Source organism: Dendrobates tinctorius, unplaced genomic scaffold (assembly GCF_039654945.1).
Source record: "Dendrobates tinctorius isolate UK_male_01 unplaced genomic scaffold, ASM3965494v1 ptg000334l, whole genome shotgun sequence".
Lineage (NCBI taxonomy): Eukaryota > Metazoa > Chordata > Amphibia > Anura > Dendrobatidae > Dendrobates > Dendrobates tinctorius.
This window is the reverse complement of record NW_027362000.1, coordinates 711,124-855,302: the sequence shown is the minus strand read 5'-3', so window position 1 is coordinate 855,302 and position 144,179 is coordinate 711,124. Positions and strand designations below refer to the sequence as shown.

Here is a 144,179-nt window from a genome sequence, read left to right as displayed (position 1 = left end):
TTTCTGAGCGGTCTCCTGTCAAAGCGCTCTACCGTCCCAGGTTCTGCTCTGCTCTGCCCAGACGCCTCTCAGCTGATTTTACCTCACAGGCGTCCTGAGCGCCCGAAGTTCCAGCCCAAAACTGTCTGGTCACTCGCGCTGCAGCTCTGTCCGCTGAGCCACGCCCCTTTTCTCAAACACAGAGTACAGTCTGGAGTCTCAAGCTTTCTACCCTGCAATATAGGTGACAGCCCCGACGGTTCCAGACTCTTCATGGAGGAGAAATGCCTAGTTAGTGCCTTCCCCTTACAACTGCTCTAAAATAACCTCTCCCTACATTATCAACTGTCCCTGAACTTCTTTCTGAGGACAGTGTGCCGAGCAATGAGTTACTGGGTCTTATATAAGGCCTGATAGAAAAAAACAAAAAAAAGGGAGAGAAAGCACCCCTGCAAAAAAGCGCACACTGCACCAATTATAATTAAGACTGAAATAAGTAATTTTTGATACAAAAGAGTTATACACAATAAAAACATGGTAAAATCACAAAACTATGGCATCCATAGTACCCATAATACATATCAACACATAAATATCATACATATAAGCACATATAATGTGAGCATATGATCCAGCAACACTGTGGCACATAGCCCCCCGAAGAAGCCCAGCAGGGCGAAACGCGTCGGGCAGCAGAGAGGCTTTCTAGGACCCCACATGGGTAAGGTCACGTATTACATGGCACTATCAGTGGCACTTTAGCGACCCTCTGGTCATGGATGATAGGAGGGCAGCACTATGCAATGGGAATGTAGTCACAGAATAACTATTTAATATCTTCACCTTCCATCTTGACTGTGGTGGGAGTTACTCTGGGGCTTTTGGACCCCCACTTGGGAGCTAATAGTTACTGAATCCCTGAGTAACCCCCAAGATGAGTTTGAAGGAGGGTGGCTTTTAATGAGATACACTCCCTTATATTTAAATCATTGTGACTAACCATTTCTCTAGGGGAGTACCATGTTTTTGTGTCTTATTTGTATTTGAAATGCCTTTCTGATGTATCTTCACCTTGGATATAGACTCATTTTGTCAGAAAATTTTTTTTGTATTTTGTATAAATTGTGTAATAAAATTCAACATTTTTATTGATATGTGTGACTTTAATTAGTCTTTATTGGGTATTTTTTACTCCAGTATTCTATGTAGGTCACTGTGGCACTATAGCAGTATCCCTCCCTATTCCTAGGCTCATGAGGACTATATAACCCTAGACAAAGCCCAGCCCATAAATGCAATGGAGCAACCACACACAAAAATCCATGTTATATAATTTTCATACTAATAAGCCCAGATAGTAAGAAAGGGAGGGGGGAAAAAGTTAAACCCTCCACATATCAGTGGAGCCAAAACACATAGTATCAAAAACTGCCATAAAAACGATCAATAGCCACAATGAAAATACAGATACACGGATGCCATACCCAGGACTGTTACCCCACGCGTATCGCCGTAACCTGTACAGCTTCGTCAGGGGAAGTGACACACAGTGATCCAGGGGGCTTTAAATACCTTGCAGAAGTCAGTCGGGGAGTTACCACGCTCTGTGAACATCCCCTCTATGAGTCAGCCAAAGCAGCAAGTGTATAGACCGGCGTCCCGGTCATGTGAGCAGGGCCCATGGCAACCGCCCATGCCCTGTGTAAGCGCCAAGCAAATACAAGCCGGCGGTCTTGCTGCAGCGCGCATGTATTATAGACGCCCATAAGGGCCAAGAATATCAGCCCCACCGCGCCAGCGTCCAGTGGAACGCAGGCTAGCGTGTCTGGGGCACACTGAACCTGCGCGCATATTACCACCACCAGCGTGAGTTACTGCTAGTGATATGAATGATATTGATATGGCACACAGAATGCGTGTGTCTTCATCTTAATTGTTCTGCTTCCAAATGGAATGTGGGGTCTTACGGCCCGGAGAAATCGGGACAAATGCAAGCAATTGTCTCTCAAATGATTTCTGATTTATTTCCAGAAGTGTACAACATTTTATAGCAAAAATCGAGCTGTCTCATTGCATTACATCATGGGTTCTTTCCAAATTACTGATTACCCCAAATAGCAAATTATTATTGATCTCATATGATCTCATATGTCCTATATCTACTATATAATCATTATGCAACTGATTATTGTTTCTGGCCTAGCCTAACCCAGTTTCGATGAGACTAGGTGGATACAGAAATACAGAAATCAGTCTTGGATGACCAGAAATATCTTAAAGCTACAAGATTCTAATATTCAGCAAAACATCCATATAGTGGTATAATTTTTGATTCTTGTATATATTCATATGCCATATATTCTCCCCTTAACACTAGTACTTAAATTAACACGCGCGCCACTCCAGGGAGTACAGACACACACAAAGACCCGACATACATAGACACCATACAATACAATACACATGAGGGTGGATGGGGACACAGGACATAACAAACATAAAAAATTCACCTTACTAGGTGATATAACCGATGATCAGGACACTCATTAAGAAGGAGCCCTCAATAGTTAATCTGGAATCCATTTTGCTTCTAATCTGACCAAAAAAAACCCCAATGTCTAAATTATTGAAAGAATATGGTATGGGGAATTATGGTATTTAAACAAATAACGGCAAATACTGACCAATGCCGATAAATACCAAAAAAGAAAAATATATCATAAAAATATATCTCAGCACAATGAATGCCAAAAGTACTGTAAATGCCAAAGAGGCTATTCGTATCAAGACGCTAGGATCAGAGAGGAGGGGGAGAAAGAAAAAGGGGGGGAAGGGAGAGAAAGGGGAGAAGGTACACAATTAATAGGACTATATGAAAAAGGTCATATTACTTATATATAGATGGAGGGTATACAAGATACCCATCTATCGCAAAGAAGAGTGGCATTAATAGTTGACCCAGCAATGCCAAGAACTCCTTTATAATTGTCCCTCTCCAGTTTGTCCACTGCAATCAAAGGAACAGATGTCGCCCAGAAAGGAGCACTAATAAAAAAAAATAAATATATATATATAACCTCCCAGAGCTCTGATGACATTCCAAAATAGACCCATCCTCATAAATAAGGTCACGTAAACCCAGGGTAAATCCCCTCCATCCTCATACTTTAAGGCAGAGATAAGGTCATCCACCCACCAACTCATCCCAAAAAAACCCTTAAAGGTTTCAGATGATTACCGATCAAAAGTTCCTTCTATCCTAGTGACTTTAAATAAACGGTCCTCATGAGCCAAATAAGAAACCAAATAATGTCTTCTAATATTTAATGACATCCTACAATTTATTGCTGGAAATTCCAAAGTTCATAGGAAACTCCTAATAAACATAGCTCCACAAAATGAATGTCCAAGATCCAGATCCAGAGACGATAATGGCTGAAACCCAACAAGTCCAGAGACAATAATCGCTAAGGTCCACCAAGTCCAGAAATTCATTAAGGAACTCTCAAATAGGGCAAAAATGACCTCAAAAGAGGGTATTTCCTTGACGGAGCCATAGCGAAGTCATGACGAAGCCATAATTCCAGTAGACAATGATCCCAAGAGAAATGACTGCCTATAGGAAAGGGGACCAGAATAACACAGTATGAACAATCAACCCAGAAAACCTGTGAACAACAGCTCTTCATTTAGCCCCCTAGGGGCCAGGGAATTCAGACTGAAAATCCATCGGGACTCTATTTGTAATAATAATTTTTTAGGAGAACCCCCCTATTAGACATTGATATCTTCTCCAATTCCACCACCCTAGTGTTAGTAACCTTACCAGCGTGATGGGTCAGAAAATGAGCTGCCACAGACGTCAAGGCTTTGCCTTTGGCTTGATCCGTACGCGCCAAATTGATTGTCGAAAAATGTTTCTGTATCCTTCGGCGCAATTCCTGAGATGTTTGGCCAATGTAGACCTGGTTACAAGGACAAATCAATGCATAAACCACACAACTGGTCTTACAGTTTATATAAGACATCAACTTGTGCCTAACACCGTCCCCTGGATTGATGAAATGATCCCTAGTGGGGTGCATGTGGGGACAAACAGTACAATTCCCACATGCAAAAGAACCCCTCAGCGTGATCCCCCGGTCCAACCCAATTGTTGGTCTCATATAATGGCTCCTCGTCTGGAGGTCCCTAAAATTCGGGGCCCTCCTGGCTGTAATGCATGGCTGCTCGGGCACGATACTAGATGTCTGCAGATCAGTTGTAAGTATACCCCAATGTCTACCAAGCACTTCTCTCACCTGTGACCATTGGTTGTTATATTGTGTGATAAACCGGGGTTTTGAATCCCTGATCTTTTCACGTGTCACCAACAGAGAATCCTGTGTACACCCATTTGCTCGTTGATATGCCAGCGAGATACTTCTCCGAGGATAGTTCCTCTTTTTTAAACGTTTCGTTAAACATGAAGCCTCCTCATGGAACATCTTGTCCGAGGTACAATTTCTTCTTATTCTTAAAAATTGTCCAGTGGTGACTCCATTTCTGGTATGGGCTGGGTGGAAACTCGTATAGTCTAATAGACTGTTCGTAGCTGTTGTTTTTCGAAACAGTCTCGTAGAGATACCACCATTCTCATTCGAAACTTTATATCTGAACCATTCTGTCGAATAAACCCGAGTTGCCTCCCACCAGCCTAAGAAAAGGTTTGCCAGAGCCGGAGCACATCTGGCCCCCATCGCCACACCTGACGTCTGGAGATAATAAGATCTATCGAAGATGAAAAAATTGTGCTTCATGATGAACTCAAGAAAATCAATAACAAATGAGTCATGCATTCTGTCAGACTGCATCACCTGGTCAAAAAAGTGAAGTAATAATAATAATAATAATAATAATAATAATAATAAATTTTATTTCTAAAGCGCTGACATATTCCGCAGCACTTTACATTTCAGAGGGGACTTGTACAGACAATATACATTACAGCATAACAATAATCACATAGATCATAACAGATACCAAGAGGAATGAGGGCCCTGCTCGCAAGCTTACAATCTATGAGGTAAAAAAGGGGAGACACGAAAGGTGGGTGGTAACAGTTGCCCTGATTGTATGGACCAGCCATAATGTTAAGTGTGTAACAGTACGGATGCAGAGGGCTAATGGATGCATAAAGCATGTGGGAACATGATGTGGGGAACCTGGTTATGGTAAAAACTTTTGGCTGTGCCACGTAGGGATAGATTAGGTTAATGTGTTGAGGCGATAGGCCAGTCTGAATAAATGAGTTTTCAGGGCACGCTTAAAATTGTGGGGATTGGGGACTAATCGTATTGACCTGGGAAGTGCATTCCAAAGAATTGGTGCAGCACGTGTATAGTCTTGAAGACGGGAGTGGGAGGTTCTGATTATTGAGGATGCTAACCTCAGGTCATCAGCAGAATGGAGGGCGCAGGTAGGATGGTATACTGAAACAAGGGCGGAGATGTAGGGTGGTGCTGAGCAATGAAGAGCTTTGTGGGTGAGGGTAATAAGTTTGTACTGGATTCTGGAGTGGATGGGTAGCCAGTGTAATGACTGGCACAAGGTGTAACGATTGGCGAGGAATATGATCCTGGCTGCAGCATTCAAGACAGATTGGAGGGGGGAGAGTTTGGTAACAGGGAGACTGATTAGAAGAGAGTTACAATAGTCGAGACGAGAATGAATAAGAGAAACAGTCAGAGTTTTTGCAGAGTCAAAAGTAAGAAAAGGTCGAATTCTAGAAATGTTTTTGAGGTTTATCACACAATATAACAACCAATGGTCACAGGTGAGAGAAGTGCTTGGTAGACATTGGGGTATACTTACAACTGATCTACAGACATCTAGTATCGTGCCCGAGCAGCCATGCATTACAGCCAGGTGGGCCCCGAATTTTAGGGACCTCCTGACGAGGAGCCATTATATGAGACCAACAATTGGGTTGGACCGGGGGATCACGCTGAGGGGTTCTTTTGCATGTGGGAATGAATTTCTGGACGTGGTGGACCTTAGCGATTATTGTCTCTGGACTTGTTGGGTTTCAGCCATTATCGTCTCTGGATCTGGATCTTGGACATTCATTTTGTGGAGCTATGTTTATTAGGAGTTTCCTATGAACTTTGGAATTTCGAGCAATAAATTGTAGGATGTCATTAAATATTAGAAGACATTATTTGGGTTCTTATTTGGCTCATGAGGACCGTTTATTTAAAGGCACTAGGATAGAAGGAACTTTTGATCGGTATTCATCTGAAACTTTTAGGGTTTTTTTTGGGATGAGTTGGTGGGTGGATGACCTTATCTCTGCCTTAAAGTATGAAGATGGAGGGGATTTACCCTGGGTTTACGTGACCTTATTTATCAGGATGGGTCTATTTTGGAATGTCATCAGAGCTCTGGGAGGTTATATATATATTTTTTTGTTGTTGTTTTTTTTTTTATTAGTGCTCTTTTCTGGGCGACATCTGTTCCTTTGATTGCAGTGGACAAACTGGAGAGGGACAATTATAAAGGAGTTCTTGGCATTGTTGGGTCAACTATTGATGCCACTGTTCTTTGCGATAGATGGGTATCTTGTATACCCTCCGTCTATATATAAGTAATATGACCTTTCTCATATAGTCCTATTAATTGTGTACCTTCTCCCCTTTCTCTCCCCCCCCTTTTTCTTTCTCCCCCTCCTCTCTGATCCTAGCGTCTTGATACGAATAGCCTCTTTGGCATTTACAGTACTTTTGGCATTCATTGTGCTGCGATATATTTTTATGATATATTTTTCTTTTTTGGTATTTATCGGCATTGGTCAGTAATTGCCGTTATTTGTTTAAATACCATAATTCCCCATACCTTATTCTTTCAATAATTTAGACATTGGGTATTTTTTTTGGTCAGATTAGAAGCAAAATGGATTCCAGATTAACTATTGAGGGCTCCTTCTTAACCCCTTCCTGACATCTGACGTACTATCCCGTCCATGGGACCCGGGCCCCTATGCCCATGGACGGGATAGTACGTCTACCGCGATCAGCGGCGCCCACGTGGTGAGCGCCGCTGATCGCGGCCGGGTGTCAGCTGATTATCACAGCTGACACCCGGCACAATATGTCAGGGGCGGTCACGGACCGCCCCCGACACGTTAAACCCTTGCACACCACGATCAAACATGATCGCGGTGTACCGGGGGTTAAAGGGAAGCATCGGCAGGGAGGGGGCTCCCTCCGTGCTTCCCTGAGCCCCCCACGGCAGCGCAATGTGCAGCGCTGCTGCAGGGGACTCCTTTCCTCCAGGCCCCCGAATCCAAGATGGCGACGGGGGCCTGCAGGAAGCTGGCTTCCTCAGTGCCTGCAAAGCGCAGGCATGAGGAAGCCTTCTGCACTGCCTGTGACAGATCGCTGATCGGTCACAGTGATCTGTGATGTGACAGATCAGCGATCTGTCACAGGACAGTGATGTCCCCCCTGGGACTATTTAATAAAGTTAAAAAAAAATAAAAAAAAGTGTTAAAATAAATTAAAAAAATATCACCAAATAAATAAGAAAAAAAAAAAATATTCCCCCAAATAAATCCATTTTTTGGAAATAAAAAAAACAAACAATAAAAGTACACATATCGGTATCGCCACGTCCGTAACGACCGGCCCTATAAAACTGTCCCATTAGTTAACCCCTTTAGCGAACCCCTTAAAAAATAAAAATAAAAAACGAAGCAAAAAATAATGATTTATTATCATACCACCAAACAAAAAGTGTAATAACGCGCGATCAAAAAGACGCATATAAATATCCATGGTACCGCTGAAAACATCATCTTGTCCTGCAAAAAACGAGCTGCCACACAGCATCATCAGCGAAAAAATAAAAAAGTTATAACTCGCAGAATAAAGCGATGCAAAAATAATTATTTTTTATATAAAATAGTTTTCATTGCATAAAACCGACAAAACATAAAAAACGACCTAAATGAGGTATCGCTGTAACCGTACTGACACGAAGAATAAAACCGCTTTATCAATTTTATCGCACGCGGAACGGTGTAAACGCACCCCCCCAAAAGAAATTCATGAAACGCTGGTTTTTGTTCATTCTGCGTCCCAAAAATCGGAATAAAAAGCGATCAAAAAATGTCACATGCCCGAAAATGGTACCAATAAAAACGTCAACTCGTCCTGCAAAAAATAAGACCTCACATGACTCGGTGGGTCAAAATATGGAAAAATTATAGCTCTCAATATGTGGTGATGCAAAAACTATTTTTACAATAAAAAGCGTCTTTTAGCGTGCGACAGCTGCCAAATATAAAAACCGCCATAAATAGTAAATCAAACCCCCCGTTATCACCCCCTTAGTTAGGGAAAAATAATAAAATAAAAAAAATGTATTTATTTCCATTTTTCCATTAGGGTTAGGGTTAGGGCTAGGGTTAGGGTTAGGGCTAGGGTTAGGGCTAGGGTTAGGGCTGAGATTCGGGTTAGGGGTGTGTTGGGGTCCGGGTTGGAGTTAGAATTGGGGGTTTCCACTGTTTGGGCACATCAGGGGATCTCCAAATGCAACATGGCGTCTGATCTCAATTCCAGCCAATTCTGAGTTGAAAAAGTCAAATGGTGCTCTTTCCCTTCCAAGCTCTGCAATGCGCCCAAACAGTGTTTTACCCCCACATGTAGGGTATCAGCCTACTCAGGTCAAATTGCAAAACAATTTTTGGGGTCCAATTTCTCCTGTTACCCTTAGGAAAATAAAAAATTGGGGGCAAAAATATCATTTTTGTGGAAAAAAATGATTTTTTTATTTTCACGTCCGAGCGTTATAAACTTCTGTGAAGCACTTGGGGGTTCAAAGTGCTCACCACACATCTAGATAAGTTCCGTGGGGGGTCTAGTGTCCAAAATGGGGTCACTTGTGGGGAGTTTCAATAGTTTAGGTACATCAGGGGCTCTCCAAACACACATGACACCCGCAGACCATTCCATCAAAGTCTGCATTCCAAAACGTCACTGCTTCCCTTCCGAGCCCCGACGTGTGTCCATACAGTAGTTTTCTCCCACATATGGGGTGTCAGCGTACTCATGACAAATTATACAACAACTTTTGGGGTCCAATTTCTCCTGTTACCCTTGGGAAAATGAAAAAATTGGGGACTAATTGATCATGTTTGTGGAAAAAATACGATTTTTTTATTTTCATGCCCGGGCATTATAAACTTCTATGAAGCCCTTGAGGGTTCAAAGTGCTCACCACACATCTAGATAAGTTCCTTAGGGGGTCTCGTTTCCAAAATGGGGTCATTTGTGGGGGGTTTCCACTGTTTAGGTACATTAGGGGCTCTCCAAAGGCAACATGACACCCGCAGAACATTCCCTCAAAGTCTGCATTCCAAAACGTCACTACTTCCCTTCCGAGCCCCGACGTGTGTCCATACAGTAGTTTTCTCCCACATATGGGGCGTCAGCGTACTCAGGACAAATTGGACAACAACTTTTGGGGTTCAATTTCTCCTGTTACCCTTGGGAAAATAAAAAAATTGGGGACTAATTGATCATGTTTGTGGAAAAAATACGATTTTTTTATTTTCATGCCCGGGCATTATAAACTTCTGTGAAGCCCTTTGGGGGTTCAAAGTGCTCACCACACATCTAGATAAGTTCCTTAGGGTGTCTCGTTTACAAAATGGGGTCATTTGTGGGGGTTTCCACAGTTTAGGTACATTAGGGGCTTTCCAAAGGCAACATGACACCCGCAGACCATTCCATCAAAGTCTGCATTCCAAAACGTCACTACTTCCCTTCCGAGCCCTGACGTGTGCCCATACAGTAGTTTTCTCCCACATATGAGGTATCAGCGTACTCAGGACAAATTGGACAACAACTTTTGGGGTTCAATTTCTCCTGTTACCCTTGGGAAAATAAAAAAATTGGGGACTAATTGATCATGTTTGTGGAAAAAATACGATTTTTTTATTTTCATGCCCTGGCATTATAAAGTTCTGTGAAGCCTTTGGGGGTTCAAAGTGCTCACCACACATCTAGATAAGTTCCTTAGGGGGTCTAGTTTTCAAAATGGGGTCATTTGTGGGGAGTTTCCACTGTTTAGGTACATTAGGGGCTCTCCAAAGGCAACATGACACCCGCAGACCATTCCATCAAAGTCTGCATTCCAAAACGTCACTACTTCCCTTCCGAGCCCTGACGTGTGCCCATACAGTAGTTTTCTCCCACATATGGGGTATCAGCATACTCAGGACAAATTGGACAACAACTTTTGGGGTCCAATTTCTCCTGGTACCCTTGGGAAAATAAAAAAATGGTGACTAAAAGATCATGTTTGTGGAAAAAATACGAATTTTTTATTTTCACGCCCGGGCGTTATAAACTTCTGTGAAGCACTGGGGGGTTCAAAGTGCTCACCACACATCTAGATAAGTTCCTTGGGGGGTCTAGTTTACAAAATGGTGTCATTTGTGGGGGGTTTCCACTGTTTTGGTAGATCAGGGGTTTTCCAATCGCGACATGATGTCCGATCTCAATTCCAGCCAAAAAGTCAAATGGCGCTGCTTCCCTTCCGAGCTCTGCCATGCGCCCAAATAGTGGTTTACCCCCACATGTGGGGTATCAGCGTACTCAGGACAAATTGCACAATAACGTTTAGGGTCCTGTTACCCTTGGGAAAATAAAAATTGGGGTGAAAAGATCATTTTTGTGGAAAAAATATGATTTTTTAATTGTACCGCTGTACGTTATAAACTTCTGTAAAGCCCTTGTGGGTTCAAAGTTCTCACCACATATCTAGATAAGTTCCTTGGGGGGTCTAGTTTCCAAAATGGGGTCACTTGTAGGGGGTTTCCACTGTTTAGGTAGATCAGGGACTCTCCAAACGTGACATGGTGTCCGATCTGAATTCCAGACAATTTTGCATTGAAAAAGTCAAACGGCGCTCCTTCCATTCTGAGCTCTGCCATGCGCCGAAACAGTCGTTCCCCCCCACATATCAGGTATCAGCGTACTCAGGACAAATTGCACAATAACTTTTGCAGTCCAATTTCTCCTGTTACCCTTGGTAAAATAAAAAAAATTGAACCTGAAGTATTTTTTTTGTGAAAAAGTTAGATGTTCATTTTTTTTTTAAATATTCAAAAAAATTCCTGTGACGCACCTAAAGGGTTAATAAACTTCTTGAATGTGGTTTTGAGCACCTTAAGGGGTGCAGTTTTTAGAATGGTGTCACTTTTGGGTATTTTCTATCATATAGACCCCTCAAAGTGGCTTCAAATGTGATGTGGTCCTAAAAATAAAATGGTGTTGTAAAAATGAGAAATTGCTGGTCAACTTTTAACCCTTATAACTTCCTAACAAAAAAAAATTTTGGTTCCAAAATTGTGCTGATGTAAAGTAAACATGTGGGAAATGTTAGTTATCAAGTTTTTTGTGTGCCGTATCTCTGTGATTTAAGGGCATAAAAATTCAAAGTTGGAAAATTGCGAAATTTTCAAAATTTTCGCCAAATTTCCGTTTTTCTCACAAATAAACGCAAGTTATTTGAATGAAATTTTACCACTAACATGAAGTACAATATGTCACGAGAAAACAATGTCAGAATCACCGGGATCCATGGAAGCGTTCCAGAGTTATGACCTCATAAAAGTACAGTGGTCAGAATTGTAAAAATTGGCCCGGTCATGAACGTGCAAACCACCCTTGGGGGTGAAGGGGTTAATGAGTGTCCTGATCACCGGTTATATCACCTAGTAAGGTGAATTTTTTATGTTTGTTATGTCCTGTGTTCCCATCCACCCTCATGTGTATTGTATTGTATGTTGTCTATGTATGTCGGGTCTTTGTGTGTGTCTGTACTCCCTGGAGTGGCGCGCGTGTTCATTTATGTACTCTTAGTAATTCACGCTGGTGGTGGTAATATGCGCGCAGGTTCAGTGTGCCCCAGTCACGCTAGCCTGCGTTCCACTGGACGCTGGCACGGTGGGGCTGATATTCTTGGCCCTTATGGGCTTCTATTATACATGCGTGCTGCAGCAAGACCGCCGGCTTGTACTTGCTTTGTGCTTATACAGCGCATGTGTAGTTGCCATGGCCCCTGTTCACATGACCGGGACGCCGGTCTATACACTTCCTGCTTTGGCTGACTCATAGAGGGGATGTTCACAGAGCGTGGTAACTCCCCGACTGATTTCCGCAAGGTATTTAAAGCCCCATGGATCACTGTGTGTCACTTCCCTGACGAAGCCGTACAGGTTACAGCCATACGCGTGGGGTAATGGTCCTGGGTATGGCATCCGTGTATCCGTATTTTCATAGCGGCTATTGATCGTCCTTATGGCAGTTTTTGATATTGTTTTGACCTACTATGTGCTCTGGCACCACTGATATGTGGAGGGTCTAACTTTTCCCCCCTTTCTTGCTATCTGGGCTTATTAGGGTCCTGGTACGAAAATTATATAACATGGATTTTTGTGTGTGGTTGCTCCATTGCATTTATGGGCTGGGCTTTATCTAGGGTTATATAGTCCTCATGAGCCTAGGAATAGGGAGGGATACTGCTATAGTGCCACAGTGTCGCTGGATCATATGCTCACATTATATGTGCTTATATGTATGACATTTATGTGCTGACATGTATTATGGGTACTATGGATGCCATAGTTTTGTGATTTTATCATGTTTTTATTATGTATAACACTTTTGTATCAATAAAAAGTGCTTATTTCAGTCTTAATTATAATTGGTGCAGTGTGCGCTTTTTTGCAGTGGTGCTTTCTCTCCCTTCTTTTTTTTTTCTATTGTTATTATTCCACTGCTGCAGCACCTGGCCATATCATTGATGTTGCTATTGTGCACAGCTGAGTGCGCCCAATATTGCACCTTGTATTTTATATAAGGCCTGATGACGCGATGTGGCCGGCCAATCACAGTAATGCAAGTAGCTAATATGGTTAAGACTGTTCTGCCTTCATACATATTGATACGGTGTGCACTCTAGCATACAGCAGAAATCACCTTCTATCTCCAAAATAAAATAAGCAGACTGTTCTCTGTAATCTAACTTGTTTATTGGTGAAGAGTATAGAACATGCGGTAAAACTATAAAGAAGACAAACAACATGGGTAAGTATTGGGTAGATGATCACACAGCTAACACAATCACAGGAAGTATACAGTGTGATGCAAACTTTACATAGAAACACACAGGTGTCTAATTACATCTACTGAGCACTGGCTGCCATACAGTTAATAACCTCTCTGAACAACACTGCATTGCAAGAAAAGATATTAATCTTACCAGATATGCTTTACCCAGATAACGAACTCAAGTAGGGGAGTTACAGGAGGACAATTAAACACGTGCGTCCCATGAGATACACAGAAGAAAATAGCATCTTCCTTATCCCAGAATACATTGCTTCAATCCCACAATGCAACACTCTGTTAAAGACACAGGCTGTAAATGCTATTAAAGACACAGCTATAAATTCAGCCACCACTAGATGGTGCTATAACTAAACCAGCACATAATGCAAACATATTCACCCTATAGTTAGAGGGCAGAACGACATTACCGTGTATGTGGGGCAATTCCTGCATGTTTATTTGGTGTCTAACAAGAGCAAAACATGCAGGATGGGGACTTGAGCATAGCGCTCAAGCACCCGCAATACTTGATTGAACAGTGAGAGTGACCGAGCACCACAACGATCGATTGAGTATCGTGCAGTGCAAAGCATGCTTGATCATCACTAGTAGATGCTCATGACAAGAACATAGTTTTGCCTCTATACAAGTCACTGGTGTGGCCACATTACAGTGAAGAACAACCAAGGTTATTAAGGAAATGGACAGCACCACAACAGATTATTAAACATGGGGTTATTCAGTTTGGAAAAGCAAAGGCTTATAGGCGATCTTATTACAATGTACAAATGTATGAAGGATAGCACAGAGATCTGTCTAAAGATGTCTATACACCTAGGTATGCGACGGTGACCATGGGGCATCCTCTAACTGTAAAGGAAATAAGGTTTCATCATCATCACAGATGGCGACTCTTTACAATGTGAGGTTATGGATTCTTTACAGTGCGAGTAGTGAGACTATGGATTCTTTACAGTGTGAGCAGGGAGGCTATGGATTCTTTACAGTGTGAGCAGGGAGGCTATGGATTCTTTACAATGCGAGCAGTGAGACTATGGAATCTTTACAGTGTGAGCAGTGAAACTATGGATTCTTTACAGTCTGAGCAGTGAGACTATGGAATCTTTACAGTGCGAGCAATGAGATTATGGATTCTATGAAACTATAAGCATAATGTGTCTTTCATCTACTGCACTAAGTTTCCTTGGCTGACCACTGCATCTAAAGTCCTCAAAATTACCCATTTTCTGGTGCTTCTTTAAAAGAGAGCTTGAACATCACATATGAAACCCCATTCTGCTTTGAAATCTTTGCCTGACAGATACCTTGCTGATGCAGTATAACTACCTTGTGTTTTCTTGCTGAGTCTTCCACAACCTCATCTGTGCATCATAGTTTGGCTGCCTCTCCCCCAGTTATTATCCCCCTACACACCTATTTCTGTTTCTCGATGACTGTGTTTCAACTTACATGTGAAAATAATGATCATTATAACTTACTTGGTCTAAATATTACTCATACACCTGATTATAATCTTACAATATCTCTGACTATGTCCCTAGAAGAATTGATGTTGCTTTGAAGGCAAAGGTTGTCACACCAAATATTGATTTAAGATTAAATTCATTTACATGTCTTTAATTGATAAAAATTAACTATTATCACTTCTATATTTGAAAAACATTCTTACTGTGCAGCTTATTTTCAAACCTACTGTGTCCACGTTGGGTGTGGACCCACTGCGCCTCTTGCCAGGCTTACCCTGGAGGGGTGTGACCAGTGGCGTAGCAACTGTTTGTGGCGCCCGGGGCGGTCGAAAAATTTGCCGCCCCTTTGGTCGTTGATAATCCGGAAGCATCCGAAGAGCCCACAATACACTCAAAGATCTAATTTTTAGTCTGCTGCTAACTCTGCTGTTATTATTTCTACATTTCTAGACTAGTCTCTACGGCCTGTGTGGCAGAACTGGATGCCGGCACATGCACACCGTGACTGCGCCACCGAATATGGAGCTCTGACTAAGGTCTGATGGCCCACAACCACGTTCAGGGTCAGCGCATGCACACCAGGGCATGGACCACTGTGGATGTGCCAGCACTTAGCGCTTCCTCAATCAGTAGACCAGTGGCAGCCTGACAGGACACTCAGAAGGGGCACACCCCAGAGACACCTCACCGCCTCTGGGGTCAGTGCTGCTGATGGGACATTTATAGGGACCCAGTCATTTACAAACCAGTGATCATCATTATCTGGGAGAAAAAGGTCCTCCTGACCTCTATCCTGCACCATCATGTGAGAGGTGCAGATATCAGGAGGAGGGAAGCACTGCATGGCGCAGCAGGTAAATGTGAGTGGAGGAAAGGCCATCTCTAGGGTCAGTGGTATAGCGCTGTCATGTGACCCACCCGCGGTGCCACAGGGCACGGGAGCGCTGGGATACCCACCTGTCAGGTAGAAGCTTCTCTCGCTCGTCGCTTATTTTGTCTTCTTCCTGGAGACTTTGGACTATTTTTTTTATTTACGGCCACATCCAATCAGCTGCTCTGTCCGTGATTGGACTCTGTGTCCCGTCACTCCCTGAGAAGCCCCGCCCCAGCAGTAGGTGCCACCCCCCGACCCCGGGACACACCCAGGTTATCTGTACCGCAGTGTGAGTGAGCAGCATTAACCACTCCCTTCCCATGGATGGAGAGGTAGTTGTCACCCAGCAGCGTGTTTCCGGCTCACAGGGCCGGGCTGTTGGGTGATGACACAGCAGTAACTGCCGCTTATGCTCGCGTTGTACCTGACCTGTCATGTCATTACAGTTGCTGCACTGTGCCTCCATGGCGCGCTTCTCCCACAGAGGAGAGAAATTGCTGCTGCTGCCGCGCCGCCCCCACATACGTGCCGCCTGGGGCGGACCGCCCCCCCCACGCTACGCCACTGGGTGTGACTATGTGACTACCTGGTCTTTGCTAGAGTTTCTGACGTGAGGATAAGCTTGGGCCATTAGGGTAGCAGCAGCTGACCTACAGGTCAAGGCAGAAATGCGAAGCACAGATGCCAAAGACAGAGACGTGGTCAGACAGTTGGAGGTTGTAGCCGGTAGCACAGGATCAAAATACGAAGCCGGGGTCAAGAGGGGAGAGCTGAGGAAAAACGAGTAAACAAGTCGGGTCGATAACAAGCGAGTCAAAACGAATATGAATCTTGACAAAATTACCAAAGATGTACTGAAAGTAGGAACCTAAGTTCAGGTAAGGTGTGCAGTGAGGAGCTGCCTAATAGAATCCCTGCTGGCTGAGGATAGGCCCGGGAAGCAAAACTCTGCTGGACACAGTGGGTTAAATTCCTGCAGTCTGGCCGCCCCAACTCTCCAGAAGCATAGGAATGCAGTAGTTTCTGACGTGAGGATAAGCTTGGGCCATTAGGGTAGCAGCAGCTGACCTACAGGTCAAGGCAGAAATGCGAAGCACAGATGCCAAAGACAGAGACGTGGTCAGACAGTTGGAGGTTGTAGCCGGTAGCACAGGATCAAAATACGAAGCCGGGGTCAAGAGGGGAGAGCTGAGGAAAAACGAGTAAACAAGTCGGGTCGATAACAAGCGAGTCAAAACGAATATGAATCTTGACAAAATTACCAAAGATGTACTGAAAGTAGGAACCTAAGTTCAGGTAAGGTGTGCAGTGAGGAGCTGCCTAATAGAATCCCTGCTGGCTGAGGATAGGCCCGGGAAGCAAAACTCTGCTGGACACAGTGGGTTAAATTCCTGCAGTCTGGCCGCCCCAACTCTCCAGAAGCATAGGAATGCAGTAGTGCTGGCAAGCAAGAGGCAGTTCAGTGCGAAGGCCTGACACTGTGAGAAGCAGAGTGGTGAACACAGTGAGTAGGACGATACTGAGAAGTTGTGCAAGCTACCAGCATTAAACCTGCCTAAAACATTTGCAGAGCACTATATACTGTGAGTGGAATTATTGGGCAATTCGTATTTTTGATGATTAATTTTATTATTGAACATCCAGAGCTGTTTGTGAATGTAAAACGTTAATAAACCTGAATTATCCAGAAAGGAAAACATAGGTTTTTTTTCTTTCTTAAGAGAATATCCGTGTGCAGAATTTTTTGAAAACTATTAGTGCACAGAAGTATTATGCAACTAAATGAAAAACGTGCATTTTTCAATTCAATTGTATATTTTTATCTGTTACAGTGAAAATAATAACCAAGCAGCTCAAAATGTTCAAAAATATGTTTCTGACATTTCCAATAGAAGTATCAGTGACTAATATACCGTAGCTTTCCTTCTTATCAATATCAGTCATAACCCTTCTATCCATGAAGTTTGTCAGTTTCTTAATCTGTTGACGACCATCATCTTTTTGGGCAGCACCAACCATAGCCTCCCAGACACTTTTCAGAGAGGTGATTGTTCTTCGCCATCAATCGAATATTTATGTGTGACGACTCCTGGAGTGGACCCTCTGGGTCGTGACACCAACCCTCCCAGGGCGAGCTGACCTAGTGAAGACCATCCCCTATACAGGGAGTGTCAGGGGCAAGCCCCAGGGGGTGAGGCACCGCGACTGCTAGCACCAGGCGGCCAGCTCACAGGAGACACGAGTGGGTGAGTGTGTCTGCAGGAACGTGTAAAGCGTGGACACGGGAACACGTGGTATACAGAGACTTCGTTCATCCGGGTGTGAGTGAAGCAGGATGCGTGCAAGGCGCACGTCAGAGCACTGAGTCAGGCAGCAGGTGTGCCAGGAGGTGTAACAGAGTACAGGAGCAGGGTGTGTGCCAGAGGGCACAACTGAGCATAAGACAGAGCGCAGGATTGGTACATGTGCCAGGAGGCACAACAGAGTAAGAGACTGAGTACAGGATCAGAGCATGTGCCAGGAGGCACAACTGAGTATAAAACAGAGCACGGAATCAGAGTGTGTGCCAGGAGGCACAACTGAGTATAAGACAGAGCACGGAATCAGAGTGTGTGCCAGGAGGCACAACTGAAGATGAGACAGAGTACAGGGTAAGAGCGTGTGCCAGGAGGCACAACCGAGTATGAGACAGAGTACAGGGTCAGAGCATGTGCCAGGAGGCACAACCGAGTACGAGACAGAGCACAGGGTCAGAGCGTGTGCCAGGAGGCACAACCAAGTACAAAGCAGAGGACCTGAATACAGCGCACAGCCAGGCAGGGACACGGCAGACCAAGCCAGGAAGCACAACAATAATCAGGCACCTCCCCTAGGGGGAGGTCGTCTGATATAGCACATGACTACTACTGGTTCCGGGTCAGGACCTAGCCAGAAAGCACATGACCACTACAGGTTCCGGGTCAGGTCCTCCATTACCATAGAGAGGACCGAGCCCTATACAGCACTGACAGGAGCGCGCAAGCGCAAATGTGACATGTAGGAGGAGACCCGGGGACGAGAGCTGCGCGTGCGGACCCGACGGGACCCCCGGAGTGACCGTGGCTCCAGAAGAGATGACGTCGGGACCGAGGTCCCGCCCCCAGGTGAGCACGGCGTGACAGTACCCCCCCTTTACGCCCCCTCTTTCTAAAACTGGAGAGGAACTTAGACAAAATCTGGGGTGCATGGATATTCTCCCTCGGTTCCCATGACCTCTCTTCGGGGCCAAAACCCTTCCAATCGACCAAGAACATGGTTCTCCCTCTTACCTTCTTCATGGCCAAAATGTCATTCACCTCAAACTCATCCCCCAAGCCAACAGGCTGGGGTGTGTGGCCTGGGGAAGGATGAAATCGGTTAAGACCCACAGGTTTTAGGAGAGATACCTGGAAGGAATTGGGAATACGGAGTGAAGGAGGCAGCTTCAATTTGTAAGCAACATCATTAATCCGCCTGAGGACCTCAAAAGGACCAATGTAACAGGGACCCAGTTTGTAAGATGGTACCTTAAGGCAGACGTATTTGGTGGAGAGCCACACCTTGTCACCAGGGAGAAATGGAGGAACGTCCAGGCGCCTCTTGTCAGCGTGTAATTTCATTCTGTCCCGTGCTTTCTCGAGAGCGGTTTTGGTCTCCTGCCATACCCTGGAGAACTCCACAGACAGAGAATCGGCATCAGGTACCCCCGAGACAGGAAATACCGGTAGAGGCACATTGGGATGCTGTCCAAAGACGATGAAGAAAGGAGACTTGGTAGACGATTCACTGGAGTGATTATTGTAGGCGAACTCAGCCCAAGGAAGTAGACCGACCCAGTCATTCTGATGAGCATTAGAAAAATGCCGGAGGTAGGATGTAAGGATCTGGTTGGTACGTTCCACCTGCCCATTGGTTTGGGGGTGATAGGCGGAAGAGAAATCCAATGACACTTTCATGAGTCCGCATAGAGCTCTCCAGAATCGGGAGGTGAATTGGACCCCTCTGTCTGACACGATGTGCTGGGGGAAGCCGTGAATCCTGAAGATAAGGGAAATGAAGATCTTCGCCAAGTCAGGAGCAGAGGGTAGTCCGGGAAGAGGAATGAAGTGGGCCATCTTTGAAAATCGGTCTACAACCACCAAGACCACAGTACAACCGGAAGAACAAGGCAGATCAGTAATGAAATCCATGGCTATGTCCTGCCATGGAGCTGACGGAACGGGAAGCGGGAACAGACCGGAGGGTGGCTGTCTGGGTATCTTGTTCTGGGCACAGGACGGGCAAGATGCTACAAAGTCTTTAACATCCTGGGAGAGTGAAGGCCACCAATAATGGCGAGAGATTAAGTCCAAAGTCTTTTTGACACCAACGTGGCCGGCAATCTTGGACGAATGTCCCCAATTTAGCACTTTTCGGTTATTCTCAGCCACAAAGGTTCTTCCCGGAGGTAACGTGGTTAACTTGACAGGAGCCACAGTAATCACTTTGGATATATCAATGATATGAGAGGGTTCTTCCTCTGCATCAGACGACAGGAATGATCTTGACAATGCATCTGCTCTAACGTTCTTATCGCCGGACCGAAAATGTAGCTCAAAGTCAAAGCGGGCGAAGAACAGGGACCACCTGGCTTGCCGAGGATTGAGCCTCTGTGCGGACTGGATGTACGCCAGGTTCTTATGGTCCGTGAAGATCTTGAATGGATGTATGGCACCTTCCAGTAAGTACTTCCACTCCTCCAAGGCCAACTTAATGGCCAATAGCTCTTTGTCGCCAATGGAGTAGTTCTGCTCAGTGGAGGAAAATACTTTAGAAAAGAAGCCACAGGTGACAAAACGTCCAGAAGAGGATTTCTGCAGAAGGACTGCGCCAGCCCCAGTAGAGGATGCGTCCACCTCGAGAGTGAAAGGTCTACTAACCTCAGGTCGGCGAAGCGCCGGAGCAGCGGCGAAGGCTTGTTTCAATGACTGGAATGCCTCTTCAGCCTCAGAGGGCCAAGCCTTTGGGTTAGCTCCCTTGCAGATAAGGGACGAGATGGGGCGAACCAGCGAGGAGAAATGAGGAACAAACTGTCGGTAGTAGTTCGCAAAACCAAGGAAGCGTTGGATTGCCTTCACCCCATGGGGCTGTGGCCAATCGAGGACGGCGGACTCCTTTGCCGGATCCATGCGTAGACCTGATTCTGAGATAATGTACCCCAAGAATGGCAGGGACGTTTGCTCGAAGGCACTTTTCTCGAGCTTGGCATAAAGAAGGTTCTCCCTCAGGCGCTGGAGGACTTGACGCACGTTCTTTCTGTGGGCGGAGAGGTCTGGAGAAAAAACGAGGATGTCATCCAGATAGACTACCACGCAGGAGTACAGCATATCCCGGAAGACGTCATTCACGAACTCCTGGAACACCGCTGGGGCATTGCAGAGGCCGAAGGGCATGACCAAGTACTCATAGTGACCGTCTCTGGTGTTAAAGGCGGTCTTCCACTCATCCCCGGAACGAATGTGGATCAAGTTGTAGACCCCATGAAGATCCAGTTTGGTGAAAATTCGAGCTCCTCTTAGTCGGTCAAAGAGCTTCGGGATCAATGGCAATGGGTACTTGTTCTTGACCGTGATATCGTTCAGGCCTCGGTAGTCTATGCAAGGACGGAGGGAGCCGTCCTTCTTTTTTACAAAGAACAATCCCGCTCCTGCGGGCGAGGAGGACTTACGGATAAAACCTCTCGCAAGGTTCTCCTGGATATAGTCAGACATAGCTTGGGTCTCAGCAGGGGATAGCGGGTATATCCTACCCCTGGGTGGTGTAGAACCAGGAATGAGGTCAATCGGACAGTCATATGGCCGATGGAGGGGCAGAGTCTCGGCCTCCTTCTTGTCGAAGACATCTGCGAAGGACCAGTAAGCCGACGGCAGACCTGTAGGTGCCGGGGATGGACCGGCAGAGTTCATCGGACGGACGGGCAACAGGCACTTCTCCTGACAGAACGGTCCCCACCGGAGTATCTCGCCCGACCGCCAGTCCAGGGTTGGCTCATGAGTCCGTAGCCAAGGGAGGCCTAGAAGAAGTGTGTAAGACATGGTAGACAAGACGAGGAAGGAGATCTTCTCCAGGTGCAGGGCTCCAATCTGCAGCTCGATCTCTTCGGTGGCCTGGGTAACGGTCTCCTGCACGGACGTACCATTGACCGAAACAATCGACCGAGGAGTCTCCAGGGATCTGACAGGAATCCGGTATTTTTTAACCGCCTCGAGTGTGATAAAATTCCCAGAATCCAGAAAAGCCTCCTCAGAATAACGCTTGGCACCGAGATTCAATAATACGGACACGAGCAGGGGAGGAGAGGAATCACGTACACCTAGGGAGGCCTCTCCTATCAACCCTAGGCGGAGAAGTTTCCCGGCTTCTTGGAGCAGGAACGGAGGAGGTGAGAGGAGCTCCTCTCTCTGGCTAATTCACGGGCACGTTCCTGAAACCGCAGGTCAATGCGTGTCGCCAGAGAGATCAGATCCTCTAAAGAGGTGGGGGTATCCCGACCTGCCAGTACGTCTTTGATCCGACCGGACAGGCCACGCCAAAAGATCCCTACGAGAGCCTCGTTGTTCCAACCGAGTTCGGAGGCCAAGGTACGAAAACGGATGGCATACTGTCCCACCGGTAGCGTACCCTGATGGAGGTTAAAGAGGGACTCGGTGATAGAGGCCAGCTGACCCGGCTCGTCGAACACCTTGCGGAAGGTGTCCAAAAAGGTGGAAAGCTGAGAGACGAGTGGGTCATTGCGCTCCCAGAGGGGGTTCACCCATGCTAACGCCTCCCCCTCTAAGTGTGAAACAATAAAGGCAATTTGGGCGCGCTCAGTGGGATAGTGCTGCGGCAAAAGCTCAAAATGTAACTGGCATTGGTTCAGAAATCCTCGACAAAACTTGGGGTCCCCGCTATATCGGGGTGGCTTGCCGAGGCGCGGCATCGGGTGCGGGGCCGAGGACTGTGCAGAAACGGATTGTATGGCCGACAAACGGGACTCCATGGATTTCAAAAGGGCCATAATCCTGGTCTGACTCTCCCGTAGGAACACCAGTTCCTTTTGGATGGAGGTGGTGGTACCAGCGGGGTCCATGGCCTGATTATACTGTGACGACTCCTGGAGTGGACCCTCTGGGTCGTGACACCAACCCTCCCAGGGCGAGCTGACCTAGTGAAGACCACCCTCTATACAGGGAGTGTCAGGGGCAAGCCCCAGGGGGTGAGGCACCGCGACTGCTAGCACCAGGCGGCCGGCTCACAGGAGACACGAGTGGGTGAGTGTGTCTGCAGGAACGTGTAAAGCGTGGACACAGGGGAACACGTGGTATACAGAGACTTCGTTCATCCGGGTGTGAGTGAAGCAGGATGCGTGCAAGGCACACGTCAGAGCACTGAGTCAGGCAGCAGGTGTGCCAGGAGGTGTAACAGAGTACAGGAGCAGGGTGTGTGCCAGAGTGCACAACTGAGCATAAGACAGACCGCAGGATTGGTACATGTGCCAGGAGGCACAACAGAGTAAGAGACTGAGTACAGGATCAGAGCATGTGCCAGGAGGCCCAACTGAGTATAAGACAGAGCACGGAATCAGAGTGTGCCAGGAGGCACAACTGAGTATAAAACAGAGCACGGAATCAGAGTGTGTGCCAGGAGGCACAACTGAGTATAAGACAGAGCACGGAATCAGAGTGTGTGCCAGGAGGCACAACTGAGGATGAGACAGAGTACAGGGTAAGAGCGTGTGCCAGGAGGCACAACCGAGTATGAGACAGAGTACAGGGTCAGAGCATGTGCCAGGAGGCACAACCGAGTACGAGACAGAGCACAGGGTCAGAGTGTGTGCCAGGAGGCACAACCAAGTACAAAGTAGAGGACCTGAATACAGCGCACAGCCAGGCAGGGACACGGCAGACCAAGCCAGGAAGCACAACAATAATCAGGCACCTCCCCTAGGGGGAGGTCGTCTGATATAGCACATGACTACTACTGGTTCCGGGTCAGGACCTAGCCAGAAAGCACATGACCACTTCAGGTTCCGGGTCAGGTCCTCCATTACCATAGAGAGGACCGAGCCCTATACAGCACTGACAGGAGTGCGCAAGCGCAAATGTGACATGTAGGAGGAGACCCGGGGACGAGAGCTGCGCGTGCGCACCCGATGGGACCCCCGGAGTGACCGTGGCTCCGGAAGAGATGATGTCGGGACCGAGGTCCCGCCCCCAGGTGAGCACGGCGTGACATTATGAAGGACCGACAAGTTCTCAATAGGGTTTAAGTAGGATGAGGAAGGGGCCAGGTCATTATTACTTCATATTTCAGGCCTTTCCCTTGTCCTGCCTAAAAAGCATGGGTTTCCTTCAAAGATGCAGACTTTTTCCTGTACTACAGCTTGAAGAAAATGTCTTGTAAACACTGACAGGAGGTTTGGGAGATGATTTTGAGTCCATATTCTACTCAAAAAGGTCCAACTAGTTTCTCTTTAATAATCTCAGCCCATAGCAGTATGCCACCTCCACCTTGCTGGCATCTGAATGCAAGTGAAGGTACTGATCCTGCCAAGGCCCATCCAACTGGTCCATCAAGAGTTACTATCTTCTCATCAGTTCATAAAACCTTTGAAAAATCTGTCTTCAGATATTTCTTGTCCTATTCTTGACGCTTCCTCTTCTGTGTCTTGCTCAGTGGTGGTCGTGTTCGATCTCCTCACCTTGGCTGAATCTCTAAACACTGGTTCTGTGATCGCCCCAATATCTGATCAATCTCAGGAGTGTAAAGAAAAAATTCTGCTGTTGCCGTTATTTGATCAGGTTTGCAGAAATCCTTGTTTGCTGACATAATAACCTGTCAGGAATCTGTCACTGATTCTAGAGGGCCTTCTACACATAGCGAGATCGCTAACGATATCGCTAAAGCGTCACCGATTTTGACGCAACAGCGATATCACTAGCGATCTCGCTTTGTGTGACACGTACCTGCGACCGGCCCCCCCGCTGGATATCGCTGATCGCACTCGAAGTGTCTGGGCCATTTTTTCATCGTTGGCGTCCCGCTGGCGCCGACTAGCGACGCAGGCGAAAGTCGTCATCATCGCTGCAGTGTGACAGGTAAGAGCGACCGCCGACAGATTGCTTATTGCTGCTGCATCGCTGGTGGGATCTGCCTGTGTGGCAGCTCACTAGCGACCATTTAGCGATGCATCAGCGATCCTGACCGGGTCGTATCCTTGTCGGGATCGCTGGTGCATCGCTAAATGTAACGGGACCTTTACACGTTGCATTTCGGTTTATCACAACTATGTGTCCTCAGGGTGTATTCATCTGTATCACCCCCCAATAACATACACCGAACATCCCCCCACTGTCGGATACCCCACTTTAGGCACGTCCTAAATATCGGGTTGCGGAGCCCTATAATTACGTACACGTTCCTGTGGGAAATGTCTTGTAATATGATATACAACCTATAATCTGCTAAGTGCTTTTCCCCCACTACATGCGGGTGAGACTCAAGTAGGGGGTCTTTCTCCTTCCTTCCGGCCTCCATTGTTTGGTCTTCTCCCTCCAGAACTTTGTCCTGTGATGCTGACTGCCCCAGCACAAGCTCCCTCCTCTCATCTCCTCCCTCCATGCTGCTGCTGCTGCTGTGTTTTCTGCACTCCTTCAGGCTTGGCTTCCTCTGTGACCTCCAGCACTTTCCCACCTCCCCCTCATACCTGGATGTGAAGTCCCAGCAGAAGCACAGAATCCATGTGAGTTTACTGCTGTCTCTTATGATCTTGGAAAAGTTTTAGTTCTGCATAGATTTGGGGGCTGGAGTGGTCTCCACATTCCCATGCTCCTTGGTCTGGGTTGGATGTGACTATAAAAAGAAAAGGCCGTTTATGCGTCACATACGGATACAGCGACGAAGGGTTTTAGATTCAGCAGCTTTTATCAGATACAGCAGGTAATCTTCATTTTGTCAGGTACAGCAAAGCTGTGTGTGGTGGGATAAAGCAGCTGTGCTGAGTTTGGACAGACCTAGTAGTAAGTGGACGGACTTACCGGTGACACTGAGTTTGGATGCACTTACTGGTGGCGCTGAGTTTGGATGCACTTACTGGTGACGCTGAGTTTGGATGCACTTACTGGTGACGCTGAGTTTGGATGCACTTACTGGTGATACTGAGTTTGGACTGTCTTACCTGTGACGCTGAGTTTGGACGGACTTGCCTGTGACACTGAGTTTGCATGGACTTACTGGTGATGCTGAGTTTGGATGGACTTACTGGTGACGCTGAGTTTGGATGGACTTACTGGTGACGTTGAATTTGGATGGACTTACTCATGACGATGAGTTTGGACTGACTTACTGTTGATGCTGAGTTTGGATGGACTTACTGGTGATGCTGAGTTTGGATGGACTTACTGGTGATGCTGAGTTTGGATGGACTTACTGGTGACGCTGAGTTTGGACGGACTTACTGGTGACGTTGAATTTGGATGGACTTACTCATGACGATGAGTTTGGACTGACTTACCTGTGACGCTGAGTTTGGACGGACTAACTGTTGATGCTGAGTTTGGATGGACTTACTAGTGACGCTGAGTTTGGACGGACTTACTGGTGACGTTGAATTTGGATGGACTTACTCATGACGATGAGTTTGGACTGTCTTACCTGTGACGCTGAGTTTGGACGGACTAACTGTTGATGCTGAGTTTGGATGGACTTACTGGTGACGCTGAGTTTGGATGGACTTACTGGTGACGCTGAGTTTGGATGGACTTACCTGTGACACTGAGTTTACATGGACTTACTGGTGATGCTGAGTTTGGATGCACTTACTGGTGACGCTGAGTTTGGATGGACTTACTGGTGACGCTGAGTTTGGATGGACTTACTGGTGACGTTGAATTTGGATGGACTTACTCATGACGCTGAGTTTGGACTATCTTACCTGTGACGCTGAGTTTGGATGGACTTACCTGTGACGCTGAGTTTGGACGGACTTACTGTTGATGCTGAGTTTGGATGGACTTACTGGTGACGCTGAGTTTGGATGGACTTACTGGTGACGTTGAATTTGGATGGACTTACTCATGACAATGAGTTTGGACCGTCTTACCTGTGACGCTGAGTTTGGACCGTCTTACCTGTGACGCTGAGTTTGGATAGACTTACCTGTGACGCTAAGTTTGGACGGACTAACTGGTGACGCTGAATTTGGATGGACTCACTGGTGACGCTGAGTTTGGATGGACTTACTGGTGACGCTGAGTTTGGACGGATTTAGTGGTGACGCTGAGTTTGGACGGACTTACTGGTGATGTTGAGTTTGGACGGACTTAATGGTGACACTGAGTTTGGACGGACTTACTGGTGACGTTGAGTTTGGATGGACTTACCGGCGACACTGAGTTTGGATGGACTTACTGGTGACACTGAGTTTGGATGCACTTACTGGTGACGCTGAGTTTGGATGGACTTACTGGTGACGCTGAGTTTGGACAGACTTACTGGTGACGTTGAGTTTGGATGGACTTACTGGTGATGCTGAGTTTGGACGGACTTACTGGCTGGTGACGCTGAGTTTGGACGGACATACTGGTGACGGTGAGTTTGGACGGACTTACTGGTGACATTGAATTTGGATGGACTTACTGGTGACGCTGAGTTTGGACGGACTTACTGGTGACATTGAATTTGGATGGACTTACTCATGACAATGAGTTTGGACCGTCTTACCTGTGACGCTGAGTTTGGACCGTCTTACCTGTGACGCTGAGTTTGGATGGACTTACTTGTGACGCTAAGTTTGGACGGACTAACTGTTGATGCTGGGTTTGGATGGACTCACTGGTGACGCTGAGTTTGGATGGACTTACTGGTGACGCTGAGTTTGGACGGACTTACTGGTGACGCTGAGTTTGGACGGACTTACCTGTGACACTGAGTTTGGACGGACTTACTGGTGACGCTGAGTTTGGACGGACTTACCTGTGACACTGAGTTTGGACAGACTTACCTGTGACACTGAGTTTGCATGGACTTACTGGTGACGCTGAGTTTGGATGCACTTACTGGTGACGCTGAGTTTGCATGGACTTACTGGTGACGCTGAGTTTGGATGGACTTACTGGTGACGCTGAGATTGGGCGGACTTACTGGTGACGCTGAGTTTGGACCGTCTTACCTGTGACGCTGAGTTTGGATGGTCTTACTGGTGATGTTGAATTTGGATGGACTTACTGGTGACGCTGAGTTTGGATGGACTTACCTGTGACGCTGAGTTTGGATGGACTTACTGTTGATGCTGAGTTTGGATGGATTCACTGGTGACGCTGAGTTTGGATGGACTTACTGGTGACGCTGAGTTTGAACGGACTTACTGGCGACACTGAGTTTGGATGGACTTACCGGCGACACTGAGTTTGGATGGACTTACTGGCGACACTGAGTTTGGATGGACTTACTGGCGACACTGAGTTTGGATGCACTTACTGGTGACGCTGAGTTTGGACGGATTTAGTGGTGACGCTGAGTTTGGACGGATTTAGTGGTGACGCTGAGTTTGGACGGACTTACTGGTGATGCTGAGTTTGGACGGACTTAATGGTGACACTGAGTTTGGACGGACTTACTGGTGATACTGAGTTTGGACGGACTTACTGGTGACACTGAGTTTGGATGCACTTACTGGTGACGCTGAGTTTGGATGGACTTACTGGCTGGTGACGCTGAGTTTGGACGGACATACTGGTGATGGTGAGTTTGGATGGACTTACCTGTGACGCTAAGTTTGGACTGACTTACTGGTGATGCTGAGTTTGGATGGATTTACTGGTGACGCTGAGTTTGGACGGACTTACTAGCTGGTGATGCTGAGTTTGGACGGACATACTGGTGACGGTGAGTTTGGATGGACTTACCTGTGATGCTAAGTTTGGACTGACTTACTGGTGATGCTGAGTTTGGATGGATTTACTGGTGACGCTGAGTTTGGATGGACTTACTGGTGATGCTGAGTTTGGATGGAATTACTGGTGATACTGAGTTTGGATGGACTTACTGGTGATACTGAGTGTGGATGGACTTACCGGCGACACTGAGTTTGGATAGACTTACTGGCGACACTGAGTTTAGATGCACTTACTGGTGACGCTGAGTTTGGACGGACTTACTGGTGACGCTGAGTTTGGATGGACTTACTGGTGAGGCTGACTTTGGATGGACTTACTGGTGACGCTGAGTTTGGACGGACTTACCTGTGATGCTGAGTTTGGACGGACTTACCTGTGACACTGAGTTTGCATGGACTTACTGGTGACACTGAGTTTGGACGGACTTACTGGTGACGTTGAGTTTGGATGGACTTACTGGTGACGCTGAGTTTGGACGGACTTACTGGTGACGCTGAGTTTGGACGGACTTACTGGCTGGTGACGCTGAGTTTGGATCACATATGATGAGAAAAGTAGTAAAATCAATCAGACAAACCTCTATTAATACTAATACATCAAAGGGAACCTTCTGGCGCTGGTGCTGACTGTTGCATATCAGGTCCAATCCTGCATCTAACTGTTATATTACAATATAACCTAAATGTACGCTATGATGTAGGACATTTCTCATTATGTTTCCGCCAACATTATTTTGCTCATATTCATTTCTTCGTTGTAAGACCCTAAACCAGATTTTCCACTTGTGTAACATCAATTTTTAGTACCTGAGTCAAAACTTAAAGGGAATCTGTCACCCCTTTTTTCGACTGAGCTGCCGGCAGTGACTTCAGGGGCTTATCTACAGCATTCTGTAATGATGTAGATAAGCCCCCGATGTAACCTGAAAGATATGAAAAATGAGTAAGATTATACTCACCCTGGCGTCCCGTCTGGTCCGATGGGTGTCACCGTCCGGTCCGGCGCCTCCCTTCTTCATACGATGCTGTCCTCTTCTATGCTGCCTGTCGTGGCTCCGGCGCAGGCAGCCAGAATGCTGTAGATACAGTCATATGTTAAAGTTTGGGCACCCCTATTAATGTTAACCTTTTTTCTTTATAACAATTTTGGTTTTTGCAACAGCTATTTCAGTTTCATATCTATAATAATAAATGCCCTAAGCAGCTTCCGGTTGTAACAACTTCCGTCCAGTTGTAACCGGTGACGTCACCGCACACCTCTTTCCATGTTAACCCTCAACACACCACTCCTCCTCAACACACACACTCCTCTCACCTTTCACCATCTCCACTCACTCTTTCACTCCACATACGACTCTTTCTCTCACTCCGTCTCACAATACTCACGCCGTCATCGCTGCTGATCCACGATCCCCGACATCTTCCGCCGGCGCCATCCTGGATCCAGACGTCCTCCACGCCGGCGACATGTTCTTGCGGCGACGCCATTTTGGATCGGCGAAATCCCGCGATAGTCAAGATGGCGTCGCCGCAAGAACATGTCGCCGGCGTGGAGGACGTCGGGATCCAAAATGGCGTCGGCGAAATCTCGCGAGATTTCGCCGACGCCATTTTGGATCCCGACGGCATCCACGCCGGCGACATGTTCCTGCGGCGACGCTATTTTGGATCGGCGAAATCCCGTGATACTCAAGATGGCGTCGCCGCTAAAACATGTCGCCGGCGAGGACGACGTCGGGATCCAAAATGGCGTCGGCGAAAACTCGCGAGATTTCGCCGACGCCATTTTGGATCCCGACGTCGTCCACGCCGGCGACATGTTCTTCCGGCGACGCCATCTTGAGTATCGCGGGATTTCACGATACTCAAGATGGCGTCGCCGCAAGAACATGTCGCTGGCGTGGACAACGTCTGGATCCAGGATGGCGGGGATCGTGGAGCAGCGGCCATGACGGCATGAGTATGAGAGACGGAGTGAGAGAAGGGGTCGTATGTGGAGTGAAAGAGTGAGTGGAGATGGTGAAAGGTGAGAGGAGTGTGTGTGTTGAGGGTTAACATGGCAAGAGGTGTGATGCTAATCGCATCCTCCTGATGCGATAGCATCGGGCCATAATCTAGTATCTAATAACTGATGGACTCAGTTATATTTCTGGATTCAAATGAGGTCTATTGTACAAACAGAAAATGTGCAATCTGCATTTTAACAAAATTTGACCGGTGCAAAAGTATGGGCACCTCAACATAAAAGTGACATTAATATTTCGTAGATCCTCCTTTTGCAAAAATAACAGCCTCTAGTCGCTTCCTGTAGCTATTAATGAGTTCCTGGATCCTGGATGAAGGTATTTGTGACCATTCCTGTTTACAAAACAATTCCAGCTCAGTTAAGTTTGATGGTCGCCGAGCATGGACAGCCCGCTTCAAATCATCCCACAGATGTTCAATGATATTCAGGTCTGGGGACTGGGATGGCCATTCCAGAACATTGTAATTGTTCCTCTGCTTGAATGCCTGAGTAATAATAATAATAATAATAATAATAATAATAATAATAAATTTTATTTTTATAGCGCCGACATATTCCGCAGCACTTTACATTTCAGAGGGGATTTGTACAGACAATAGACATTACAGCAGTAATGAGTAGATTTGGAGCGGTGTTTTGGATCATTGTCTTGCTGAAATATCCATATCCTGCGTAACTTCAACTTCATCACTGATTCTTGCACATTATTGTCAAGAATCTGCTGATACTGAGTTGAATCCATGCGACCCTCAACTTTAACAAGATTCCCGATGCCAGCATTGGCCACACAGCCCCAAAGCATGATGGAACCTCCACCAAATTTTACTGTGGGTAGCAAGTGTTTTTCTTGGAATGCTGTGTTTTTTAGCCTCCATGCATAGCGCCTTTTTGTATGACCTAACAACTCAATCTTTGTTTCATCAGTCCACAGGACCTTCTTCCAAAATGTAACTGGCTTGTCCAAATGTGCTTTTGCAGACCTCAGGCGACTCTGTTTGTGGCGTGCTGTCAGAAACGGCTTCTTTCGCATCACTCTCCCATACAGCTTCTCCTTGTGCAAAGTGCGCTGTATTGTTGACCGATGCACAGTGACACCATCTGCAGCAAGATGATGCTGCAGGTCTTTGGAGGTGGTCTGTGGATTGTCCTTGACTGTTCTCACCATTCTTCTTCTCTGCCTTTCTGATATTTTTCTTGGCCTGCCACTTCTGGGCTTAACAAGAACTGTACCTGTGTTCTTCCATTTCCTTACTATGTTCCTCACAGTGGAAACTGACAGGTTAAATCTCTGAGACAACTTTTTGTATCCTTCCCCTGAAAAGCTATGTTGAATAATCTTTGTTTTCAGATCATTTGAGAGTTGTTTTGAGGAGCCCATGATGCCACTCTTCATAGGAGAATCAAATAGGAGAACTAATTGCAAGTGGCCACCTTAAATACCTTTTCTCATGATTTGATACACCTGGCTATGAAGTTCAAAGCTCAATGAGGTTACAAAACCAATTTAGTGCTTCAGGAAGTCAATAAAAAGTAGTTAGGAGTGTTCAAATCAAGAAAATGATAAGGGTGCCCATAGTTTTGCACCGGTCAAATTTTGTTAAAATGCAGATTGCACATTTTCTGTTAGTACAATAAACCTCATTTGAATCCTGAAATATAACTGAGTCCATCAGTTATTAGATATATGAAACTGAAATAGCTGTTGCAAAAATCAAAATTGTTATAAAGAAAAATGGTTAACATTAATAGGGGTGCCCAAACTTTAACATATGACTGTAAGCGCCTGATGTCATTGCCAGCAGCTCGTAGTCGAAAAAAGGGGTGACAGATTCCCTTTAAAAAATATCCAAAAAGGAGCATTATTCATTTTTTGGCACAAAGTATGACATATTTTTGATTGCGTTTCTACAAAAAATTGCATGTGCTAGATGGGGCAGAGCAGTCTTAGGAAAGATGGGGAACAAATATATTTAAGCTGCGTCCATTACTTGCTTAAAAAGTCCTGCAAAATTCTGCATTAATGTGCATCATTTGACACATAAGTGCCAGGCTCTTATGTAGCTGTAACCATGCCTAGGAAGTTTCAGCTAACGTTTCTTGAGACAGTTTTATCAACGAGGTGCAACACTGAAGTGAAGTAAAAATTTGGTGTAAATTCTGCCATTTTTTTAATAAATGTGGGTCTAGGTGTATGTGCAAATATTAGATTTCTGGTACACACCTCTAGTACAAGTCAGATCATTAGTTCCTCAGGTGAACTTCACAGAAATGACTTCTTCTGCTGATGTTTCGCCTTTACTCCGTCCTCACGAGTTTATGTAACGATCATGTAAAACTTTCACATAGCTCCTGATATCTTCTACGTATGTTCAGAAGAACCAGAGGTGAGTAGAAAATGGGAAATCAAAGACTGGATTCTTGGGGTGTATTCCCACAAGCAGCGGAAAATGCACTGGGTGGGAGAGATTTTTCCTTACGACTGCAGGGAAAAATGTATTAAATCGGCCTATTATTATTGGAGCAGAATCTAATTGGAAACCTGAAAAGTTTTTGAGGAGGATTTGGAAAGTTTTTTGCTCTTAAGTTTTGTGCCGACGGTGTCTTTTTCAGGTGCGGGAACTGCCTGAAAAACCTATTAAAAAATTATTACAAGAATGAACATGTAGAAAACAACTTGCGGTTCTTATGTTCAGACATTTCAACATCTTTGAACCTCTTCAGGTTTCTAAAAAAAACAAAGCGATTAAAAGTAGTGACCTACCAGTCCATTCTTCTGGCATTTTTCTTCTGAGTAAGTGGGGAAAATCAAAAAAGACAATTGGATGTTATTTTGAAGCATTTTGTCATCGTTTTTGCTTTAAAAAAAATTATTCAAAGAAATGAGAAAAAAAGAGCAAATAACACTTGCACAAAAACGCTCCAAAAAAAATAATCCAAAAAACGCAGTTCAGAGTTTCCTGAATCATCAGCTTAGAAAAACTTGTTGGGTTCTCCTGAAGCTGAAGCCACTGAGAGGAAAATCAGGATTTTCTAGACTTTCTTCTCATATTCTGTTCCCAAAACTCTTAGGCTATGTTCACACATGGCGGTTTTTTCACATTTTCACGGCGGTTTTAACCGCGCGATTTTGCCGCGAAAGCGCAAGAAATAAGCATCCCATGCATTCCTATGGGATTCCGCAATGCTGTGCTAATGCTGCGGTTTTTACCGCGGCGGAATCGCTTCGCGGTAAAAAACACAGCATGCTCATTAATTTAGCGGAATCGCGGCGATCCCGCACCCATAGGAATGCATTGTTCTGCTTACTTTCCGAATGTGGCTGTGCCCACCATGCGAAAAGTGAGCAGAACATTTGTGGATGGTACCCACGGCCCAGAGGAGAGGAGACTGTCCTCCGGGCTTTGGGTACCATATCCCTGTAAAAAATAGAATTTAAAATAAAAAATATTGTTATTCTCACCTTCCGACGTCCCGCGCAGCCTTCCCGCCTCTCTCCACGCTCCCGGTCCCAGTAATCCTTTGCGAGCGATGACGTCCGTTCTCGTGGGATCGTGACGTTGAGACCGGGAGCGTGGAGAGAGGAGGGAAGGCTGCGTGGGACACCGGAAGGTGAGAATAACAATATATATTTTTTTAATTATTTTTTACATTCTATCTTTTACTATTGAGGCCACATAGGCAGCCTCAATAGTAAAAAGTTGGTCACACTCGTCAAACACTATGTTTGACGAGTGTGACCAACCTGTCAATCAGTTCTCCAAGCGATGCTACAGATTGCTGGGAAAACGCTAGCAATTCTGCAAGCTAATAACGCTTGCAAAATGCTAGTTTTTCCACGGAAAAAACGCGGGAATTTTAAATGCGATTTTCCCGCGGAATGGAATTCGGAATTCTCGCGGTAATGTCCGCCAGAGTTCCGCTACGTGTGAACCCAGCCTTAAGGGTATGTTCAGCTGTGGTGGTTACGCTGCGGACTTTTTCTCCTGGAAAAATCCAGTAATAGAGTTCTACATGATTTTTTTTTTTTTATGTCGCAGACGTTCACAGCAGATTGAATTATTTGCATTGTAGAGCGTAAAATCAGCCATAAATTCACATGAAATCTGTAACAAATGCAGATTTCCTTATGCATTTGCTGCAGATGGATGGTGTAATCCGCCGAGGAATATTTGTCCTGCTCACTAGGACTCTTAAAGGAGCAGTACCACAGCGTGTGCAGATACATTTTGCTATATATGGTGTGTGTGTGTATATATATATATATATATATATATATATATATTCCACTTACACTCAACTATCACATGCCCTCAACCCTCAGTTTCCTCTCTACATACATTGCCTGACATTTCCCGTAGGGAGTTACTGAACCTGACCAGTCATGTATCCGCCATAGTGCAGCCGCACACTCTGGTCCCGAGTGCCGTTGATGTAAGAGACTAGCGCAAATTTCTCACATCACACTCGCAAGTGTGACCCCTGGCCTTAGGGTGTGTTCACAAACAGTTTATATTTTTTCCTACTTGGAAAAAAATAATCCAAAAAAATAATAGCAGAAACGCAGTTGTATGTTTTTGTGGCTTCTTTGATATGGTTTCTGAAGCTTTTTTTTTGTGTATTTTTTTTGTGCAAAGCAGGGTAAAAACTGCAGCTAAAAAGCTGAAAGAACTGATAGGTTCATTCATGTTGCTGATACAGTAAAATGTGCCCCCTAAAAAAAAATGCAGTAAAAATGCCCCCTAAAAAAAAAATGCAGCAAAAATGCTAAGTATGAACTAAGGAACCTGACTGCCCAAAATTTCCATATACAGGATATCTGGACGCCCCCTGCGCCATAGTAATGTATTCATCTAGTTATAAAGTTAGACCAATTGTCCCGAATATAATATTTATTCATTCCTAGGCTGTACTCATCAGTGCCGTATACATTGAATGGGGCGGCAGTGGTCATGCATGTCCTAGAATTGAGACCCCCATTGTAGTGATCATAGAATGTTAGAGTTGGAAGGGACTTCAAGAGTCATCGATTGAGGGATCAAAGTGGTGGGACCCCCCAGATACCAAACATTCATTACCTATCCAGCCGTCTTTCGTGGGAAAACTGTTTTAACCCTTCCCCGACATAAAATATGTTAGTTTGTATGTAGTTAATGCCGGAAAAAAAGGAAAAATCGGAACAGCAGACTTGCCATTATTATCTGTATTATTCAGAGTTTTTGTTTTATCCTTTATTACATATTTATATTAGGCCATCTGCTTTTTACTGCTCTTACATAACATATTATATTATTCCAATATTTTATTCTAAGATCTATTGAGTAAAATATACTTTGTCAGTGGGACAACCCCTATAAGTTTGTCCCACTTGAGAAAGTTAATAGTTGTATTTGATGATAAGGAAAGACTTCCTCAATTGTAGACTTTTTATTAGTTAATATCAGGGTTGGCCGGCGACTTTTCCCAAGCTTTTAGTTTTGGCTCCGGGTGTATTGGAGTGTGATATGCCTGTAGTCCGTCTGGCTCTGCGCGGCGCGCAGCCAGTAATCATCTTCCCAGACCTCATCCTAACAATGCTCCTCTGTGATACCATGGGCCATGTGTATGATGGTGGACACGTGTTACGTTGTGTGCCCAGGGTCCCTGACCTGCTCCGACCTTGTGGATGCCTCCATCTATTCTCGTCACAACTGATTGCACAACAATATTGTGTTAGATTTTTTATGTTTGTGTAAGGATCTAATGAGAATGCACAGGGAAGGGCAGCGTGTAAGTGAAAGTTCTCTGGTAACCACACGTGGTAAGTGAGAAAGTAAATGCACGTCCGCTTATCAACTGAGAAAATCATTCCCGGCATCACAAGTATCTTACAGGGATTAGCGAATGACCTGCAGATTATACCGGACGGTTTATATCAGAAATCTCTGTGACTGACGCGTTTTGTGTTATTCCATAACTAATACGAATCCAGTCTGTGTAATTTTAACCTAACCATTAAAATTTGGTTTCAGAAAAAGAACCTATAGGTAGCTGAATTCTCAGATAATGTCACTGTAGTGCAGACACAAAGACAGAAAAGGGCCCCTATGCCCGAACAGTATATGGGCACTTTGCAGTCACAAAGTTCTGTCTATGGCAGAAGCTGCTTGCTGCTGTGGAGGTGGATGTGGCTCCCTTAACTCTCGGACCTTGGGTAGCATCAGTGATATGTCCACCCCTGCTCACCTTCCTTTCTCCAGTGACACCACTCTTTTGATCTTCCTATGACAGCTGTCATGGTATGCCTAGGTTACTTTAGGCAAAAACCCCGGGACCCCTGCGATGTCCCTCAGAGTAGGGGAACCCTGTCTGTCCCTCTACCCAGGGTTTACACTGAAGGTGTGCCTGCCTGAGCCTCCACCCTGTCCCTGTCTCCTGTCCAGCCCTAAGCTGAACCCACCACCCTCCACCCAGTGAGGGGACCAGACACCAGACCCCACAAATACGTATGGACAGGGGTAAAAGAAACACCACACAGTTAATACACAAGGGAATACAATAATGTGCAAGGGCAACCAAATATATATAACAGATTGGAGAAAGAACCACTGAGGGATATACTGCACCAGATATCAGACGCTCCAACACCACCACTGCTGACCGGTATTGTTAGCACTAGGCTAAAGCTATAGTCGGCGACGCCCATAGTCAGGACGAACTATTTAAAGACCAAGGGCGTGGCCCAGCCCTCAGCCAGCATGACAACCTGGTTAACCCTATCCCGACTGGAACAGAATACCCAACAGGGTATTACCGCTGTCTGCCGGACACCCTGGTGTGAACAGTGTCCGACATGACAGTACCCCGCCTTCTACGAGGTACCTCCGGAACCTCACCATGTCGAGGACCTGGCTTGTCCGGATGGCGACGATGGAACATAGTAACCAGTCGATCAGCATGAATGTCAGAGGCCGGCACCCATGTCCTCTCCTCAGGACCATAGCCACGCCAGTGGACCAGGTACTGTAGAGTGCGACGCACAACCCTAGAGTCCACCACTTTGGACACCTCAAATTCCAACGCGCCATCCACCAAGACGGGAGGTGGTGGCCCGGGGGAACCATCCACCAAACCCACGACCTTCTTTAGCAATGCTTTGTGAAATACATTATGAATCTTATACACAGCCGGCAACTCCAAACGAAATGCCACTGGGTTGATCACTGCGGAGATTCTAAATGGGCCATTGAACCTGGGACCCAACTTAAGTGACGGTATCTTGAGCTTAATGTTCCTAGTAGATAACCACACCCAATCACCCACACACAGGTCCGGACCTGGCACACGTCTGCAGTCAGCCACCCGTTTGTACCTGGAACCCACCTTCAACAAGCGCTGCTTGACTCTCCTCCAAACAGACGACAATTGAGCTCCCAACTGGTCCTCTTCAGGGACGCCAGCTGAGCACCCCAGACGCAAGGTGCAAAATTGAGGATGTTGACCATACACACAAAAAAAAGGAGATTCCCCAGACGATTCCTGGCAATGGTTGTTTATTGCGAATTCTGCCAGAGGAAGAAACGCTGACCACTCTTCCTGATTGTCGGAAATAAAGCAGCGCAAGTATTGCTCCAGGTTTTGGTTCATCCGCTCAGTCTGTCCATTCGACTGAGGGTGGAAAGCCGATGAATGAGATAATTTGATTCCAAGGCGAGAACAAAAAGCTCTCCAAAACTTTGCCACAAACTGCGTACCTCGATCAGACACAATGTCAGACGGGACACCATGAAGTCTGACCACCTCGCGAATAAATATCTGAGCAAGAGTCTTAGCATTGGGCAAAGACGGTAAAGCAACGAAATGTGACATTTTGGAGAACCTATCAACAATTACCAAAATGACCGAGTTCCCTGCCGAGGCGGGCAAGTCAGTAATAAAATCCATGGAAATCTCAGTCCATGGCTTACTGGGCACCCCAAGAGGCTGCAAGCTACCAGCGGGACGGGAACGAGGAGTCTTGGCCCGTGCGCACGTGGTACAGGCAGCCACATATGAGGCCACATCCTGCCGGATTTTAGGCCACCAAAAACGACGCGATACCAATTCCAGAGTGCTCTTAACCCCTGGATGACCTGCCAGTACCGTGTCGTGATGTTCGCCCAACACTCTAGAGCGTAGATGTAGCGGCACAAAAGATTTATTAGCAGGTAACCCCGGCGGTGCCACCTCCTGAGCCTCGGCAATCTCTGCCTCAATCTCTGTCGTGATGGCAGATACCACCACACCCTTTTGGAGAATAGGCACCGGCTCTTCACATAACTCTCCACCAGGAAAACACCTGGATAAAGCGTCAGCCTTAACATTCTTTGACCCAGGTCGATAGGTAACAATGAAGTTGAACCGGGTGAAGAATAATGCCCAGCGAGCCTGTCTGGAGGACAGGCGCTTAGCAGATTCTAAATAAAGCAAATTCTTATGGTCGGTTATCACAGTAATCTGATGAACAGCCCCCTCCAAGAAGTGTCGCCACTCCTCAAATGCCAATTTGATGGCCAATAGTTCCCTGTTGCCAATATCATAATTACGCTCCGCAGGCGACAGCTTCTTGGAGAAGAAGGCACACGGATGCAACTTGGCCCAAGAAGGGCCCTGAGACAGTACAGCCCCCACTCCAACCTCCGACGCATCCACCTCCACGACAAACGGTAAGGAGACATCGGGCTGCACCAGAATGGGCGCTGAGGCAAAACTATTCTTGAGGAATTCAAACGCCTGTACCGCAGGCTCAGACCAGTCAGAAAAGTCGGTACCCTTCTTAGTCATGTCAGTCAGTGGTTTGGCAATCATAGAGAAGTTCTTAATAAATTTCCTATAGTAATTGGAGAAGCCAAGAAATCGCTGAAGCGCCTTAAGATTATCAGGCCGATCCCAATGTAGTACCGCCTGCACCTTTGCGGTGTCCATCTTAAAACCTGAGGCGGAGATTATATAACCCAAGAACGGTAGCTCCTGTACGAAAAACACACATTTTTCAAGCTTGACATAGAGCCTGTTCTCTCTGAGCAACTGCAGAACCTGTCTAACATGCTCTATATGTGTATCATGGTCGTGAGAGAAAATGAGGATGTCGTCAAGATAAATTATAACAAACCTCCCCAACAACTGAGAGAAGACATCATTAATGAAGTGTTGAAAGACCGCCGGTGCCATAGTCAACCCAAACGGCATTACCAAACTCTCAAAGTGACCCTCAGGGGTATTGAACGCTGTCTTCCACTCATCCCCCTGACGGACTCTTATAAGATTGTACGCCCCCCTGAGGTCCAGTTTGGAGAACCACCTGGCACCAACCACTTGGTTGAATAAATCGGGTATAAGTGGCATAGGGTAAGGATCACGGACCGTAATCTGGTTGAGTTCTCTGAAATCCAGACACGGGCGTAAACCGCCATCCTTCTTTTTAACAAAGAAGAAGCCAGCAGCCAGAGGAGAAGAGGAAGGTCTAATATGACCCTTGCTAAGGCTATCCGCAATGTATTCCTTGAGAGCTAGCCTCTCGGGACCTGAGATATTAAACATTCTAGCTTTAGGTAACTTGGCCCCTGGTTTCAACCTAATAGCACAGTCATAGGGGCGATGCGGTGGTAGTTCCGAACAACCCTTCTCAGAAAATACATCCGCATAATCCAGCAACGGCTCCGGGATACTGGGGGTCAAAGCGGAAATACATGTAGCCAGGCACCTCTCCTGACACTCCCTGCTCCACTGAATTATGTCCTGGGTCTTCCAATCAATAACAGGATTATGCATTGACAACCATGGAAAGCCCAGAACCATCTGAGCCGGTAAGTTACTAAGCACCTTACAAGTTACCCGCTCTGAGTGTAATACTCCGATGTGGAGTTGTATATCCAACACACACTCTGTGATCTCCCCTTGAGACAACGGGGAAGCATTGATGGTAACCACCCGGATGGGGTTCGGCAATCTCTCCACCGGAAATCCCGCTGTATGCGCGAACCTCTCATCAATGAGATTGGCAGCTGAGCCACTATCAATAAATACTGTAATAGAGAGCATTTGCCCCCCAAGTACCACCCTAGCAGGGAGCATACACTGGGAAACCATGACGGAGGATACACAAAGGCTCAGACTAGACTCCTCCAAACCCTCTGAGCCTATCAGTTTTCCGCCGGCGCGCCCTTAGGTACCAGGGGGCAAGCGTTAATAAAATGTCCTCCTTTGCCACAAAAAAAACAGAGCCCCTGCCTTCTGTGCCAAGGACGTTTAGGCTTGTTACTCGGTGACTGTGCTATACCAGCGATCTGCATGGGTTCCACGGATTCACCCGCGGCAACCTCACCGACCACTCCCCCACCTCCCGGAGGCAACAAAACCAGCGCCCCCTGACGGAGACGTCGGTCTATGCGTACTACAAGTGCCATCGCAGCCTCCAGAGAGGCGGGAGTCTCGTACATTAGGAGAGTCTGTTTAACCCTTCCAGAAACCCCATGCAAAAATTGACTTCTAAGCGCAGGGTCATTCCACTGCGTGTCCACCGCCCAGCGCCGGAATTCCGTGCAGTAATCCTCAGCTGGTCGATCACCCTGTAGCAGTGAGCGTATCTTAGACTCTGCTAAGTTTAATCTATCCGGATCGTCATAGATCAAACCCAGAGCAGAGAAAAAAAAATCTACAGATTCAAATGCCTGTGAGTCTGATGGGAGTGAAAAGGCCCAGGCCTGTGGGTCACCACTCAGCAAAGAAATCACCAAGCCCACGCGTTGAGCCTCATTACCTGAGGAATGTGGACGCATACGGAAATACAATTTGCATGATTCACGAAACACCGTGAACTTACCACGATCACCAGCAAATCGTTCAGGAAGGGGAAACTTGGGCTCAGCTGCCCTGGCTGCTGCCTCAGCAGGTACTGCAGGAGCTGACAGGCCTTGTTTCTGGACCGCCCCCCTGAGTTCAGTGACCTGTATGGATAGAGCCTCCAGCTGCTTGGTTAGGGAAAGTATAGGATCCATAGTAAGTAACCCCTATATTCCCTATCTATACCTTTTTTATTTTTTTTTTCTCTCACTTTATTATTTGGGCCGACTATAATGTCATGGTATGCCTAGGTTACTTTAGGCAAAAACCCCGGGACCCCTGCGATGTCCCTCAGAGTAGGGGAACCCTGTCTGTCCCTCTACCCAGGGTTTACACTGAAGGTGTGCCTGCCTGAGCCTCCACCCTGTCCCTGTCTCCTGTCCAGCCCTAAGCTGAACCCACCACCCTCCACCCAGTGAGGGGACCAGACACCAGACCCCACAAATACGTATGGACAGGGGTAAAAGAAACACCACACAGTTAATACACAAGGGAATACAATAATGTGCAAGGGCAACCAAATATATATATAACAGATTGGAGAAAGAACCACTGAGGGATATACTGCACCAGATATCAGACGCTCCAAAACCACCACTGCTGACCGGTATTGCTAGCACTAGGCTAAAGCTATAGTCGGCGACGCCCATAGTCAGGACGAACTATTTAAAGACCAAGGGCGTGGCCCAGCCCTCAGCCAGCATGACAACCTGGTTAACCCTATCCCGACTGGAACAGAATACCCAACAGGGTATTACCGCTGTCTGCCGGACACCCTGGTGTGAACAGTGTCCGACATGACAACAGCTCAGTAATCTCATGCCGACTACCCCTGCTTCGGGGATTGGTTGCAACGGTCACATAGTAGGCGGTCAATAAAGACCTGTAGCAGAAGGGGAGAGGTATTGCCGGAGTGGAGTAAGCTCCATTAATTATTTTCATCTAGAGGAAACACATCAATATAAAATATACATGGAAAACTCCCTTTTAATTACTTTTATTTCCATTATCCAGTCGATCCTTGTCCTGCACCTTTGTTTTAAGGCTGCCATGGTTTGATGCAGGAGTCAGAGAGGTTTCGATCCTTCTCCCATGTCTAACCAATTTTGCTTTTCTTCTCTGTAATAAATATTATATGGAAATGGTGCAGCAAGATTAGTTAATTATTGATTGCCTGACAGCAATCCCCCCCCCCCAGCCGCCTTTATACACATGCCTGCTCAATTTAGTTGGGTGTGCTCAGTAAGGAGAAGAAAGAAGGGTGCTGTCAGATATCTGTGATGGCTTCTCTTCCCTGAGAAGCATGTTGGGCATAGGATGTCTGGGACTTAGGATAGGTCATCAATGTCTGATCTGTTTGGGTGTGGAACAGCTGTTCTTAGGGTCAGCGGCTGCCAAAACTGCTCAGTTTCGGAACAGCACAGCTCCATCGACTGTATAGTGGGCGGGTACGTCGACGGAGCTGTGGAGTTCCAGTCGCCACTGTCACCAGGAACAACATTAATGACCTATCCTAAGGGTAAGCCATCAATGTTAAAGTCCAGGACAACCCCTTTAAAATCCAGCATGGCTGAGCCACAGCCTGTCCAGTCTCTGTCCGACTGCTACTTGTTCTCTTGTCTGTCCTTTCCTTGGTTTGCTTCTATTCAGGTGACTCTCACTTCCTCGTTTGGTTCTGTTCAGATTGTCCTATCACTTCTTTGGAGGGGCTATTTATCCTTACCCTGCACCTGCCTTCATTGATGGCTGTACTTCAAACCTGATGGATATTTGGACTTTCAGCTCCTCAGCTAGGGATTATCTTGCCTGGTTAATCTCTGTTGCTTTTCCTGCAGTTTGTTAGTCTTCTTCCCCAGCACCCTTCCCTTTCCCGTTACTTGTGTGAGTATGTTGGCACAGTCATAATAACAATAGTCAATCCATCTTACCTCCAACATAGGCCATGTGTCCAATCCTACTTCTTCCCAATGTGGACCAAATTTTTGCTTGGATTGGCCCTGTGTGCATGAGCTATCAGTGGTAAAAGTGCATAAAGCTATTGCTGGCTATCTATGGTCGCAAATTTATCTTCACTGGCAGGGTCTGAAATTCAAAATGGATGACTTTTCTTTCCCATATGTCATCCAGGGAAAAAGCTGAAAAAAGACTACCATCCATCGAAATTTTCAACTATTATAAGGATCCAGAAGAAGGCAAAAAACCCCACGTGACCAATCCTACCAAAAACAGTATGGTTCATCTGAGATTTATTAGACGGATCAACGCCATCACGTTACACCATCCGATGTGTTCTCAATGATGATTTTTAGGCCGGCATTAACGATCAAGTCAGCGGAAACATGCAAAGATGAGCGTTCTTGTGTATGGGGGCTTCCCAATTCTCCCCTGACAGATGATGTTGTGGCACTTTTGTTCATATTGGAGGTAAGCCGCAGCTAGACACCTCCGTCTCATAGAAAATACAAGAAGGTCAGACAATTCGAGTGCTCTTAAGCATTAGGGAGTCACAATAGATAGCTGTCAGCCCAACGATTGTTTAGCCATCGTTCATCAGCTTTTATAATGTGTATGGACACCTCTATCAGTAATGATCTCTGTCATGTCTTCGGTCACCATTTTTAGGAAGACTACACACTTCCTGGTGCTAAAGGAACTTGACTTAGCCTTCGATACTCTTGCTTGGCCAACATGTCTTCTTCTCAGCCTCCACATACACATAGATTCTGCGCGTACATGTGTTTCCTATTGAAATAGCAGAGTAATCTGTGGGAACAAAAGTATCAGGTGTTGTGATTGAACTTCCCGATCCCTCTGTCCCTCAACATCATATATGAGGGACAATCAGAAAGCTGGATCGGTCCTGCAGAAATCGGTGGGTTTTACCGACATTATCCTAATTTCTCTGGGTTTCTTTCACCGGATTATTAATCCCTGGTAATTTGGTTAGATTTGGGGACTTATGTTTTGGAAGGCAATGGCCTGTCCCGTCATGTTATTTTGATGACTATCTTGACAGACTCTTTTGGGTTTTGGAGGGGGTGTCTCATCCTGACAACCCCAGGCCATCCAGATTGGCCTCATTAGAGTGATCGCAGTCGAGAGTGGCTTCTCCTCTCCGGCAGATATGGGTCGTTTGGAAACGTTCCCAATTCATTAACAAAATTTTTCTGCTATTCTCGTGATTATGGGTGTGTTGGTTACTGAAAGTCGTGTGAAGCGTTCATTTCCTTTTCTGGCCTTCTGTCATGTGGCATCTGTCGGGCAGCTCAGATGTGAGGAGATATTTATATGACTCACACAATCGCGAAGATTTAGTCAATTTTGTCCCTACAATGCTTTTTTGTCAAAACTGAAAGTGTCTTCACAGTCACTATTCAACAACTTGTAATACATGCCACTCCGAAGGCCTGGAGGTCTTCTCAGAGGTCCACGTGACCAGTTATATAGCGGTAAGCGCATCCTTTCTTCTCTTTCCAACTATTTATTTCTTCAGGCAGCCATTACTAACCACATGTATTGCATGTCAGCTTAATAGAGTTCTACAGGATTCGAAAACTTCTTGAAAAATTTCTGGCTGGGGAACAGCAATATTTCTGTCCTACTTAATATAGAGCAGAGGACTAGAGGTTTCTACTGCAGCCAGTTGTCTTACGGCCAGAAATAGGACAGTGAGTAGAATGAGGTAGGACATGGCGGCGCTCATTAAACAAAAGGCAAAGAGTTTTTTTGTTTTTTTTTACATATTTCTCAGTTTCAATTGAGAATTTAAAAGAAGTAAAAGGGACATTTTTTCTTATTGTTTGGGGGCCATTTTCTCTTTAAACTTCCTTTAGAAAAAAAAAATATATAACCAGTCCCTTAAATGCTGCTTTGGTCTCAGAAATCTAGTCTTGAAGCAAAATTTGCATTTAAAAAATGGATGTACACTTTTAGTAATAATAATAATAATAATTTTATTTCTATAGCGCCAACATATGTTCCGCAGCACTTTACATGTTAGAGGAGACTTGTACAGACAATAGACATTAAGCATAAAAATAAACACATAGATCAACAATCTATGAGGAAATAGGGGAGACACGAAAGGTGGAAGGTAACAATTGCTAGTAAGAGGAAGAATGGGAAAAGGGCATTTCAGCATATTGTTTGATATGACTTTTCTATGACTTTCTATGACACCTAAGGATATCTGGTACTGCTGCTCAGTCCCATTGAAGTTACTTTTTCCAGGAGTCAGTCACATGGGTCTGCCATGAAGAGTGTAATATATAACGCCCCTGCTCTGTACATTTACCCCTTATTGTGAACATGGCGGAGAATCTGCACTTTAAAGGGAATCTGCCACCAAGTGTAACCGTTTAGATGCTTGTGTAGGTCATTAAAAAATAAATGCATAGATACCTTTCAGATTTGCTGTTATTTGCATTATTCCAGGACAAATCCATGATTTTATCAATATGCAAATGAGCTGTTAAGTGCTTCATCCCACCCAGAGCACTGATCAAAAAGTTTTCCTTCCCTAGTCATTTATATCTGTAGCACCTGCTTCCTTAAGACGACTGATAGCTGACGTTGGATGCCACTAGGGAGGAAATCTTGCACCTGCTCATATCGATACGGTCATTGCGCCCTCCTGAGGACACTATGCATGGGTACTGTACATCCGCAGGTGCAAAATTTTCTGACTGGTGCCTGACATCATCTATCATCAAAAAAAGCAGGTGCTAAGGATGCAAATGACCCAGGGATGTAGACTTTTATTAGGTGCTCTGGGCAGGGTGAAGCACCTAACGCCTTATTTGGATTTTTTACAGGTTAACGTAACTGACAGCAAATAGAGAGGTATAGGGTAGACATATCATTGGTGCAACCTGTGCAGCCACGCAGGGGCCCAAGAGGTAAGGGGACCCATTTTTACCTTCAAAGCAGGTGAAATTGTGGATTCTGATGAGCTCTTGGTCTGCAAAGGGCACAAATATTGTTCTACACAGGGCCTTCTTTTGTTTTTGTCCACTCCTGGAGAGGTATCATTGCTTTCAGCTTTCATTGACTTACATGGGCAAACAAACGGTAAGGGGGAGGTTAAACACGGAGACTGATTCCCTTTAAACATTAAAAAAAGAGCATGTTGTGACTGGCATTTGTGAAGAGATGAAGTGTGAGCGGTAAATGCTTAGTAGTGGAAAATGCACGGTTTGCAGTGCGGAGCTGGCGAATGGGACAATGCTGAGACGTGCTGATTTCTACACTGATCCTTCAAGTGTGTACAGAAGAAAATGTTCTCCGCTCCATGACCTCGGAGCGCTTCTGTCCTTACAGAACAGTACAGATAACCACAAGCTGGCGGGTTATAATAGATGAGATAATAGGAAAATCAATGAGGAACATGTTACAAGATGGTTCAGAGGTTGCAACGGTATCTACTGTAGGTCTCGTGAACCCAATTGATCTGTGCTCCTTATGTGTAATGAATTTAACAGGGAACGTTGACCACCTGGGTCACTAATGGATTTGGTTTGGGCTATACGAAGAAGCTGGGAGTGACCATACATTTTTCATATCTGTGCTAGTTCATCCGACAGCTATGTTACTCTTGCTTCCCTTTCCCATGTTTTGGTCGAGCATGCTGGTCTTCCTTTGGGGAAAATGGAATAAGTCACGGCCAGACATCACTGGTGTAGGATCATCTCAGCCAAGATCAAAAGGATCAGCTGTGGAAATTTGACATGCCTCATCCTTCTTCCCCTAAGATCATCTGTCAGGAGTGAGTCAGGACAACCCCTGTATGGAGTTCATAAGGGGCTGCAGGTGAGGAGCAATGGTCAAAAATAGGAGCCAGACAGATACAGATGGACCTTTACCCATATCATGGATCTAAAAAATCTTGTAGACCAAGCAAGGAGAGATGGCAGTACGTAGACATTAGTTGAAGGTACAATTAACCAGAACATAAGGGCATGACCCACTGCTTCAGCCAGCATCTATCTGTGGTGACCTTAAAGCTGACCATAAACATACCATAGCTGATGGCTAAGTGTTTCTTCAGCCATTGATCACCTCGCTCATCTCCCCGAGCACATCACATTCAGCTCGAATGAGCGCTCTTGGCTTTTCTTGCTGTGGAAAGTTGCGTTTTGGTTCCAGTTATGTTTTTTTTCAACGCGTTGTCCAATCTTTCACCTATTTTGTGAAGGCTGATTCACATGAACAACGTGCTGCTATGAAGTTTGTTTTCCTTTTTGGGGAAAATAAACCATTGGAAATGGTTTTTGCAAGGCACAAATGTAGCGACAACTCATTTCATGCCCAATTTCTCCAATTAAAATTTATTGACAGAAACTCCCATGAAATACCAGTCAGCTCCATGAATTCATCAATGGTCTGATGGCGCTCTTCGAGAATGGCCTGCCGAAAAGTATCACATGTCGAAGAACAAGGTTGATCTTCTAAATCCCGGACCCAAAATCCAGTCCTGATAAAAACCTTCTCAGCACCCTACCGTTGCTGGAGCCTTCAATTCTGGGACTTACATCACCGAGGCTAGCCACCTCAGTGATACATACCTGCCATGCAGGACTCTTCCCTGCTCCTTCACAGGTAGTACTATATTCTTATGTATGTTTATGTATATACTATTGATCTCAAACCCTTTGTGCTCCATAAATGCAAGTGTGTTTTTCTTTGCTGCCTGAAGCAGGAGCAAATCTATGTGTCTGGTCACACTTTAACTAGTGTGTGGTCAAAGCAGATAAGATAAGTTGTCTCTGTGAATATGACAATATATACCTCTTTTATCTTGGTACTAGTCGGTAAAATAATTAGGGTTATTTTTATCGCAAAGCGGGGTACCTTTTATTAGAGCTACCTTGCGGCATATTATTCAAGCCAATAACCGAGGTACGAGTGTTTGTATGAACGGAAGGGCTCGTACACATGGCCATATTTTTGGTCCAAATGCGATCTGACGATACATCTGATTGCACTCGGATCAATGTTAGTCTATTGCGCCATGCACATGTCAGACGGTTTCCTCCGATCCGGACGGTCCGAAGAAAATATCTTTGCATGTCTGAGTTTGTTCTGATATTTGGATTGCACTCGGCCATGCAAGTCAATAAGTCCATGGAAACCATCGGACTGCACTCAGATGACATCTGCGTGCGGTCAGGTTTCCACAGACTGATAGAATGGCAAACATGGAGAAATTTTTTTCTCCATCTTATCCACATCCGAGAAAAACAGATCTCAATATGATAACATGTTGATTACAGTGTGATTTGCATAATCAACGCCATTCTCATGGATGATAGAATCTATGGCTGTCTGCACCTAGCCTATGCTCAATTAAAAAAAAATAACTAAATCTGCCAACATGTGAGCAGGAATACTTCAGGTGCAATGTTTTTCATGCCGGAATAAAAATCATCATTCTCGGCAGCACGATGTCTCGTGTAAATTGTTGATGTGCTGCCGATAGCATGATTTTCTATGGGCATAGAACTGTCGTTTGCATTGTTCTGTGCGTATAGAATGTTCGTCGGCCAATCAGCTGCTTTGTAGGCGATCTAGCACTCGTTTATCTTTTGTATTATATTTTCATGACCTTTTTTTCATCTATTTTCATACACTTGTCAATGAACTGGAGGCAATTTCTCACAGTTTGCAGTATATTACCTACCCAGGGACAACATTTGGAAAACTCCTTTCTAAATGTCCTATCGACTTCTTACAAAGGGTTGGCAAACTTGAGCCTTCCATGACCAAAAGTCACTAAAGCTGAATGCACAGCGATCAGCAGACTGTAGCTACCAGGGTGTCAGTATGAAACATAATCAATCGTTTTTGTAAGGTCTTGTTCACATTTTGAGTTTTTACTGTGGTAAAAAAACAACGTTTTAAAGTAGCGGCAAGGGAAATGAGATTTTTGACATCACATGTACATGCTTCTTATTTTTTCCTTGTAGATCTGAACCTTCAAAGTGTTTTCTTTTTTTAAAAAAATCTGCAGCATGTCAATTATTTTAGCCTTTTTACAGCCTTTTTTACCCATTCAATCGGCAAAAAATGTGATTTTTCCTGCCAACACTGTTTTTTATAGAACAAAAATTTGTTGTAAATACTATATATGTGAACACACCCTAAGGGCAGTTTCACAGGTCGGTGTCTCCGGTACGTGTAGTGACAGTTTTCTCACGTACCGGAGACACTGACACACATTCTAATGAATGTGTCTATGCAGATGTCAGCGTGTTTTCACGGACCGTGTGTCCGTGTGCAAAACACGCTGACATGTCCGTTTTTGTGCAACAGCACGGATCACACGGACCCATACAAGTCAATGGGTCCGTGTAAACATGGGAGAATTGGGTTTTGCAACTAGCAACGACCGGGTTGTGAAAGAAAGAAGTTTAGAGGAATTAATTCTAGATGCTGGGCTTGTTGTGAGTGTCTAGAAGGGCTATTTTCTTTACCGCTATGTGCCCACGTAGCGTTTTTCAAGCGTTTTTTTCCTGAGCAGAAACGCATGCCCTTGCCAGGGAAACCGCATGCGCTTTTTGACACGCGTTTTTGACGCGATTGTCAAGCATTTTGACATGCGTTTTCCTATACGTTTTTGCAATTACCTTGTATGTATGCGGAATCGCATGCGATTCCGCATAATTAATGAACATGCTGCGTTTTTTTCGCTAAGCGTTTCCGCAGCGGAAAAAAACGCACCATTAGCACAACATGTGCGTTTTCCATTCTATTATATTAGATGCTTTTCTTAAGCGTTTCCGCAGCAGAAACGCTTGTCTAAAAGCACTGCGGAAACGCTTTAAAAACGCAACGTTGGCACAAAGCCTAAAGTGTCCTTGATAGAATAATGCTTATTATTGTATACAGTTTACGAAAGCACAAAATACTGAAAGTGTTCACTGTGTGTGTGTAGCTGGAACACGTTTTAATTTCACTTTTCAAGCGGACAGACAAGATACTAGCATCCTAAGCTATAAGAAATACCAGTTGTAAGCTGTGTTTTCTTTGTTCCTGAATAAATAAATATTCACTGTTGAACAGTTGGAGAGTGCAGAGATTAATCCATCTTCTGGACTGGGTAAACACAGGTGGTTGTGGGCCAATAATTAATCAAACCCCTGGAATGAAGAGACATTTTCTCATATTTATTGATGATTATTTAAAATATACAGTTGTCTATCTGTTTCACAGCAAAGATGAAGTTCCAGAAAAACTTCACACATATTTCTCTGAAATATTTAAAAAAATTGGGAGAATGTTAAAAATTTTGCGAGCAGATAATGGAACTGAATATATACGGTAAGTAATATATAAGTAATAAAAAGTAGCCCTCTGTGTCTGTACTGTTACATACTCAACACTATGGCTGGTCCAAACAATGAAGGCAATTGTTACCACCCACCTTTCGTGTCTACCTCTTTCCTCATAGATTGTAAGCTTGCGAGCAGGGCCCTCATTCCTCTTGGTATTTGTTATGATCTATGTGATTATTGTTATGCTGTAATGTCTATCGTCTGTACAAGTCCGCTCTAAAATGTAAAGTGCTGCGGAATATGTCGGCGCTATAGAAATAAAATTATTATTATTATTATTAATGAGACACAAAGCGCTTTTAGGAAAAATGGAATTGTGTTTCAGACCTATGTACCATACAAGCCTGAACAAAATTGTATAGATGAAAGAAGGAACCGGAGACTTTGTGGAAGTGGAAAAAGTATGCTATTTGACTTAAATATTGGGATGAACCAATAATGACAGCTTGCTATCTTCGAAACAGACTATCAGGTAAAGCTACTGAGAAAACTCCATTTGATCAATGGAACAGCAAGAAGCCTGAACTACAACACATAAGAATATTTGGAAGTAAAGTACTTGTACATATTCCCAAAGAAAAACATACCAAGTGGGAATCTCATGTAAAAGGTATCCTAGTGGGCTATAGTGAGAACCAAAAAAGGATATAGGATCTTGCACCCAGAAACAAATAAAGTCAACATGACCAGAGATGTAATTATTAATGAGAATTTCCTGTCACTCAAGTTTAATGGCATCATACTAGTAGTCCAGCTGAAGCAACAACAGTCTCATTATTAGGCTAAGTTCACACGTATCGGAACTCTCGCGGAAATTACCGCGAGAATTCCGGAATTCCATTCCGCGGGACAATCGCATTTTAAATTCCCGCGATTTTCCTGCGGAAAAACTAGCATTTTGCAAGCGTAATTAGGGTCTCTCGGGTCTCTCTCTACCTTCAAGATTACCCCCAGGACAGGGATAGTTAGGGTCCCAGTTCCCAGGGACAGTTTGAGGTCCCCCTTCCTTACCAAAGACCGTCACAGAGTGACAATGAGGAAATTAAGTTCCTTCATCAACTTCAAACTTGGAAACTCCCCAAAATACCACAAGGCAAGAAAGCAATCAAATGAAAAAGGATTTTTTACCAAGTATGACTTTCAAGGCAATATTCACAGATTTAAAGGAAGATTTGTCACAAAAGGATATTCTCAGAAATAGACTGAAAATTATGATGCCTCATTTTCTCCAGTTGCTGATCAGATCACATTTAGGACTCTAATGGCTATAGCTGTTGTGCAAAAGATGTCTGTCCCTCATTTGGGAATCAAAAATGTCTTTAAATTTTTGTAGTTTGTAAACGAGATTCTCCTGAGGGTTATATAAAAGAGGGTGTAGAGAATCTCATTTGCAAACTACAAAAATCTCTCTATGGTCTTGAGCAATCAGCAAGAGCGTGTAACATCTAAATAAATAAAGTCTTATTGGAAGGATTTAAAAGCGGTCAAGCAGATCCGTGTTTATACACAAAATGTACAGACGGAAAGTGGATTTATATTCTCTTATATGAGGATGATTTTATTATGATTCATCAAGAAGGAAAAAAATGCAAAGATGAATAAAATTCTGAATCAGCATTTTGAAACGAAAGACCTTGGAAATGTGACTTATCTAGGAATCCAGGTCCGAAGAGAAGAAGATGGAAGCTTTCTTCTAAACCAAAGTGCAAAAGTCAAGTCCATTCTGAATCATTTGGAATGTCAGAATCCAAAGGTATATTAACCCCAATGGAACCATCTTAAAGCGAACCTGTTGCCAGGTTTGACTGATATGAAATATTGCCACCATCTTCAAGGCCTCATATACATCACACTAATATCCTGTATAGATGCCCCCAACCCAACCTGATATATCAGTCAAACCTGGTGACAGGTTCCTTTTTAAAGTTGGAGGAGAAGATGATCTGTTATCTAACAATGAGAAAACCAGACAGGCTTCTATACATCACAACTATGACTCGACCGGATATCGCAGCAACAATCGGAATTCTCTGCAGGTATGTGGAAAAACCACGCCAAAAAGACTGGAATGCCTTTAAGAGAGTTCTTTGATATTTGAAAAAGACGTAAGACATAAATTTAAGGATATTTGCAACAGGAGATCTAAAACTCACAAGCTATGTGAATGCAGACTAGGCCGGTGACTTAAGTGATCATAAATCGACAAGCGGATATTTGTTAAAGATTGGAGAGAATTCATTTTCTTGTATTGCAGAAAACAGGTATCTGTAGCCTTGTCATCTGCAAAAACAGAGTATGTATCTGCAGCCCACGCAAGTCAAGAGGTCATTTGGTGAAATCAATTATTTGGCGATCTTGGTAAGCCATCAACTCAACCGACGGTGATTAATGAAGACAACCAATGATGCATTAAACTTGCATGCAGTAAGAAGATCAATGCGAGAACCAAACACATTGACGTTAAATATTATCACCTGCGTCATTTCATAAAACGTGGCATAGTTGAGATTTTTTATTGCAAGACTGACCAGATGATAGCTGATGTTATGACAAAGCCACTTCCAAGAGCCAACTTTGTAGAATTCAGAAACTCTATGGGACTAACAGAGTAAGTAGTTGTTGAGTGGGGGTATTGGAATAATGCTTATTATTGTATACATTGCAAAAACTACTATTTAGTACTGTTTAATGGTGCATGGGTTTCTGAAAGAAACAGGAAGTTCTTGCTCACTGTGTATGTAGCTGGAGCACATTTTATTTTCACTATGCAAGCTGACAGACAAGCCGCTAAGATCCTAAGCTATAAGAAATATCAGTTGTAAGCTGTGTTATCTTTGTTCCTGAATAAATATGTATCCACTGTGAAACGTCTGGACCGTACAGAGATTAATCTACTGGCAACAGTCCTTTTTATTATATATCCTATGCTTTGCTTATAAAGCGCCTTCATATTCCACCACAGTTTACATACATTATCGTCACTGTCCCCATTGTGGCTCACAATCTAAACTCTCTATAAGTTTGTCTTTGGAGTGTGAGAGGAAACCGGAGAACCTTAGTAGGATTTGAAGCCAGGACCCCAGAGCTGTAAAGCTACAGTGCTAACCACTGAGCCACCTTGTTGCCTACATGTTAATGTAATAGGGTAGGGTCATCCTTTTTGTTGGGCTAACCCTACCCTATTCGACTTACCTTTGATGAACCCACTGATTTTGGCAGGAGGAGCCAGTCATCTAATGTGTACGAGGGCTTCATGGGTCCCCTGATGGCAGGCAAAAAAAGGTCAGGTAGCTGGATTTCAACATGCCTAACTTTTTGTATTGAAGTGAAGAAAGGAATAGGTATCTAAGCTGTAAGGTGCCTTTAAAGGCGACCTTTCACTTTATTTTTTAAGTGATGCTGTTCCACTGATTCTGGGACAGTTTTTATTTTTGTTCTGTGCCTCTTCTATCCAAAGTTATGCCATCTGGTTGATTTTCCATCCAACCAACTGGGCGTATACCGCGGAACTTCTCTTTGTAGGTGTGTCTGCTTTTACTTCTCTGATTCTGGCCAATCAAAACATGGCCACACCCACAGAAAAATTTCATGATATACGCCCAGGAGGTTGAAGGGAAAATTTGCACCATTGCTGCTAGATGTCATAATTTTGGAAGTCTTGGCATAGAAGAAAAAAAAAAACCTGTTCCAGAATCAGAGGAGCAGTGACAATTAAAGAAGGCATACATTTTAAACATTTTTTTTTTCAGAGATAGGTCTTCTTCAGGGTGGGTTCCCATGATGAGTTTTTGATGTTTTGCATTTGCGCTGCAGAAAAAAATTCAGATTCTTACATTTCCAGCAAGGTGGATGGGATTTATAAAAATCTCATGCCCACTGTGATTTTTTTTATGCTGTTTTTTTAAATCCGCAACATGTTAGTTTCTCTTGCCCATAGAGTTGCGTTAGAAGTGGAAAACCCACAGGTAAAACAAGTCCCCAAAAATGCAAATTTAAAGACTTTCAAAAACGCACTAAAAACATATATGATCCAGAAATGACTGTGGGTCGCCCCTCACACCCAGGGCAGCGGGGTACCCGGTCCGTGGCCCTGAGCGCCCAATATCAATGGCGGTGATGTTAATGGTGTTAAAGTTTATTCAAAGAGTTTGTGACGCCACCCGTGGTGTTTGGCAACGGAGATGGTAAGCCAACGCTGCGTGCAGATCCGCCGGGACTGATGGTGTAGCTCCCCACAGGTGGAGCTGTAGTCCCAGGGCAGTGTAGGTGCAATGGATGAGAAGAGGCGCAGAATGGTATAGATGCTGGTACCCAGATGTAGCGGGTGGAAGTGTTGTCGGCGAATGAATGGAGGACACCAGGGCTTGCAGTTTCAACGCTTTACTCACACTTCTTGGTAACCACTGGTGCCCGCTTCCATGCCGTGTCATCCGGGGTAGAGACTCAATCAACCTCCCGGGCAAGTCAGGGTTCTCCTCTCCAACACTCCGCCAACATGTGCCTTTCCTGAACGACTCCTCAAATGCGCCTTGTGGTGCGAAGCACTCCAGTACTCAGTTACCCTGGAATGCCTCTCTCTAGGTGTTCCTAGTCTCTACTTGTATGACAGACAGCTGTAGCCTCTATCGGGGACTCCTCTCAGAATCCTGGCTCACGAATCGGTTGCTGTTGTGTCCCAAGTCTTTGATGGGGGTAGTGCATTTACAGCCAACTACTCCACCGGTGTCTGCTGCAGAACCATAAGTGTCCATACAACCTCGGGGACTGGGCCCCGGCCTTGCGCTGAGAACCTATAGGCAGGGTACTCTCTCTCAACCCACAACTCCTCTCTGTTCTCCTTCGTTCCGCGCTGTTCCTTCTCTCTCTTATGGAAGCTTAGGTTGCAGGTCTAAGTCTTTCTCCTTCTCTTCTCTTTCCCGTGCCAGCTGGCTCAGATCACTGAGGCAGCTGCAGCACTCTTTCTAAACTAAACTCAAACTGAACTTAAACTAACTTCAGAACTGAACTCCTTCTCTGGGACTCTCCCCCAGACTGACCTTCTGTCAGACTGACCTGTAATTCTAACCTTTCCCTCTCTTTTATACTAACTCCACCCACCTCCCAGCACATCTCGTGTTATGAAGCAGGGTTCCACGAAGGGTGCTCTGCTACCCCCAGCCTGGAGCTGCTATGTGGCCCTACTGAACTATCCTGTGTGTGGGATGCAGATGTTGGAGTGTGGAAAGGAGTTCCCAACTTACCTAGTTGGTAGGGCACTACACCTTAGGAGAAGGTGCAGTACCTCTGTGGCGACTGAGCCTCAGGGGCACCACAACTGTATCAATAAAGTTTTGTCAAAGTGAAATATCAAAAAGTATCAAAAACAAAAGCATTGCAACTTTAAAGACAAAAACTGCAGCGTCAAAAAAGCAAGTAGAAAAAATGCAAGTAACCTAATTTAGCGAATGGGAGCAGAAATACTGCAGAAATTTTGCAATATCAAAAACTTTCTGAATACTCATGGTGGGAACATAGGCTGAGGCTGTGCACACAGGAGACTTTTTGCTGAGTTTTTAGAGTAGAAACTCAACGTTTTTGAGGAGTTTTACGATTTGGAGCATTTTCGGCTCAGTTTCTTCTCCAAAAACTTCTCGAAAAACTCCATGTGCATAGTCTTGAAGGTTTTTTTACCTACCATAGACCTTTGGTGGGGGAATGACTACAGTGCCGTGTTGCTCTGACCCCTTAGGTTGTAATGGGTCTCTGGAGAGCAGTGCCAGGTGTGTATGCCATCTATGCACCCTGTGTAACAGTAACGGGTGAGTAGGTGTTTTGAGGAATGTTCATACAACCATGAGGGCTTGTGTCACAATGGTCGTCCAGGCCTTGTAAACGGGTGACCTATTCTATATCCTCATAGAGAGGTTCTCCAACAGGCACGTGAAACAGGATAAGAACATAAAAGACCTACATGATGATATCATGAGGGTAGAAAAAGGGGTAAGTTTTCTTTTTTTTTTTACAAATAGTGCCGCTCTTGTGGCTGTGTCTGGTATTGCATCTTTAAATTTAAAAGCTGCCGTGCTGCAATTCTAAAGCCTATGGACAAGAGTGGCACTCTTTCAGGCTCATACAACACTTCAGAAGTAACTTGAAATAATGTTATATCCCATGCTGTATAATGCCACTGTACTTGAAGAGATACAGGTGAAGTTTTTGCATTGTGACCAAGGAGCCTTAAAGGTACGCCTCTTGTATCTTGTGAAGGTTGAATCCCAGACTGTTCAATAATACATAAAATACTGGCTCAACCTGACCTTCAAAAGGTCTTAGGTTCACATGACACAAGCTGTCACGAGTAAAGAGGTGTGCCTGAATACTGCACAGTCACTTGAAGGCTGATGAGCCCTGGGGCTCCAAACCAAACCACACAGACACAATATGACTTCTGAATGCAGCTGGATGCACTCCGCAAGTAGCTTCCCGAGTCATTAGGTAGACGTGCATGGAAGTTGAACGTCGTCAAGGACGGGCTAGAGAGGGCCCTTGTGAACATGTGAGATTGCCCCTTCCACCATCTGATGGGTTTTCCAGGATTTGTATATAAAGTCTCTTACCCGAAAGTCTTTTTTTTTTAAATCGTACAGTATGAGATTGGGCAAACTTTCATTTTATTGTGAAAATCTGTAGAAATAGGGTAGTATGGACATTTTGGAGATCTTTGGGACTCTGGTATATAGACATAGTGGAAATCTGTGGGACTTTGCTTTAGGAACATGGTGAGGATCTTTAGGACGTGGTGGAGCTTTCAGGTACTGAGGTTGAATGCACACGGTGTAGATCTCTGGGACTATGGTTGTATGCAGATGATTGAGATCTCGGATGTGTGATTCTATAAACATGGTGGCAATCACTTGGGCTGTGGTTGTATGGACATGACGGAGATCACTTGTACTATGTTTGTACATGGTGTTGTCTCTGGGACTGTGGTTGTATGCACATGGTGCAGATATCTGGGAATGAGGTTGTATGGACATAGTGGAGATCACTTGGACTGTGGTTGTATGGACATGACGGAGATCACTTGTACTATGTTTGTATGTATATGGTGTAGATCTCTGGTACTGTGGTTGTATGGATATATTGGAGAACACTTGGACTGTGGTTGTATGTACAAATGCACAAATGCAAGATATGATCATATAAGAGAAAAAAGTGCAAATCTAGACCATACCAATTTGATTGAGTATCAGAATAATAATACAAATTAAAAATCATCTGAACCAAAGTGGCAGAACATGTTACAAATTTGGCGTAGCAATAGTAAATGACAACTCCAAAAAGAATGTCAATTTGCATAATAATACATGATTGTGCAAAAAAGAGTTGTAAATTGACTACCTGACAGCAAAAGATACTAATATTAGATAATGATGTGGCAGAAAGACCAAACAGGGTAACATAAATAATCAAGGCGGAAAGCACAAAGTAAGTAGGGTTAATGAACCACAATTTAGAGAATAAAGTGCTATGAGGTAGAAATGACAGCGATCAATCAAATAAAAGTACGAGGAGCATATTGACGAAACATGATGATAAATAAAGGGCTTGTGCAAGGAGGAGTTAATAAGAGTAAGAGGTTTGTGTACCCAAGATGTGAGCGTGCTGCCGGATCCCCTACGCACGTTTCTCTTTTTTGTACAATCATGTATTATTATGCAAGTTGACATCCTTTGTGAAGTTATCATTACTATTACTATGCCCAATTTGTAACGTGTTCTGCCACTTTGTTTCAGCTGATTTTTAATTTGTATTATTACTTGGACTGTGGTTGTATGTTCATGGTGTAGATGTCTGGGACTGTGGTTGTATGCAGATGGTGGACATATCGGGGACTGTGGTTGTATGTACATGGTGTAGATGTCTGGGACTGTGGTTGTATGCAAATGGTGGGCATCTTGGGGAGTGTGTACTTGTATGTACATGGTGTAGATATTTGGGACTGTGGTTGTATGCAGATGGTGGACATCTTGGGGACTGTGGTTGTATGTACAAGGTGTAGATATCTGGGACTGTGGTTGTATGTACATGGTGTAGATATCTGGGACTGTGGTTGTATGTACATGGTGTAGATATCTGGGACTGTGGTTGTATGTACATGGTGTAGATATCTGGGACTGTGGTTGTATGTACATGGTGTAGATATCTGGGACTGTGGTTGTATGTACATGGTGTAGATATCTGGGACTGTGGTTGTATGTACATGGTGTAGATATCTGGGACTGTGGTTGTATGCAGATGGTGGACATCTTGGGGAGTGTGTACTTGTATGTACATGGTGTAGATATCTGGGACTGTGGTTGTATGCAGATGGTGGACATCTTGGGGAGTGTGTACTTGTATGTACATGGTGTAGATATCTGGGACTGTGGTTGTATGCAGATGGTGGACATCTTGGGGACTGTGGTTGTATGTACAAGGTGTAGATGTCTGGGACTGTGGTTGTATTTGCATGGTGTAGATGTCTGGGACTGTGGTTATGTGCACATAGTGAGATCCCTTCCATACCATGTTTCTCAAGGTCCCTAGGAGCTCCTCATAATGACTATTCCTGAGATCTCAGTTATTGACTGAAGAAGTACATAAATGACAATAACTAATAACATCCAGCACTGAATAAAGCACAATATCATTTCCTAATCTCACAGACAGTGAATTGTTTCATTGACAATTGATTCTGGCGTTGTTTCCCTTCGAGTTTACATAAGAAGATCACTCCGGCATCTGTGTGTCCGGACACAGAGACAATATACCAGGAACAATACAAAGCGCCTCTGTGTGCCTGCTCCCACCGAACAGAGGAGTACTGTTCTCCTTTGTGGGTCATATTTAATCTAAAATTACATTGTGTTCAGCCTTGAGCATGGAGGGCACAGCGGCTAATTCTGCCAAGGATGCGATACCCTCAAGAAATTGCTGTAAATTGTGAATTATTGTAGTGCACACCTTTAAAGGAGTACCATATTTTTCAGGCTATAAGACGCACCGGACCATAAGACGCACCTAGGTTTTAGAGGAAGAAATTAGGGGAAAAAAATGATGCAAAATAATATGGTCAAATCTGAACTTAATATCCCCTATCCTGGTAAATATGGTCCCCCCATCCCCATCCTGATACACATGGCTCCCTCATCCCTATCCTGGTATAGATGGCTCCTTCATCCCTATCCTGGTATGCATGGCTCCCTCGTCCCTATCCTGGTATAGATGGCCCCCTCTTCCCTATCCTGGAATGCATGGCCCCTCATCCCTATCCTGGTAGGAATGGTCCCCCTCATCCCTATTCTGGTATGCATTGCCCCCTTATCCGTATCCTGATATGCATGGCCCTCATCCCCATCCTGGTATGCATGCCTCCTCATCTCTAGCCTGGTATGCATGGCCCCCTCATCCCTATCCTGGTAGGAATGGTCCCCCCATTTTTATCCTGGAAGGAATGATCGCCCTTATCCCCATACTGGTATGCAGGGTCCCCATCTCGTCCAAGTATGCATGGTCCCAGCCCTATCCTAGTAGGCAGGGCCCCATCCTTAACCTGGTATGATTGGCCCCCATCCAAGTCCTGGTATGCATGGCCCCATCCTTATCTTGGTACTAGCTGAACAGCCCGGCGCTGCCCGGGCATAGTAGCTAACTACGGTTAGTTATAACAAATTATAATGATTATATATATATAAAGCTGAGTGTAGAGCCCCGCCCACATCGCATAGCCACATTCACTATAATATCCCACATCATCCCGTCAGCCATAGCTACCGGACAACAACCACTAATATCCCACATCATCCCGTCAGCCAGAGCCACCGGACAACTACCCCTGATATCCCACATCGTCCCGTCAGCCAGAGCCACCGGACAACTACCCCTAATATCCCACATCGTCCCGTCAGCCAGAGCCACCGGACTACTAATATCCCACATCATCCCGTCAGCCATAGCCACCGGACAACTACCCCTAATATCCCACATCGTCCCATCAGCCAGAGCCACCAGACCACTAATATCCCACATCATCCCGTCAAAGCCACCGGACTACTAACCCTAATATCTCACATCGTCCCGTCAGCCAGAGCCACCAGACTACTAATATCCCACATCATTCCGTCAAAGCCACCGGACTACTACCCCTAATATCCCACATTATCCCGTCAGCCATAGCCACCGGACAATAACTCCTAATATCCCACAACATCCCGTCACAGCCGCCAGACTACTACCCCTAATATCCCACATCATCCCGTCAGCCAGACCTACCGGACTACTACTCCTAATATCCCACATCATCCCGTCAGCCAGACCTACCGGACTACTACCCCTAATATCCCACATCATTCCATCAGCCTGGGGTCAGAACCAGAGCGCTGAGTGGAACGGTCCTAACTTCCATACCGGGGATCCCTTTATGAGAGGCTTGGGGATAGAACCAAAGCGCTGAATGGATTTGCCCTGACTTCCATACCAATGATCCCTTTAATAGATGCCTGGGGTCAGAATCAGAGTGCTGAGGGATTTGCCCTGACTTCCATACCGGGGATCCCTTTAAGAGAGGCCTGGGGTCAGTACCAAAGCGCTGGATGGATTTGCCCTAACTTCCATACCGGAGATCGCTTTAAGAGGGAAGATGTGCCTATGGATGGAGTATGTGTGATGTGTATATGGGCACGAGAGGGGGGGGATCCATTTCTGTCATGTGCTCTCTGCTCCTTTCTGGGGGCAGACAATGGCTGGGAGCTTATGTTCCCGGGGATGTTAGATTTCTTTCACCATTTCAGTGTCTGCTGAGGTGTTTTCTGGAGTGGGAAAACTGTTGCTCATAGCAACCAATCACAGCTCAGCTTCTTTTAAACTGCTCTGGTGAAATGAAAGATGCTTGGTGATTGGTTGGTGACACACACACACGCACACACACATTCATTTTTATATATAGAGATGATGGGGCCCATTCCCAGTCCTGGTATGACTGTGTTGACCTAAAAGGAGGGGAAGATAACCCCTTAACGCATTTCCTCAGCCCCTCTTAACCACTATTAATTAGACACTGAAAACAAATGATGGGTGAAAGTCGGTCACAGCTTTATTAAACTTCTTTTATAAAATTTAACAACCTTTTGTAAACAGGCACTTAGCTTTCTTAAAACGCGCTAGCCGCTCAATGCCCCGCTCCATAGACGCAGGCAAGTCAGCCGGCAAGCCGTAGCTTCGTGCAATAACTAATAATCCTTATCCTGGTATGATTGGCCCCATCCTGGTCCTGGTATGCATGGTCCCATCCTTATCCTGGTATGATTGGCCCCATCCTGGTCCTGCTATTCATTTCTCTGGTATTCCCGGTGGCTGACGCTGTGTGCTACTGAAGAGCAATGAATACTCACTGCTCTCTGCAATGAACAGTACCGGTGAGTATTCGGCAGCTGTGCTCTGCTTGTGCATTAAGCAGCTGCTGGCAACGGAGCAGAACACTGGGAGGGAGCGGAAGAAGGTAAGTGTAATGGTTTGTTTTTTTTATTCTTTTCTGATGGGGCCATGCATACCAGGAACGGGATGCGGCCAATCATATCAGGATAAGGATGGGACCAATCATACCAGAATAAGGATGGGACCAATCATACCAAGGAAGGGATGTGGCCAATAATACCAGAATAAGGATGGGGCCAATCATACCAGGATGCCAAAAAGAAATGAATATTCATTGCCCTCCACGTCCATGGGCGTGGAATGCAGTGAATATTAATTTATCTTTAGCAGCAGGCACAGGAGTTAGCCTCAGCCACCGGCTCCTGCCTCTGTGACCCGGTGCTCCACCGAAACCGCTCCCCCATCAGAGTCAGTAAGTCCGGACTATAAGACGCACCCCCCATTTCCTCCACATTTTGGGAGGAAAAACGTGCGCCTTAAAGTTAGAAAAATACGGTACTTCTACTATGACATTCTCGTGAGAGCCCATCCATGAGTCAGCAGACAGGTACACTGTAAATGTGTGTAATTTATATACACTCATGGCCGAAAGTGTTAGCACCCTTGAAATTGTTACAGAAAATGAAGCATTTCTCCCAGAATATTGTTGCAGTTATACACGTTTTGTTATACATATGTTTATTTCCTTTGTGTGGATTGGAACAATACAAAATAAAACAAAATAAAACATAGGAAAAAAAAGGGAAATTAGACATCACTTCACGCAAAAACTAAAAAATGGGCTGGACAAAATTGTGTCACCCTCAACTTTATATCTGGTTGCACACCCTTTAGAATAAATCACTGAAATCAATTGCTTCCTATATCAATAAACAACCTTCTTACACTTCTCAAGTGGGATTTTGGAGCACTTTTCTTTTACAAAGTGCTCCAGGTCTCTCATATTTCAAGGCGCCTTCTTCTAACAGCAATTTTAAGATTTTTCCACAGGTTTTCAAGGGGATTTAGATCCGTACTCCTTGCTGGCCACATCAGATTTATCCACTGCTTTGCTTCCATTCATTTCTTGGGGCTTCTTGAAGTATGTTTGGGGGTCAATGACCTGCTGGAAGACCCATGACCTTGGATATAAACCCAGGTTTCTGACACTGGGCAATAAATTGCGACCCAAAATCCTTTGGTAATCTTCAAATTTTATGAGGCCTGTCACACAGTAAAGGCAACAAGTGCCAGAGGCAGAAGAACAACCCCAAAACCTCTTTGAACTTCCATCATATTTTGATTGTAGGTACTGTGTTCTATTCTTTGTAGGCCTCATTCCATTTTTAGTAAACGGTAGAATGCTGTGCTTTACCACAAAGCTCTATATTGGTCTTTTCTGTCCTCAAGACGTTTTCCCAGAAGGCTCTTGGCTTACTCACATACATTTTGGCCATCTGCAGTCTAGCTTTTCTATGTATCTGTGTCAGCAGAGGGGTCCTCCTGGGTCTCCTGTCATAGCATTTAATTTTATTAATATGTCGACGGATAGTTCACGCTGACACTGATGCAACCTTGAATTTCTTTTGAACCTGATTGGGACTGTTCATCCACCATCAGGACTATCCTATGTTGTAACCTTTCATCATTTTTTCTATGCCGTCCAAGTGCAGGGAGATTAGCTACAGTGCCATGAGTTGTAAACTTTTTGATTATGTAGCGTACCATGGACAAAATAGCATCAAGATCTCTGGAGATGGATTTGTAACCTTGAGATTTCAACAATTTTGGTTCTTAAGTCCTCAGACAGTTCTCTTATCCTCTTTCTGTTCTCCATGCTTAGTGTTGCACACACAGACACACAATGCAAAGTTTGAGTCAACTTCTCCCCTTTTTATCTGGTTTCAGGTGTGATTTTCATATTATCAACACCTGTTACTTGCCACAGGTGAGTTTGAATGAGCATCACATGCTTGAAAGAATGGTTGACCTGAGGAAGGAGTCAGTGTGACTCTGAAACGGGTCGACAATAAACTATCAGATTATATCCAAATGTGGATATGATTCTTCCAGCAAGAGCAGATTACTTCCATTTCCCTGCCAATCTCAATTCTGATATTTTATGGAAGCTGCAGCATCTGTTTTTTCAGTGGTTGTATCACACACAATCTTGTGAGGTTAGCATATCTTACTCATACTTGTTTTTGGTTATGTAAGGATAAGACCTTGTTGCGCGCTTGTTTTTTTTTTTTATCTATGCTTGAAACAAAGTTGTTTATTCGAAACTTTAGAAAGGTGCTAACAATTTTGTCCTTCCCAATTTTTGGAGTTTTGTGTGAAATGATGTCCAATTTGCCTTTCCAATACACCCAAAGGAACTAAACATATGTATGACAAAACTTTTGTCCATAACAGTATATATGTCCAGAATTCAACCACAAGAAAGTTTAATTATTCATTAAATTGGTGTCCAACAGACAGTTGACTATAAAAGGCAGTTACTTAAAAAAGAAAAGCCCTTCTCATTTCATGCTGTCAGCAATGGCACCACATAGAAGAGAAATGTCATAAGAACGAGAACCTGAGAAAGAAAATAATTTATTTACACAAGAAAGGTGAAGAACACATGAAGCTCAAGCAAAGCTTTACTGATCAGTCAGAATGCCGTAGCAAAACTGATACAAAAATGTAAGGGTACATGGCCATGATCAAGAATATCAGCGTTTTGGACACAGCGCACTTGTGCCGCGTTCAAGGGTACAAGCACACTGGATGGGATTTATAGAAATCCCACGCCCGCCCACTGTGCTTCTTTTTGACGCAGCGCAAACTCACCCGCGGTGCGAGTTTACGAGCCGCAACATTAGTCTCCGTAACAGAAATTTCCACATTTAATGTATTGGATGCATTGTTCAGTGAACACATGCAATTTTACCTGCGTCATTTTGGACGCAGTGAGGATGCACTGCGTCCAAAGCGCTGCTACGTCCTGATCTTGGGAACGTAGCCTAACAAAGATGGAACTGCAACCATCTCACAGAGACTTCCAGGCCAATCATGGAAGTTACAGTGACCTGTCACCGGAAAAAAGCGCTATCAGCCTGCAGATATGAGGTTAATCTGCTCAGCACCCACACTTAGCTGAAAACTAAGAGAGAAAATTAACTTTATTCCCCGTACAGCGTTTGGGTTTCAGTCACGGGGTTGGCGCCAGCGCTGGTTCAGTCATCTCTGAGTATAGAGAGTGGCGGCTGTAACCGATCCCCCGGCCCTGACAGTCGCTCTGCATTGGGGCTGGCTGTCAGTCAGTGCCGGGGGTGCGGTTACCAGCGCTGCTGGTGTTGAGGAGCTACAATACATTGATGGTGTCATGAGTTCACAAACGTGCTGCTCTATATTGAAAGAGAAGATGCCGCCATCACTCCGTGCTCCTGGTAGATGTGCAGTTTTCCAACATGACAATGATCCAAAACACACATCTGTTGTAAATAGCTGCAATGAACAGACCCAACCCCATTTTTTCTTCTTAAAGTGTCTAATGGGTGTGAGCAAAGGTCATTGTGAAGGGAGGAGGAGCAGGGTCGCCTATTGTGATTGGTGGATCCTGTGTTATCAACTCTGTGCAGAGGTGCCTCTGCTGATATGGAGCCTGCTGAAAACTCTTCTTGAAAGGTTAGGAAGTATGAGTCTAAAAAAAAGCCCCAGTGTAACACAAAAACCTAATTTAAGCAAAAGATAATTTTTTGATAATGGCTTCACTTTATTAGCTGTGGGAAACAAAACAATAACAATCATTGGAAATATCCTAATTAAGTTTATCCTACCATTCCGTGGATATTTTTTAATTCTTCTCCATTTCTGAAAATCACCATGGAATTGTGGTTTAAGGCACATATATAAAAAGAAAAATGATCCTGGAGGGCCCAAATTTTGTGATGGGGGCTGATAAGTTTAATGCTTTTCACTCGGATAAATTAAGATTAAAAAAACGGTCTCCCACATAAAGTCTCCCAACTGGTAGCGAAGTTATAGCTTGAGATATAAGTACTAAAAAATCACCCGCATAAGAATAATATTTGTATTTTCTTGCTACCCATGTTCAAACCTAAAAGGCGCACCTTTGCCAAATAATGAATAAATAAATGGGGACATTCAAATACCACAAGATGAACTGGTCTCCAGCAAGTATCTCTCTAAGTACAGGTACAAAGTACTATTCAATGCAAGGAGGGTGTGGAAACAAATGATGGGACCAAATTCACAGGAAGCTTTAGAAAGGGAGAACAGGGAATAGTTAGATTAGTGAGGTCACGTGATAGGTCAGTCTTAAAGTTTTTTTTAGAGAACCCTTAAAACTTTGAATACTGGGAACTACCTGAATTGTCCGAGGTAGTGCATTCCAGAGAGCTGGTGCAGCATGACAGAAGTCTTGGAGACAGGAATGTGCGCTTTGAATTATAGAGAATGTCAGTCTTAGGTCATTAGTGGACCAGAGAGCATGGGTAGGGTAGCAGACAGAGATTAGGGAGGAGGTCTAGGGAGGTGGAGAACTGTGGAAAGTTTGTGAGAGTGATACATTTATATTGTACTTTGTAGCTGATGGGTAACCAGTGCAACGCCTAGCACAGGGTAGAGCATCGGACAGAAATATGACTCTGTCTGCTGCATTCAAGATAGAGTTTGGTAAGAGGGAGACCGATTAGTAGAGAGTTGCAGTAGTTCAGTCAAAGGGAGGAAAACATTGAATTCTTGCAAAGTTTTTGCATTTTTAAGAAATATTGCCCTAATTTTAGAGCCCAAGCTGACCTAAAGTCGAAAACAAGATTCCAACTGACCCTATTGAAGGCTGTTTCATCAACTATTGTCAAAAACATTATCTTCTCTCCCATTTTTCAGGAATGATTCAATTAATCGTGTTATTCTTTAATTTGCATCTCAATTCGAAGCCTGTTTGAATTATGCCCGAAATTCTAGAATTCAACCTGTTTACGAAACTGGTTTAAATCTGTTTTAATAAGTGTTACTGAGCGGTAACTTCCACATGAATGAGAATCCTTAAGAATAGATGTGAGGTAGGTCATTAATGAGCACAGTCACAGCTGACAAAGCAGAAACCGAAGACTGACGGGAGAGAATGATCCTTCCTTCCTCCCACACCGGGCCTCTCTCCACCTCCCTTCTCCTCTTACAAACATCTGATCCTCCTCATGACCATCACTCAGCAGAGAGAATGTGGAGCCAGCCGGAGCAGCCACAACTAGGTGATTTCTACTAGAAGACTTTCCCACGACATGGAGAAATGTTCAGTCTGGAAAATGTACCAATATTTCTATCCATCCCAGAAATTCGACTTCTATCGAAGCCTCTGACGACGGTGTGAACAGCGCGGATCGTGGCATCATCTCGGATAATGTAACGCGTTTTGGTGCCGGTTTCTAGGATTTGTTTCCGCACCGGACGGAGGTTATGAAATGAACACGATAAGGATAATTTGGTGAATGTTGACTCTTTCATCACTTTGGGCTTAAGTCTCGTCGTAGAAAAGTTCTCGATGCAGCATTTTGAAGACTAGAAGCTTTTTAGATAGTAATGTTTTCCAGAAAATCTGCCTTCCCCATCACCGACGACTAAGTGGGTAAATAAGACATAGGAGAGCTGAAAGCACCGGACACAGCAGGACCGAGTAGGTGGTTTTTTCCGTACAGTAGAGCTATTTTTGATACAGCTTTTCGTATTGCTAATGCATTTCAGTGGTTGTTTTCTCATTTTGCACTTTATGCAGTATTTAGTATTTTCTAGTATGCAGTTGAAACTATAATTCAAAAATTTGCAGGTTCAGATTTTGGTAGATTTTATATATTTTAGAGTGCCGGAAAAATCTTCCGAGTTTCATCCCGAAGACTTGGATGAATTTTTTTTCTAATTTTCATCAGATTTTCATGCATGTGCCATGTGTGTGCATTTTTTATTTCCATCCGTGTGCAATTAAAACATGTACATAATCCCACACAGTTTCCTAGGTTTATAATAGAAATTCATCCGTAAAGATCCGATGCCACTTTGTTGGTCAATGTGGAGTCCGTTTTTTTTTTTTCTTGCACCCAAAGGCTTCAATGTGTGAGTCTCATCCAAGACTCAGATGAAAGTAGTGCATGATGCAAATTTTATTTTTCTGACGGACACTCGGATTGAAAAAAACAAAACAAAACTGAAAAACACTATTGAATAACATGGGTCAGTGTGCTGTCCGATTAAGAATCAATCTTCTGTTGAACTTCAGTGCTCACCGGGTCAATGTCACCTGGTGTTTGGCACATTGCACCACTCCGACAATGCTGCAACTGCAAAAAGTTAAGTGACAAATCCACTGCACATGCTATACCGGCATATTTTCAGAGCAGCAAGCGAAAAAACGTAAATAGTCACCACTTCCTATATGTCATTGTATAGAAGAATATTTCAGCTTTGCCCATTGTACAGGGAGCGCCGGTTAGACAAAGAGGTCAAATGGAGTCATAGATGTGCAGCAGTTGAGGTTGCGTCTCCTCCTCATCTGTAACTTGTGCCACTTGCAGGTCTGGCCGTGGACGCGTGGAAGCACGTCAGCCGTCCCCCTTGCGGTTCCCTCCAACCTGCCGGTGATGTCCATCAGAGGGGCGAGATGAAAAGGCCGACCTGTAAATTCTGCTGCAGGATCTTTTTCAGGTGAGTTCTTTTACAGTTTTTTTCTCGCTTTCTTTTTCTTTTTATTCCCTGCGGGGATCATCTTGATCGTCAGGTGTGGACACCATGGGGTTAATGTTATATTACTACCTTCCTTATGGACAATGTTCCCTTGTGCCTCCGGTTATAGCTGCCAATAACCTCAGCGCCTGCAGCTGTGAGTTGTGGAACCCGTGACAAGCATACGCCAGTGCCTTTACTAAAGGAACATTAAACCTTGAAATTAAAGTTCTGTAAGTCCTAGAAGTAATAAAAAATGCAGAAACAGGGGGGGAGGCCTGGACCTTTTTCTGGCTGGAACAGGAGGGTGTTAGTATTTACTCGGTCTGGAAGATGTGAGAAATTTCTGCTGCAGAAACTTTCCTTCTAGCCAGATACCCTAACTAGAGACGAGCAAACCCAATTTAAAAGTTCGGGGTTCGTACCGGACAGTTAGTGTTCGGTGGCAAACGCCGAACACGGACTTCAGTTGCAATGATTGGAGTTCTGGAGAGGGAGAGAGAGCATTTTCCAGATCAAAAGTTCAGGTCTCCAATGGGGTTTGGGTTCTGGTACAGTTCTCATGGAATAAAGTTCTCGTCGAGTTCCAGAACCTGAAATTCCACGGGTCCGATCATCCCAAATTGTAAACTCTACCCCCCACCGATAGTCACCTGTTCAATCCCTCCTTACTACAGAGATTCCTCACTAGTGGTCCCAACCATGCAAAAAAAGAAGCCCACATACAGGTCCATCCACAAATAAATAGCAAAAAGTTACAGGTCTCTGAATATATTTTTTTAGAGCTATTAATTTTTTTAACCATTAAAATATATATAAATAAGTTTGGAATCGCCGTAGTCGCGCTGACCTGCAGAATGATGTTATCTGTCCTTTTTTTTTTTCGTAAGATCACAGTTTGCTGACAGTCTATGAAAATATCCATGTTTAAAGGGGGTTGTCCTGAACTTTGATGCTAATGAATTTTCCTTAGACTTGGGTCACATCAGCGTCTATTCTCTCATCCGAGAAATTGTGCAGATGACAGGCTGATTAAAGTGGGATCAGACTGTGATCTGTCTCTTGGATGAGGAGAAGATGGAGAAAAGAATTTCTCCATCTTCTCCATTGTGTCAGTCCGTGGAAATCACACCACACTCAGATGTCATTTGAGTGCAGTCCGATGGTCTCCATGGACTCATTGACTTGCATGGCCCAGTGCGACCCGAATTTTGGCTGGAAACTGAGCTTGCTTCAATTTTTTTTTTTTCTTCTCCAGACTGACTCTAGACGAGGAAAAAATTGGACATGTGCAATGCTCCATAGAATGACAACGGTCCGAGTGCAATGCGATGTTTTGCCAGATCGCACTCGGACCGAAAATACGGTCATCTACACCAGCCCTAAGGCTGGGATATCAGTACCATCTTCATGGATAAAACTCTTTAATAATACAACAAAACCATTAAAGCTTAAAACCCTCTGGAAAATGAGATAATCTCCTTGCCTCTTTCTTCTTTGTCATTAGAAATTAACCACAAATGCTGTACTGATCATTAATGGCTGCACGGTGTCTGCAAAGTCATTTGGCCATTAACAATAAGCAAGAAATTTACAGCTTTTTACTAATTAAACAGTAGAAAGACGCTGAGATTTTGATCGTCTTCCTCTTTCAGATCACAAGCGCCTATCACCTTCCAGCAATAATCAAGATAAATCATCCCCCCTAATTATAATTCCATATCCCCTTGCAATGATCACCCGTAGAATAATAATCCTTCCACCCAAAAATTAAATCCCCTGCATCTTCCCCAGATTATAATCATGCAAACCCTGTAGTATAATCCTTACTCATAATCAGTCCCCAAGACAGTAACATACCCCCTGCAATAACCATTCCCATCCCCCTGGGATTATAATCACATACCCCCTGTAGCATAATCAATAGTCGCCCCCCAGGACTGTAGCATACACCCTGTAATAATCATTCCCCCTGGGATTATAATCACATACCCCTGTAGTATAATTATTAATTACCCCCCAGGACTGTAACATATGCCCTGCAATAATCATTCCCTTCCCCATGGGGATCCCATGCTCCTCTCTGGCGCATAGCAAGAATCCATGCAAAGTGTGCTGCTGAGTGGGTGCGTACTACGGATTCTGCTGTGGTCACAGATTTAAAGGTACAGCACCACTTATACACCCAATGGCCTGATGGCCATTAACAAAGGCTAGCCTAGTAACTGATTGGGGCTGCCTGAACAAGCAGTACAGCTGACCATGTGATCCTGATCATCCCTCATGATTCCACTGCTGGAAAAAGTGAAATGGAAAAAAATACCAAAAATGCATGAAGCTTTGGTCCCCATAAACATCTACTGGAAAGTGACTCTGTTTAACTCTCCAATGGGTATTTAAAGGTATTAGAAAAACATGGATGCCTTTTTATAAAAGCAACGCCACCCAAATCTGCAAATTCTATCATCTCAGCTCTATCAATGTGAATGGTATAGAGCTGCAATACCACACACAACCTGTAGACAGGTGCAGCACTGTTTTTATAAGTAGGCAGCCAAGTTTTCCTAATTTTGGAACAACCCTTTAACGAGTAGCCGTTGTTTTAAATTATGTTCTATAATTCAATAGTACACTTGAAAGTAAAAAGCTTTGTTATACAGTAGATCTTATGAGAGAAATCTGCTTTTGTGTCTTTAGTGAAGACAGATTTTCCCATTGCTGAAACAGGAGATGACAGCTGGTGCTGTTATATGGAGAACTATCTGTTGTTTCAGAAGAACTTGCAGCAGAATGTCTGTGTGTTCCTCTAGCTCCTCCCTAGAATATCTGTGTTCCTCTAGCTTCTCCCTATTATGTCTGTTCCTCTAGCTCCTCCCTAGAATGTCCGTGTGTTCCTCTAGCTCCTCCCTAGAATGTCTGTGTGCTCCTCTAGCTCCTCCCTATTATGTCTGTGTGTTCCTCTAGCTCCTCCCTAGAATGTATGTGTGTTCCTCTAGCTCCTCCCTAGAATGTCTGTGTGCTCCTCTAGCTCCTCCCTATTATGTCTGTGTGTTCCTCTAGCTCCTCCCTATTATGTCTGTGTGTTCCTCTAGCTCCTCCCTAGAATGTCTGTGTGTTCCTCTAGCTCCTCCCTAGAATGTGTGTGCTCCTCTAGCTCCTCCCTATTATGTCTGTGTGTTCCTCTAGCTCCTCCCTATTATGTCTGTGTGTTCCTCTAGCTCCTTCCTAGAATGTCTGTGTGTTCATCTAGCTCCTCCCTAGAATGTCTGTGTGCTCCTCTAGCTCCTCCCTATTATGTCTGTGTGTTCCTCTAGCTCCTCCCTATTATGTCTGTGTGTTCCTCTAGCTCCTCCCTAGAATGTCTGTGTGTTCCTCTAGCTCCTCCCTAGAATGTGTGTGCTCCTCTAGCTCCTCCCTATTATGTCTGTGTGTTCCTCTAGCTCCTCCCTATTACGTCTGTGTGTTCCTCTAGCTCCTCCCTATTATGTCTGTGTGTTCCTCTAGCTACTCCCTAGAATGTCTGTGTGCTCCTCTAGCTCCTCCCTATTATGTCTGTGTGTTCCTTTAGCTCCTCCCTAGAATGTATGTGTGTTCCTCTAGCTCCTCCCTAGAATGTCTGTGTGCTCCTCTAGCTCCTCCCTATTATGTCTGTGTGTTCCTCTAGCTCCTCCCTATTATGTCTGTGTGTTCCTCTAGCTCCTCCCTAGAATGTCTGTGTGTTCCTCTAGCTCCTCCCTAGAATGTGTGTGCTCCTCTAGCTCCTCCCTATTATGTCTGTGTGTTCCTCTAGCTCCTCCCTATTATGTCTGTGTGTTCCTCTAGCTCCTCCCTATTATGTCTGTGTGTTCCTCTAGCTCCTCCCTAGAATGTGTGTGCTCCTCTAGCTCCTCCCTAGTATGTCTGTGTTCCTCTAGCTCCTCCCTATTATGTCTGTGTGTTCCTCTAGCTCCTCCCTAGAGTGTCTGTGTGTTCCTCTAGCTCCTCCCTAGAATGTCTGTGTGTTCCTCTAGCTCCTCCCTAGTATGTCTGTGTGTTCTAGCTCCTCCCCTCTCCATAGAACTTTAAACGCACCAATTGCCATCTCCAATCTTGGTAATAGGAATCTATTTGCAATGTTGCTTCTTTTTCTTTTATTCCAGCAATGCAAAAAAAATGGTTGTAAAGGTGGAAACAGACTTTGAAATTCAACTTTATGACCTAGTATCTTCTACAGGTGAAACTTCTGCACAGTTTCGATATCAACGTATGATTGATTGCCACCATCTTCCCAGCCATATTTTATCTGTAGACTTTCACCTGTTATCCGTATAACATGAGATAATGGGATTGCTCCATAAGTCTACCGTTATAAACCTATTAAAGATTCCTCAGTCTTATCTTGATGGACACCTTTGGGGCATTTTTGTGCTCCCTGACTGATTCCCTGGTAACTCGTTCTGCAGTCAGTTATATATTATGATGCAGAAACTAAACTGTGCAAAATATTTAAAGGGAACCTATCATTAGATTCATGCTGCCCAAATCATTGACAGCATGAATCAGAACCCATCTGTGAGCCATTTGTTTTTATTCTGAAACTCTGTGCCATTTCCGACAAAGCATACTTTGAAAAATCAACCGGGGACTATGCAACTCAGATGAATAACACGAGGCTGGTCCATGGTCCCTATTGCCTGCCCCGCTCCCCTAAACTGACAGGTCTCGCCCTATGCACACTCATAAGGTGAGACCTGAATCTACAGTCTGGTTCCCTTTAAAGGGCATCTGTCAGTAGGATCAACCCTCCCAAGCATCTGTATGGGCATGTAGGTTGTAGAAAGCTGAATAAAATGAAACCTTGATATCTGAGATCCAATATTTTATACCAGAGAAATCAACGTTTTTCTTAATATGTAAATGAGCTGTTAAGATCTGTGGGCCGGACATAGATCTCCCTGAGAATCCGCCTCCAGAGCTTATGTTACTTGAAACCAGTGTGAGACATGTAGGTCAGGAGAATAGATAGTTAGCCATTATATGTCTCACACTACTAATGCCCTCTTTCATCTAAATTAAGCTCTGGAGTCAGATTCTCAGAGAGATCTATGTCCCGCCCATTGATCTGAACAGCTTATTTACATATTGAGAAAAATGTGGATTTCTGTAGAATAAAACACCGGATCGCAGATATCAAGGTGTCATTTTATTCAGCTTCCTATGACCTACATGTCCATATAAACGGCTTAGGAGGGCTGCTCCCACTGAGATTCCCTTTAAGGAAATCTCATTGCAAAAATTAATTTTTTATAATACATAAAGGAAAATCTCTTAGATTCTCCCAGGCTGAGATAATACAGGGCGGTAATTACAACCCCAACATTATATGCTATACGCCAGTCAGAGACTTGTCCTTTGCTTAGCTTATAGGATTTGGATAAATGACGAACTGTAATTGTGTAATGGGAGCGTCGTGAGCTCAGGGGATGTGATCCGACCTGTCACCCTACATTTGTGCTTGGCCGAGAGAGGAAAATGATGATCTGTGGCTGACCTAGGAGAGAAAAGCCCGTATAGAAGTAATGAGTCAAAGTTGGTTATAAAGACAGTCTCCCATCCTGTCCTGCTTTGTACAAGTGTAATGCTTCATTTCTCCTGTGGTGGCGCTGCAGGCAAATTGAGCGCTTAATGATCGATCTCCAGATCGATCGCTGGGTCTTCTCGGAGCGGGACACTTTACCATCAACTTATTGTCAAAGTAACTTTCTAACAATTGCGATCTCAAGTGTTGCCAAAAAAAAATACCCCTGCACGCTTTGTGGAGCAGACACCTGGTGCTTCTAACCACAGGAGCCAAAACACACCATTATCTGCACAGAACATACATCCTGCGCTGCAGTGTTTCCTCCACTGCATCTAGCGTGACAGATTTCCTCTCGAGTGTAACCGTCCTTTTCATTTTTTTTAATTTTTCGGAAATCAATAGTTCACATGAAAATAAGAAAATTTGTGATATATTTTGTCAGATAAATCCACTCCTTTTCTCCCACTTATCTTTAATTCTCAAAATTCTCAACTCAAAATATGTTTGCAGTGAAGACAGATTTTTCCATTACTGAGATAGGAGATGACAGTTGGTGCTCACAAAGTTCTATGGAGAACTTGCAGTAGAATGTCTGTGTTCCGCTAGCTCCTCCCCTTCTCCATGGAATTTTAAAAGCACCAACTGTCATCTGCTATCTCAATAATGGGAAAATCTGTCTTCGCTAAACACAGATTTTACCCATGAGTTGAGAGTGACTGATCAGTCCAGGAGGAGAAAGAAGCAGATTTCTGTGATAAGATATATTGCAAAGTTTCTCATTTTTACGTGCATTATTGTTTTCTGAAATAAAAATTAAAACGACGGGAACTCTTAAAGGAGCCATAAATGAATGCAGCTTATAAAGGGAAGCCCGTCTGAACACTATTTCAAGACTGGCCGTAAAGGTCACACAATAACTAGTTCGAGTGCTTTAAGGGGTCTAAAAAATAAAGTAAAAAGGGTATTCAAATTAATAAAAAGTTTGAGCCAGCCCCATTTTTCTCCAACCAAAAAAAAAAGATAAAAAAAAGTAATAAAATAATAAGCGTATTCAGTATTGTTGCATCGGTAAAAATATTAAATTACTTAACCCATAAATAAAAAAAAATAGAAATCCAGATTTACCCTTTTTCGGTCTTTGCACCTCTCACAAAAAGTGATTCAATTATTATATGTTCCCCAAAATGGGACGAATAAAGACTTCAGTTTGGCAGCGAGAACAAAGATGTCTCGAGCCTTGGTAAATGGCGGCACAAACTAAATTGTATGTACTAACACAGTGAGCAATGGAGCTTTGAAGCCACATGGAAATTAGCCTGGCAGTGCATTGGGGTGTGTCAATTCACTCCAAGTGCATTGACACGCCCCCGTGCACTCAGCCTACTTTGTATGCTACCTATGAATGCATGAGCAATACCAAACTAGCAGCAAATATCAGTATATATTAATGGCTCTGGAGGTTCTCAGCCTTGGCGATATGTGAGGATGATGATGGTGGTTGCCTGGTAGGGATTTGGTTAGTTGCACTCTCCATTTAAACTGTGTTGTTTTCAATGAGGTGTTAAGATTTCCCCAAAAACAACCATTATACTAGGAGTCTCATATAATAGAAGAAACCATCGTGATCTCATCGGAGGAGCATTTTGTACCACTCCCAAAACTCGGCGATAATTTTGACAGACAGAAGCTTAAAATAGCCGAGTGCCTAATCCTGGATACATGAGTCGGTGCGGCCCCTGCAGCAAAGCGCTTCCTCAATCTCAGAACCAGAGGTACAGCCGTCAGGGTGTAGAGACTGCGATCACTCCACAGCCAAAAAGGTCCCTCTGCCCCATTTGAGGAGACCAGAGGGACTTGTTGGCAACGCTCCACTTTATAATGCACGGTATAGGATCTCAGGGACCCGGGCGCCGGATGGCACTGTGTTGTAGGGTTTCGGGTACCGGAGTGAGCACCTATGTTGTAGGGCTCCTTTTCGCCAAGGTTTGGAAATGTGCACCTGTAATATGGCGAAAAAGAAAGGACTTGTATAGGTGCACGACTGGTGCACATACCTAAACCATGGAGAAAGAGCCGTACAATGCAGAGCTATCTGGCTCCCGGGGATAAATGCTGAAAAGCTTCTTCTTTGTAACAGAGGACATCAGTAGTTCCCATCCTTTTCACGGACATAAGATCAGACATTTCTCTGGTTGTGGGACGAGTTTCCACACCAGATGGTCTTCTTATGTGGTCCCGTCAGCCAACCAAGGTGCAACCAGTCCATCTATACCCCATGTAGCTATGCTCCTCGTAGATCAATTCCCAGGACCATGGTCCATCGCCCACGTCAGCAGGCCATGGCCACCGGACGGTGAGCTCTACAAACTGCCTCTTAGCTGACGACATCTATAGCGCTTTTTCTGATTTGTAGTCTCAGCGTAAATTCATTGTTCCGCCATGAAGTTGTATCGGGTCTACTAATCAGGAGAATCACTGGGGATGCCGGCAGGTTGGAGGCGGTTTGTAGGGCTTCCATCTGGCGGCCATAGACTATGGATGTAGCCACTAGACCAATTTCCTACTAGTCGATTCTCCCATCTCTGCACTCACCGGCGGCACATTTTCTTGTTGCTTTGTTACTGATGGGTAAAGTTACAAAATCCTGGCAAAAACAAGGAACTTTGCAATTTACGGCATGGGAGAGCGTTAAGTTTGGGGCCGCAGCGGAACCGTGTCGCTGGTCCGAACTGTCAATCATCAGGAGAGCAGCACCCGCCCTCCCCGCAGACAAACAGGAAGTTAGTGGAGCGCTGCTCTTGTGCAAAAAAGGCATGAGAAGAACCCCATAATGGCGTGATGCAATAAATAATAAGAAAGAGATAAAAATAAATAAAAGAAAAAACAAATATAACAAAAAGCAAAAACTATCACAAAATTATAATCAATTTATGTTTAAATTTAAGTCATTTCCTAAATTCTTCAGTTATTTCAAGCTGGCCCTTATCCTTCTCCCGGGACAGGACCCTCCAAATCTGATGACTGACTTTTTTCAGGGTTGCTTAGAGGGTGCATTTACGGTACTTCCACTATTTAGGGTCAGTGCCAAATTGTGTTACTTTGCATATTTAATTATTGATGTGGTTTTTTTTTCATATAAGACATGGCCGGCCGGAGGGAGAAATGTTTCCCACTTGTGGGTGGGTCAGGGTCGGGCAGCTGCTTGCTGACAGTTTCTACATTCCGTGCATCATTGCAGCTGCGTGTGTCATATTGTACTTCTTGCTTGTCTTTAGGTCTCTGTTATTCGTCAGCTTCATGACATGCATCCTGTATATCTGCAAGGTGGGACTGGACGCCCAGACGTGCGACCTCCGAGTCGTGGACGCCAATCATAAAAAGGTGGGATGCTGATTACTTGGGGTAATTAACCATCATTATCGGGACAAGCTGTTACAAATAAAAAGGGGACAATTAGGGCAAGTTGCAAATTTTTTCACAAAATTCCAATGCCGGAGAATTTTGCTCTCCAGGTAGAAAAGAGGTGTCAGGCTGCTGTGCCCATAGAGAACACATGGACGCTCGGCTGGGAGATCGGGGACATGGGAGTCCGCTGAGAGCGATCTTTGGGGCTCCCCCACCTCTACGTACATCCATATTGTATGGATGTCTGAATGGCGGCACCAACCAGTACGGCCGCCCCAGGTGCCGCCATGGATGACAGAGTATAAGGAATGTGCAAAGGGATAGATGAGGAGATGGATAACGCAGCGGGAACCGTGCCGCCCATTATACCGGCAGACTATGCACCGGTCCATCCACCTTAATAAACGTACGGATAAATGGAAGAATTGTCAGGAAAAAGAAAAACATGTCTGCTGCCTACTGTAACAGAGCACGGATCCGGGCAGGGAGCAGCAACTCCGTCCTCCCAGCGTGAAACTGGATCCCGTCCTCAGGGATTGCTTGTTTGTCATCCCAGCAGGTGCATTAAGGAGAACGTGAGGAGGCGTCTTGCATGACACAGTAACATCTTTATTGCTACCATTTATATAATTCAGAATTTTATATTGCGCCCCGGGATCTATGGAGGAGGCAAAATAATAACGGAAGAGAGAAAACCTGGTGCTGTGTGCTGCTAAACTACCAGCGTTATATGGAGGCTGCAGAGGGACAGCGCAGAGGGGGCTGCAGAGTGACAGCACAGAGGGGGCTGCAGAGTGACAGCACAGAGGGGGCTGCAGAGTGACAGCGCAGAGGGGGCTGCAGAATGACAGCACAGAGGGGGCTGCAGAGTGACAGCACAGAGGGGACTGCAGAGTGACAGCGCAGAGGGGGCTGCAGAATGACAGCGCAGAGGGGGCTGCAGAATGACAGCGCAGAGGGGGCTGCAGAATGACAGCGCAGAGGGGGCTGCAGAGGGACAGCACAGAGGGGGCTGCAGAATGACAGCGCAGAGGGGGCTGCAGAATGACAGCGCAGAGGGGGCTGCAGAGTGACAGCACAGAGGGGGCTGCAGAATGACAGCGCAGAGGGGGCTGCAGAGTGACAGCACAGAGGGGGCTGCAGAGTGACAGCACAGAGGGGGCTGCAGAATGACAGCACAGAGGGGGCTGCAGAGTGACAGCACAGAGGGGGCTGCAGAGTGACAGCACAGAGGGGGCTGCAGAGTTACAGCGCAGAGGGGGCTGCAGAGTGACAGTGCAGAGGGAGCTGTAGAGTGACAGCGCAGAGGGGGCTGCAGAGTGACAGCACAGAGGGGGCTGCAGAATGACAGCACAGAGGGGGCTGCAGAGTGACAGCACAGAGGGGGCTGCAGAATGACAGCACAGAGGGGGCTGCAGAGTGACAGCACAGAGGGGGCTGCAGAGTTACAGCGCAGAGGGGGCTGCAGAGTGACAGTACAGAGGGAGCTGTAGAGTGACAGCGCAAAGGTCTGCAGAGTGACAGCGCAGAGTGGGCTGTATAGTGACAGCGCAGAGGGGGCTGTGGAGTGACAGTGCAGATGGGGGCTGCAGAGTGACAGCGCAGAGTGGGCTGTGGAATGACAGCGCAGTGGGCTGCAGAATGACAGCGCAGAGGGGGCTGTGGAGTGACAGCGCAGTGGGCTGCAGAGTGACAGCGCAGAGTGAGCTGTGGAGTGACAGCGCAGTGGGCTGCAGAGTGACAGCGCAGAGGGAGCTGTGGAGTGACAGCGCAGAGGTCTGCAGTGACAGCGCATAATGGGCTGTGGAGTGACAGCGCAGAGGGGGCTGCGGAGTGACAGCGCAGAGGGGGCTGCAGAGTGACAGCGCAGATGGGGGCTGCAGAGTGACAGTGCAGAGTGGGCTGCGGAGTGACAGCACAGAGGGCGCTGCAGAGTGACAGTGCAGAGGGGGCTGCAGAGTGACAGCGCAGAGGGGGCTGCAGAGTGACAGTGCAGAGGGGGCTACAGAGTGACAACGCAGAGTGGGCTGTAGAGTGACAGCGCAGAGGGGGCTACAGAGTGACAGCACAGAGTGGGCTGTAGAGTGACAGCACAGAGGGGGCTGCTGAGTGACAGCGCAGAGGGGGCTGCAGAGTGACAGTGCAGAGGGGGCTACAGAGTGACAACGCAGAGTGGGCTGTAGAGTGACAGCACAGAGGGGGCTGCTGAGTGACAGCGCAGAGGGACTGCATAGTGACAGTGCAGAGGGGGCTACAGAGTGACAACGCAGAGGGGGCTGCTGAGTGACAGCGCAGAGGGGGCTGCTGAGTGACAGCGCAGAGGGGGCTGCAGAGTGACAGCGCAGAGCGGGCTGCAGAGTGACAGCACAGAGTGGGCTGTAGAGTGACAGCACAGAGGGGGCTGCTGAGTGACAGCGCAGAGGGGGCTGCAGAGTGGCAGTGCACAGGGAGCTGCAGAGTGACAGCAAAGAGGGGGCTGCAGAGTGACAGTGCAGAGGGGGCTACAGAGTGACAGCACAGAGGGGACTGCAGAGTGACAGCGCAGAGGGGGCTGCAGAGTGGCAGTGCACAGGGAGCTGCAGAGTGACAGCAAAGAGGGGGCTGCAGAGTGACAGCGCAGAGGGGGCTGTAGAGTGAGGGTGTGTGCACATGTTGCGGATCCGCAGCAGATCTGCAAGTGATGTACAGTACCATTTTAGCCTATGTAAAAAAAACGCTGTGCACATGCTGCGGATTTTTCCACGCAGATTTGTTGTGGATTCAAAACCACAGCAGGTCACTTCTTTTGTGCAGATCCGCAGCGTTTTGACACCTGCTCCATTATAAGAATCCGCAGGTGTCAAAATGCAGGGGAAATCCGCACACAAACTGCAGAAAATCCACAGCAAATCTGCACTAAATCCGCAGCTAAACTGCAAGTCATTTTACCTGCGGATTTAGCAAAATCTGCGCAGAAAATTCCACTGCAGAATCCGTAACGTGTGCACATAGCCTGACAGCGCAGAGGGGGGCTGCAAAGTGACCTGCAGAGGGCGCTGCAGAGAGATAGTGTGGTGGGGGGCTTCAGAGGGATCGGGCGGGGGGTTGCTGAGGGACAGCGCAGAGGGGATGGCAGAGGGACATCCTGGAGAGGGCTGCAGAGCAACAGTCCGGGGAGCTATATAGATAGATGTACTGTATACATAAATATATTTCCATATATATCTATTTATATATAATGCTGTAATAAAAAACCCTAAAATAATAACCATATATGGGGGTCTGAGTATAAGAATTATTTCATCAGGTTATTTGGTGTGAAAATGCGAACCATGAATAGTGTAAAAAATAAATCTAGGAATAACAATCCCCAAAATTACTTTTTTTTCCCCTTATTCACCAATGTTTTAGCATGTTGAAAAGTGCTATAGACTAACTGGAAATTAATAAATGTTCTTTATGCCGCCCCTCCGTGCGTAAATCGGGTCACCCGTGTCCTGTGCCAACGGTCGCTGTTGCCAATCTCATGTGCCAGGGCTCAACCTGCTGATTTTCTGTGTCCTGAGGTCGGATGCTTTGGGCTCATTTGCTTACAGTCTTATTTGCATTGCCTGGATTCTCTAGATCCAATGCTACATGTGTGTTCTCCTATGTGTCCATATTTGCCTGTTAGTTGCCCGGTATGACAGCTGAGGACAATGGAGCGCTCTCCTGGTTTGCGTGTATGTAATGGGATCTCCCTCATCTTTACGTGACATAGGATATGATTACACTCGGCTTAGCCCTGCTAGTTTGTTGCCATAGGACACTGGAGTAAATAGGCTGCTATTACCCAACAATAACCAAGGGTCAGCATTACACAAAGTAATAAAATCCGCTCTGCCGGTGTGCGTCATCAAAATCCGCAGGAGGAAGACATCACGGGGCGATATATACCAGAATGGCGGACCCGGTAAGCGATTAGTGTGCCTCCCTGCACATTTCTTTATGGATTTCGAGAAGATTCAGATTCTGTAGTAAAGGGTTAATGATTACCCTATGGACCATTCTACAGCTTGAAGTGCTCTGGGGTATCCTCAGGAGGAAAATAAACCAGAGCCGGTTTTCTGCCTAGCAACAGAGCCTAGGCATGCTGTGATTGGCTGCTTGGGCTGCTGAGGTAAGGGACGCCGTGATTTTAGGAGCGTCCAGGCGGGAAGGGAAATTATTCAAATGAACAGCTGAGAGGTTTTTCACTCAAGCTCTTGACGCCCTGAAGAGAAGTCACCATGGAGCTTCTGCTGACATAACTTCGGCAGAAAATCAGTTCAGAAAAAGGTCTGGAGTTTCTGCGGTCTTTACTATCGGCACCAGCACCGAGTGTACCGGCAGCGCCGGAGGCAGTTGTCTCGGAGGGGACTGTAGCTGAATTGGGCACTTTAGGTACCGAATCAGTGCTTAACACAACAGAAGAGCCGCAGGCGGTAGCCAGAAATGGCAGGAGAATGTCGGGTACGTCGGAGCATTTGCCTGTTGAGGAGTTGTCCGGTTCCAGAAGATAGAAACCAAATCGTCGTTACTCCCCACAGCTTTCACCGGTAAGGAGCCGGGGACGTCAGGAACAGCGTCACCAGACATCTTCAGTATCTGCCATGGATCGCAGGGGGCTTCCCGGTGTTTCAGGCGACACCAGAGGACAACAGAGCGGTTCGGCCAGAAAGAGGAGGAAGATAATACCGGAGCCGGTGGCAACAGACGGAGTGACCCAGCCGGGAGGATCCGGTAAGATCTCCAGGCTTAATCTGGTGAAGCTGGGGAGGATGGTGCAGGGCAATGTCATGCCACAGGTGTTGCCACCTGATGTGGCTGGCTTGCCAGTGGTCAGCTTTGGGGCACCGAGCTGTCCAGCGGTGCTTCAGACTGATGCTTCACATAATGAGGCTGCTTATGCGGCTAGAGTTTGGTCTGCTGTACAGAGTGACTCAGATGATGGGTCTGTGTTATCTGTGGCAGCTGCATCAGGTATTAGTCAAGCAATTTTTGCTAACCAGAGGCATTCTAGACAACAGGGGTTTGATCACTCTGCCCCTTTTCCACAGTTTTCTCATTTTCCTGAGCTTCAAGCGTTGATTAAACAAGCGGTATCTGAGGCAATGGCAGGTCCCCTGAAAGATCAGGGCACTCCTGCGCAGGTTCCCTATGCGGGAGCTTCTGGGGTTTCTGATTCTCTTCTTAAGGAGGCTTTAACTTGCCATGTTTCGCCTCTGGGTTTTCATTTGCCGCAAACGCTTAAGGATAAGATCTGGTGTAAAGAATACGTGGATCTTTTCACTCTTCTCCCGTCTAACCGTTTAAGTGTTTTTTCCTCTGCTGATAAAAAAGAGGACAAGTCCGAAGGAGAAGCTGTTAAAAAACGGTTTTACAAGTCGTTTCACAATTGGTTGCAAGCATTCTGCATATATTCTGCTGTGCTGGGTGAGAGAGATGCTTCGGTATGCTCGGGATTATTTCAACATCTGGATATAATTCTGGAAGCATACCGCAACTTTGGGGGATCGTCATGGCTTCTTTATGACGAAACGTTTAGACAGAAACTTTTGGTGCACCCCAATGTACATTGGGGTTCCAAGGATGTTGGGTTGTGGGTGAGCCTTATGCTCCCCCAACGCACTCCGGCCCCCAGAGTCTCTGCCAGTCAGACCCCTAAAAAAGGGGTCTGTTTTGCATATAACGACTCGGGCTGCAAATGGCCCTACTCGTGCAGATTTCGTCACGAATGTTCAGCCTGCGGTGGTTCGCATGCAGCCACCAAATGCTTTAAGAAGCAGTCTTCTCAAGGAACTGGAAATTCTAGGGAGTCTGGGCATAAAGGGCCGGACCCCAGTGAAGTTGGACGCAATGCGGCCATTTCTAAATTCTTACCCAAACCGGGAGAGGGCTCAAATTCTCGCTAAGGGTTTTCAGTTCGGTTTTTGGGTCCCGGGGTTTACTGGTTTAGGTTGCACCTGCCATAGGATTCTTTCGTCTTTGGCTTTGCATGAGGACGCTGTGGAGGCCTACATAAATAAAGAGCTGGGTTTAGGTCGGTTTTCTGGGCCATTTTCCAACCCCTCTTTTGAGGACTATAGGATATCTCCTTTAGGGGCGGTTCCTAAAAAATATCCTGGCTGTTATCGAATTATTCACCATCTGTCCTACCCCGCCGGTTCGTCTTTAAATGACGAAGTGGCGGATATTCTTCCCCCGGTGGTTTATACCTCATTTGATGTGGCGGTGGACCACCTCCGACACCTTGGTAATGGTTTTGGTAATGGTTTTCTGCCTAGCAACAGAGCCTAGGCATGCTGTGATTGGCTGCTTGGGCTGCTGAGGTAAGGGACGCTGTGATTGGAGGAGCGTCCAGGCGGGAAGGGAAATTATTCAAATGAACAGCTGAGAGGTTTTTCACTCAAGCTCTGGACGCCCTGAAGAGAAGTCACCCGCCCGCCCACCGCAATATGGAACGTTGGATTGGATCTTCGAGTTTGTCGTTTAGCTTTACTGTGGGGTCAATTTTCTTAAGCCCACCTGGGCTTTGATATCTTATTTATGATTACTCATTATAGTTTTATGAATATTTAATTTTACGAAATTTGAATTCATAGTTTTCTTGTATATATTTGGAATTACCTAGTACAGCCTGACGGCCAATTAACCCCACAATCGGAGTCGTCTGTTTTTTGTCATTTATATTAAGCATTTTATGGGGGGCTGTTATCCCATGGGCCATTACAATGTTCATTGGTGCTCACATAGCAATGAATGGACTGGTTGATGCACACGTCCATTCTGGTCATAGCCCCGATAATGGCTGGGAAGACTTCTGCTTCTGATCCAGAACTTCTGCTGCAGTCGGCTATGGCCCGGTGTCTCCTGGATGCCTTTGTTGCTTCCTCTGCCCTGCGATATCATGACTTTACGTGAGGACTCGTCACCAACTTCGAAACCAGTTGGAAGTAACATAGTTTGTAAGGCTGGAAATATTTAAGAAGGGAATGTCCGTCCACGTTGGCTTATTTTGTGTGATATTGATCCAGAGGGTTCCAAAACCCTCATGAGGCAAGACTGGCTATGATAATTGGCTCTCGGAGAGACTTCCATAGTCTCACTGCTCTTATCATAAAGAATCCTGGGTATCTTGGTGCAGAAACCTAATTTCCATTAGGCATGGGCTTACATCTTTGTTACAGGTACAGTCCTGGTTAGAGTCAAGCAAAAAGATTTGTGCTGCCCTGGTACGTCGTCCAGTCTGGTCCTCCAACGCAGCCGGACTAGGGCAATCTTCACCTCTATGGCTGGAAAAGTTGAGCAAAAAGAGCTGCCAACATCTCCAGTGCTTCTTCTGATTAGTAGGCCCAATGCATTCATGATGTTGTGTCAGGCCTACTAATGAGAAGAAGGAGGAGATTGCAGGGGTTTGGTATGGTGGTCATGGACCACAGATGTGAGTGCTGCACCTCTAATGACCAGGATACTCGGCCTGTGTGATATCGCTGGGCCTAGTAAATGCCAAGAACCCCGAGGATGCTTACAGCAAAACTGCCAGGGTCCGGCTGAAATGGAGGACCAGACTGGACTCAGTAATAGAGCAGCACTAATTTTTTTTTTGCTCAATTCTAGTCCTGCGTATAATAAAATCGTGGACCACCCCTTCAACAAAGAGCGTCTCTATCTATCGATGACTTGTCCTGTTCTGCATTACTCTAATTCTTCATTTTTGCAGAAATTTTGAACAGTTGTTTTAGGAGTTTCCCCAGAAATGGACTTTTGAGGCCTGTAATATTATCTGTAGCCTCCATGAGTATTTGCAATGTAACCACGTATCTTCTGTCTCCTCAGAATGCCCACGCGTTTGCCAATGGCGTCTTGCAGGAGAAGTGCAAGCCGGGATTTGCTAAGAAGGAAATGGACCGTCTGTTCCAAAACAAATTCAACATGGGCCTGGAAAGCTTTATGAAGAAGAGCATGGACCTGAATGAATCCCTGTACCAGTATGGCCCTCCATTTGGGTTTCGACAGTTCCTCGAGGAACTTGATGACATTTTGGAACTTATAACCGATGACGATTTGCCTATGGGACCAAGTCCGAAAAAATGCAAGCGCTGCATTGTCATAGGAAGCGGAGGAATCCTCCATGGTCTGCAGCTGGGACACATCATCGATGAGCATGACGTCGTCATCAGGTAATTATCACAAGGAGAGGACATCTATTATGTTATAAAATAACCTATGGGTTAATCTGCAGGTTAATAGCTGAACGCTGCCAAAGTCGCACGCTGCCGGGGGGGGGGGAATAAAGTTAATTTCCTCCTGGCAGAGGGGCTCTCAGTGTCAGCACCGCACGGTGTCAAAACACCGTTAGCCTGCATGTTAACCGCATATCTGCAGGTTAATAGCCTTATTTAACATGAGAGGTTCCCTTTAATTATGGGTTTAGTAAGAGGACAGACTAGAAGGGCTATTTCTCTATTTTAATGGACATGTACATCAATCTGAGGCCGGACCACCAATACGTGGAGTGACCGCCGGTCTCCAGATCCGACCGTGACAGCTTCATGTATTTCTATGGCACTGTCTCGCTCGGTTCGGGAGAGCCGTGGACAGTCTACGAATTAGTGGTCTGATCTCGGAGTGATGTGCACAGTCATCTGAATGAGCCTTAAATATGGGATGACTACAGTGGAATGTAAAAGTTTGGGCACCTCTACAAAAAAAAATTACTGTTATTGTGACCAGTTTACCAAGTTGAAGATGAAGTGATCTAAAAGGCCTAAAGTTACAGATGACACGTTTCCTTTGTATTTTAGGCTAATAATATATATATATTTTTACATCTTCTATATTTTAACCCCTTTCCGACCTTAGACGTATTCATATGTCCAGGTCGCCTGGTACTTACCAACCTTGAATGTATGGATACGTCTAGGTGAGTTTGCGCGCAGAGGCTGTGCGGCGCGATCACCGCCGGGAGTTAGCTGAGCTCTGACACCTGTCTCACAGTGCCAGGAATGGCGCCCGCACCGCAGCATTTGGCGAGCAGGCAGAGGGATGAAAGCCCCTCTGCTCTTTGATCGGAGACCCGATCGTTGCCATGGTTACCCATAGTTGTCATGATGGGTCACCAGCCACTAGCAAGTTAGTTAGATCAAGCGCAGTGCATGATCTGCATGTGTCTGCAGGGCTGACAGGTTATAAGGTACAGCAATACCCCTGCATCGCGTATAACTGCGATCAGACTGCTGAAAGTGAAAGTCTCATAGTGGGACTAAGTAAAAAAGTGAAAAAAAGGTGAAAAAAAAGTTCTAAAAATATCTTTTTAAAAATCACAAAATAATAACTAAAGTATGTAGATATATATATGTGTGTGTGTGTATGTATATATATATATATATATATATATATACACTCACACACATATATATACACCCATAAATAAATATTGTTATGAAAAAAACAATAATGATTCAACCTATAAAACTGTCCCACTAGTTAACCTCTTTAGTGAACACCATAAAAAAAAAATGAGGCAAAAAAACAATGCTTTATCATCATACCGCCGGACAAAAGGTGGAATAAAATGAGAATAAAAAGACGGATGTAAATAAAAATGGTATTGCTGAAAATGCCATCTTGTCCCGCAAAAAATAAGCTGCCATACAGCTCCATCATCAGAAAAGTAAAAATATATAGCTCTCAGAATAAAGCGATGCAAAAATAATATGTTTTCCTATATAATGGATTTTATTGTGTAAAAGCAGCAAAACATAAAAAAGATATACCGTAAATGAGGTATCGCTGTAATCGTACTGACCCGAAAAGTAATGCTGTCTTATCAATTTTACCATACATGGAATGGCATAAAAAAAAAATCCTGAATTGTTGGTTTTTGTTTATTATGCCTCCCAAAAATCAGAATAGAAAGTGATCCAAAAATGTGATGTGCCTGAAAATGGTGCCAATAAAATCGCAAACTCATCCCGCAAAAAACAAGCCCTCACATGACACTGTCAGCCTAAATGTGGAAAATGTATAGCTGTCTAAATATGGCGAAGCAAAAGTTAGTTTTTTTTTTATTTAAAAAAGCGACTTTTAGTGTGTGACAGCAGTCAAAAACACGATATAAATCTGGTATTGCTGTAATTGCACCGACCGAAGAATAAAGTCGCCTAATCACTTATACCGCACAAAGAACGGCATAAAAAATAAATAAATCTAATTGTTCACCTGCTTTAGATTTTTTCATTCTGCCTCCTAAAGATCGCAGTGAGGCTCACCCCACATTTATCCTGCGCCCTGCGCTGAGCTCTTGCATCGGGGTGTCCGTATAAATCTCTGAAATACGTGATTCATATGGAACCGTCGGAGGAAGAGTCCCAATTAGGACGCAGATGGTGGCACTGTGGACGCCATAGGACCCGTCTTTTTAGGTGTGAATAAAAATGCCCTCGGCCACAGTTTTATGCACCTCTGAAAAAAACGTCCAGAGTAATTCTGCTGCTCAGGAGAAATTGAGCAACAAATTTGGTTGTCCATTTTCTCCTGTTACCCTTGCGAAAAAAAAAAAAAAATTGGGGTCTAAAGTAAATTTTTGGTGACAAAAAGTTAATTGTTCATTTTCTCCTTCTGCATTCTCAAAATTCCTGTGAAGCACCTGAAGGGTTAATAAATTTCTTGAATGTGGTTTTGAGCACCTTGAGGGGTGCAGTTTTTAGAATGGTGTCACATTTGGGTATTTTCTTCATATAGGCCCCTCAAAGTCACTTCAGATGTGAGGTGGTCCCTAAAAAAAATGGTTTTGTAAATTTTGTTGGAAAAATTAGAAATCGCTGCTCAACCCTTATAACTTCCTAACAAAAAGAATCATGTTTCAAAAATTGAGCTGATGTACTGTAGACAGGTGGGAAATGTTATTTATTAACTGTTTTGTGTGACATTTCTCTCTGATTTAAGGGCATAAAAATAAAATTAGAAAATTTCAAAATTTTCAAATTTTTTTGCCAAATTTCCATTTTTTCACAAATAAACGCAAGTCATATCAAAGAAAAATTAGAAAAAGGGAAATGGGTTGATGCAAAGTTTAGGCACCCTGCCTGGTTAGTACCTAGTAGCACCCCTTTTTGGAAGTATCACAGTTTATAAATGCTTTTATACAGATGGTGTTATGTTTGCATCAAGAATTTGTTGAAATTTCATTGAATCCATTCTTCCTTATACCTGCGAAATGTTCCCCGTGCCATTGGCTGCAACACAACCCTAAAGCATGATTGATCTACCCCCATGCTTAATGGTTGGCGAGATTTTTTTTTCCCTGAAATCCTGTGCCATTTTTTCTCCACACATGCCTTTGATCATTGTGGCCAAAGAGTCCTATTTTAACCTCATCAGTCCACAGGACTTGTTTCCAAAATGCATCGGGCTTGCTTAGATGTTCTTTTGCATACTTCTGATGATAATTTTATGATGAGGACACAGGAGAGGTTTTCTTTTGATGACTCTTCCGTGAAGGCCATATTTGTGCAGGTTTCTCTGAAAAAAAAACCCAATATACCACAACTCCAGAATCTGCTAAATATTTCTGAAGGTATTTTGCATTCAAGTGGGGGTTCTGATTTGCCTCTCTAGCAGTCCTACGAGCAACTCTCACTGAACTTTTTCTTGGTCTTCCAGAACTTATCTAGACCTCCACTGTTCCTGGTATCTGCCAATTCTTAATTACATTTCGAACTGAGGAAATGACAACTTGAAAATGCTTTGCTATCTTCTTATTGCCTTCTCCAGATTTGTGGGCCTCCAGCATTTTAATTTTCGGAGTGCTATGCAGCTGCTAAGAAAAAACTATGGCTGCTGTTTTTGGCATAAGGTTAGAGGAGGCTGAGTTTTTATTAAAAAAAATTTGCATCACATGGCCTTTCCTAACAATGATAGTTAACAAGCCATAATCCTAACAGGCTAATTAAGGTCTGAAACTTTGGTCAAAGTTATCTGAGGACAAAAATCTCTAAGGTTGCTCAAACTTTTGCACTGGACCATTTTCCTTTTTGTAATTTTTAAAATGTAAAAAATAGTGATATATTTTTTTTCCGAAAATACAAAGGAAATGTGTCATCTTTAACTTCAGGCCTTTTAGAAATCATTTAATCTTCAACTTGCTTAACTGTTCACGATAACAGTCATTTTGACCAGGGGTGCCCAAACTTTTACATTACACTGTAGTTGGATACAGTTGCAATAAAAATCCCCCCATTGCAGAGTCAGTTTATTAGCAAAATTTACAAACTTTCTATTGTTTGCAATAAACCAACAAAACCGGAACAATGAAAATAGCTGAACACAACTAATATAACAAGTGGCTTCTCCAAATTCTACACAAAATGACTTCAGTCTCAGAATTATTCAACCCTTCATGACCAGTGCCTTTAGTACTTAGGAAAGCCCCTTTGGCTGTTAGAACCTGTCATAAGCGGGGTCTCGCCACATTCATAAGGAATACTCAAATAAGCCTAAGTTTCAGTTTCCTCATTGAAGACATTATATTTTCTTCTAGTATTTCCAAATACCGTACTTAATTGGTCTTACACTCTATACTTTGCAACTTTTCACTGACAGAGGAAGCAAAGCAGCCCCAGACCATCACCATGGTCCCACCATACTTCACTCTAGGCATCACAAATTCCCCACCATGCTTCACTATCAGCATCATCGAGCCCCTGCCGTGCTTCACTGTAGGCATCACCATCCCTCAGTGTAGGCATCACCGAGCTCCTCCATACCTCACTGTAGACATCACTGAGCCCCCACTATGCTTAACTGTTGACATCACCAAGCATCACCATGCTTCACTGAAGGCATCACCGAGCCTCTTTCATGCCTCACTGCAGGCATCACTGATCCTCTTCCATGGTCCACTGCAGGCATCACTGAGCCTTCTGCATTATTCACTGTAGGCATCACCGAGCCTTCTCCATGCTTCACTAGGCATTGTCGATCCTCCTCTTCACAGTATGCATCTCCGAGCTTTCTCCCGGTTTCACTGTAGGCAGAACTTCTGCCATGCTTCACTGTAGAAATCACGAAGGATCACCATGCTTTGCTGTACACTTCACAGAGCCTCCTCCATGCTTCACTGTAGGCATCGCCGAGCCTTCTCAGTGCTTAACTGTAGGCATCACTGAGCCTCCCCTATGCTTCATTGCACGTATATCCAAGCCTACTCCATGCTTCACCATAGGCATCACTGAGCCACCACCATGCTTTACTGTAGTCAGGGTGTTCTTTTCAGCACATGCATCATTCTTCCTCCTCCAGACATATAACCCTGATCAAAAGGTATGAAAAGTTCCAGTTTTGTTTCATCATTCCACAGAACAGAATCCCGAAACTTCTGTGACTTCTTTATATGGTTTTGAACCAAAAGCACAGAAGAAGCCGCATCCATGCTCTGTTAGGGTGATGTTTTTGAGTCTATTTATGGAGACCTTTAGCATTTAGTATGCACCTTACCTGCTGCCTCCAGATCTTGCTTTGGATTTTTTTCCATTCCTTTGAAGGTTTTTGAACACCAACCTCCTCAGGAATATGGTGACTTTTTCCTCTTTTTCTCATGTCCTGGTAGTGTAGTCAGTGTTCCCATAATGTTGAGTTTGTAAACTCTGTTTCCAGCTGTATCCCTAGGGGCATTTAATATTCAAAAGAAATCTGGAAGATTCTAGAGAGGTGTCACCGTCACCAAGGAATTCATGCTGATAGTCCACTATTCAATTCGGATAATGTGTAGATGTTCATATGGATGGCGATTGAGTAGATTGTGAGGTGACTTAAGAAGATCCTTGGACAAGAAAGTTGGGAAGATAACTGCTGTCAGCCGGTCATTTCTGGAATAGTCTTAGGAAATCCAAAGGATTAATGATTGCTGACAGCAAGTAGGAAGTAATAACAATGAAATAGACCCATGTTTTCCAATCCAAGCCTGATGGAACCTTGGCAAGTCACGCCTGGAGGACGTCCATGAAAAAACACAATTGCTAAGTATTGAGTAAGTGAGTTAGATATTCCTCATGTGATGATTCCTTTGTGTTCCCTGCAGATTAAACAATGCTCCAGTTCATGGCTTCGAGCAAGATGCGGGGAGCAAAACCACTATAAGGATGACGTATCCAGAGGGGGCGCCAGTGTCGGAGCAGGAGTATGGCAGTAATAGTCTATTTGTCACCGTCCTCTTCAAACATGTGGACTTCTTGTGGCTTCAGGCTATTCTGAAGAATGAGACCCTGGTGAGTGTGTAAAGCTTTACTGACCGATGAGCTGTATACGGTGTATATCATTACTAATTGCTGCTTCCAGGCTGCGGCCCTTCAATGTGAGTGACTACTATTGGAGCACATATAGTGTACAGGATTGTCTTCTTGCTGTACAACATCAATCCCTCCCGACCTCCCATAGATATGAATACTAGTTTCTGCTGAAAGCTTACATATTCTGAATCTAGAGAAGGAAGAAAGCTGTTGCCAGCCTGGAGGTCCAGTACACATTAGATGGTAGGCTGGTCATGCTAACGTCAGCAGGTTTGACCAACATTGAACTAATCTGATAGATCATTATTGGTAGTCAGTGCAGCTTCCCCTCCGTCCCTATAGTAAAGTAATACCCACCTTCTGAGTGATTACAGCTCATCCAACACCCCTCCTTATCTGTCAGTTATAGTACGCCACTTCCTGCCAGTACAATTTTCCACCCAGCCCACCTGGCCTTTCCGTGATTAACATTGTTTCCCACCTGGCCCACCTCTTCCTAACATTGTTTCCTACCTGGCCCACCTCTTCCTAACATTGTTTTCCTCTGGCCTTTGTGTGCTTAACATTGTTTCCCACCTGGTCCACCCCTTCCTAACATTGTTTCCCACCTGGTCCACCCCTTCCTAACATTGTTTCTCACCTGGCCCACCCCTGCCTAACATTGTTTCTCACCTGGCCCACCTCTTCTTAACATTGTTTCTCACCTGGCCCACCCCTGCCTAACATTGTTTCTCACCTGGCCCACCTCATCCTAACATTGTTTCCCACCTGGCCCACCTCTTCTTAACATTGTTTCTCACCTGGCCCACCCCTGCCTAACATTGTTTCTCACCTGGCCCACCTCTTCTTAACATTGTTTCTCACCTGGCCCACCCCTGCCTAACATTGTTTCTCACCTGGCCCACCTCATCCTAACATTGTTTCCCACCTGGCACACCTCTTCTTAACATTGTTTCTCACCTGGCCCACCCCTGCCTAACATTGTTTCTCACCTGGCCCACCTCTTCTTAACATTGTTTCTCACCTGGCCCACCCCTGCCTAACATTGTTTCTCACCTGGCCCACCTCATCCTAACATTGTTTCCCACCTGGCCCACCTCTTCTTAACATTGTTTCTCACCTGGCCCACCCCTGCCTAACATTGTTTCTCACCTGGCCCACCTCTTCTTAACATTGTTTCTCACCTGGCCCACCTCTTCTTAACATTGTTTCTCACCTGGCCCACCCCTGCCTAACATTGTTTCCCACCTGGCCCACCTCTTCTTAACATTGTTTCCTACGTGGCCCACTTCTTCCTAACATTGTTTCCCGCTGGCCCTCAGCATGGTTTCTTTCTTGGCCCATTCAATTTTAGTATTATTCCTTACCTGGCCCACCTCCTCTTAGCTTTGTTTTCTACTCAGTCCACCCCTCTTATCAATATTTCCTATGTAACCTACCCCCGCTTAGTATTGTTTCCCATCGGTCCATCTCCTCTTAGCATTATATCTCAGCAGTTCACCCCAGCTTAACATTGTCTCCCACTCACTCCACTCCTGCTTACTTTTGTTTCCCACCCACCCCCGATTTGTATTGTTTCCCATCGGCCTACCTCTTCTTAGTGTTATACCTCACCTGGTCCACCCCTGCTTAATATTGTATCCCACACGGTCCACCCCCCACTTAGGTTTGTTTCTCACATCACCCACCCTCTCTTAGCATTATTTCCCACCTATCCTGCCCCTGCTTAGTATTGTTTCACATCAGCCCACCTTATCTTTGCATGATATTTCAACCTGGCTCACCCCGCCTAACATTTTTTCCCTCCTCACCCACCCTCATCTAGCTGTGTTCCCCACCTAGCTCACCTTTGCTTAGCATTGTTTCCCATCAAGCCATCTCCCAACCCCTTCACATCACAAAGAAAGTTAGTAGCAGGGTAACAGGACACCTCTATCCCCACACAGTAGTTTCCCAGGTCCGAACCCATGAACTGCTCTCCCAAGATGTGCGTTCTCGAGTCATATACCCAGCCGATCGCTTACTGCATTGGTCTGTAGTCACAGGGATTGAAGCAGGAGAAGCTCCATGTATGAAAGCCACTGGAGTCTCTCTTTCTCACCAGCAGGAGTTGGATGTGACCGCTTCTGCTGGGATAGATGAGGATTGATGAATTCGGTACCTGATTAATATAATACTTTGCTCTTCTTTGCAGTCTACCTGGAACAGGTTATTTTTCTGGAAGAGCGTCACGGAAAAACTACCTCTGAAACCTCACCAGATCCGGATCCTGAATCCACTCATAGTCAAAGAGACGGCCATGGATATCCTGCAATTTCTTCCCCCTCGGCAGAAGTGGTGGGGCTGGGACAAGGTATACTGATTGATGAAGTGTAGGAAGTCATAGACTATAATGAGCGGCTTCTCGTAAGCCTTGGCATCAATTAGCCTTGAAGCGATGAGGAGGCTGCCCACTTCTCGGGCTGTGTTGACGCTAGGTTTTCAGCTGCTCGACCTCCTGTTGCGTGGGCATCTTTACATGAAACTTCTGTTATGTTAACACCAGTAAAAAGACAAATTCTGTCGTTATTTCTATGTTTGTCGTGCAGCTGTCCCAAAAGCTGGTGGCCTGACCCCTATACCTCGCGAGTGATGACTACAGTTCTCATGCTGCATAGTCACTGACTGAGAGTAATACCCACCATTTGGCACCAGTCTAAACTGATGCGGAGACTATATGGTGGACATATTGGTTATTTTTTCATAGCAGGAGGTAAAGAGTAATGGTGGCTTACAATCTAATGCTGGGCATACACATTTGACTGAGCGGAATCATTTAGACGGCACTAGCCATGGGGCGTCCTGACTTTTTCTTGATGGTAAACGTTAGGAGAAAAAAGGGATGAGGATTGATCTTGTTGAATCCAACATGCCCTATCAGTTGTAGTCAGCCACCAAACGTGTCTGTGCCTTACTTCAGTCTCCCCTTTTAGGAACACGTGCACGCTTGGTTGAGCCAGAGTACATATGTATGGGGAGGTTGGGGGAAATAATTGCTCTCTTGAGCACTGTTAATAAAATGAATGGTACGATGGTGGACGTAAAGGAGTAGTTCGGGGGGGGGGGGGGAATATTGATGACACATGCACGCTCAGCCGAGTAGGGGCAAGTAATGGTGTTTGTCCTCCTGTAGTCTCGGGCTGATCAACCTGCACAAAACTTATGGATTGTGACGGAGAAATGAACGGCTCCAACGGTATGTAACTTTGCTCTTGTTTTCCTTGTAGAACGTCCCCACCATTGGAGCCATAGCCATGATTATGGCCACCCATTTGTGTGATGAAGTGAGCATCGCCGGCTTCGGCTACGACATGAGTCAGCCGGACACACCCTTACATTACTTTGACAATATGTGCATGAACGTGATGAACCGTCAGCCCATGCACGATGTCAGCAAGGAGAGGAAACTGCTGCGATCCTTGGTGCGGGAAGGTGTGGTGAAAGACTTAAGTGGAGGACTCCATTGTGAATTCTGCCCCTCCCGTCAGACTCAGGGTGTCCCCACTACTACATAGATATTTGGGGGCTTTTACATGTGATGAGAACAAGCTGTCCTGTCTCCCGTGGAATATTGTGCATATAGCGGCTATTGACGCTGCATCAAGATTCAAGACCCACGGAGTGATCAGCTGCCAGTCGAGCATGGTGGGAGTCCTGGGACATACAGGAAATTCACGGAAAAGGCTGCAAAGCCATCTATCGCTTTGGCGCTCTGCATTCCATACAGATTTGGATTAAATGAGCGCTTCAAAAAAGACCAACAAGCCTTCATGTGGCATGCTGGAAGCTGTAGCATCACAAGCACTGCAGACCTCCGACATCAATCAAAGCAATAATTTCCAAATATTTTCTTGCCTTGCCTTAATTCCAACTTAACCCATTTTGGAGACTATCTGGATCATGCTGTGTTCTGGTCACATAGCAGCTCTAACTCCCTTTAAGGATATCCAAGATGGCGGACCTGTCCTTTTTATATACCCTCCCTTCTTCACACTGTTGAAGCTTTATTTATAGCACTCGCTCCTGAATGCCGTCTGCTGCTCTTGTCTCCAAGGACTTTATAAATATCACAGAACCACTGCGGAGGATGACCGGGCTCCATATCGGCACAGTCTGTGCCTCCTACATGTGCGACCCAAGGGGGTCATCCAGGAGTAGAAAAAAATGCCATTTTATTCCAGATGCAGCGCCACCCCTGTCCACAGGTCACATGTGGTATTGCAAATCTGCTCTATTCATTTGAGTCTAGCCGAGCTGCAATCCCAAAAACAACCATGGACAGGGGTACCACTGTTCCTGGAGGAAAGCAGCCATGTTTTTTCTAATACTTTATAACCCCTTTAATGCCATAACTCAGGATGTCCCCCCCAAAATCCTCCACACCCGCCCATCTTCTAAAATTTTAGTAATCCGTTATGAATGTTTTTAGAAGGCTGGGTGACAACCATTATTGCCAATCACAGTTGTGACGAGGCGGTTGTTGCTCCAAATTCATAGAGTTCTGAGATGCAGATTTGTGTATGACGCCATGATCCATTTTCTGTCCCACATTGTTGCTTTACCGGGCAGAAAGCCGAAAATCGGAGTGACGACTTTTTAGGAAACTGTAACGAACGCCATATTTGAGGTCAGCCAGATTTTGTAGAAATGGGAATAATGGGAAAAAAATCCCGTGAAATTTGGGAGGATTTTAGGTACAAAATTGTTGTATTTCCTCAGTCAGCAGTTTCTATACAGGGAAGAATATTTTTATTGTAGGAATTGACAATACTGTATATTTATTGTCGCCTTCCATCCATTGCAGGCAATGGGGTGGGGGATTCTCTGTATTATTTTATACCAGTATTAAGCTCTGGTCGCTGCCTTTAAACTTCCAGAGCAAGCGGGATAATATATGTAGCGACAGCATAAAAGAATGGTCCAAAGAGAAATATAGCACAAGCAAGGTACCCTAAGAACACTTTGCTCACAGTCAGAGCCGCATTTTTCTAACACATAGCTCCAAATCCTCTGCTTTAAATTGAATCTGTCAACAAATTTTTGATACTTAATTTGAGAGCAGCATGTTGTAGGGTCAGAGAACCTGATTCCAGGGATGTATTACTTACTGGGCAGCTTGCTGCAATTTTGATAGAATCACTGTTTTATACTGTATGCTGTAGATGTAGCAGTGCTGTAAATACTGTGCTGTGTATAACCCCACCCACACCCCTGATTGGCAGCTTCCTGAGTATACTGTCCAATCAGTGGAGGGGGTGGGGTTACGCAGATTAGCTGGACTGCCTTGTAGTGATAATCTTTTGCTGCTAAAACACTGATTGTATTTAAACTACAGCACACAGCCTGATAAGTAACACATCCCTGGAATCAGGTTCTGTGCCCCTACATTATGCTTGTCTAAAATTACATGGCCAAAATTTGCTGACAAATTCCCTTTAACATAAAGTTAAATGTCAACGTTTTGGCTACTCTCAGCCTCCTCTAGGGGGCGATTTCAGCAGACTTATTATTACATTCAGCACATAATCAATATGCAGCAAATATTCTGTGAGGCCAATTTTCATCTTTGCGCTTTTGTTTTTCCCTCCTTTTCTTCCAAGAAACATAACTTTATTTTTTTTTCCATACAAGGACTTGTTTTTTGCGGGGCGTGTTGTATTTTTGAGCAACACTGTTCACTTTATCATATTAAACAGGAAAAAACATCATATATCGCTTTATCATACAATGCACTGGAAAAAGGGGAAAAAAGTACGGTAAAAGTTTATTTTTCCGTCTATGGAGGTTTGTGAGGACTTTTTATTTGTATACCAAGATTTAGTTTTTGTTGGCACCATTTTATATGATATTATGTAATATTTTATATTGCATTTTTTGGAAGAAGTGTTTTCATTTTAGGCTTAAATTATTTTATATTTCGATAGATCAGACTTCTACGGATGTAGCGATCTTATATACTGTATATTTATTTTTTACAGTGTTTTGGTCATTTATTTTTAAAGTGGGAAAATTTTGACTTTTTTTTTCTTTTCTTTTTTTTTAATTTGTGCTTTATTTATTTTACTCCCCTCCCCCCAGTGGACTTGAACCTGTGAACATTTTTACTATATATTGCAATATTTAGATTTTTACTTATATAGTTAAAATCTTGATTTTCTATGAAGCACAGCCTGTGGCTGGGCTTCACAGGAGCCATGGCCAACCATTGGCTCTCCGTGATCAGGAGGTGAGCGGGGGTCGAAATACTTCAAAAGACATCAGCAGTGATCCAAGTTGGCTCTGTATGACACAACTGTTCTGTGTGGAACAGGCTCAGGTCCTGTACCTGCTGTGTGACGAAATAATATGTCATGGGACGTAAAACGGTCGAGGAACGTTTCCAGGTCTAGGTCATCATTATCTGATTTGGTGGAGGTCCACTCTTCGCACCCATGTTGATCAACTCTTTTAATAGATCACGGCACATAAAAATGACCAGTAAAGAGTTTGCAGTACCATTCACGGCCACTACACAATGAACGGCGCACGACCCCCTCAATCATCTGATTGTTGGGTCCAGGAGTTGGACCTTCACCCATCGGATGTTGATGACCTATTCCAGGACATTGTCATAAACTAGTCTCAGGAAACACCTTTAAGTTCCTTCATGTGGAAGCTGCCTGTAGCCAATTTATTTTTTATGCATCTCTACGACAGTGCAAGGGAATTGGAGCTTTGTACCAGGAAAATAAAAAAAACAGATATCAGACCGATTTATTGATGTATGAATAAGCACAGAATTTGGGGACTAGGATGAAATGATGCTCACTTTTAAGATAAATGCAATAAAACTTTCTAGATCGTGACGAATCCTGGTCACCGACTAACGGAAGTCTATGAACCTGGACCACCCATCCATTGATGGCACATTTGGAGTGTCTTTGGCTAAATTCGAGGGGAATTGTGGTCAGAGAAAAATGGTTGTGGCATGGAATCATATGGCGGCAGAGATGGAACAAGTGGCGCCATATGGTGTTTCTATCAAAGAAAGTAGAGTTGTTGAGAATCGATATGAAGGATGCATCAGTAATCTGTGGTCGATGGACTGGAGCCCTAAGAACCACCACTTACCTGATGATATCCACATCTTCTCTTTTGATTAGCCGGAGGGGCACCATGCCTCAAAGATGGTGTCCCTTCAGGATCAGTAATCAAAAGAAGAGCAAAGGATGCCATCAGGTAAGAAGTGGTTCTCAAGGTTCTGATCCAACCACCACTTACCTGACAATATCCACGTCTTCTCTTTTGATTTGCCAGGGGGGCACCATGCCGCAAAGATGGTGCCCCTCCAGGCTGAGTAATCAAAAGAAGAGCAATGGATGGGGTCAGGTAAGAAGCGATTCTGAGGGCGCCGGTCAAACCGCCACAGGTTACTGACGAAGCCTATGGACTGGGCCCTGCGTATGGATTTTTAATCATTTGTAGCCGAGACAAGGTAGAGGCACCATGTTACAGAACTGTACCAGAGAGATCCCTATAAAGGCAACGTGCACAGGGCCTTATTTTAATCCACCCATTTTCACTGTCTGAGTATGAAGAGCGATTCACAGACTGGGCCACAGGTCTCCTGACCGAAACTAGACAGCCTCATAGTCCTCTATGTGTTAAACCAGCAACCTAACTAGTGTAGGGAAGGTGACCTGATGGACGGACTTGTCTATAGGGAGAAGGGACGGTTTGTGCACTGTAGACGGATGTTTGTAATGACAGAAGGGAAACAGCTGAGGAAGAAGGAAAAGGAGTGCAGTACCTAGATTTGACCACAAGATGGCAGGGGGGAGCGTAGAACAGGACTTGACAGCAGCTTAGGGCTACAAAACCGCTTAGTCATGGGGGGCGGGGAGATAGGAACCCAGGAGGGAAATTCCCAAGGAAGGGGATAAATAGGGCAGGACAGTGTTCCAGGTTAGGCTAGTCCCGGGAGGAGCTCAGGAGGAGAAGACTCAGTACAGAAGACTGACAACGGTGGAGAGCTCGACCAGGGGACTGACAGGAAGAGACAGTCAGGGGGGTGGCCCTGACACGAGGAACCGCAGGACAAACGAGGCCCGGGGGTACCGATTGGACGACGACCTCGGACTGGTGAGGCGCTGGCGGTAGATAGGCCTAGGGCAGCCCCAGCGAAAGATCCGCGAGGAACATCGCGGCGACTGAAGGAAAGGTGAAGGTACCCGGGCCTGAATACGGAGAGCTGTAAAGGTGCTGCGGTGTATGGCTACGGTCGTCAGGAGGACGGCCAATAAACTCAGACCTGTTACAGCTGAAATCTGCCTCCGTCTCTGTGGCGTCTGGTCGCGGTAAGCAGTGGACTACCCCCCAATCTGGGCCCCCTACTACACTAGCACCAGAAGGGTCCTGGCCAGGGGTGGACTTATTATTGGTGCAACTTGTGCATCGCACGGGGCCCAGGACGTACAGGGGCCACTTCTACCTCCAAAGCAGGTGAAATTATGCATTATGATGAGCTACTGGATGGTAAAGGGCTCATATAATCTTGCACAGGGGCCACTTCTGTCTGTGTCCACCGATAGTCTTGGCACAATGAAAGAACAGGATAGAGACTCGTAGAACTTCAAGCTCTGATCTGCGCTCCACTTTGTTTGCCCATTTTAATAGGTAAGCCAGCCCCCTTTAATGCGACTGCTGATGCATAAACAGGGAAGGGGGTTGGCTTGGCTACTGAAATAATGGGCAGTCACTTGCCACCATTTTGAAATCTGGCGTTTAGGTGATTGGGGCATTGGAACTTGTAGATAAAGATTGGGTTTGAACAATATTAATAAATGGCATAATTTAAATAAGTTAAATTTAAATTTTTTAATTAGGAAGTTGATGCTAAAATTGCGATTTTTCTCGCTCCTCTTGTACCTCGTCACCTTCTATTGTCTGGGTTCCATTAGGTGACTTCTGTGCCTAAACACTCAGGAATTTTAGGTTTGGACTGATTTTCTTACCATTACCATGTGAAGCTTAATTTTATTTTATTTTTTGTGTTTTTTATTTTTTGAATAATTTATTTGATTTGTCGCTTAAGTGATGTGCGGAACACGGTGAAGGTTTTCTGTGGTTGTGCGGCCAAGAAGAGGTCGGAGTGTTCAGTCTTCATTGTACTTGTTCATTGTTGTTGTCCGATCATGTTTCGGAGGTGAGTCTTTCGAATTCAGAGATATATATATTTTTTTGGAATTTGGTTGGAAAGATGTTGATCCCTCCATTCCCCCCAATCCAAAGAAATAAATCACTTTGAAAATAAATTGTGTATTATGTTTTTACTTTTAATTTGTTTATGACTTTTTGGGTTCACTCACATGAGCGTATAAATCGGATGGATCTCAAAGGAACCAAGAAATTGAATCAGCCAAGTACAGTAAATTCACAGCCAGAATGCTGAGAATAGATGATTAGATAGATAGACAAACAGACAGACAGATAGATAGATAGATAGATATCCTGCAGATATGTCACAACCCCCCCTACATATTATAAACCGGCACCCTTTATTGCCTTTTATGTGGTGTTCATTTTACAGCTATTTAGCCTTGTTTAACCTAATACATAATTAGAATTAAATTAACTAATCCATTTTATGAAATCAGCAAGGGTTGCCTTTGCTCTTCCCGATTGCCCTGGTGCAGTGACAATTGGAGTAATGGGACTTGGGGTTGAAGTCACCTGTGAATTATCCAAAAACGCTGCTGACATCGTGCCCTGGTGTTAGTAATGGAGATACGCCTATCAGACGCCCCCTTGCCAACCCACTAATCAAAAGAAAAAAACACAAAAATATACAAAAATATACTTCATTTAAAGAAAAACACTCCCCAACACTTTCCCAGGTTCACAAATGTATTAAAAAAAACAAACAGGCAGGTTCGACCCAAGGAATCTGATGTCCTACACAACTGGAAACCTGAAAAACATGAAAAGAGAGAAATAAAAAAGACAATGTCTCCTGTTCACCAATTTATCAGAAAAAATGATTCTCTTGCAGGTCCGATGTAGTCCAGGGCTTCTCAAAATGATCCCCAAATCCCTCTATCAAAGCCTATAGAGCCTCATTCTTTGATCAACGGATCCTCGGTGCTGCTCAGGGAGGCTTTCCTGACAACCTCTGTGCTGCTGTGGCTGGCTCTCCTGACATCCTCTGTGCTGCTGTGGCTGGCTCTCCTGACATCCTCTGTACCGCTGTGGCTGGCTCTCCTGACATCCTCTGTACCGCTGTGGCTGGCTCTCCTGACATCCTCTGTACCGCTGTGGCTGGCTCTCCTGACATCCTCTGTACCGCTGTGGCAGGCTCTCCTGACATCCTCTGTACCGCTGTGGCAGGCTCTCCTGACATGCTCTGTGCCACTGTGGCTGGTTCTCCTGACATGCTCTGTGCCGCTTTGGCAGGCTCTCCTGACATCCTCTGTGCCGCTGTGGCAGGCTCTCCTGCCATCCTCTGTGCTGCTGTGGCTGGTTCTCCTGACATCCTCTGTGCTGCTGTGGCTGGTTCTCCTGACATCCTCTGTGCTGCTGTGGCAGGCTCTCGTGACATCCTCTGTGCTACTGTTGCAGGCTCTCCTGACATCCTCTGTGCTGCTGTGGCAGGCTCTCCTGACATCCTCTGTGCTGCTGTGGCAGGCTCTCCTGACATCCTCTGTGCTGCTGTGGCTGGCTCTCCTGACTTCCTCTGTGCTGCTGCGGCTGGGTCTCCTGACATCCTCTGTGCCGCTGTGGCAGGTTCTCCTGACATCCTCTGTGCTGCTGTGGCAGGCTCTCCTGACATCCTCTGTGCTGCTGTGGCTGGCTCACCTGACATCCTCTGTGCTGCTGTGGCTGGCTCTCCTGACATCCTCTGTGCTGCTCTGGCAGGCTCTCCTGTCATCCTCTGTGCTGCTGTGGCAGGCTCTCCTGACATCCTCTGTGCTGCTCTGGCAGGCTCTCCTGTCATCCTCTGTGCTGCTGTGGCAGGCTCTCCTGACATCCTCTGTGCTGCTGTGGCAGGCTCTCCTGGCATCCTCTGTGCTGCTGTGGCTGGCTCTCCTGACATCCTCTGTGCTGCTGTGGCTGGCTCTCCTGACATCCTCTGTGCTGCTGTGGCTGGGTCTCCTGACTTCCTCTGTGCTGCTGTGGATAGCTCTCCTGACTTCCTCTGTGCTGTTGTGGCTGGCTCTACTGACTTCCTCTGTGCTGCTGTGGCTTGCTCTCCTGACTTCCTCTGTGCTGCTGTGGCTGGCTCTCCTGACATCCTCTGTGCTGCTGTGGCTGGTTCTCCTGACATCCTCTGTGCTGCTGTGGCAGGCTCTCGTGACATCCTCTGTGCTACTGTTGCAGGCTCTCCTGACATCCTCTGTGCTGCTGTGGCAGGCTCTCCTGACATCCTCTGTGCTGCTGTGGCTGGTTCTCCTGACATCCTCTGTGCTGCTGTGGCTGGTTCTCCTGACATCCTCTGTGCTGCTGTGGCAGGCTCTCGTGACATCCTCTGTGCTACTGTTGCAGGCTCTCCTGACATCCTCTGTGCTGCTGTGGCAGGCTCTCCTGACATCCTCTGTGCTGCTGTGGCAGGCTCTCCTGACATCCTCTGTGCTGCTGTGGCTGGCTCTCCTGACTTCCTCTGTGCTGCTGCGGCTGGGTCTCCTGACATCCTCTGTGCCGCTGTGGCAGGTTCTCCTGACATCCTCTGTGCTGCTGTGGCAGGCTCTCCTGACATCCTCTGTGCTGCTGTGGCTGGCTCACCTGACATCCTCTGTGCTGCTGTGGCTGGCTCTCCTGACATCCTCTGTGCTGCTCTGGCAGGCTCTCCTGTCATCCTCTGTGCTGCTGTGGCAGGCTCTCCAGACATCCTCTGTGCTGCTCTGGCAGGCTCTCCTGTCATCCTCTGTGCTGCTGTGGCAGGCTCTCCTGACATCCTCTGTGCTGCTGTGGCAGGCTCTCCTGGCATCCTCTGTGCTGCTGTGGCTGGCTCTCCTGACATCCTCTGTGCTGCTGTGGCTGGCTCTCCTGACATCCTCTGTGCTGCTGTGGCTGGGTCTCCTGACTTCCTCTGTGCTGCTGTGGATAGCTCTCCTGACTTCCTCTGTGCTGTTGTGGCTGGCTCTACTGACTTCCTCTGTGCTGCTGTGGCTTGCTCTCCTGACTTCCTCTGTGCTGCTGTGGCTGGCTCTCCTGACATCCTCTGTGCTGCTGTGGCTGGCTCTCCTGACATCCTCTGTGCTGCTGTGGCTGACTCTCCTGACATCCTCTGTTCTGCTGTGGCTGGGTCTCCTAACATTCTCTGTGCTGCTGTGGCAGGCTCACCTGGCATCCTCTGTGCTGCTGTGGCTGGGTCTCTGGAGGGGGCTGTGTACATTTGATTGGTTGATATACAGTTGTGGCCAAAAGTATTGACACCCCTGCAGTTCTGTCAGATAATACTCAGTTTCTTCCTGAAAATGATTGCAAACACAAATTCTTTGGTATTATTATCTTTATTTAATTTGTCTTAAATGAAAAAACACAAAAGAGAATGAAGCAAAAAGAAAAACATTGATCATTTCACAAAAAACTCCAAAAATGGGCCAGACAAAAGTATTGGCACCCTCAGCCTAATACTTGTTTGCACAACCTTTAGCCAAAATAACTGCGACCAACCACTTCCGGTAACCATCAATGAGTTTCTTACAATGCTCTGCTGGAATTTTAGACCATTCTTCTTTGGCAAACTGCTCCATGTCCCTGATATTTGAAGGTTGCCTTCTCCAAACTGCCATTTTTAGATCTCTCCACAGGTGTTCTATGGGATTCAGGTCTGGACTCATTGCTGGCCACCTTAGAAGTCTCCAGTGCTTTCTCTCAAACCATTTTCTAGTGCTTTTTGAAGTGTGTTTTGGGTCATTGTTCTGCTGGAAGACCCATGACCTCTGAGGGAGACCCAGCTTTCTCACACTGGGCCCTACATTATGCTGCTAAATTTGTTGGTAGTCTTCAGACTTCATAATGCCATTCACACGGTCAAGCAGTCCAGTGCCAGAGGCAGCAAAGCAACCCCAAAACATCAGGGAACCTCCGCCATGTTTGACTGTAGGGACCGTGTTTTTTTCTTTGAATGCCTCTTTTTTTCTCCTGTAAACTCTATGTTGATGCCTTTGCCCAAAAAGCTCTACTTTTGTCTCATCTGACCAGAGAACATTCTTCCAAAACGTTTTAGGCTTTTTCAGGTAAGTTTTGGTAAACTCCAGCCTGGCTTTTTTATGTCTCGGGGTAAGAAGTGGGGTCTTCCTGGGTCTCCAGTCCCTTTTCATTCAGACACCGACGGACAGTACGGGTTGACACTGTTGTACCCTCGGACTGCAGGGCAGCTTGAACTTGTTTGGATGTTAGTCGAGGTTCTTTATCCAACATCCGCACAATCTTGCATTGAAATCTCTTGTCAATTTTTCTTTTCCGTCCACATCTAGGGAGGTTAGTCACAGTGCCATGGGCTTTAAACTTCTTGATGACACTGCGCATGGTAGACACAGGAACATTCAGGTCTTTGGAGATGGACTTGTAGCCTTGAGATTGCTCATGCTTCCTCACAATTTGGTTTCTCAAGTCCTCAGACAGTTCCTCGGTCTTCTTTCTTTTCTCCATGCTCAATGTGGTACACACAAGGACACAGGACAGAGGCTGAGTCAACTTTAATCCATGTCAACTGGCTGCAAGTGTGATTTAGTTATTGCCAACACCTGTTAGGTGCCACAGGTAAGTTACAGATGCTGTTAATTACACAAATTAGAGAAGCATCACAGGATTTTTCGAACAGTGCCAATACTTTTGTCCACCCTCTTTTTTATGTTTGGTGTGGAATTATATCCAATTTGGCTTTAGGACACTTCTTTTTGTGTTTTTTCATTTAAGACAAATTAAATGAAGATAATAATACCAAAGAATTTGTGTTTGCAATCATTTTCAGGAAGAAACTGAGTATTATCTGACAGAATTGCAGGGGTGTCAATACTTTTGGCCACAACTGTAGGTGTGAGATAAAGAGCCCACAGAGTCGGGCTGACAGAGGAGTCCCCGTGCTCCCAGCAGGGGAATACCACACTTCAGTGAGCGCTCTGGCACCGCGCTATACTCCGCACTGCTCGGCACTTGATCGAGCACCCAATGCTGGATAGAGTATGCAGCAGTGCTGAGCTCACTCGCCAATTACTATTTCTGACCCTGTATTTTGTACTGAATCATTGAATGAGGGGGTGCAAAGGTACAGGAGGAGGTGAGCTGTGACATCGCCTATTGTGATTGGTTGATCTTGTAGCATGCTGCAAATAGACCCGTAAATCAGCTGAGACTCATCAATGCAAGTTTATGGTTGATAGAGAAATATCATACGTCACACGGAGCAGCCGTATGGTGGGCTATTCATACGCAGATTATCCAGAAGACCCAGGACAATAGGATTGTCCTGGCAACCTACAAAAAACCCAGGAGCGTACATCTCCATGATTAGGACCATGTGTACGCGTCTAAACTGAGATGCAGATTGTGTTGGTGTCGGGATGTGCAGCGTCTTACCCTGTTCCTGCCCCTGAAGAAAGCATGTGTGTATAGAGCCATGCGGATTTATATGTAATAGTAATGTGCGTCATATACAATGTGTTGTGGTAATGTACAGCATATAAGTCACGGAAAGGGTTAATGTGCAATGGGAGTAGTGTATAGTGAAGACTAAGCCAAGGACTAGCTTAGGTAGCACTAAATTTTGTATTTATTTTCAGAAAATGAGAAATGGTCAAAATAACAAAAAAATGCCGGCTTGCAGACCTCAAATAATGCTAAGAAAACAAGTTCATAATCATTTAGAAACAACAATACTAATGTTTTAACTCTGGAAGAGTTCAGAAATCAAGTTTTTGTGGAATAGCCATGATTGTTAGTCAGAGCTTTCATGCATCTTGGCTGCTTTCCACCAGTCTCTCGCTGCTTTTGGGTGACCTTATGCCACTTCAGGTACAAAAATTTAAGCAGTTCTCTTTGTTTGATGGCTTGTGACTATCCATCTTCCTCTTGAATACATTCCAGAGGTTTTCAATGGAGTTCAGGTCTGGAGATTGGGCTGGCCATGACAGGGATTTGATGTGGTGGACCTTCATCCACACATTGATTGACCTAGCTGTGTGGCATGGCGCATTGTCCTGCTGGAAAAACCAGTCCTCAGAGTTGGGGAACATTGCCTGAGCAGAAGGAATCAACTGTTTCTCCAGGATAACTTTGTATGCGACTTGATTCATACGTCCTTCACAAAGATTAACCTGCCCAATTCCAGCCTTGCTGAAGCATCCCCAGATCATCACCGGTGGGTGCAAGACACTGTGGCTTGTACGTCTCTCCAGGTCTCCGTCTAACCATTAGATTACCAGATGTTGGGCAAAGCTGAAAATTAGACTCATCAGAGAAGGTTACCTTACTGCAGTCTTCTATGGTCCAAACCTTATGGTCTTTGGCAAACTTCAGCCTGGCTCTCCTTTGCTTCTCATTGATGAAAGGCTTTTTTCTACCTTTACATGACTTGAGCCCTGCCTCTAGGAGTCTGTTACGAATTGTTCTTGCCGTGCACTTCACCCCAGCTGCCATTTGCCATTCTTTTTGTAGGTCACTTGATGTTATCCTGCCGTTGCTGAGTGACATTTGAATAAGATGACGGTCATCCCGGTCAGTGGAGAGTCGTTTTTGCCCTCTACCGGTCTGTAGCTTTGTTGTCTCCAATGTCTGCTGCTTCACCTTGTTGTAATGGACTGCCATCTTAGAAATTTTAAGGATAGAGGCAACATGACGCTCACTGTATCCCTCTGCAACTAAAGCCAGAATTGAGCCCTTCTTTTCCTCACACAAGACTTTTCTTTTCAACTCCTTTGGCGTGGTTAAAAGTTATCTTTTCATTCCTATTACTTTTGGGATATTACTAGCACTTGTTTTGCCATCCAGCTTGTCCTATTGCAAGACGATTGTGAACACCACAGCAAGGTTTTTTATACTTTTCTTCGTTAAGTAAGATGTGGTTCAGGTGATCACCTAATCAGAAGCAAATTAAGTAGAATGAGGTGTACTCTGGTTGGAGTTCCACTGACACTGGAATGGAATGGCTGTCAGACATGGAGAGAAGCTGATTTTTATAAAACTGTGCAGTGGTCTCTTAATTTTTGCCAGAGCTGTATAATAAGTGGTTTAGCAACAGTGTAGGACATAGGATAAGAACAATAGGTTTATCTTTAGGATAGGAAACAGTTAATAGCATAACTAGCCCAGTGGGTGGGAACTAGCATTAATAAAAGGGGGTATGTGGCGCCCCTGAGGCTTCAGTCGCCACAGAGGTACTGCACCTTCTCCTAAGGTGTAGTGCCCCACCATCCAGGTAAGGTGGGAACTCCTGATCACACTCCACACCTGCATTCCACACACATGATAGCTCAGTGGGGCCACCTAACAGCTTCAGGCTGGGGGTTAGCAGAGCACCCCTCGTGGAACCCTGCTTCATAACACGAGATGTGCTGGGAGGCAGGTGGAGTGAGATGATACAAAAGAGTGGGAAGAGTGAAAGTTAGTTAGTTAGTTGGAGAGAGAAGAGAGAAGATGGGTGTCTGAGGGACGTGCTGCAGCAGGTCCCAGTGATCTGGGCTGCTGGCACGAGAAAGACCAGAGAAAGAGACTGTTAAGATTGATAACCTAACCTTCCATAAGAGAGATAAAGCAGATCGGAACGAAGGAGAATAGAAGGACGGTGGGAAGCTGGTTGAAGAAAGATAGAGAACCCTTCCAGTCCAGAGAGCGCAAAGGCCGTGGCCCGGTCCCCGAGGTTGATTGGATCTTTATGTCCGGCAACAGACACTGGAGGAGTAGTGAGCCGCTAACGCCTTGCTCCCATCATAGACTTGGGACACAACAGCAACTGAATAGAGAGCCGGGAGTCAGTGAGGAGTCCCCGAAGCAGGCTACAGCTGTTTGTCATACAAGTAAAGACTAGGAACACCTAGAGAGAGGCATTCCAGGGTAACTAAGTACTGGAGTGCTTCGCACCTAAAGGCGCATTGGAGGAGTCATTCAGTAAGGTACATGTTGGCAGAGTGTGGAAGGGAGAATCCTATCCTGCCTGGAGGTTGGCTGGAGCTCTGACCTGGAGAACACGGTACGGAGGCAGGCATTTGAGTGAACTGCAAACAGTGAGTAAAGCTTTGGAACCGCATACTCTGGTGTCCTCCAGTTATTCCCGCACCACTACACCTGGGTACCAGCCTCCATACCATTCAGCGCCTCTCCTCATCCATTGCACCTACACTGCCCTGGGACTACAGCTCCACCTGTGGGGAGCTACACCATCTTTGCTGCACCACACCATCAGTCCCAGCGGATCTGCATGCAGCGTTGGCTTACCATCTTACTTGCCAAACACCACGGGTGGCGTCACGAACTATTCTAATAAACTTTAACACCATTAACATCACCGCCTTTGATATTGAGCACCCAGGGCCACGGACCGGGTCTCCGCTGCTGTGACACATTCCCACCTTGACACCGGCCCGGTACCGAGTACCCCGCTGCCCTGGGTGTGCGAGGGCGACCCACTTGCCACCAATCTTTCAAACTGGTTCTGGAGCAAAAATTTAAGCAGTTCTTCTTTGTTTGATGGCTTGTGACTATCCATTAGCTTCTTGATTACATTCCAGAGGTTTTCTATGGGGTTCAGGTCTGGAGAACCGGCTGCCCATGACAGGGATTTGATGTGGTGGTCTCTTAATTTTTGCCAGAGCTGTATATACCTCGATCCAGTCACCATCAAGTCCCCAACACCACTTAAATACGAAATCTATGCTGCTACCACCGACCTCTTATAGGTGGATCGGACACTCGTTTGGTAACGGACTATGTGGCGGATCGCTCATAGAGCGAGAAGAGCGAAGCTAGAAAATTTATAATTTTACTCCGGAAGAATCGGCAGTGTTTACAAAAGATAAAAAGGAATAATAAATACAAATATGTACAGTTGTGGCCAAAAGTATTGACACCCCTGCAATTTTGTCAGATAATACTCAGTTTCTTCCTGAAAATGATTGCAATCACAAATTCTTTGGTATTATTATCTTCATTTAATTTGTCTTAAATGAAAAACACAAAAGAGAATGAAGCAAAAAGCAAAACATTGATCATTTCACACAAAACTCCAAAAATGGGCCAGACAAAAGTATTGGCACCCTCAGCCTAATACTTGGTTGCACAACCTTTAGCCAAAATAACTGCGACCAACCGCTTCCGGTAACCATCAATGAGTTTCTTAAAATGCTCTGCTGGAATTTTAGACCATTCTTCTTTGGCAAACTGCTCCATGTCCCTGATATTTGAAGGTTGCCTTCTCCAAACTGCCATTTTTAGATCTCTCCACAGGTGTTCTATGGGATTCAGGTCTGGACTCATTGCTGGCCACCTTAGAAGTCTCCAGTGCTTTCTCTCAAACCATTTTCTAGTGCTTTTTGAAGTGTGTTTTGGGTCATTGTTCTGCTGGAAGACCCATGACCTCTGAGGGAGACCCAGCTTTCTCACACTGGGCCCTACATTATGCTGCAAAATTTGTTGGTAGTCTTCAGACTTCATAATGCCATGCACACGGTCAAGCAGTCCAGTGCCAGAGGCAGCAAAGCAACCCCAAAACATCAGGGAACCTCCGCCATGTTTGACTGTAGGGACCGTGATTTTTTCTTTGAACGCCTCTTTTTTTCTCCTGTTAATTCTACGTTGATGTCTTTGCCCAAAAAGCTCTACTTTTGTCTCATTTGACCAGAGAACATTCTTCCAAAACGTTTTAGGCTTTTTCAGGTAAGTTTTGGCAAACTCCAGCCTGGCTTTTTTATGTCTGGGGGTAAGAAGTGGGGTCTTCCTGGGTCTCCTACCATACAGTCCCTTTTCATTCAGACGCCGACGGATAGTACGGGTTGACACTGTTGTACCCTCGGACTGCAGGGCAGCTTGAACTTGTTTGGATGTTAGTCGAGGTTCTTTATCCAACATCCGCACAATCTTGCATTGAAATCTCTTGTCAATTTTTCTTTTCCGTCCACATCTAGGGAGGTTAGCCACAGTGCCATGGGCTTTAAACTTCTTGATGACACTGCGCACGGTAGACACAGGAACATTCAGGTCTTTGGAGATGGCTTTGGAGATGGCCTTGCTTCCTCACAATTTGGTTTCTCAAGTCCTCAGACAGTTCTTTGGTCTTCTTTCTTGTCTCCATGCTCAATGTGGTACACACAAGGACACAGGACAGAGGTTGAGTCAACTTTAATCCATGTCAACTGGCTGCAAGTGTGATTTAGTTATTGCCAACACCTGTTAGGTGCCACAGGTAAGTTACAGGTGCTGTTAATTACACAAATTAGAGAAGCGTCACATGATTTTTCGAACCGTGCCAATACTTTTGTCCACCCTCTTTTTTATGTTTGGTGTGGAATTATATCCAGTTTGGATTTAGGACAATTCTTTTTGTGTTTTTTCATTTAAGACAAATTAAATGAAGATAATAATACCAAAGAATTTGTGTTAGCAATAATTTTCAGGAAGAAACTGAGTATTATCTGACAAAATTGCAGGGGTGTCAATACTTTTGGCCACAACTGTATATACAGTTATGAAATAAAACGGGATAAAAATACAAAAACTTACTAAATCTCAGTCACAGGTATGGCGTGTCGATAAAGGTGATATCCCAAAGAAATGATCCAGTACCATAGAATGGTGTTCAGCTGTCTCTCCTGGCTCTGAGTGAAATACAAAGGTGGATGTTCTTGTTTTATGCTTCAGCCATAAAAATAGTAACTCTAACCTTGCTGACCTCACATATGGGCTGTTTTCTGGGAGGTACACATATCTATAAAAGTTATCAATAACTCATTTTCTTCATATCTTTGGCCTGGAAGCTCACAGTCCAAAGATATTGGCATTATTTTTTCCCTTGTCATTTTACCGTTTTTTAGTCCACACACGGTATGTCTGTGATTTGCTGGTGGGCAGAAATTCATTTCCCAGGTTTCTGATAGCCCTAAATGCTGCAAAACGCTGCCATGCGTAACCCCAAGTGCCCAAATCCTGGAAATTAATTTTCATTTTTCTAGGATTAATGTGTATTATTGAATTTGACTTTGACTGTTTTGCTTAGATGACAGAGGTTTTTGGAGGGAAAATGCATTCAGCTTTGCTAGTGCTGGCAGGCAATAATACTCGGCATTCAAACTGGCAATTTGCTTGAAGGAAGGGAGTGTGGAAATTCATAGAGAGAGGCTGTATGTAGAATTTGGTCCTACAAAAACCAATGGTGGGAGGGGTACTAGGCCAGCTCTGGTTGTGGAAATGGAATGGAAAATAATTCATATCTTCCTGACATGTGGCATAAACCATGGTGAAGCAAAAAACACAGCCCTTTGGGCAAAAACATGAAAACAAAGTAAAGTGGTAACAGAAAGCACAGTCCTTGTGGTAGCAGGGATCCGCCCGATCAGGGTTCGCAAAACACACAGTTCAGGTTTGCCCAATCACAAACACTTCTCTGGAGTTAGCTTCTCTGGACACACTGAACATTGATTGTCTCAGAAGGCTGACTATTTAAACCCCAGACCACACCCTGGGGTAGAGGTAAGGTGGACAACCTCCCACCCGCTCCACAAAAACCCAGCCCTTAAAATGACCTATCATCTCCTCTCAGCACTTAGTATACTGGAGCAAACTTCTGGGTTTCAAATCACTGAAGCCAATAGCCTTAGTGAAACGTGTCTCTCCTCCAGCACTTTGCCAGTGATTTTGTCAAACAATGGAAAGTGCGTGACAGCAGTAGTTATGACCAAGATGCTGTCCACTTACGCTCTGGCACTTTACAGACAGTGTTACAAGCACAGTTTTCTGCCAGCTGTGGGGTGCATCACACTCACTTGTAGGCTGCAGACCTTCACTGTCTCCAAGCTTCCATCCTCAGGTGTCGCCACACACAATTCAGGGGATATCAAGTTCTTAACAACAGGCAAACGTTTATTAGTTCAAATCTTCTGCCCACTCTTGTCCACTTCAGCATGCACCTGGGACCGGTCTATGTAATGTATAATAATTAGATCTGTCTCTTTAAGCAAGCCAGACTTATGGGACTTGGGGGGTGGAGACAAGAGGGATGAGAAGGGAGGTTTCAGTTTTCACTTCTGTGTAGCATGGGAATGCAACTGTTATGCTGTGTGCTGGAGGACGAAGAATAAAACATATCTAAAGTTTAATACCTTGAATTCTTCATAACGTGTGGATATTACAACTGGCGACGAGGATGGGATATAATCACCTACTGCTGTGAGTACAGACTATATTTTACCGCTTCACACGCCAGCACCACTGAGAGACTCTATCATGGCTGACTACTTGCACACATTCCCACAATTTGATATGACTGATGTCATTAATCTCTCCCATAACTGGAGAAAATGGCTAAACAGATTTGAGAATTTCCTAGAAGCCATGGACATAAAGGAGGAGAAAAGAAAGAGAGCTTTGCTCCTGCATTGTGCAGGCACAGGAGTCTATGACATATACAGTACGTTACCTGCAGCAGAAACAGACACATACAGCAACTGCACTAAAGCTCTCACTGGCTACTTCAACCCCAAACAGAACATCAGATATGAAAGATATAAATTCAGGATTGCCAAGCAGCTTCCAGAAGAGTCCATAGACACTTATGTCACACGGCTGAAAGAGTTAGCACATGGATGTGCCTTTACAGATGTAGATGATGAAATCCTAACTCAAATAATTGTCACCTGCTCGTCTAATGACCTAAGGCGTAAGGCTCTGCAGCAGGATATCTCTCTACATGATTTGCTCAAAATGGCCCGTGCTATAGAAATAGCAGATCATCAGGCTACCGTAATGGAGAATGGGGATAAATTACATGTGCATAATCTCAAACAGAAAAATTTACCAGACAAACAAGCCCAGAAACAGAAGAAATGTTATAGATGTGGACAGGATTTCCCTCACCACCAGAACAAATGTCCAGCTATGGGACAAACCTGCAGTAAATGTGGAAAAGGGAATCATTTTGCAGCTGTTTACAAATCAGTGCACTACAAGCCTCCGCTGCCTATGACAAAATCTGCAGATGTAAAAGTAATAAATCAGGACACAGAAGAAATGTCTGCGACTGAGAACTATGTGTTCACTACCTCTGTCACTGGTTCAGTACAGTCTCCCTGTGTTACACTCTCAATCTGCAACACTGACATTACCTTTACAATAGATACAGGAGCTTCAGTGGATATCATAGATGGCACTACATATGAACAATTGAAAACAAGGCCAGTCTTACAACAAGTGCAGACTAAAATCTTTCCTTATGGATCTAAAACACCTCTAGCTATAATGGGACAATTTGATGCTGAAATTAGATATAAAGAAAACAGGCAGAAAACCACTTTCCACACATTACAAGGATCGGGAGGCTGTCTTCTCAGCTATCACACTGCCTTGGAGCTAGGGCTCATACAGATTATTCATACCATAACTGACCCTGCGGATATAGATGTACAAACTATGGTGAACAGCTTTCCCTCCCTATTTAGTGGTTTGGGAAAACTAAAGGACTCTCAAGTACACCTTCATGTGGATGACAATGTTCGTCCAGTAGCCCAGCCTCACAGGCGTATTCCATTTCACCTGAGACAGAAGGTAGAAAAGGAACTCCAATTGCTCATGGATGAGGACGTTATTGAAACTGTTACTGGTCCCACTCCGTGGGTCTCTCCACTTGTGGTAGTTCCAAAACCAAAGACTCCTGATCAAGTGAGACTATGTGTTGACATGCGCCTGCCCAACACCGCTATCCAGAGGGAAAGACATATCTCACCTACGATTGATGACATCATTCATTTATTAAATGGAGCCACCGTCTTCTCAAAGCTCGACCTCAATAAGGGATATCATCAATTAGAACTGAGTCCAGAGTCCCGATACTTGACCACATTTTCCACCCATGTGGGCCTCAGAAGATACAAAAGATTGACTTTTGGAGTCTGCTCAGCAGCAGAAATTTTTCAGGATGCAATAAGGAGTGTCATTCAACACATCCCAAATGCCTTTAATTACAGTGATGACATATTGGTTTTTGGTAAAACTCAAGCTGAGCATAATCGTGCTCTATATGATATCTTCGAATGCCTGCTTTCTGCTGGACTCACTTTAAACAAAGAGAAGTGCGAGTTTGACAAGGGTTCATTAGAATTCTATGGTCACATCTTCTCGGCAAAAGGAGTACAACCCGACCCCAAGAAAGTGGAAGCTATCAGAACAGCCTCAATTCCACAGGATGCCAGTGAAGTGCGTTCTTTCCTTGGAATGGCAAGTTACTGTGCTAGATATATTCCGAATTTTTCAACAATCAGCAATCCACTACGGGAACTTACAAAACAAAGTTGTATTTTTCAATGGTCCCAAGACTGTCAGACCTCTTTTGAAACAATTAAAAATGAACTCAGCTCGACAACTACTATGGCTTATTTTGATCCAGCTCTTCGAACTGAACTGATTGTGGACGCCAGTCCCGTGGGACTGGGTGCTATTCTAGCGCAGTACAAGGATAACAATCAAAATCCTCACATCATTTCTTATGCAAGTAAGAGTTTAACAAACACTGAAAGAAAATATTCTCAACCTGAAAAAGAAAGCTTGGCAGTTGTCTGGGGATGTGAACACTTTCACTTATTTCTCTATGGAGCTCCCTTCACCATTGTCACAGATCATCAAGCACTTCTTACAATTTTTGGAAATCCCAGAGCTAAAATGCCTGCACGAATTGAACGATGGGGCCTACGTCTACAGGACTACAACTATAACATTGTTCACAAACCTGGAAAATACAGCAATCCGGCTGATTATCTTTCAAGACATCCTACTAATGATGATATACCTGTGCATTCCTCCATTGAACAATACCTACGTTTTGTTACAGATCATGCCGTGCCAAAACCCCTTTCTCTTGATCAATTTATGAAAGAAACAACAAAAGACAAGACACTCTGTGCCCTAATACAAATCATCCGAAATCGAAGGTGGCATGAAATTCAAAAGGAAAAATTTCCTGATTCTGAGATTGATCTGAAAGAGTTAAAACTATTCTCAAACGTACGTGAGGAATTATCAGTCACTGAAGAACACCTCATTCTTCGAGGTACCAAACTAGTTGTACCTAAGACTTTGCGTAACTTAGTCATACAGATAGCACATGAAGGTCATTTAGGAATTGTTGGCACAAAGAAGTTACTCAGAGAAAAAGTGTGGTTCCCAAATATGGATCACTTGGTGGAAGAAAAGATTAGACGCTGTTCTACTTGTCAATTAATCACTCCATCATCAACCTTAGAGCCATTACAAATGTCTCCGTTACCCACTGCTGTCTGGGAGGAAGTGGCAGTCGATATATATGGACCATTGCCAAATGGCCAATACATTCTCGTAACAACTGATGAATATTCTCGATACCCTGTCATTTCATTTATCTCTTCAACATCTGCTAATAATGTTATACCAGAGCTGGACGACATTTTCTCGGCATATGGTATTCCAAGAGTGGTAAAAACAGACAATGGACCTCCATTCAATGGACATGTGTTTACACAATTTTCTGAATACTTGGGATTCAATCACAGGAAAATCACACCTTGCTGGCCGCAAGCCAATGGAATTGTGGAACGTTTTATGCGCACTCTGGGGAAACGTATCAAGGCAGCGAGTCTGGAGCACATCCCACTGAAACAGTCATTATACAAATTCATGCGTAATTACCGCAATACGCCACACTCCACTACTAATGCTGCTCCAGCTCATTTAATGTTCAGCAGAACCCCGCGTATACGTCTCCCTGATGTGACCAGCCATCCCCGACCGAGTGACTCCTCAGTGAGATCCACAGATTTCTCCAACAAACAAGCCATGAAACGTTATGCAGACAGAAGGCGAAGGGCACAGTCAAGTGCCATCGAAAGAGGGGATGTCGTGGTGGTGCGTCAAAGACCAACCAACAAGACCTCACCTGTATATGGTCCTGCAAAATATTATGTTACCAAAAGGAAAGGCAGCATGATCACAGCTGAACGAGATGGACACTCCATAACGCAAAATTCTTCATATTTTAAAGTCATACCGCAGAATGATGACAATGAACTGTCTTTGGTGGAAGATTTGGTATCCGATGGTGGAGAGGACCAACAAGAGGTAGCTGGTCCATCAATAATGAACCCTCTCAATGAGCCCAGACGTTATCCTACACGAGAGAGAAGAGCTCCATCGAGGCTTATTGAAGAAGTGTAATTACAGTTTTGTTTTGTTTTTTTTTTTTGTTTGTTTTCTCTGGTTTTGGAATTGAACAAATAAGACAAAACGGACATATGATTTCTTTGGACGTTTTCATGTTGTTGCATTTATCAGTAACATGGGTTATTTATAGAAAAAAAAAAAAAGGGGATGATGTAATGTATAATAATTAGATCTGTCTCTTTAAGCAAGCCAGACTTATGGGACTTGGGGGGTGGAGACAAGAGGGATGAGAAGGGAAGTTTCAGTTTCACTTCTGTGTAGCATGGGAATGCAACTGTTATGCTGTGTGCTGGAGGACGAAGAATAAAACATATCTAAAGTTTAATACCTTGAATTCTTCATAACGTGTGGATATTACAGTCACCTTCCCCCCATGTAATTCCACATTCATCAACTTTGAGATGGCAGAAGATCAGGCCCGTTCCTTGGTCTTGACCCACGCCCTGGGCTCCAGACGTTACAGGAATGGGCATCAGGGATATCAGTATGGTCTCCCAATGCTTCCAATGATTGGCCCATGCTGTCCCTATCTGCTCGCTGCCCCTGAACTTGGCCTTGACCATGCTATTCTCTAAGCACTCACTAGCAGGAAGTACCTGGGTCGCCCTCGCTCGCCCAGGGCAGCGGGGTACTCGGTACCGGGCCGGTGTCAAGGTGGGAATGTGTCACAGCAGCGGTGACCTGGTCAGTGAGAGAGAGAGAGAGAATTTTTTTTTCCGCCGCCAGAAAGGATTTCAGGGTTAAATTCCCAGGTGACTTCCTTTCTCCGGGCATGCGCACTGTAAAATGTGGATCCTACAGCAAAAAAAACGTTGAAAGGTCCGTCCAGGCATGCCGGCGGACGCAAACATTTTGGCGGATCCGCAAAAAAACGGATCCAACGGATGGTCATCCGTCAAGATCCGCCGGTAATGTAACTCAATGGGGAAAAAAACGGATCCGCCAAAAAAAATGGCGGATACGTTTTTTTCAAAAACTGGCGATTTTGACTGATGGTCAAAAACGGAAGTGTGAAAGAGGCCTAAGGGGGCGCCAGAGAGCTGCAAGTTCCTGACACCGCATGTATAATAAGCCAGCGAAGGTCTTAAAGAGACAGTACTCACATGTCTTCCTCCATGTAAAACTGAGTGAGCAAATCTACCACAATTGGTTCAAGAAAGGTCAGAATTATGGTGTTAGGCGTCGGGTTCCTGCCACTGCACAGCAGGAATCCAGAGGCTTGCACCCAGCAGTCTCCCATTCTTTTTCGGCCGCAGTGGAGCCTGCTCAGCAGATTCATCAGTCCTGGCATTCTGCCCAGGCCAACTCCATGGGTTTGCTTGCTGCTGCCACCTCTGGCACAGCTATAACAATGCATGCTGCTCAGCAGCAAGATTCTCCAGGGACTAAGTCCTCATGTCGGGCCACTGAGCATGCCCATAGAGTGATCTCCCATTGGAGATCGAGGGTCACGTGCTCAGGTCCTGCTCGTGTTCGGATTGGCCCATCCGAGAAGCCAGGAAGGTCTCGGATGCCCGTGGCTATAAAAGGTTTGCATGGCCGCTTGGCCATGCGCTAGGATAAGACTGTATTTACAGACTATAAGGTGTGAGAGATGTATGCACGCACGAATGTCTCTGGTGAATGACTCATTAAGAAACCCCTACCCTTGGTATGCATGTGTTGTGTAGCCTAGCCTGCTAGAGCCCAGGCTTAGGCGTAGGTAGGTCTGAGGTTGAGTCAGGCATCTGGCCTCACCAGGGACTAGGCACACCTCAGTGCACGTGCTCCATAGCCAGCGTCTATAGCGGCGCTCGCGGCAGCGACACCACGCGTTCAGTGGGCCTAGAAGGACTCTAACCCCGTGTCCTTGGGGTAGAGTTCTGTGGCCGTACACTGTGCACTCTTTTGGCCGGGCTCTGTGAGCTTAACAGGCTCCGGCATCTACTTTCAGCGGTGGTGCGGCTCTGTGCATTAACAGAGTTCGCCCTGTTCACATTGGGTGACGTAACCTGCGTGTGACTGGTTTCACACCGCTTAATTCTTCTGCCATTACTTAGCAGCAGTGTACCACCTCTGCACGGTGGACCCCGGGCTGCGAACACACCTACTATTATTTTATAATTTGGTGCGTTCCGCCACCTCTAACATTTGGGGCACTCTGGCTACATGGACCATGCACGCAAGGAAGCCTCATGGACACATAAGTAAGTAGCTGTTAAAATCTAGCCTCTAATATGTACCCATAAAAATGCTGTGTGGCGTTACTTACAACCATTTACATTTCATGTTTACTTCATAATAGTGTTTGATCTACCAGGCTTTAAAAACACCATTATGTGTACACCCACACGGTGCGCTTCATAAACCTCAACGCTGACACCATTTCATAATACAGTGAGGAAAAAAGTATTTAGTCAGCCACCAATTGTGCAAGTTCTCCCACTTAAAAAGATGAGAGAGGCCTGTAATTGACATCATAGGTAGACCACAACTATGAGAGTCAAAATGAGAAAACAAATCCAGAAAATCACCTTGTCTGATTTGGCAAGATTTATTTTGCAAATTATGGTGGATAATAAGTATTTGGTCGGTAACAAAAGTTCATCTCAATATTTTGTTATGTATCCTTTGTTGGCAATGACAGAGGTCAAATGTTTTCTGTAAGTTCACAAGGTTGGCACACACTGCTGGTGGTATGTTGGCCCTTTCCTCCATGCAGATTTCCTCTAAAGTTTTTGGGCCTGTCGCTGGGCAACACGGACTTTCAAATCCCTCCAAAGGTTTTCTATGGGGTTGAGATCTGGAGACTGGTTAGGCCACTCCAGGACCTCCATATGCTTCTGTCACAATCCCACCGCTGACACCGGTATGTCACGGATGGAGGGATGCGATGCACTGCCGACACACAGCTATCACAGGCGCAGGGGGGCTTATATTAGTTATCCCACCGTTGTCACCATATGATAAAAACAACAGCAAGCTAGTCTTGCCCTAACAATTTATTTGCAGGGGGTTATTTTGGTTGTCCCATCACTGCCCACAATACTTCATGAAGCCTTTCAGTTCCACTTTGGAACACGCAGCTCTCCGGCGCCCCCCCTTACCTTCTGGTCAGTCAGGGAACTACACCTGGGATAATTGGTCGCCGGCCGGCTGCTTCAATGAGGACTGGTCACCCGGCACGCTGCAGTGAGGCAATTATAAATGCTCTGGCCGCAGCCACCCAATTAGCTTATAAAATCCCTGTCCGTCACAGCCAGCAGTACCCGGGGCCCAGATCACATTTCGTTGCCACCAGCTACGATTCACTTAATCAATGAGTTAATTAAGAGGGTCCATAGCAAACCCCCAAATTAGTAACAATTATCTTAAAGGCGCATAAGTTCGTTTAAGGCACATAGCTGTGGGGGAAAAAAGGAGGGGGCTGCAGCTATGTGACAGGCAATTCTCATCTGTAGTATAACAATGGGAGCTTCTGTAATGTTCCAGAAAAATCATACCTTACTTAACATTACAGCTTCTTATGAAGCCACTCCTTCGTTGCCCGGGTGGTGTGCTTGGGATCATTATCATGCTGAAAGACCCATCCACATTTCATCTTCAGTACTGTAACAACCCTGCTGGCATCACTGCATGGCCTCCCATCCCCCGCACACCAACTTACTTTCTGCTTCAAGCCATGCTGTGAAATCTGTCTGTTGCCAGTCCTGTGCTCCGTGCTTCTGCTCTCCATGTTTCCTGACTGTGTGTATAGGTGCGGCACCTGAACTCTCTGGTTCTTATGCAGTCAGGGTGCACCTGTGTAATATGTCCCTTACCAATCACCTAGAGCCCTTGACTAGTTTCGCCACACCCACTGACCTTGGCCTGTGCAATGTCTAATCTCAGTTAGTATCTTGCTGCTGAGGAAGCCAGGCCCTGTTCTGTGTATTTCCTCCTTCTCTGGAGGAATACTTCTTGTCTTGCCTTGTACCTTGTGTGCCTGCCAGGAGGCTGAATATCCTGGCCCTTGAGTCTTGGTTCCAGTACCCTGTCTGTACTCTGTCCTACCTTAATCTCCCTTTCTCCTTGTCCGTGGCTTCCTTCCCTGCTGTGTCTTTCCTTGTGTCCTCTCTGTCTGTGAATCTGCACCCTTGCAGCTCTGTCTGTTCATCTGCACCCTTGCAGCTCTGTCTGTTCATCTGCACCCTTGCAGCTCTGTCTGTTCATCTGCACCCTTGCAGCTCTGTCTGTTCATCTGCACCCTTGGAGCTCTGCCTGCCCGGCTCCCTAGCCGCTCTGCCTGCTCGGCTCCCTAGCTGCTCTGCCTGCCCGGTTACCTTGGAGCCCAGCCTACTCCGCACTCCTGTGGCTCTGCCTACTCCGCACTCCTGCGGCTCCGCCTACCTGCACCTCCTGTGTGAACAGGTCGAAACCTGTTCCTTCATATTCCACTCATTCATGCCTATATCCATACCTGCACCTCCTGTGTGAACAGGTCCAAACCTGTTCTCTCATATATCACTCCTGCTTTCCCTGTGTCTCAAGCCGTCACCTACCTGCTCTGTGTCTCCAAGCTGTGCCCGCTTGCCCAGTGTCTCCAAGCCGTGCCCGCTTGCCCAGTGTCTCCAAGCCGTGCCCGCTTGCCCAGTGTCTCCAAGCCGTGCCTGCTTGCCCAGTGTCTCAGCCTGCCTGGTAGTCACACCTGTCCAAGTGACTTGTCCCCGAGTGGGATCAGCAGCCACAGCCAGACACCACCCTGGAGTGGCACCTGACAGCTACCTGCCGCACAAGCCTGACCTCACCATCAGAGGCTCTAGTGAAGACCGAGGTAGCTGTCGTAGTCACGCCCCTTCCAGGGTAGCCTGGTTTGTGGCACAGTGGGGCCACAACCCCCCGGCTCACGCCATTCAGCCAAGGCGTGAGCGTGACAAGTACCCTTGCTGATGGAAGGAGCTTTGCACTCAAAATCTCACAATACATGGCCCCATTCATTCTTTCTTGTACACAGATCAGTCGTCCTGGTCCCTTTGTAGAGACACAGTCCCAAAGCAATATGTTGCCACCCCCATGCTTCACAGTAGATATGGTGTTCCTTGGATGCAATTCAGCAATCTGTCTCCTCCATGACATGATGAGTTTTGTTTCTACCAAATAGTTCTACTTTGGATTCATCAGACCATATGACATTCTCCCAATACTCTTCTGGATAATCCAAATGCTCTCTAGCAAACTTTAGACGGGCTCGGACATGTACTGGCTTGAGCAGGGAGACACGTCTGGCACTGCAGGATCTGAATCCCTGGCGGCGTAGTGTGTTACTGATGGTAGTCTTTGTTATGGTGGTCCCAGCTCTATGCAGGCCATTCCCTCTTCTCGACCCTCTCCAATCCAGTTTCCGCTCTTTACACTCAACTGAAACTGTCCTTACTAAAGTCTCTAATGATCTACTAACAGCTAAATCTAATGTCATTACTCCATGCTAATTCTCTTGGATCTCTCTGCAGCATTCGACACTGTGGATTACCAGCTCCTGCTCACTATGCTCCGCTCCATTGGCATCAAGGACACCGTTCTCTCCTGGTTTTCCTCCTATCTCTCTGACCGCTCCTTTACTGTATCTTTTGCTGGCTCCTCATCCCCACATCTTCCCCTTACTGTTGGGGTTCCTCAAGGATCGGTTCTAGGCCCCCTCCTCTTCTCCTTGTACACTGCCCCTATTGGTCAAACAATCAGTAGATTTGGTTTCCAGTACCATTTCTATGCTGATGACACCCAATTATACACTTCTTCTCCTGACATCACACCTGCCTTTTTAGAAAACACCAGCGATTGTCTAAACGCTGTGTCTAACATCATGTCCTCACTATATCTGAAACTGAACCGGTCAAAGACTGAACTCCTTGTGTTTCCTCCCTCCACTAATGCACCTATGCCCGACATTGCCATTTCTGTGTGTGGTTCCACTATTCCTCCCCAGCAACATGCCTGCTGTCTTGGGGTCATACTTCATTCTGAGCTTTCATTCACCCCCCACATCCGATCACTGGCTTGCTCTTGTTATCTGCACCTCAAAAACATTTCTAGAATTCGAGCTTTTCTTACTTTCGACTCTGCAAAAACTCTTACTGTTTCTCTTATTCATTCTCGTCTGGACTATTGTAACTCTCTTCTAATTGGTCTCCCTCTTACCAAACTCTCCCCACTCCAGTCTGTCTTGAATGCTGCAGCCAGGATCATATTCCTCGCCAATCGTTACACCGATGCCTCTACCTTGTGCCAGTCATTACACTGGTTACCCATCCACTCCAGAATCCAGTACAAACTTATTACCCTCACCCACAAAGCACTCCACGGCTCAGCACCACCCCACATCTCCTCCCTAGTATCAGTCTACTACCCTACCCATGCCTTCCGTTCTGCTGACGACCTGAGGTTAGCATCCTCAATAATCAGAACCTCCCAATCCCGTCTCCAAGACTATACACATGCTGCGCCAATTCTTTGGAATGCACTTCCCAGGTCAATACGATTAGTCCCCAAATCCCTACCATTTTAAGCGTGCCCTGAAAACGCATTTATTCAGACTGGCCTATCGCCTCAACACATTAACCTAACTATCCCTGTGTGGCACAGTCAAAAGTTTTACCATAACCCGGTTCCCCGCATCATGTTCCCACATGCTTTATTCATCTATTAGCTCTCTGTGTCTGTACTGTTACACACTTAACATTATGGCTGGTCCGAACAGTGAAGGCAACTGTTACCACCCACCTTTTGTGTCTACCTTTTTTTTTTCCTCATAGATTGTAAGCTTGCGAGCAGGGCCCTCATTCCTCTTGGTATCTGTTATGATGTGATTGTTATGCTGTAATGTCTATTGTCTGTACAAGTCCCCTCTGAAATGTAAAGTGCTGCGGAATATGTCGGCGCTATAGAAATAAAATTATTATTATTATTATTATTATTATTATTATGTCCCACCTGAACTAGGCAGCAAAAGGATGGGCTACTTTTGATGTATTAAAAGCAAGAAAAATGGGCAAACGTAAGGATCTGAGTGACGTTGACTAGGGACAAATTGTGATGGCCCGATGACTGGGCTTGAGCATCTCAAAAATGGAAGATCTTGTAGGGTTTTCCAAGTATACGGTGGTTAGTAACTACCAAAAGTGGTCTGTGGAAGGACAACTGGAGAAATAGTGACAAGGGTAAGGGCGCAAAAGACTCATTGATGGGCGTGAAGGCTAGCCATTCCCACAGATGATCTTCCGTGGAGCTATGTTCACACTTCCATTCTACAATTCTAATTTCGGAATTAATGTCCAGAGGGGTCTTTTTGAATATTATGGGGTCCATCTGGATTCCAGTATGTGACAGTTTCTAGGACAGAAGAAAAAGGTCTGTATGATGCGCTTTTTCTTCTATTATTAATACAGACAATTATTGGAATCCAGACGATCCTATAAAAATTGATAGTTTCACCTCTACTTCCTGCATCAGGGGCAACAGGTCCGTTTTGAACATGTATCCTGTTTATGCTTTCCATTAAAAGTGTTTTCAACTTTTTTTTATTTAAATTTAGGTCCATGTATTTGGGGCTAAATATAATTTTTGCAATTGGGTTGAAAATAACAATTTTTCATCATTTGCTTTTTATAACCTCTGCCTTGCCTTCTTGGCTGCAGAATGAGTTAATTGCTAATTTGTCAGTGAGCTCGCTATGATGGTATGACGGGTGTGTCTGTAACTCTTTTATCTGTCTTTTTTCTGAGCTCCTCTCAGCTGATTTATGACCACAGACAGCATCAATGTTGAATGTTTCGGGAAACAAAGAGCCTGTAAAAGCCAAGCGGTGCAAAATAAGAAAAAATGTTTTTCTAAAAGTGGACAAACCCTTCAATGTTATTATTCCCCCCATAGACAACAGTTGCACCTGGGACCTGGACCCGCTGCTTATAGGGGCTCAAGACCCCTCTACCCACATAAGAAAACACCAGCTTTATAAATGGCACAATAGATGGAAGACTGTTTAAAAGTTTGTCTTGGGGCATAAGAACCTTAAATTACTCCTGTGACTGGCTGGAATAAGACAGGGACTTGGCATCAGGATCTGTTCATGCTGCAACCTCAGGCTTCTGTCCTATGAATACAAGCTATTGTAGCTCCGGATATAATTTAGGTTTTTATGCTCAATAATGAGTCTTTATAGTTCTCGCCTCGTGGCTTCCTCTTTATAATCACATTTCTTCATTTTACCAGCAGCCTGGAACAAACACATGAAATATTGGCATGGATCGAGCCTGGCATACAGGTCTGACTTGCTTTCCTTTGTAGAGATCGCACGCAGAGACAAAACTGGTATATACTCCTCCACCTCCTCCCCAACATCACCACCACACATATCCCATCCTTAACCCACCTCTTCAACCTATCACTAACGTCCGGTACCTTCCCTTCTGCTTTCAAACATGCCACAATCACGCCTATCCTTAAAAAGCCAACCCTCGACCCAACCGCTATGTCCAGCTATCGCCCAATATCGTTGCTCCCATTCGCTTCCAAACTCCTGGAGCAGCACGTCCACGCTGACCTTTCCTCCTACCTCTCATCTAACTTGCTCTTTGACAATCTGTAATCTGGCTTCCGCCCCAATCACTCCACTGAGACAGCCCTGACCAAAATTACTAACGACCTACTCCCAGCCAAAGCAAACGGATAATACTCTATACTCCTCCTACTAGACCTGTCCTCTGCACTCGACACAGTTGACCACTGCCTCCTACTACAGATCCTCTCCTCCTTCGGCATCAAAGACCTTGCCCTATCCTGGATCTCCTCATACCTTTCCAACCACACATTCAGCGTCTCCCACTCCTACACCACCTCCTCATCCCACCCTCTCTCTGTTGGAGTCCCCCAAGGCTCTGTTTTAGGACCCCTACTCTTCTCAATCTATACACTTGGTCTGGGGCAACTCATAAAGTCCCACATATTCCAGTACCACCTTTATGCTGATGACGCTCAGATCTACCTCTCTGGCCCAGACGTCACCTCTCTGCTGTCCAGAATCCCAGAGTGTCTATCAGCCATATCCTCCTTCTTCTCCTCCCGCTTCCTCAAGCTCAATGTGGACAAATCTGAACGCATCATCTTTCTTCCATCTCACAGATCTTCCTTACCCGACCTAGCTATAACAATTAAAGACATCACGCTTTCCCCAGTACCGGAAATCTGCTGCCTCGGAATAACCCTTGACTCTGCCTGTCCTTCAAACCGCACATCCAAGCTCTTTCTACCTCCTGTCGCCTCCAGCTCAAAATATTTCCAGAATCTGTCCTTTCCTCAACCCTCAATCTACTAAAATGCTAGTGGAGCGCCCACGCCGTGCCAGGGCCGTGGGGTACTCTGTACCGGGCCCGTGGAGTTTCAATGGGAGATGTCACGGTAGCTGTGACCCGGTCCGTGGCCCTGGGAATCCATTGTAAAAGGGGAATTTTGAATATGTGGATGATGATTAAAGTTTATTAGTGAATGATTCGTGACGCCACCTGTGGTGTTCGACAATGAAGATGCTAAACCCGACGCTGCAGACAGATCCTCTGGGACAGATGGTGTGGTGCAGCAATGATGGTGTAGCCCTCCACAGGCAGGGCTGTAGTCCCAGGGCAGTGTAATAGATGTAGAGGAAGAGGGTGCAGTGTTCAGCACAGAGATGTAGCAGTGCTGAGTGGGTTGGTGCAGGAATAAGCGGAGGACACAGGACATACAGTTTCAAAGCTTTACTCACAGTCTGTTGTGCATAAAGGTGCCCGCATCCATGCTGTGTCCTCCAGGGCAGGGGCTCAGCCAACCTCCAGGCCAGATGAAGTACTCCGTTCCACCACTCCGCCAACATATGTGCTTTTTCTGAACGTCTCCCTCCTTAGCGCTCGTAGTGAAGTACTCACAGTACTGAGTTACAATGGAGTTCCTCCTTTCAGATGTTCTTAGTACTCTACTTGTACGGCAGACAGCTGTAGCCTGCTTCGGGGACTCCTTGCTACTAAGTCCCGGCTCACTCTCGTTGCTGTTGTGCCCCCAAGTCTTGTGTGGGAATAAAGTGGTGACAACTTCTATTCAGGACCGCGGCTATGCGCTTAGAACTTGAGGAAGGGCTCTGCTATAACCCTAATCCTTAGTTCTCTTCTTCTCCTCACGTTCCGTACAAATCAATCTTTCTTATGGAGAATTAGGCTTTCTGAATATCTCTTTCCTGTGCCAGCAGACCCAGGTCACTGAGGTCTTCTGCAGCACTTCCTTCAATCCATCCCACTCAGGGGATCCTCTCTCACAGACTGACCTAGTCCCAATTATCTCCCGCTCACTTGTGCAGACTAAGCTCCACCCACCTCCCAGCACTCTTCATGTTCCAAGCAGGGAGCCACTAAAGGGTGCTTTGCTACACTACTATGTTGTGTGGGATGCAGGTGCTGGAGTGTGGTCAGGTGTCTCCACCTTACCTGGATGGTGGGACACCACACCTCAGGAGGAGGTGCAGTACCTCTGTGGCGACTGAACCCTCAGGGGCGCCAGACTTGTGCATGCCCTCATCATCTCCCGTCTCTACTACTGCAACATCCTTTTCTGTGGTCTCCCTGCTAACACCCTCGCACCTCTCCAGTCCATCCTTAACTCTGCTGCCCGACTAATTCATCTCTCTCCTCGCTACTCCTCCGCTTCTCCCCTCTGCAAATCTCTTCATTGGCTCCCATTCCCTCAGTGTATCCAGTTCAAATTACTAATACTGACCTACAAGGCCATCTATAACCTGTCTCCCCCATACGTATCTGAGCTAATCTCCAGATACCTTCCCTCACGTAATCTCCGGTCCTCCCAAGACCTCCTTCTCTCCTCCACACATATTCGCTCCTCATCCAACCACCTCCAAGACTTCTCCCGAATTACCCCTGTCCTCTGGAATTCTTTGCCCCAACATGTCCGACTATCAACCACATTTGGATCCTTCAGACGGAACCTGAAAACCCACCTCTTCAAGAAAGCCTACAGCCTTCAGTGACCCCGCTGCCTCCTCACCACATTATCACCTCATAATCACTGGAGCTGCTGCAACCCCCCAACCTACTGTCTCCTTCGCCACCATCCTGTAGCATGTAAGCCCGAAAGGGCAGGGTCCCCTCCCCTCTGTATCAGTCTGTCATTGTTAGTTTGTTTACTGTAAGTGATATCTGTAATTTGTATGTAACCCCTTCTCATGTACAGCACCATGGAATCAATGGTGCTATATAAATAAATAATAATAATAATAACAATAATAATAAACGTAATTCACCTGGGGCAAAGGTTCACATGACGTAATCCTGTGCCGAAACACTCAGGCCTAAACAAAGGCGTGTTCTTGGTATCCCTATCTGGGGAACATACATCGTCAGACCCTAAATAAGTCCATGCAGGACGAACGGCCCCAAGAAAACAAGAACAGTCCTCTTCTCACAGTCGAGAACATCGGTCACAACTTCGGCCACAGTGTTTATCCGCGTGGTAATACACATATGTGTGTCCATCCTGCTTCGGGGCTAAGGACTATGAAGACAGCAGAGCTCCCTTAAGGCCGGTTCAATGGTGCCAAGGACTACCTCATTTTTCGATTCCATGGCAATCGGCTGCCCTCATCACCAACCCCAGAGCCCCCATATTCATAACTATGGGGTCAACACTTTCTACCCACAACTCCAGGGCACCAACCACCTTGCCAACATATGCCCAACTATCTAATAGCGAGCATCACACGATTCATGTTATGGACGTTATTGGTCTGGGTTTACGTGAAGACAAAATCACTGCGATCCTCCACCCGTCACGGAGGCCAAGCCTTCCTAATACCCTATGAGCTGAGGCCACGACGTAGTGCACAACGTGATACCGCTACTTCTTACAATAAGGAGGCTCCAAAACAGATTACAGGAAGAAGGGGCAGGGCTTTGTTACTCTACGTGGAAGTGTGAGTGGGGCTTTCTCTACAGAAGATGGGGGTGGAGATTTGTCTTTCTATTCCTGGTCTCCTGTCTGTCAAACTGTATAAATGCATAACAGAACGAGCTTTCAGTTCAGGGTTGACAAGCTATTGGAAAATGGTAAGTGCAGAGCACGCTATAGAATAATGGAAGGAAAGTTCCAGAACCTATAGTGCTGGCAAAATGCTGGTGAAAAGGAACTGCCCTCTGTAATAAAATAAAGGATGACAAGTTATAGAGCATGGGCATCAGGAAAGTTTGTAAGATTGGTCTATGCACAACAGGGGCGTAGCACCCCCTCTCTCTCATCCTCTAATTGTCTTGATTTCCTCAGGATGCAGGTACAGGTGGAGGAGAGAGCTGCTGGCTCCCTGTTCCACCATTCAGCCTGTGTGTCTGAGTGCCCATGCATGATGACACAAGACTGACACAAAGTACCTGACCTTGAACATTGGAAGCCATGACCCTGCATATTAATTTTGTATTACTCAATCTGGACTTTTGCTATGGGACTCCATGATTTTTATGTATGGTCCTAAGGCACCAATAGCTATTTTCACTTGCGGGGGGGCAGTAGACCATGCTTTGATTTTTTTGGGGGGTGTAATGAGGGGTACAATCTAACACTAACCCACACAAGTATACACAGCTTTAGTATAAAAGTATACAGGTGGGTCAACCCCGACATGATCTCAACAAACTACAACTGTCCCAATTACACAGGCGGGGACCCCCACAGTCTCCACGGGCATAGGACATGCTGTGCCATGGTAAGTGCCCCGCGCACACTTCGCTCGTGTGATATGTCGCTGTGTAAGCACATATCAATCACTGTCCAGAAACAGAAGAATGAGTATTGTGTGCAGGACAATGGCGCCATTCATAAGATATTGTCCTAGGATTTATAAACACGGAATAAGTATTCACCTCCAGTCAAGGAAACGAGGAGGGAGAACGTACTGTCTGCATGGCGCCGGCCCGGCGGGCGGGCTCATCTCTGGTTATTCATCTGTTTACACAGAAGCCACTAAAAGCTTTCGCGGTGTCACAGTCACGGTTCGCTGACCCCGTACCGGCATCTGCTTTATGGTCAGTGACTTTGGGATTATAAATATCTTTTCTCGATACTAGAGTTGAGCGAAACGGGTCGAAAAATTTCAAAAGTCGCCGACTTTTGGCAAAGTCGGGTTTCATGAAACGAAACCCGACCCTAGGATGAGGTCGGCCACGATGTCGGCGACTTACGCGCCAAAGTCGCGTTTCAAAAGTTTGTTTTGCGCTCTTTTTCAGACAATCAGGATCCACGGACACTGTGGGCAACGTGATGACATAGGCAGGGGTCACCACCATCTTTCAGAAGGGCATGCAAGTGATTGGCTTGCTTTGGTGGGCGTCACAGGGATTATAAAAGGGCGTGCACGCCGACCGCCATCTTACTTCTGCCGATCTTAGCATAGGGAGAGGTTGCTGCTGCTGATTCTGTAGGGAGAGCGTTAGGCAGGGAAGAAGAAAAAAAAACTGCTTCTGCTGCTAGCGATTTTGCCTGTACAACACACCAGTCACTGTGCAGTGCAAGGGGAGGCTATATAGTGGTGGATCAGCGGTGTTGGTTGTTAGGCTGCCTTCTAAGGCTGCAGAAGATACAATATTTAAACACTATGTCCAATTGTAAATAATGGCACTTCATCAAATCAGAAAACACACTATGATGGCCACAACGTGAACTCACCATAAAGAAGCGAACCACAAAATAATATAAAAAATAATTTTTATTAACAAAATCATATACATTAAAAGGGCCACATACCCATATTTTTTGAAAAAATAACCCAGAAAAGGGACTGCAGCATTATTTTACTAGTATAATACACAGGTAAAAAAGTCTATTGACACTGTGAGGGTACGGTCCATATCATTTCATCAAGCATCAATATATAAATAAATCCACTAATACCAAAATTGGTTATGATTATGACCGATATTATCCTTATTACAACAGTGGGCCACCCTCAAAAAGTCAACACACCCGTTTCCATATATAAACTCATATACCACATAACTAGATCTCTAATGGCAGAAAAAGAGGCATAATTAATCAATGCTAGATAAATCCACAGCATTAACCCCCATACACCACTATATAATATATTAGTGGAGCAACAAACACATTAATGACAACCGCCAATTAGGAATAATAAAAAAATAGAGACATATGGATACCTGTAATGTGCTAAGTATGATCCAGCCGCTGTCCCCTGCGCCCCGACGCGCGTTTCGCCCTATTGCTTCTTCCGGGGGCGTGGCTTACGGGCATCAGTAAAGGGTTTAAATATGTGTTGAAATCCAATTAAAAAAGCCCCAACCCCATCATGTGACCCGGAGGGGAGTATCTCACATCACGTTACTGACATGCCATTGCCATGGTTACACGTTACACGGAAGAAAAATACCGCGTCTTCATTAAAGGCAGGACATTATCGGCGCATGCGCCCATCAAATACCTCCTGAATTCAAGAGTGCTTCCCTCACTTCGCCTCAGTAAACAGCGTCATAAATAATGCGCTATCACCATCTATGGCGACGAGGGAAGTACCAGGGGCACAGACGGGAGCACGCATGCGCACTGCCTGCCATTAAGGATTCAAACCCTCTATAATACGTCAGATGAAAAATAATAAAATAAACTAAGTAAATCAATATATTACCCACAACTATACCTAGATATACCACATCTAGATGATAAAGTGACTTAGTGCAATTAAGTGCGCTATGCATATTACTGAATACTGAATAAACAATAATACCTACACAATACTAGACACCAATACAATAAAATATATATAAAAATGTATCTGTAACTATAAACTTCAAGTGAAAAATCATTTCAATAGACATATAGTGAAATAAAGTGAATTCAGATTTAATAAATAAACCATATATAATATGATATTTTTTTCTTTCTTTTTTTCTTCCATTTTCCCTTATGAAGGCTTGATTGAAGATATATTAATCCACCAGGCAATGGGAAATTTCCACAACCTCCGAGTCCAGGATGAGACAAACGTAAGGGACCAAACACCCAAAAACTGACTTTATGGAGAAACTAGATAAAAAATAATATACATGAATAAAACAGAAAAATCACAAAAATATCAATAATAAATATAAACCCAACCCATAAAAAATACCTCTCTCAATATGCACTCCTACAAAAAAGCAGAAAAACCTAATGTTTCATTTAGACCATTAGGACTTAAGGTCCCCAACCGAAAGATCCACCTACTCTCCACCTGGGCCAAAATTCTAGCCAAATCCCCCCCTCTGAATCCCAGAGAGACCTGGTCAATGGCTTTAATCACTAAACCCCTAGCACTGGAATCATGAAACATTTTAAAATGCCTAGGTAGAGGTTTTAAAGACATGAGATCCTCAATATTTTTAGCTTTTTCTATATCTCGGACATGCTCTCGAGTTCTTACCTTTAATTCCCTAGTGGTCAAACCGATGTATACTTTTCCACATGGGCATTTAGCATGGTAAATCACACCTTGAGAATTGCAGCTAAGATGTTTTCGTATCTCGTATTGTCGTGATCCATCAAAATTAGAAAAGGTAGTAGATTTGGTATGATTCAGGCACCCTTTACAAAGACCACACGGGAAAAAACCGGGCGTTCCAAGGCCAGACCCCTTTTTTATCGGTTCAAAATGGCTATGAACCAGCATATCCTTTAAATTAGATGTTCTTCTGGCTACAAAAGAAGGTTGACTCGGTAAAACTTGATTCAAAGTTGGGTCAACTAGCAAAACTTTCCAATGCTTGCATATAATGTCCTTCAATTCATTCCATTTATTACTATATGTAGAGATAAAGCGGACCTGATCCTGATCATTTGATTTCTTAGGGCGAGACGGGCCATATAACAATTTATCCCAAGGGGCCTTTTGAGCTCTATAATAGCCTCTCTTTATCATTTTTTTGCTGTAACCCCTTTCCATAAATCTCCTTGAAAGGTCTACAGCTTGCTCTTCAAAGTTTTCCTTAGTTGAACAGATCCTTTTCGCCCGTAAGAACTGCCCAACGGGAATACCTCGAATAGTGGAGACTGGATGGAAGGAGTCAGCTGATAATAGAGCATTCATGGCTGTTGTTTTACGGAACATATCGGTGTTCAAAACGCCATCTCCTTTAATGGCCATTTTAATATCCAGGAAATCCATTTCCCTACCATATTTAAATGTAAGTTTTATATTTAAATTGTTCTCATTAAGATGTCTCATTAGATTATGAAGATCTTGTACAGATCCATCCCAAAAGAAGAGAATATCATCGATGTACCTCATCCAGTTATGGACATGGTCCATTTCCTGGATGAGGTCATCATGGAAGACACCTCTTTCCCAGGCACCCAGAAACAGGTTTGCATACGATGGGGCACAAGAAGCCCCCATCGCAGTACCTTGTAACTGGAGAAAAATTTTATTATTGAAGGTGAAAACATTATGCGTCAATACAAATTCCAAAAGAATCAGGATCAATTCAACAAGAGAACCATCCAAAGTGCTGGAACTCAAAAAGAGTCGAACCGCCTTCAAGCCATCCTGATGTTGAATCGAAGTATATAGGGACTCCACGTCAGCAGTCACAATAAGTGTATGTTCATCAAAGTGCAGCTGATCTAATCTCTGAAGTGCTGACGTGGTGTCCCTAATATACGAAGGTAAGTCTTTGACCAGAGGTTTTAAGAAATAGTGATTAGTGATTTTTCTGTTTTATTCATGTATATTATTTTTTATCTAGTTTCTCCATATAGTCAGTTTTTGGGTGTTTGGTCCCTTACGTTTGTCTCATCCTGGACTCGGAGGTTGTGGAATTTTCCCATTGCCTGGTGGATTAATATATCTTCAATCAAGCCTTCATAAGGGAAAATGGAAGAAAAAAAGAAAGAAAAAAATATCATATTATATATGGTTTATTTATTAAATCTGAATTCACTTTATTTCACTATATGTCTATTGAAATGATTTTTCACTTGAAGTTTATAGTTACAGATACATTTTTATATATATTTTATTGTATTGGTGTCTAGTATTGTGTAGGTATTATTGTTTATTCAGTATTCAGTAATATGCATAGCGCACTTAATTGCACTAAGTCACTTTATCATCTAGATGTGTTATATCTAGGTATAGTTGTGGGTAATATATTGATTTACTTAGTTTATTTTATTATTTTTCATCTGACGTATTATAGAGGGTTTGAATCCTTAATGGCAGGCAGTGCGCATGCGTGCTCCCGTTTGTGCCCCTGGTACTTCCCTCGTCGCCATAGATGGTGATAGCGCATCATTTATGAAGCTGTTTACCGAGGCGAAGTGAGGGAAGCACTCTTGAATTCAGGAGGTATTTGATGGGCGCATGCGCCGATAATGTCCTGCCTTTAATGAAGACGCGGTATTTTTCTTCTGTGTAACGTGTAACCATGGCAATGGCATGTCAGTAACGTGACATGAGATACTCTCCTCCGGGTCACATGATGGGGTTGGGGCTTTTTTAATTGGATTTCAACACATATTTAAACCCTTTACTGATGCCCGTAAGCCACGCCCCCGGAAGAAGCAATAGGGCGAAACGCGCGTCGGGGCGCAGGGGACAGCGGCTGGATCATACTTAGCACATTACAGGTATCCATATGTCTCTATTTTTTTATTATTCCTAATTGGCGGTTGTCATTAATGTGTTTGTTGCTCCACTAATATATTATATAGTGGTGTATGGGGGTTAATGCTGTGGCTTTATCTAGCATTGATTAATTATGCCTCTTTTTCTGCCATTAGAGATCTAGTTATGTGGTATATGAGTTTATATATGGAAACGGGTGTGTTGAGTTTTTGAGGGTGGCCCACTGTTGTAATAAGGATAATATCGGTCATAATCATAACCAATTTTGGTATTAGTGGATTTATTTATATATTGATGCTTGATGAAATGATATGGACCGTACCCTCACAGTGTCAATAGACTTTTTTACCTGTGTATTATACTAGTAAAATAATGCTGCAGTCCCTTTTCTGGGTTATTTTTTCAAAAAATATGGGTATGTGGCCCTTTTAATGTATATGATTTTGCTAATAAAAATTATTTTTTATATTATTTTGTGGTTTGCTTCTTTATGGTGAGTTCACGTTGTGGCCATCATAGTGTGCTTTCTGCCTTCTAAGGCTTCCTGACAGCTGCATTGCTGTTTACCCACTGCTCTGCAAACTGCTTTTTTAAAAGCAATCCCAATTTTTTTTTTTGTCCTGCTGAGGTACTGAGCGTGCATTTTTTCACACCATACAGCGGTGTACGCTCCTCACACAGTACCGTGTAACGGCTGTTATCACAGCCACAGTGAAGCTATCTGTGTGTCACTCTGTGAGAATAAGTCGAGGACATGTTCCGTTCTTACAGACCTGCACATACTAGTTTTGTCTAGCTTTCAAACAGTTAAATATATTTGCTGTTTGATCACATTCAAAACTATAGAGAGACAGCGTGTGTCAGTCCGTATACTTAAAAAACACGGAGCTTGACAATTTTACGTACACCGGACAGCCGTGTACGTGCACGCTCCTCTCAGTACCGTGTAACGGCTGTTATCACGGCCACAGTGAAGCTATCTGTGTGTCACTGTGGAAGGATAAGTGGAGGACTTGTTCCGTTCTTACAGACCTACACTCTAGGGAGATTCCTATTCTGCCCAATTCTACATACACCTTGTAGTTTGTGATACACTAGCCAATTTCTGCCTGTGACATAGCGCTCTGATATTCAGTGGGCCTCACACAATCCATAAGTGTCCAGTGTCCACAAGTGTGTGCAGAAATTCAAAATCTCTGTGATCCTGTAGTCACTTTTTTCACACCTGTGCCATCGAGCCTGTGACATAGCGCTGTGATATTCAGTGAGCCTCACACAATCCATAAGTGTCCAGTGTCCACAAGTGTGTGCAGAAATTCAAAATCTCCCCTGTCCTATAGACACCTTGTACGTCCAGTGTCCACAAGTGTGTGCAGAAATTCAAAATCTCCCCTGTCCTATAGACACCTTGTACCTTGTTTTACATTACTATACAGTTTGTTGGATTTTGTCTACATTTCTACAAAAAATGAGGAAGGCTGGTGGAAGAGGCCGTGGAATTGGGCGGGGGTTGGCAGCTGGTAATGATGGTGTTGGTGGTGGATCTGATGGTAGTGGCAAGAGCAAAATAGGACCGAATGCAGGAGGTGTTGAGCCTGCGTCATCGTCTGGCTCCATAAGGCTTCGAAGGCTTAGTTTTCTAGGAGTTGGCAAACCGCTTTTAAAGCCAGAGCATCAGGAAAAAGTTTTGTCTTACATTGCTGACTCAGCCTCCAGCTTTATCGCCTCCTCTTCTGAAGTTGTAAAAAGTAAAAGCACTGAGTCGTCATTGGAGGCTCATGTTCATGAACCACACCTTTCCTTGTGTCCTTCACCCCAACCAAGATTGAAGGATGACGCAGGCCATACTACTGATTACTCCATGGAGCTGTTTTCACATACCTTGCCTGGATTATCAAGTGAAATGGTGAATTACCCAGGCCAAGATGAATCTGACATGGAGTGCACTGATGCACAGCCGCTGATAGATGATTCTGCTGGTACATTCAATCAGAGCACTACATTGTCCTCGCAGTGTACAGAGCCAGATTCTGACCCTGATGAGACTCAGGTGCCCCTTCCCGCACACTATACCACCATACACGGTGACACAGAGGAAGGTGCACATGACATTGAAGAGGAGGTGATGGATGACCCAGTTGTTGACCCAGATTGGCATCCATTGGGGGAAGAGGGTGCTGCTTCCAATACAGTAGCTCAGATGAGGAGCATCCACAGCAGACATCGACATCGCAACAGCTGTTATCTGGCAGGCCCGGAGCACTCCAAAGACAGGTTCCAAAAATCAAAAGAGTTGCTGGACAGCTTGTCCAGAGGGTCAAAAGATCACAGCGTGCTAGGCCGCAAAATGTCTGCCAAAGTAGGAAGAGTGCAGTGTGGCACTTTTTTGAACAAAATCCTCATGATCAGGCCAAGGTTATCTGTAAGAAGTGCGCAAAGACCTTTAGCCGAGGGAAAAATCTGAAAAATTTGAATACCAGTTGCATGCTTAGACATTTAACCACCATGCACTTGCAAGCGTGGACACAACACCAAACCTCAAGTGCCACATGTGCAACTGATCACAAAGAAGGTAGTCAGCAACGCTACATTGTTTCCCCCACGGTAAGCCCACCGGTTAGCACAGCAGCAAATGTTGAGGTGTCGTTGCAAGGCCACAGCAGTCAGGGAATCCCACTGTTATATCAACGAAATACTGAATCTAGGCCATCAGAAAGAACACCAACTCCATCACCATCATCAACCCTCTCTCAGTCCGCCCTGTCCACCGCTACTTCCACCATATGCAGCTCTCAAGTCCAGCTCACCCTCCCCGACACTATGAGTAGGTCAAGAAAGTACTCAGTCTCTCATCCGCGTACACTGGGTTTGAACGCCCACATTGCCAAACTAATCTCGTTTGAGATGATGCCCTATCGGTTGGTGGAAAGCGCAGCTTTCCGCGAACTCATGGCCTATGCAGTACCACGCTATGACCTACCCAGTCGCCACTTCTTCTCTCGCAAAGCCATCCGAGCCCTCCACCATCATGTAAAAGACCGCATTGTCCATGCACTCAAGCAGTCAGTGAGTGGAAAGGTGCACCTCACAACTGATGCATGGTCCAGTCGGCATGGCCAGGGCCGTTACGTTTCTATCACTGCGCACTGGGTTAATGTGGTGGATGCAGGGTCCACAGGGGACAGCGGTGGTGGGACAGTGCTGCCTAGCCCACGGTATAGGAAACAGTTGGCTGTAGGCGTTCGACCCTCCACCTCCTCCTCCAGAAGCGAAAGCTCGTCCACAGAGCGCAGTCGTACGAGCACTCCATCTGCAGCTGCCACTGTTGCACACGAGGTGTCCCCCTATCGAGCAGCTAGTGGAAAGCGTCAGCAGGCTGTGTTGCAGATGATGTGTTTGGGCGACAGACACACCGCCGAGGTGCTGGCCGAGTACTTGAAGCGACAAACTGAGTCATGGCTGGGCAGTGTACATCTTGATCTTGAGGCAGGCAAGGTAGTTAGTGATAACGGCCGTAATTTTGTGGCAGCCATAGCCCTTTCAAAACTCAGCCACATACCTTGCTTGGCTCACACCTTGAACCTGGTGGTGCAGTGCTTCCTCAAAAATTATCCGGAGTTAACAGCCCTGCTCCAGAAGGTGCGAAGACTGTGCGCGCACATCCGCCGGTCGCCTGTACACTCCGTTCGTATGCAGAAGCTGCAGCGATTGCTCCACCTTCCCAACCACCGCCTCATTATCGACATTGCAACAAGGTGGAACTCCACCCTGCACATGTGGAGCGGCTGTGCGAGCAGAGGCAGGCCATAATGCATTTGTGGGAGGATACACGGCCAGGCACTTTGAGAGCAGACATGGAGTTGACAGGTGTGCAGTGGTCGAAGCTGAAAGACCTCTGTAAAGTCCTTCAGTGTTTTGAGGAATGCACACGGCTGGTAGTAAGCGCAGACGACGCCATCCTAAGCATGAGCATCCCACTTATGCGTCTGCTCATACAAAGTTTGACGCACCTTAAGGAGCAGGCGTCTGCAGCCAATGTTGACGAGGAGGGAATCCTTGATGACATTCAGCCATTGTCTGCTCAGGGACCTCTCCTGGACGAGGTGGAGGAAGAAGAGGAGGATGATGATGGGGATGATTACTTAGGGGAGGAGGATGCATCTCGTGGGGCAAGTGAAAATGTTGGCGTGGCAATGTCTGGTACAGGGTTTGTGTGCGTGACTGGAGGGATGTGGATTTGCCAGAAAGTGCTCCTCCAACCAGCACTCGCAGTGCATCATTGACACCGGGAACATTGGCCCACATGTCAGATTATGCCTTGCAGATCCTAAAAAGGGACCCCCGCATTGCCAAAATGATGAACGATGACGACTACTAGTTGGCCAGCATCCTGTATCCACGCTATAAAGGCAAATTACAAAACATCATGCCACAGGAGAACCTTGACCTAATATTGGCTAATAAACAAGCAACTCTGGTAAATCGGTTGCTTGAGGCATTCCCAGCACACAGCAACGGTGATGGTTCTCACACGAGCCGTACGGGTCGGGGGCAGCTTGGCAGAGGTGTTCATGGTGCACACAGCAGAAGTGGCGTTGGAGACAGGGGTTTCATGACAATGTTGTGGACTGATTTTTCAAGTACCGCTCACACAACTGGTAATACTGCATCGATGGAAAGTGACAGGAGACAGCAGTTGTCAACTATGGTTACAAACTACTTTTCCTCCCATATCGATGTTCTCCCACACAAGTCATTCCCCTTTGACTATTGGGCCGCTAAACTGGACACCTGGCCTGAATTGGCACAATATGCCTTACAGGAGCTCGCTTGCCCAGCTGCAAGTGTGCTATCGGAAAGAGTCTTCAGTGCAGCTGGATCAATCCTGACAGAAAAAAGGACCCGTCTGTCAACCCAAAATGTGGATAATCTAACCTTCATTAAAATGAACCATGCATGGGTTTCCAAGGATTTTGTCCCACCTTCCCCTGATGACACATAGGGTGACAGAAAAATGGCTTGCTTTGGTCCACCTCTTCCTGGGACTTGACCTATTTCGCCTTTTGCATCAGCTGAATTTCCAACATCAACATATGCCACTTTCTAAAACTCCCTAACTGTGCTGCCCCCCCCCCCCCCCCCATGGCCGGGGTCACCACCTAGCGCACGACACCGTGTGAGTGCCGTTGCCCTGGACAGGTGGGTAGGCCGACTCTTGGGCGCGGGCACTGGCACAGGGTCCCTCATAGTGCACTCAAGTGTCTCTGACGGTGGTGGTGCACACCCGCCGTCAGACACACCGCCGTACTATGAGGGGCCCAGTGCCAGTACCGACGCCCACGAGTGGGCCCCCCTTGCTTGGGCAGGGCCCCAGCATTTGCAATCTTTACCTCTCCCTGCTCCTCCGCTGTGTAGTCTGGGCCGTCAAATCCATACTGTGCCTGACACCGTCTGAGCCTGCCTCCTGATGTATAGACATATCTTTTGAATGTGTACGCTATCCATACATGTTATCCGGGGATACGTTACCCTTTCTCACCTTTGTGCAATCACGTGCAAGCCATACTGGGCCTAACACCGTCTGAGCCTGCCTCCTGATGTATAGACATACAGTGGGGAAAAAAAGTATTTAGTCAGTCAGCAATAGTGCAAGTTCCACCACTTAAAAAGATGAGAGGCGTCTGTAATTTACATCATAGGTAGACCTCAACTATGGGAGACAAACTGAGAAAAAAAAATCCAGAAAATCACATTGTCTGTTTTTTTTTCATTTTATTTGCATATTATGGTGGAAAATAAGTATTTGGTCAGAAACAAAATTTCATCTCAATACTTTGTGATATATCCTTTGTTGGCAATGACAGAGGTCAAACGTTTTCTGTAAGTCTTCACAAGGTTGCCACACACTGTTGTTGGTATGTTGGCCCATTCCTCCATGCAGATCTCCTCTAGAGCAGTGATGTTTTTGGCTTTTCGCTTGGCAACACGGACTTTCAACTCCCTCCAAAGGTTTTCTATAGGGTTGAGATCTGGAGACTGGCTAGGCCACTCCAGGACCTTGAAATGCTTCTTACGAAGCCACTCCTTCGTTGCCCTGGCGGTGTGCTTTGGATCATTGTCATGTTGAAAGACCCAGCCACGTTTCATCTTCAATGCCCTTGCTGATGGAAGGAGGTTTGCACTCAAAATCTCACGATACATGGCCCCATTCATTCTTTCATGTACCCGGATCAGTCGTCCTGGCCCCTTTGCAGAGAAACAGCCCCAAAGCATGATGTTTCCACCACCATGCTTTACAGTAGGTATGGTGTTTGATGGATGCAACTCAGTATTCTTTTTCCTCCAAACATGACAAGTTGTGTTTCTACCAAACAGTTCCAGTTTGGTTTCATCAGACCATAGGACATTCTCCCAAAACTCCTCTGGATCATCCAAATGCTCTCTAGCAAACTTCAGATGGGCCCGGATATGTACAGGCTTAAGCAGTGGGACACGTCTGGCACTGCAGGATCTGAGTCCATGGTGGCGTAGTGTGTTACTTATGGTAGGCCTTGTTACATTGCTCCCAGCTCTCTGCAGTTCATTCACTAGGTCCCCCCGCGTGGTTCTGGGATTTTTGCTCACCGTTCTTGTGATCATTCTGACCCCGCGGGGTGGGATTTTGCGTGGAGCACCAGATCGAGGGAGATTATCAGTGGTCTTGTATGTCTTCCATTTTCTAATTATTGCTCCCACAGTTGATTTCTTCACTCCAAGCTGGTTGGCTATTGCAGATTCAGTCTTCCCAGCCTGGTGCAGGGCTACAATTTTGTTTCTGGTGTCCTTTGACAGCTCTTTGGTCTTCACCATAGTGGAGTTTGGAGTCAGACTGTTTGAGGGTGTGCACAGGTGTCTTTTTATACTGATAACAAGTTTAGACAGGTACCATTACTACAGGTAATGAGTGGAGGAAAGAGGAGACTCTTAAAGAAGAAGTTACAGGTCTGTGAGAGCCAGAAATCTTGATTGCTTGTTTCTGACCAAATACTTATTTTCCACCATAATATGCAAATAAAATGAAAAAAAACCAGACAATGTGATTTTCTGGATTTTTTTTTCTCAGTTTGTCTCCCATAGTTGAGGTCTACCTATGATGTAAATTACAGACGCCTCTCATCTTTTTAAGTGGTGGAACTTGCACTATTGCTGACTGACTAAATACTTTTTTTCCCCACTGTATATTTTGAATGTGTACGCTATCCATACATGTTATCCGGGGATACGGTACCCTTTCTCACCTTTGTGCAATCGCGTGTAATCCATACTGGGCGTGAGAACGGCTGGCGAGCTGTTAAGCAAGCTACAGCACCTGTGGTTTGCACACGTAAGTTTTTCATTTTTTCAGGAATGACGGTTAGGCCTAATTCCGGAACTGCGGTTGACCTGCACTTACTGGGAAATCATCGTTCTCGGGTAATAATTGTAATCAGTGATCCCCATCACTAACGTTGTTCAGCGGGTTATCTGCACCTGTAAGCGACAAACGCTGGCCTTTTCAGTGTAGCGCACATGCAGCCACGGACATGTAAGGGCATGACACACCAGTTATTGGCCAATCTCATGTGCCAGAGCCTCACGTGTCCCTCTAGTAAGCCGGACTCGGACCGCGGGGCATGACGGAGTCTCGTTCGTTAACGGAATTAAGCTTGCAATGTGTGCATCTTTTCTGTAGCTGGCATGGTTGAGGTTTCCCAGGTGGAGTCGAATTTAACCGTAGGCTTCACTCCTGGTGGTGCCCTTCTGGACATTCCTTTAAGGTTCAGCTTTGCAACCATACTGCCCACGTAAAACAAACACTTTGCCTTCATGAACGCTGTTTGTAGGGTCATGACTCGTGGGAATAACGCCGCCCAATCAGTTAACCTGCTAGAGAGATCCTTCGTTGCTCCCAAGCATGACATCACACTCCCTAGGAGGAAGGTAATGCCACTGTGGCGACCGTACTCCTGGGGGCGACACAAGTGCACTGATGCCCAGCCACTGTTCGATGAATCTGCTCGTACATTGACCCAGACCACTACATTCCCCTCGCACGCTACACGGCCTGAATCTGACCCTGAGGAAACTCAGGTTACCCTTCCCATATACAGTTCCATCTTACACGGTGACAAAGAGGAAGCTGCAGATGAAAGTGCAGGTTCGGCCCACCCGCCATCAGACACACCACCGTACTATCAGGGGCCCTGTGCCAGTGCCGTCGCCAACGAGTGGGCCCCCCCTGCTTGCTCAGGATCACAGCACTTGCAAGGTTGAAATACTGTGCAGTGAGATGGAAGATGGGGACGACGAGGAGTCCAGACTAGTACAGGGATTCCCTAGCGAGGAGACTTATTTGATTGTTTTCAATGTTGGGACAGCAATTTTTGGGGAGCACTATACTCTGGAGAATGATAGATGGGGCCCACCATACACTGGAACATTCCAAAGGTGGACATCAGACACTGGAGCAGCATTTACAGGGCCCATTATACACTAGAGCATTAGAAATGGGGCCCATTATGTTTGGAGCATTATTTGGGCCCATAAGACAGTGGAGCTTCATCCATGGGGACCAAGATATACTGTAGCATTATGTGGAGCTCATCATATACTGTTTCAAACATTATATGGGACCAATGATTCTGTATGGAGAAATAGATGGGCCTCGTCATGAGATGTAAAAAGTGAAGTATTTTTCATTGTACTATACCGCTATTTCTCTGCCGTATCGGAGCATGATGAGTTGTGGTATGTGTTAAAGGGGCGCTCTTTAGCCCAGGGCACATGAAACCTGGAGCCAGCCCTACCCCCCCACAGTCTGTAGCCAAATAACCCCCATTTTTCAGTGCGTAACTTGTATTATGAAGTTAATTAAGGTTGACAAGCTTAAGTAAGAAGAATTGATGTTTTTGGCATTCAAATGGGCACTGTAGGTGTGTTTCCTGTCCTCCTCTCACTGCCGACTTTTATTCCCCATTGACTTGCATTGGGTTTCGTGTTTCGGGACGACCCCGACTTTTCCCTATAATCGGCCGAT

General features: G+C 45.3%; 1 protein-coding gene across 3 annotated transcripts; it reads left to right on the top strand.

The window, feature by feature from the left end:
* The first annotated feature begins 25,154 nt into the window (after positions 1–25,154).
* On the top strand, positions 25,155–101,390 carry ST3GAL5 (ST3 beta-galactoside alpha-2,3-sialyltransferase 5). Of its 3 annotated transcripts, none has more exons than XM_073562066.1 (7): positions 25,155–25,281; positions 68,658–68,787; positions 77,641–77,746; positions 85,607–85,950; positions 91,851–92,037; positions 94,253–94,411; positions 95,325–101,390. In XM_073562066.1, the coding sequence occupies exons 2-7, from the start codon at positions 68,744–68,746 to the stop codon at positions 95,610–95,612; spliced, it is 1,128 nt and encodes a 375-aa protein (XP_073418167.1). In that variant the 5' UTR covers positions 25,155–25,281; positions 68,658–68,743; the 3' UTR covers positions 95,613–101,390. The 3 variants fall into 3 exon arrangements, with proteins under 3 accessions (XP_073418167.1, XP_073418166.1, XP_073418165.1); XM_073562065.1 differs by lacking the exon at positions 25,155–25,281 and adding an exon at positions 67,279–67,576; XM_073562064.1 differs by lacking the exon at positions 25,155–25,281 and adding an exon at positions 67,279–67,765.
* Positions 101,391–144,179: the final 42,789 nt, after the last annotated feature.

What these genes read in the sequence shown, in the direction of transcription:
- ST3GAL5 (XM_073562066.1), top strand. Translation starts at nt 68,744, where the DNA reads ATGAAAAGGCCGACCTGTAAATTCTGCTGCAGGATCTTTTTCAG. An exon ending in TGGACGCCAATCATAAAAAG is followed by an intron (nt 77,747 to 85,606) that starts GTGGGATGCTGA and finishes CTGTCTCCTCAG; the next exon opens with AATGCCCACGCGTTTGCCAA. An exon ending in AGTGGTGGGGCTGGGACAAG is followed by an intron (nt 94,412 to 95,324) that starts GTATACTGATTG and finishes TTTTCCTTGTAG; the next exon opens with AACGTCCCCACCATTGGAGC.